Here is a 143,351-nt window from a genome sequence, read left to right as displayed (position 1 = left end):
ACAGGGGGGCTAATAATTCAGGGGGGCTAACTGTACTGTATGCCTACTACATAACCATTATACACTGGGATATAGCCTGGTTCTTTAGTTCGTTTTGCTTTCTCACTACAATCGATCTGCTCCCGAGTCTATTTCATTCAGGCTATCTTGAACCAATTGTTTTGGCGTGGATCATAATGCGATTGCTGGATTCACATATGTCAAATGAACCGTGCTACCTGAAGAAACGCACCAGGTTCCAAAACAAAAGTGTAGGTGTGAAAGCACCCTAAAGTGACAGTCATCAAAAATAGTCACAACTAGGATCCGAGCCTAAAATGGGCAGTTTCAAAGAGTTATAAAACATTATTCGTGGAGTATTTTGAGCTGAAACTTCACACACACACTCTAAGAACATCAGAGACTTATGTTTCATCTTGTAAAAAGGGGCATAATAGGTCCCATTTAAGGCCTCTTCACACCAAGCATGATAACTAAAAAGATAACGATTTAGACAGAGTTCTGTTCATATGTATAGTTTGGTGCTCAACATTAGTGTTCCTGAGGTCTTTGCTCTATACTGACAAATTGAGTTTTGTATGTGTATATAAATCACTGCTCTGGATACTCAAGTCTCTGCTAGAGGTATATTTACAGTTTTGGTAGCACTAGGCACATCACATTACATCCAATACAACCAAATGCAACTGCATAGTTTGCATGTTGGCTAAAGGATAATGGCATTAATATGGCTATCTTTCTTTTTCATGTTAAAAGGAACAAAATATATACTGATCTTTTCCATCTTTCTTTTCATGTTAAAATGAACACAGAACATATACATCAATCTTTTCCATCTTTCTGTGAATGAGAAAAACATTGGATGATCAGTCACAATCTATCAGTATTTGAATAACACACATAATAGCAATGTTATTGTATCATTACTGAGATATGAATCTAATATCTCATCACCAGGTCACTATACTGACTCCCTCCCCGAGCATGATCCTCATCATTTTAGATCTGGAACAGAACATACTGCAAGATCCCAGAGGTATTACACATACCAGTGACACATTCACAGAAATAGACACACACACACACACACACACACACACATACAGAGAGAGAGAGAGATACTCACATGTACAGAGAAAGAGACATATATACATACACAGGCCTGAAGAGGGAGAGATATACACACAAACACATTCACACTAACAGACACACATAGAGATACACTCACACAGAGAGACAGAGAAAGATATGAACACACTCAAAGATAGAGACATACAGACACACATACACTCACACATACACACACACACACACACACACACACACACACACACACACACACACACACACACACACACACACACACACACACAGAACAGAAACAATCTCACACACAGACACACACATACACAGACATAAACAGAAGCACAAACACACACACACACACACACACACACACACAATCAAACATCAGTGTAGTGGTTCAGATTACAGAGAGTTTTACAACAGACTCCCTTCACACAATCTGCCACACCTTTATCCCATTAGCTCTGATCAATAATGCAGCGCTCAAGCGTGTTTATCTCAGATCGTCAGTGAAGCCATGACAACACAACCAGAACTCTGACACCACAGGGCGAGATCAAGTCATCGATTAAAAGAAAACCAGTCATATTCCAATTTGCTATCAACATATAGATGTGAAATACCTCTGTAATGGGGCACAGACTTTTCATTTCAGTCAGCCAGCACCAAAGCTTCTGATGAATAGGTTATATGAGGAGCTAGTGTTTCTTCCCATACTGATAAACTTCTGGTGAACGGTTAATGTGACTTTCTTTCCATTTAAACGGTTCCTTTTACAACAACGATGTTGTAATGTAATTAAAATACAGTCAGTTAAACAGACTTTGGCGTTCATTTAGTTCCTCAAGCGTAAAACGAGATGAAAAGCTGTTACTCGCACGTGCCTGTCAGATTCGGCAGGCTAGCGCAGAAGCTCCATTGAATATACTGGGGTGAAATAAATGTTCTTATTTTAAAGACATGCCGGGGGAAATGTAATTTCATGCAGTGGTCTTGTACAATCTGAGACCCACTTTATACGGATATCACTCAGCCAGTGGAGATCACTGTTTTTTAAAGAAAACAGACCTTAAACGTGCTGATTTTGTAATGGCTTACAGTTCACCTAAATCGCTTAACCCAGGTTGCTGACAAGTTTAAAAGTCCTTTAGCATACTTCCGCACGTACCCTATTGTTATCCCAAACAAAATCAAACACTGCCTGACACAATATAAAGGTGGGTCTCAGACCAAACAAGCCCTGCATTCAATTCTACTTTTCCACCTCATGTCTTTAAAATATGGAAATTAATTAGATTTTCTGAGCTAGCCTGCTGCTAATGACGACACCTGCATTTAAACACGTCTTTCATCTCTTTTTACCCTTTAACAACCAAATGGATGTTTAAGTCTATTTAACTGATTATATTTGAAATACATTTCAACCCAGGCTCTTTCTGATTATGTACCCCTATATACATTTCTGGAGAGTGCCAAATACCTTCCAGGGGCTACATTTCTTTGCAATTTTGTTTTCCCGAATCTACCTGATGCCTTATTTGGACTAGCAGTGACTTTGTAGCTGCCTGTCGCTCTGGGTGGCAACCTGCTGCAAATGCAGGTCTGTGTTGTTATATACAGCATGAATACAACCACAGACATCCCAAGTTTCCCGGAAGTTCCAGGAGTATCCAGCAAATGCATAGAGGCTCCCAGATGCCCGTTAATGAATGATAATCTCCCGGAAATCGTGCGTCTCCTGCCTGGTCCTTAAAAACGATGGACACCCCTCTCCACCGCATCGCTCCCAGCTCTTCAGGTACGTCGCACGCAACTCACCCCCACCTCTCCATTGAAATGAATGGTCGCTTGTTGTTTTGCTGCTGTGAGTTGCTTGTAGTGTGAATGAGGCTTGAGGCCGCTGTGTACACATTTTCAGATCTCAAAATTCTCTCACGTGTGCCATTCACACCTGCTCTTCTCGCGTAAATCCACTAGAGGCTGCTGTTGACTGACTTACTGAATGACTGACTGACCGATCAACTGACCCACCCTCTTCCCTCCCTAAACCCAACCAATAGTATTTTCTACAGCACAGACTGACCCGGTGACCCACTTCTCTAAACCCAAACGACAGTGCTTTAAAAGCAATGCAGAAAAAGAAAAGCCATCGCCTGATTTTTACTACATTTTCAGATTTTATTACATTCTCACCCTGTTATTTACTTGTTTATTTTATTTTTGGATTTTGTTTTTGCCTTACCTGCTTTCTGGAACTGTTCCTCGCCAGACTCCGGAACCCAATTATCATGGTTAACTCCTCTCTGCGTCTCAAGACTGCCGATGTGCTACTGGACAAACTGGTAAAAGTGGGAAAGTCGTTCATATGGAGTTAAGTGGTCAGCTGGTAGCGCAAAAAGGAACGACGTCATACCGCCCCGTAGCATTCGTTTTATAAATAAAATGCAGCCATAGGTAGTTCTGGCTACATAATTTGCAATCTCCAAAAACGTATATAGGGCTACTATTTCACAAGGAGCCTATGTTGATTACATTACAACATCGATGCTGTAAAAGGAAGCGTATGAAATTGAAAATACTCACATAAAGCTTTTACCGGAAATTCATCATTTAAAACACTAGCTGTGCATATAGTCTATTCAGAGCATTTTGTCAGGGCCTCCAAAGCCATTCACAGTTCATTAACCGTGAAATCACCAACCTGGAGAAACCTGAGAAAGCACAACGGTGATCATTAAAGTTCATCTTGTCTAAAATGGATACCATTAGCATCTATGCATTTTTTCCTTCTTGCACTCTTAGTTTAGGATGTGACCTGGCTCCGACTCAGGGTCAGTACCTCATAATCTTTTGTAATATCAAACCACTAAATGTGCCGGATCTTCAAACTGCTGACTATGGAATAAAACAGAGCTTGTCTTTCAGCCCAGTCATTGAATCCATGTGGGCGTTTTCAGTTCTGGCACAGAGGAATGGTTGTCCTCAAGAGGAGCAGTCACCTGAACCAAAAGAATGTCTTCAAAAAAAATCAACCTGAAAACAAAACTTTATCTTAGCATTTATTCCTGGAACTGCATTTTCATATCTTTTTGTATCTATTCCAACAGTCCATTAATTAATGGAACATCAATCATTTTTAGGTCTGGTCTGGATTGTTATTTCCAGTAACATTCAATGACATAAGGGATTTTGTGCTTTCAATCGTTTAGAAATCAAAGATTTAATTATTCATGAAACAAAAGGTCACATATAAGCCCTTTTGTTTGCATCTCGTCTAATTTGATTTCACTCAATAACTCTTCAGTAATGACATTATTACAGAGAAAATGGAGGCATTTATTTTTTGCCTCTCCTGCCTCTCAGATTTCTATGATATATCTGTTTTCTCCAGAAGTAAGCCCAAAGTGCCACATACCTTTCTTTTTTTACACACAGCCTTTCAAAGCATGCCCAACTGATAGCATTTGTATACACATGTGCTAGAAAGAAATATCAGGTCATGGTTTGAACTTTTTTCTACAAATGTCATGAGAAAGGAAGCAAAAACTACTAAACGGAGACATTTTCTGTAGGCATATCAAAGTGCAATAAATTACATATTATAGTATTCTTTGGCCATTACAGTGGACACCAACCTGATTTCAGCAAGTAGGACATGTTCCTGAATTAACGTCTATGTTGACCCTGGAACAACATTCCAATCAGCCAATCAGAATTAAGGGACATGTTTAAGTTTAGGCTTCTACATGATTGTTATCCAACTATTATTCCCTTCTGACTTTGGTAATAATTTAGTTATGGTTGGGTTTAGGGGTAGGAAATAGGTATTGATTACATTTTCCATATATAAGGTAACTTATTATGTTCTTTTATGTTCTAATTATGTTCTAATATGTTCTTTTTGTTGTCTTTAGAGTGATATAACTAAATATAATAATTATCACACAAATCGAAATCAATGTGTGCAAGCGGATGGCCTTGTTTCTACTATGAACGTACACTTTTAACCCTTACTGTAGATTATGCAGTAAATAACTGTAAAATAGCCAGTGTTATGATGTAATAAAAGGAAACAGTATTTTACTGTTAAACGAGCAGCCTTTATATGAAATTGTGTAGTGCAAAGAATAAAGTATAGTAATTTACTTTATTTAGCCATCACAGGTATAGTAACTGTGATAATAAATGGTAAATTACTGTTCAACCATTACTGTCTCATCTACTCTGATGCTTTATGGTGCTATATAGAATATTGCTTTTATCTTAATGCAAAAAAAAAACATTGATTTAGACATTGACAAACAAATACACAGGATGTCTGTCTTATTCTAAACTCAAATTTGTGAAAACAGTTTTCAGAATATGCTGGCCCTTTAAGGGAGCCAGGTGTTTAATTTGTTTACTTCTGAGTGTGCTCCATTCTCTGTTTAGCAGTTCAGAATCAAATGCAGAATCTGGTGTTTTAAGCCTTAAATAAGAATCTACAATGAGTAAGTAAAATGTGTTCAAATGTTTTTGAGAGTTTCTAAAGTAAGTCTGTGCATTAAGTTATATTGTAGTTGTCTTAAACTGTGTACTTGAAGGTTACATTGTTAGCTAGTTAGCCTTTCCTCATATAACTTCTCACATTACTTTAATTTAAGTATATTTATTCATTGGATATTGCCTTTTCCATAATGTACAGTTTTTGGCAAATAAGCTGATTTTATACACATAAAAACTATTAAATTCCAATCTCCTCAGTTAGGTAGATAATGTGCACAGGAGTCACCACAGGTATTCGCAAACCTCAACTGTCAGGTCCCAGGGTGTGAATTTGTTGCTAAGTATTTTTCAGAGCTGTGTTTCCAACTGTGAATTCCTAAGGACGATAAACACGTTTGTTTTCTTGAGCTTTTTAAAGTAAATAATAATAATAATAATAATAATAATAATAGAGCCTTTGGATTCTCTGTGGTGCCAACTTTATTTTATTTTTTTTTTTTTACAATTATTTGAAACTTTTTATATTGTGAATTGATGTGTGTGCCTGTTTTACAATCATGTTTCTATCTAGAGTAAGTTTGTGTGTGTGTTCTTTTGATATGATACTTTTTTTAATTATTTAAAACTTTTAAAAAAACTTAATTGTCTTTTTTCTTTTGCATCTTTTTATGTTTTTAACCTTATATTACTTTAACCTTGTAAATTAGGAGTCAAGTAATGCCACGTTAGAGCTTATTCAAAGGTAAGTATTATACTGTATATGAACAACACATTTAAAGGCGAAATTAAAAAATATCTCTCTTAATTTTTGCAGAGGCTCAATAAAGTTTATTGGAAAACATCAAATGAAGTAGGTAAAAGTGATATTTCTAGAATAAAATGTTTCTTAAATAAATTCATAAATCAGGTTATTTGTTTAGTTTTTTTATTACTATAGGTTTGATACAACATGAGGATCAGTGCTGAACAATTTTTATCATATTTATTTTTTTGCTTTGGATGGAGTTCGTTAATTAATTTATTTATATTGTTTTAATTGGATATATGATTGTAATAAATGTTGGCAGTTGCTTAAATGTTGTCAATGTTGTTCCTGGAGGGCTGCAGCCAGCAGAGTTTAGTTCCCACCCTGCTTCAACATTACCTGTAGATTTCTAATAAGCCTCAATTAGTTTGATCAGGTGCTTAATTAAAGTTAATGCTGAATTGTGGAGACTTGTGGCCCTCTGTTATATGTCAGATCATGATACTTAAATGTTTCACACCTTTGTTATATACGCTGCATGTGTTGTTTATTCATTGAACCTTTTTGTATCATTGTAAATAGAAAATGTATTGATATCTGCTGATTTCTTTAACTTTGTACATTTTCTGTTGTATATTTGTTTGCTGCCAAAACAATAAAATACATTTGTCTGAAGAATTGATATGCTTTCTAATAACACTTAAGAATACTGATTAATTTTAGTAACACTACAATAACTCTAAATGACATACAGTACCATTAATGTGTATGCAGTATAATGCTGTAAGTTGTAACACTACAGTACAGTAAGTAACTGTAAGCAATTTTCAGTTAGTTACAGATACTGCTCTACAACAGTAATTAACTGACAACACTGTTGCCAGCAACTCACTGTAATGATTCAGTAACAGTAATTCACTGGCAACACTGTTGCCAGTATTCTACGGTAAAAAAAAAGCCTGGTAAGGCCTAACAGTGTAACTAAAGGAGTTCCACAGGGTTTTTACTATAAATATATTATACTACATATAATATTGATAAAAATATTTTTAAAAATGCATATTTTCATTATTACCAAGTTATTAACCAATCTGATACTAATTAAATTAGTAAAAAAACTGTCCTTAGCGATGGCCTTCGGTCACAGGATATTTATTTACTGTCTGTTTCTAAAGTGCGGACTGAGATGGGAGAAAATAGTTGTAAATAAGCAGCACCTTTTGCATGGAATAATCTACAAACAAAGTTTCTGTTGAAATAATTGATTTTAAAAAGAGTATAAATAATTTAGAAATTGAAACACAGGCTTGTAGATGTTTTAGAAGAACATTTCAGATGGCATTTAGAGGCTTTTTGTATTTGAAATCTTCAATGGTGTTGTTTCAGCTCATTTTAAATAAGTAGGTTGAACAAACAGCAAAGCTCATTTTTCGAGCGTAGACTTAAGCAATAATGTATTATTTATAGCTATAAAGTCTAGTCTGGCAGAAATTCTACTTGTTACAAACATTCAAAAATCTTCTTGATAAAAAATTGTATCATTTTCAATAAGAATGATTTTTGCATTAGAGCAAGGTTTGCAGTTTTAAAAGAGTCGCTTTTTTAAAAGAGATTTAAACATTGCTACAATATGAGCATTTGATTTGATTTATTTATTTATTTATGTTTTGCCTTTGAAAAATGTGTCAATGAAGCTACTTTAACACTGTTAAAGATTGTCTGCAGTGATATCTCGTGTAGCACTATTGCACTGCAGCCATCTTGAGTTAGACTCTTGGTTTGTTCATACATTAATAATAGACAGTGGCTGTTTCTCAATTCCAAGAACGCAGAGAACGGACTTGTGTTCTTCTGGAGACCGGTCTTGCCAGGTGTCCTCGGAAGAACGAACTCAGGAGACTGCGAGGGCAGAGAACGCGTCCTTTGAGAATTGAGATGCTGCATACTTCCTGATGGTCATGTGACTTTCACGTCTTTTAAATGGTAACTTATTTAAACATTACAGCCTTCATACAACGATTTATTGTTTTTCCCTTTTCAAAATATATACTTTGCATAAAAAACATTATAAATCTATAATGCACAATATGAATAAAACAGATTTTTATACGAATTTCAGCAAACAAACAACCTTAATGTGTTTATTCCTTTATTAAGATGTCCATGGTAATGTTTACTTTCACCGTTTCATTTAGGGAAACTCCTGATGTAAATAAGTGATATCTCTGAACTTTAATAATAAATCTAAATAAAATGCAGCGCTTCCCACCTCCAGTCGCAATGACTTCTGAGACTTCCAGAGCGAGTTCAGTGCTCAAGTCTGCATCGTTGTGTCCTCGATATCAAGATCACATCCGGGAAGTTTTACGCGTCCTCCGTACTTGCGGTCTTGAGTATTGGAACTGAACTTGGGCAGCTGATGATGACGTTACACGAGAACACAAGGATGCAAGACCGCTGAAGAAAGCATCTTGAGAAACAGCCAGAGGCTCTTTTACAAAGCTCAACACCTCTGGCCAAGCTGTAATATAAATAAAACACTATTGCTTTTTTTAAGAGGTGGAGCTGCTCAAAATGTTCAATCCTGGCTTCCTGTTTCAGTGGAAATTACATCAACACACCAATTAACACTAAACAAATGCATGTGAAACAGTTATATAGCTAGCCTCAGCAAGGTATTAATCCATTTCAAATATTTCTTCTGTGTCATACATTCTTCACCAGATGGAAAATGTAAATCATCTAAATTTTTGCAAGCATACTTAATCACACACACACACACACAGCTCAGGTTTTCACCCACATCTGCAATCATGCATAACACAATATGAATGCAAACACTTAATTTCCTCCAGGATGACTATATCTATTATATTATCATAACATTTTATCATATTCTAGGATATATTTAATAATGTCAAAGCTCTGCTCTCCCTTTGTCAACAACTGCCTAATTCATCTAGATTGTAAAGATTTAAGGAGAAACGTCTAAGGCCAGATTAAACAAAACTAAGAACTGCATTAAGCCTCACGAGGTCTGAAATGAGGTCATCAAAGAAGGAGGCTATTGAAATACTTCATTATGAGCAGTATTGGGATCACATGTTTTATGAAGACCAGCAATCTGATGACTGTCCTATAAATAAACAGTATGACCCAAGTCAACACTAAGACATTTCTGGACCATATTCCCTCAAAAAACACAGGGATGGATTTCTGATATGCTGGTGATGTAGGCACTTCTTATTCAACACTTTCTTCAACTTGAAAATGGTTGGTCAAAATGTTGCTCAAAATTGCAACATATTTACTACTTTTTTATGCCTATTTTTAGTTCTGCCCACTTTTAATTGGATGAAAAATCCCTCAAACATTACCCCAACAGGTTGGTTATTGTTTGGGTTTTATCAGTTTTTCCAGTTCCGAATTAATACTTTAAAAATGATCCCAGTGTCTAAACATTGAATAAATATTACATTTTGACAGAATAGGTATTTCACAGAAGTAATTGATAGAAATTTCTTAGTACTTAAATGCACAGCAGCTGATATTCGTTATTCCTTTTGCACATGCACTTCTCAGCTCATATTTATCTGTTTATCCAGATCTGTTGCTGTTTTGAAACAAAAATGGTCCAGTTCAGTGTTGACATCTACAAACAAACCAAGTAGTCCGAAATCGATTCAAAGCACATGTGCGAGCTGCTCATACATCACATGAATAGTTGGAAAAATTAAGTTGCAAAAACAAAGTACACAGTTAATGCCGAGTTCAGACTGCATGATTTATAAAGTAGTTGTGTCACAGTTGTTTTTACATTGCATGACTATCTGGGCTAGCGTTTTGTTCCTGCTTTGTTGACACTGCAAGATGGATCGGCGACAGGGGCTTACACATTGCATGACTTTACAATAGGAAGAATCGTCGACAACTTTGTCCAAACTACGTCTCACAGCCAAAAACACGTAGTATCTCTTTTGTTATTAACTACATAACGAGAAAGAAGCCTTTAATGGGTTTGAAGAGAATTAGCAATTTCTCCTCAATTTCTTTAACTTTCTGTATGACACGTCAAACAGACACAGGTGCTCCTGTCAAACCTCCACTTTTTAAACCTTTATTAAGATTGAAGAGAAGTCTTTTGTGTCTCCAGAATGTGTCTGTGAAGTTTCAGCTCAAAATACCTATCAGATAATTTATTATACTTTTTTAAATCTGGAAAATTTTAACTGTTATAACATTGTAGCTGTTTTTGTTGCTTGTGCATTTAATGCAAATGAGCTGGTTCTCCCTACCCAACATGTCCACGTGTGTGTCAGAAAAATAGCCTACACATAGACAAACAGCACAGTGACAGACAAGAATGAAGCAGTTCTCTCTTACAAAGGTAAGAACTTTCCCAACGATTGTATTTGTTTTGGAGTTAGTTCAAGCCTTTCTGCAATGGTGAGTCACACACAATGTCATTATAAAGATCGCTCGCGTGCATGCACACACTGATTTAATGTCCACAAACTGTGATTAAATCGCCTTCTTTTCATAATTTTACTGACACTATGCAGCTGTGATGATGAATTACATAGCGATTTTACTGTCTTTATTACAAACATGCCATGTTTTAAAAACATTTTAAACTTGTAAAACTCATTTTTGATCACATTTGATGATAAATGATGATCACAAAGAGCTCTAAAGATCTTTTAATTGTTTTAATGCTTTGCAAATGTCCTGTCTTGTGGATATGATTATACGCATTACTATAAAGACATGTTATTATGCCACTGTCAATCAAATCGGTGGGCAAGAAAACGGCAATCCTACGTCACATTGCAGTGGGCCTCAAAATGGAGGGATATAGATCGTATTTTTATGTCAGGAAATTTAAAAAACTTCGACTTGTGATTCTATCAATCCTGTATGACTGTGGACAGACTATACCTTCACACAGTTCTGTCCAAACAGCTTACAAAAGTTGTAAGGTGCCCTTTAATGCAAATTTAAGTAATTTTACTTATGGGTCACTCATTTAAATAGTAGCCTGTTGATCTCTTTAAATACAGAAGCAGGCAGGTGCTCAATAACTCAAAATGAAATCGCAATCACAATTAAGCAAAAGCAGGGATTTTCATGCACATCTTGTCATGGAAGCACAGTTCTGTGATCAGTAGTAAATCTCCATCCGAAGGCCAGTGGGTGCTCTTGCAGAAACACAATACAGTAAAAAAAGCCCATAGAAGCTGCTGAATAAGCTTTTTTTTCCAAATTTACTGTTTTCGTTGATTAAACGCAAGTTTTTAGCATAATTTTCCTTACTATAAAGTGTTTAATAATGCAATGCATTTGACACTGCTGAGAGTAGATTGTTGCATGCCTACATGCTCACATGTAGAGTGAGAAGCCACATCCTCCCACTAGAGGATTTTTTTCGAACACTAGCTAGACTGAAGTCATAAAGTGAGTTTGGTGTAAACAGATGTTAAATGTGGCATTTTCACATGCTTTCAGCTTTAGCAGCATTTCCGACAGCGCAATATCACTGAGAGGCTATGCAAACAGCAGTCATTATCACAGAATGGTATCTTCTTTGATTTCATCATCGTGTGATTAAATCACCTGTGATGATTCAATACTGTGTAATCAGTCAGTGAACTTTTTTCAGTGTTTCCGCAAGATTTTTTTATCTTAAAATGTTGCCAAACTTCGACAAATGCTATCAATGTCTGATGCAGAAAAGCTTATTCATGCTTTCATGACCTCTCGGTTAGATTATTGTAATGTGTTACTAGGTGGTTGCCCTGTTGGCCTGATTAACAAACTTCAGCTAGTTCAAAATGCAGCTGCTAGAGTGCTTTAGAACAAAGAAATATGACCGTATTACTCCAGTTCTTTATTGCATTGGTTCCTTATAAATATTGATAGTTCATACTGTTATATTGTCAATCACGTGTATGAGCACCGATTTGCCCGTGATTTCAGGCATTTGTTGGCGATTTCTCAAAACCTGTCGAGTCAAAATCGGGGCTAAAATCATGCAGTCTGAACTCGGCATAAAGGACACCAATTTTTAAACCTTTATTAAGATTGAAGAGAAGTCTTTTGTGTCTCCAGAATGTGTCTGTGAAGTTTCAGCTCAAAATACCTATCAGATAATTTATTATACTTTTTTAAATCTGGAAAATTTTAACTGTTATAACATTGTAGCTGTTTTTGTTGCTTGTGCATTTAATGCAAATGAGCTGGTTCTCCCTACCCAACATGTCCACGTGTGTGTCAGAAAAATAGCCTACACATAGACAAACAGCACAGTGACAGACAAGAATGAAGCAGTTCTCTCTTACAAAGGTAAGAACTTTCCCAACGATTGTATTTGTTTTGGAGTTAGTTCAAGCCTTTCTGCAATGATGAGTCACACACAATGTCATTATAAAGATCGCTCGCGTGCATGCACACACTGATTTAATGTCCACAAACTGTGATAAAATCGCCTTCTTTTCATAATTTTACTGACACTATGCAGCTGTGATGATGAATTACATAGCGATTTTACTGTCTTTATTACAAACATGCCATGTTTTAAAAACATTTTAAACTTGTAAAACTCATTTTTGATCACATTTGATGATAAATGATGATCACAAAGAGCTCTAAAGATCTTTTAATTGTTTTAATGCTTTGCAAATGTCCTGTCTTGTGGATATGATTATACGCATTTCTATAAAGACATGTTATTATGCCACTGTCAATCAAATCGGTGGGCAAGAAAACGGCAATCCTACGTCACATTGCAGTGGGCCTCAAAATGGAGGGATTTAGGTATTAAATATTGTATACATTTTAAAATTTTATTGACTACCTACAAAGCCCTGAACGGCTTAGCTCTCCAGTATTTGAGGGAGCTCGTGGTGTATTATAGCCCCTCACGTCCTCTCTGCTCAATAAATTCTGGACAATTGATTATTCCCAGAATATCTAAATCAACTGTAGGCATGTCAGGGTTCTGCCAATCTGGTCTTGTAAATTCTTGTTTTGGTGGCAGAGTCTGGACACTAGCTCTAGTTTGTTTCGGTTTCGGTTGGCGCTGGGATGAAACATGCGTGTGTGAGTACACTGTGGGTCATTTCATTCATCGTGCACTCATCTCTCGCGTTCAGTCTTCTGTTGGTGTTGTGTTTAGCACGTGATGCTTGTTTACATGCACCGCGTGCTTGTGTTGTCATATAAACACGCGGTTAATGAGTTCTCTCATTGGCTGCGTGTTCTAGTCTCGTTTTACATGAGCACATAGTTTGTTGTCTTTGTGTCATGTGCTCTCCTGTCTATTGTCTAGTCCCACCCTCCTTGTTAACCCATTATTAGTTTATTAGTTTCACCTGTTTGTGTGTCAATTTATTTCTGCTTAAAATCTTCTCATGTCTGCTGTCCTGTGCTAGTTTTTCGTCATATGTTGCCTTGTCCTGATTGACCTAGACCGCTGTGTTTCAGCCTGATCCTTGCCAGCCTGCCCAGTCTTATTTGTTTATTTATTCCATTAATGTTTTCCCCCTTGGGGTTGTTTGTTTTGCCTTTTATTTTATTTTACTATAAATAAATAACTATTATTTCTGCAATTGAGTCCTCGTTCCTTCTCCCCACCACAAACCGTTACAAGGCAGTAGATCTTTCTCATATCTGACATCTAAACTCTGGAACAGACATCCTAGCACAGTTTGGGAGTCAGACACACTCTGTCAGCAAACTAGATTAAAGACACATCTCTTTACATTAGCATACACATAAAACACAAATGCTTTTGAAATCCAAATCATTTAAAGTCTAGTTGTGCTATATTAATTAGGGCAACCGGAGCCGGGAACACTTCCCAAAAGACATTATAATTTGAACGGCATCTGCACTTATGTTAATCTGTTTCTATTATTCCCGAGGTTTCCATAATCCTGGACCAGGCCGTATTCTGAGCAGCTGCTGTAGTGGTCATGGAGGAGTGGTGGGCATAAAACTGATTCCTGTAAGACCCCAGTGACAGACGAGTCTTTGCAATGATCCTAAAGGACCAGCCTGTACACCAGCCGGTGACCTCCTCACACCTGCAGTTTCTCCACAATGGACGTCCAGCGTTCTCCAGCCTCTGGCACCTAGACTGCAGCTCTGCACAAGAAGTTTGGCCAGAGGATAAATGTTCGTGCCCAACTGAGCCTGGTTTTTCTCTAGGTTTTTTTTTCCTTCACTTTTGTCAATTGGTAAAGTTTTGTTCCTTGCCGAGGTCGCCACTGGTCTGCATTGTTTAGGACTTGTGAAGCTGCACATTGATGGATTTGCTCTTCATTTTTTGGACTTTCAGCAGTGAAATTTAAACCACACTGATCTGAACTAAACTGAACTTCAACTGGACTGACAGTTTCAATTTACTATAATCTTCTATGTTAAGCTGAATTGAATCTACATCATAAAAGCGCTATAGAAATAAAGATGAATTGAATTGAGCTATGACTGAAACCACATGCTGTAGATTTACTACCACTTGCTGGAGATTATAGAACCACTTTTACTGACAAAATGTGAATGAAACATGCCTTTATCAATAGTGCAGCCCTAGAAGCAAGTTAGCAATCTTCTATATCTCGGATTTCAATCGACAGCTGAGACATTTAGAAGCCACCAAAATAAAGTCTTCAAATCTGCATTGTAATTTGAGACCCAACCCTAATCCTAATAACAGGCATAAACAGGGCCATTAAAGATGAATGATTGTGCCTCCCATCTCCTCTCCTACACAATACAAAACCTCTATACTGGAAAAAGAGATTGAACACATAAACAGATGCCCTTTTAACTTCAGGCAGGCATGTAAACAAAGCTCTGGAAAGATTCCTAATGTTCCTTAGACAAAGAGAGAGAGAGAGAGAGAGAGAGAGAGAGAGAGAGAGAGAGGAAGAGGAAAGAGTAGCATACTCACTGTTTACTTTGTCCAGGCTCCTCTCTCCAGCTATAAAAGGCAAAAGTCTTCAGGCCTTGATCTCACTCTCAGCCAGCTGAAAACACTTCACAGGCTCTTGACCAGGCTTGACTTGTGTGTAGATTTGTTCTTGAGTGCTTGCTACACAAGATACCCTGAAAGACAGTGTTGCAGGGCACTATTTATGGAAGCAACAGTGTCTAAACTACACACACCTGAAGGTCAGAGTGCAAACTATCTCCAATGGATGGATTCTGGAGAGAAGTAGACAAGAATTGCACAAAGAGAATACAGGCTTGGCTTGTTTCCGCTTCTGCCAGAACAATCTTTAGAAAATGAAGCAGCATGGAAATTATCAAGGAGAGAAAGAGAGAGGAGAAAAGAGAAGGTCCCGTTGAGATCTAGAGCGCTGATTAAATCTGGAAAATAAAGGAAGCCTGTGTTCTTAGAGAAAACGGACAAAATTACCCAAGAACTCAGTTACACAATTATGTGAAGTCAGTTTCCATAAGCAATAAGTCAAAGCATGAGAAGAGACTTTTTGATGAAAATACAGTATACATGGAATCTTTTCATTCCACAAAAGGGTCTTTATAGTGGGAAAGGTTATTTAAATTCAAAAGAAAATATTTATTTTTCACATCAACACTGCAAAAAAGGATTTTCTTAATATTTTTCCTACATTTTTTTATCTTGTTTCTAGTCTAAATATTTAAAAATTCTTAAATCAAGAAGCATTTTCTAGACAAGCAAAAAATATTGTCTTGTTTTAGAAAACTATAATCCAAAAACAAGTGAATTTTTCCTACAAAAAAACATGTCAAAAGATATTTTGCTTACCCCATTTGCAAATTATTAGGAAAAACTTTAATGTTTAATGTAGTTTTGTTAATAATAACAGTTAATAATAATAGTGATAATAATAATAAAAGTAATAACAATAATGGTTAATAATAATAACAGTAATAACAATAATAATAGTAATAATAATAATAATGATAACAGTTATTAATAATAAGTAATAATAACAATAGTAATAATAACAGTTAACAATAATAGTATTATTAATAGTAATAATAATAATAACAGTTAATAACAATAGTAATAAAATAACAGTTATTATTAATAATAATAACAACAGTTAATAATAATAGTAATAATAATAATAAAAGTAATAACAATAACGGGTAATAATAACAGTAATAATAATAATAATAATAATAACAGTTATTAATAATAAGTAATAATAACAATAGTAATAATAACAGTTAACAATAATAGTATTATTAATAGTAATTGTAATAATAACAGTTAATAACAATAGTAATAATAATAACAGTTATTAATAATAATAATAACAGTTAATAATAATAGTAATAATAATAATAAAAGTAATAATAATAACAACAGTTAATAATAATAATAACAGTAATAAAAATATTATTAATAATAAAAGTATTAATAATAATTAATAATATTAACAGTTCAGAGCATTTTTAACTGCCCACAATATTAATAGTGTGCCAGTTAATTCCCACAATATACTGATAACTGATTTAACATCGGTCTCTGTGTGTGTGTGTGTGTGTGTGTGTGTGTGTGTGTGTGTGTGTTTCAAGATGTACCTGGGCACACGTTCTTTGTCTTTGATCTTGCAGAATAAACTGCTGCTCTTGTTGTGTTTTTTTTGTGGAGTGTACCGGAAACATTATTGTTAAAACTTATGCGTACAAGATGAGCAGTGTGTGTGTGTGTGTGTGAGCGCGCTCTTCTGTGGCTAAAGGGGAAATTACAGTAGCCTCAAAACTCGTTTTCATTTTCATAAGTATCGTTTTCCACAGAAATAATCTAAATGTCGATAAAACGAGGAAATTACAATAGTCATTACAGTCATTTCACAGGCTTTTTAGTCTGCAGTAAAAACATCTGAATACTCTTACAGATATGAAATTATGGTATCTTCATCACAACAGAAAACGCACGTTTAAAGCATCTGTGAGGCTATATAACAGCAACTCTTACTGACAGCCCGTTTACCCCGGCAAATGAGACACTAAAGGTTTTTCTTCATGTGAAGGTATAAATAAATGGAGATATATAGATAGAATAGATAAAAGTATATACATTTGGTGAGTGTTACTGTGATATCTCAAGCTAACACCCTTTTGATTTTGTATATTTAGTTTTTTGAGCATAATTTTAAGTTGTTAGATATTATATAATTTTATATTATATGTTAGATATTGTATAATTTTTAGTTGTTATAGTTTTTTATATAATTTGTTGTATTTTTAGTTTTAGTTGTTTCTTATTAGTCTTAGTTTTAGTTGTATTCTGGATTTAGTTTTTTTGTGCACCTGCATAAATATGAGTAATAGCATGCAAATGCCAATCTTTCTATGAATAAAGTCAAAGTTTTCACTAAAATAGCTAAACCCTTTCTAAGTTTTTTTGTGTAGTCTTGTATTTTACAGTACCTTAGAAATACAAAAAAAAACTGTTGATGTTTTTAAACAATTATATTTGATTTACCAAAGCCACACAAGTGCCAATTTCACATCTGTCACATCCATAACAAAGATGTGATTATTGCTCATAAATGCATAAATGTCAAATAAAATCTATCATGTTTATTCTACAGACAGCCGCTCTGCATTATTGCTTTTGGGTTGTGCAGTTTAATTCACAGAATTTCTTCAAAGTATGTTGTACACTGTGAGCTTCTTTGGTCACATGCATAACGCATGTTTATTTTCCTCATTTAAAATATAGAAAAATGTTTACAGATTGATATTTTTCTGATCCCATAACTCAGTGGTTGGTTGTTTTGGAAAGTGTACATAAAGATATAATGTTAACATAAACTTTCTCTGTAAATTTATGTTAAGTTTTTAATACAAATGTCACACCCATAACGCTGGAAATGCTCATATTCTTCACTGTGGACTGTGTTTTTTATTGGCACAGTAAATCAATTTCACCTTGTACTGAAGTGCTTTTGCGAGATACCAATCTTTTTTTTTTCACTACAATAGGAACCACACAACTTCTCTTATCCGTTTAAAGCAAGCAGTGGTTATAAATATGAGGGCTAATCTTTTGGCTGTGCATTTTTAGTCTAAGCTCACTCTTGCTTTAGAACAGCCACTGATTGGTCTTTACTCTTCGTCAACTATACTTGAGGAACACTTTCTATTGGTTGGACTATTCAAAGCACTTTGCAAAATGGGGATCTCCTCATCCAGTGTGCAGCTGGAGGATGCAGCGGCAGCCATATTGCGCCAGACCACACACCAGCTGATTGGTGGAGAGTAGACAAATTATGATATGAGAATGGTTAGGAGGTCATGATGAACAGAGGCCAGTGGACTAATTTTTCAAAGGACATCCTGGAATTTGTAATGACCACAGAGAGTCTCATCCGAATGACGACGCTCACTGAGGAGTATAATGTCTCATCCTAATGATACTCATGAATATACTGGGGCATTAGGACCCATACAGACACCAGGTTGAGCGCCCCCTGCTGGTCTCACCAACACCACTTCCGGCAGCAACCCAGCTTTCCCATGTGGCCTCCCATCCAGATACTGACCAGGCGCAGCCCTGCTTAGATTGAGTGGGTGACCATGTAAGAGTTGCAGAGAGCTAGCTGCGGTTATCTGCCGGGATATCTATAATGATAAGAGCTATTCAATATGCATAGTAATATACATTTGTCTTATTTGCATCAACACCTGCTAAAAATAAATCTGTGATCTTCTGTGGAAGCGCTTCCAAAAGTTTGGACTACAGTCTGGATCTGCACCCACCTGTAAAGTATTTCAGGTAAAGGTAAATGGTTTTATTAGCTGCATGGTGGCACGGTGGCCCAGTGGTTAGGGTTGTTGCCTCACAGCAAGAAGGTCGCTGGTTCAAGCCTTAGCTGGGTCAGTAGGCATATCTGTGTTGAGTTTGCATGTTCTCCTCGTATTCACATGGGTTTCCTCCGGGTGCTCTAGTTTCCCCTACAAGTTCAAAGACATGCGGTACAGGTGAATTGGGTAAGCTAAATTGTCCAGAGGGTTTGTGTGTATGTCCTGGCCCTCCAAGTTGGGGGTAGAGTGTTGGGCTAACGACCAACCTTGTAAGAATTAGATGTTACGAAACACCAATATGGTGTGGCTAAATATCAACTTCAAAATAAACGGCCCTGGGAGTAAGTATGTATTCCTTATGTACTGTAAATCATAATGGTAAAAATAATGGCATAGCTTGAAAAATTTTATAGAAAATTATTTCATTTATGTAGTAAATGTCAATTGAAATCTTGTGGATATCTTCCTTCAAAAAGGTGCCCTTTTTAAAATAGCCATTTTTTAAATTATCAATATAATGCCATATTTGTCATTTAAAGCATCAATATGATAAACATCGATAACTTGCTATTGCTGTTATTATTATTGCATGTGTGTGTTTGTGTGTGTATCAAACTAAAGTTAACTAAGTGGGGCTTTATTGCACATGTGCAATGGCCCTGTAAAGTCACAGATTTTTTCAGTCAATAATCCAAGTATGCTGTTATGAACAACACTGTAAATGCAGCGTGAATATTTAAAAAATACCCTGAAAGATTAAATAATAAATAATTCTTCACGCATATTGAAGTGTCCACAATATTAATAATGAATATTCATTCATTTCAGAGAGTCATATCAGGAGTCACCACAGCAATTAACCGCCAACTTATCCAGCACATGTTTTACACAGCGGATGCCCTTCTAGCTGCAACCCAACAATGGGGAAACACCCATACACACTCATTCACACACATACACTACGGCCAATTTAGTTTATTAAATTCACCTATTGCTCATGTCTTTGGACTGTGGGGGAAACCGGAGCACCCAGAGGACACCCACGCAAACAAAATGAGAACATGCAGACTGAAATCTCAACTGACGGGACAACCAGCGACATTCTTGCAGTTAGGTAACAGTGCTACCCACCGAACACACTTCATGTCACCCAACTCAATTCATTAAAAAAAGAAAGAAAATGCTCTAAATGGAAAAACGAAGACAGACAGAACACAACAAATATCATTTACCAAACACGCATTTTCCAAATACCCAAAGAAAGTGACCTTTCAGTCATTTCCCACCTCAAATACTCATATCGGAGACGAGATCTTGCCACTCACAAACACACATCCAAGAAAAACCACACACATTCACACGTTTGGCGGGAGCAAGACCTGTTTACACAAACTGTCCCTTTACAGAACACAGAGCCCTTTCATACCCACACCAGAACAAGAAAATCTCAGTCTGGTCCAAGAGCACGCGTGACTTAACGGTGCCTCTCCACCCGGACTGACGTCATCACGGTACCAGACCTGAGCGTTATTTGTGTCTGTACTTTTTCAGTCGCACAAGCCTATCAACAACACATTCCGTAACTTTCCGTTATTCAGCGCTGACCTCGAGAGAAGCCTGCAGCAAATCATTGACTAATGTACTCAGGACTGTCTGACCTCCACTGGAAAGCTTTCTAACACACTCGTATGAGGACACTGGATGCTATGAGGAAACTATCGAGGTCACGCAACTATAATTTGACAAATGTATTTGAGGAAGTGCAGAAAGAGGAACGAAGCTCAAATAAAACAACCGAATTTCAGACTTACTATCACATGGTTTCCTTCATGAGAATTGCACGTGTGTAGCGACGCAATAAATACCCGCAGCGATGACCAAATGAGACTTTAGCGGAAGATTTGATCACTTCCTGAACGTGTAACGTAATAACTGACATGTTGAGCAGTTCAACACATTGAAGTGTTTCACAATGAAGCCTTACAAAACCTAAAATGATGATGTTTTTTCTTCTCTTGCCTAGTTTATCCAACTTCAGCAGTTAAGTCGTGATTTCTGTTTTTATCGCTGTCAGAACAACATTGCCACCATGTGGACAGTATGAAATGCTGACATTCGAGAGCTGCTCAGTCTGACAGTCCAGTTTTATCTTTGATCTCAAGAATAAAAAAACAAGTTGACCTAATATTCTTGATTTTCTTAGCTAAGATCTATTATACATGATAAAACATATAATATAACGTTAAATGAAGAGCAGGGTCCAAATTACAGGGGGGTATGGGGGGGGGGTGTCAGTCTTTTAATACTGATAAATATTTCACTCTGATATGTATTTTAAATAATAATGTTAAGAATTAAAATAATAGATATATAAATATACATATGGCGCCGCAGTAGGGACTGCTGTCGCCTCAGCAACAAGGTCGCTGGTTCGAGCCTCAGCTCAGTTGGCTATGTGTGTGGATGTTCACTCTGCATTCGCGTGGGTTTCCTCTGGGTGGTCCGGTTTCCCCCACAGTCCAAAGACATGGGGTACAGGTGAATTGCGTAGTGTATGAGTGTGTATGTGTGAATGAGAGTGTGTGGATGTTTCCCAGAGATGGGTTGTGGCTGGAAAGGCATCCGCTGCGTAAAAACCTGTTGGGTAAGTTGGTGGTTCATTCCACTGTGGCAGCCTCGGATTATTAAAGGGACTGAGCCAAAAAGAAAATGAATGATGAGTCACTGCAGAGATGTATGGATGTAGTCCTCTGGGAGTCATACACAATATTAATTATTTTTCCACTGCACCATAACATTATATGCTATACTGTACCTTTTTTTGTTAAGTGACAAGACTTTTGTCGAAGCACACTCAGGCCTTACTGTCCTAATTAAATAATTAAAAATAAAGACATGATCATATTCTATTTTAGTAAAATAAGTATAATCTAAAGGCCTTTGTCTTTCATATAAGCCACTTCTGATACCAAATGATCAACTTGAAGACAAGTTATTATTTGTTGTTCCTAAAACTTGGATAGGCAACAAGACTTTTGTCAGGTAGTGTATATAAATAAAACAAACAAAAAAAGAGTAAACAGGTGAAACATTTTTTAAAAAGTTGACTGAGTGTTTACTAAATAATTTGCTTTAACATATTTGAGATATAAAATGTCAAGGTTTCAGAAGTAGGCCGGAATGTAGGTTGACGTGTGCTTGTGTTTGCATCAATTGTGGTGGCAGATGGATTGACAGATTGAGGTGTCAGCCTGTCAGTGTCTTTTAGCTGTAGGAGTGTGAACACTGGTTCCTGCATTAAACTGATTAACCACAGATTTGACCAGCACCAACAAACACATACAAGCGCTATAGGCAGAGTTTCATATGGGCGCCACAGGGTTATACCAGTAACTGAGAGTTTAGAGTTAAGAAAAATCAGGTCATGTTGTAAGATAAAAAGCCACCATTATGATATAGTTGCGAAATTGTGAAACAAAATGAAAGAAAAGCAGATTTAAAGTCAATGTATGCTGCAATTGTGAAACACAAAGAAAGAAGAAGTTGATTTACAAGAAATAATGCAATTTTGGGAAAGTCAATTTGAAAAGGCTCAAGCCAAAATGAGGAGAAGTGAACTTGCAGTCTTACTAAATGTTGCAACTGTGAGAAATAAAGATTCAAGTGAGATTAAATCTTTACCATGAGAATCTCAACCAGAACCCAGTCTTAACAGAGTCACAGTATATATGAGAATAGTTTCGTAATAGTCACCTTTTATAGCCAAGGTGTGAACAGCTTGTGACTAAATTAAAACACTTGACTTCCACCAACTTCTTAGGTTTTAAATGTCAAGAACCTACACTGGAACAAATTATTAGTTGACTTTATTAGAAAATGTGAGTTAACCTGATTAACTAAATGAACTACACTACCCGTCAAAAGTTTGGGGTCATTTATTTATTTATTTATTTTAAGAAAATTGTTCTGTTCATCAAGGCGACATTTATTAAATGTAAAAAAAAAAACTGTTAAATATTTATAAAAATTTTAAATAACTGCTTTCTTATCGTATGTATTTTTAAATTAAATTATTACTCCAGTCATTACTGCTTTTATTACTATTACATTATTAATAAAATTATAATATAATAATAAAAATAATAATAAAAATAATAAGGATAATGTAACTCCAAAGACTAGAGTAATAAAGCTGAAAATTCCTCGTTAAAATCATTGGAATAAATGATTAAAATAAATGATAAACTACTTTTGAACAGTTATCTTATAGTGCAATAACATCTCAATATTTTAATCAATTGAAATAAATGCATCCTTGGTTTGCAGGATAAGCTTATTTTAAAACATTTAAATATCCTACTGACCAAAATATTTGACCGATAGTGCATGTGCATAAAATAAAATTGCCTTTTATTAAGAAGAGTCAACTTGTTGCTTTTTTTAAGGCAAATATTTACTTATTTTTAAAATTAAAGTTACTCGGTTTTTACTAAATTAAAATAATTACAAAATATTATCAACGGATGTTGGTAAATTGCAGAGCTTATGTAAACATGGCTATATGGCTGTGATCAAATGCTTTCTACACTGCTGTTTTCTCACTGCTGTCATTTTGTTGTGTGTTTTACTATTGAGAGAAACTCGAGGGAAATTTTGTCATGGAAAGCTTGCAGCAGAAATGTACTGTACATATTCATCTAAATATTATTTATCAACATAATTTATTTACATCCATTAATTTTTAAAATATCTGTGTAAAAGATATGTTCATTTTCATTTTACTTTTAATTGAACAAAAAAATTGTACTGAGGTGCTGAATCTTGTATAATTTCTTTAATGTTAAAGGTATAGTTCATGGCAAAATATTCTAACTCATGGCAAAATATAAACTCAAGTGGTTCTAAAATTTTGTTCATTTTCTGTCCTCTGTTGAACACAAAAGAAGATATTCTGAAGAATGTTTAAAAAGCAGCCATTGATAGCCACCCATAGTTAGAACAAAAAAATACTATGGAAGTCAATGACTTTTATTTCAATCATTTCTCAGAAAATGCAAAGAAAAACATTACTTTTAATATTTTATCATCTACACCGGAGCGGCACAGTGGGTAGCACAATCGCCTTACAGCAAGAAAGTCCCTGGATTAAGCCCCGGCTGGGTCAGTTGGCATTTGTGTGTGGAGTTTGCATGTTCTCTCCGTTCTTGCGTGGGTTTCTTCTGGGTGCTCAGATTTACCCCACAGTCCAAAGACATGTACTATAGCAGGGGTGGCCAACCCTGTTCCTGGAGAGCCACCTTCCTGCAGATTTCAGTTGCTACCCATATCAAACACACCTGAACCAATTAGTTAGGACCTGAACAACACGTGATAATTACAGGCAGGTGTGTTTGATATGGGCTGCAACTGAAATCTGCAGGAAGGTGGCTCTCCAGGAACAGGGTTGGCCACTCCTTTACTATAGGTAAATTGAATTAACTAAATTGGCCATAGAGTGAATGCAAGAGTGTATGGGTGTTTCCCAGTACTGGGTTGCAGCTGGAAGAGCATCCGCTGCGAAAAACATATGCTGGATAAGTTGGAGGTTCATTTTGCTGTGGTGACTACTGATTAATAAAGGGACTAAGGCGAAAAGAAAACTAATGAATGAATCATCTACACCTGCCTTTAGAAGTCAACAATTTTTTATGACAAGACACTATCAATGTTTTTCATTGCCAGCACACTTCAGCCACCACTAAACCACACACCACCTTTCACCTAACATTTACCTTTAGCACATTAATAACACCGTGTGACTTCCACATGACATCGCAGCTTCACTTTGCAGAAGCACATTCTTTGATAATGGTTTGTGTACAATCTCAATTCAGGGACTGTATTTTGGTATGTTTTAAAGGGATAATTCACCCAAAAATGAGTTTATCATTTATCTCATGTGATTTTAAACCTTTATGAGTTTTTTCTTCTGTTGAACACACAAGAGGATACTCTGAAGAATGCTGGTGCTGCATTGACTTCCATAGGCAAAATATTTACCATGGAAGTCAATTAGTCCGAGCGACAAGCATTCTTCAAAATATCTTCTTTCGTGTTCAACAGAAGAAAGGAACTCAAATAGATTTTGAACAAGTGAAAGGTGAATATATGATAGCAGATGTTTCATTTTTGACACTTTAAATACTGCATGTTTACTGCGAGAGCATCTTCAGCTGAACCCTCTTCACATGCTGGATTCCCTCTGTAATTAAGAGTGCTGTTAATCTCTAAATCTTATTTGGGATGGTTCACTTTGAATCACATCTGAAGGTGTAAATCGGGGTTTAAAGAAGATATAGGACATATGGTCAGCAAGCACCAGGCTCTAAATCGTGACCTTTTAGGGTTTATCCACAGGGATAAACTGAGATTGGCACATCTGGGTGTGAGAAAGCATCCTAACCTAGTGTGGCAGTGCCATACCTGTGAGAGGAGCAAAGCGAGTCGAAAGGAGAAAGGAAGGAGAAAAGCAGTGCTGTACTTCAGATCTGGACAATGAAAGCGATACTGCGTACAGAGAGACTGCAGCCCAGTGAACTTCAGGCTCTGTTCGGAGAAGAGAAGGATTATTCATGCTCCCTGAATGATATTGTTCACCACACAGAGGTATGCATCTTGCATCTTTAGACTTATACAATGTAAAATATGAATGTGAAATTGTACAGTATGAAAACAGTACTTTTAAATGACATAAACTGCAGATGAAGATATTGTAAGATAAGTTCAGAATCGAATATTCTGGACTGTCGTCTATTTGTAAAAGCAAGATGATCCAGAAACAAGGCTAAAGGATGTGTGACTGGTTTAGAAAAGAATGAGGATATGCTACTGTAATTAGAAAACATGAAACTGAGTTTGTCATATTTTAGTCACATGGTGTCAAGGGACAAAATATCACTGAAAATGGACATTGAGAAAGATTGAGGACACAAGGTGTAGAACCACTAGTACTACCACTACTGAAATGGGATACAGTAACATAACAGACACTGGAGGTTCAAAACTAAAAATCTTTTTTAGCTCTTTAGTCTACAAAGTCAGAGATTTACTCAAACCTAAGCTGTTGGAACAAACCAACAATAATGGGTCAACTACTGTACCATTAGTGTAATGTAACATTTCAGCTTTTTTAAAATTCAAATTGGGTGACATGATGACTCAGTGGTTAGCACTGTCGCCTCACAGCAAGAAGGTCACTAGTTTGAGTCCCAGCTGCGTCAGTTGGCATTTCTGTGTGGAGTTTGCATGTTCTCCCTGTGTTCGCTCCAGGTGCTCCGGTTTCCCCTACAGTCCAAAGATATATGGTATAGGTGAATTGAATAAACTAAATGGCTGTAGTGTATGTAAATGTGGGAATGAGTTTGTAGAGGGTACTGGGTGGCTGCTAGAAAGGCATCTGCTATTTGAAACATATGCTGGATAAGGTTGCGGTTCATTCCGCTTTGGCGACTCCTAATGAATAAGGGGACTAAGCTCAAGGAAAATGAATGAATGAATTAAACATTCTAATTTACTATTTAAACTAGAGTCAGGTCTACTGACTTTAAATTAAGATTTATTTAAATTAAGGTCAGATTTGCTAACATTTTTGGCATTAAAATGCTATAATAGTGGGTTCTTACAACTTTATATGGGTCAAATATGGACAAAAACAACCTCGGATGTCAATTTTCTGATTTAATTTGAAATCATTTAAAAATTTTATCCAGATGTTAAGTTTGTAAAAACAACCAATTTATTAGTTTACCAGTGGTGTCCAAACTCAATCCTGGAGGGCCGGTGTCCCGGAGAGTTTAGCTCCAACCCTAATCAAAAACACATGAACCAGTTAATCAAGATTTTACTAGATATAATAGAAACGTCCTGGTAGGTGTTTTGAAGCAAGATGGAGCTAAACTCAGTAGGACAATGGCCCTCCAGGACTGAGTTTTGACATCCCTGGACCCAGTTTTTCAAAAGTAACAAAGGGATTTTGAATTACGATCAGACCATAATCCAATCTTACATTTGATTTGGATCAGACCTGCGCTTTGGGTTATTAAAACTCAGATTGGGAACTATTTGATAAAAAAAAAAAATCCCATCAAAGGGGTGGATTCAGTGTTGATTTTTGAACCAAATTAATAAGATAAAAAAAGTTTCATTTTTAAGTGAATGATCACAAACTTAATGGTTACTGATGATATATAAATTCCTTCATATTTTAATCCTATATGAGGCATGTCACATCTAAGACATAGTAAACAATAATGTAATTATTGTTTAGTAATTCTGAAATTTAGCATTTGGACCACAGTGATTCAACTCAATGTTCCTTTAATATAAGTAAGATATCTCAGTTAATCTTGGATAGCAAAACATGGGACTTATAAATCTGGACCAATCTGATCCAGAAAAAATATTTTGAAAAACTGTATACGAAGACACATTAAAAAGAATTAAAAGATATGGACAAATGTTTGCCAGCTGACCTTATTTCACAAGAATGTGTGGGAGTTTCTCATTCATATGCAAAATTGATGGCAAGTGCTGAAATTACTCATGCCATGTGGTTTACTAGGGTTTGCGGTGGTCGGTTTACTGGTATTTGCATCTTCATTAACCCATTTTGCATTCAACATGCTGTGATAATTGCAAAAAACAGAGACTGATTTTGAAACTGCTGTCATTATTTACAACAAATAACAAATTGAAAAAAAATATTTAAACACATTAGTTTTCATTTTTGCTGCTCTTAGATTTTGGTCATTTTAAAAATATAAGCTTCCTCATTTAGATCCATTAATTTGGTCATTATCATAACTTCCTACTACCATCAGCACTTTTATGGGATTAAATATATTAATCTGGTGTTGTTAATTGTTCATGTTCTGCTCTTTTTGCTCCCTCAGGAGTGTGATCAGCATTACAACAATCAGAATATATCAGCTTTTGACTTTCCTTTTCTCTCTGATGTTGACTATGGCAAGCAGTATGCAGTCCATCATCAGCAGAGACCTGTGTTCTCCAACCAGGATTACTACATCAAACTAGATGAGCTGAAGAAAGAACACCTAAGAAACATGGCGGAGCTGGAGAATCTCTACCTGAGCCAGATCAGACCTGCTCAGAGAGAAAGACCCATCAGTACCAGCTGGAGACACAGTGGAGAAGATACAGAGAGGTCTATGACTAAATAACTCAGTATTGAGATAAGCCAAGCTGAAATTTAAATAGATAATTCACTTCACCCACAACTGAATCATTTACTCACTATTTACTTGTTCCAAACCTATTAGGGTTACTTTGCTCTGTTGAACGCAAGAGAAGATACTTTGAAGAAAGCTGAAAACTTGTATCCATTGACTTCCATTTGTTTTTCTTACTATGGAAGTCAATTTTTACAGATTCTCAACATTATTCAAAATATCTTCTTTTGTGTTCAACAGAAGAAAGAAACTCATAAAGATTTGGAACCACTTGAGAGTGAGTAAATAATGAGTAAATGTTCATTTCTAACTATCCCTTTAAACTAGTCTGTTTTTTATGAGTAGATGTTTGAATTTATCAATTTGTTTTAGATATAGCAATCCCTATAAATAATTGTTTGGGGCTAAAAATAAATCAATGAACCCTTTAGGATTAATCCTAACCTTTGACTTTCTTTTTTTAGTGAGCAGATGGAACTCATCCAGGTTGGCAGAAAGGTGTCAGTGGGCCGTTTGAAGAACGAGGGCCCTCAATCCAACTATAAGGTCAGTGAGATAATCAGCAAGTCTGACATGAAGAACTCACTCAACTATATTATCATCATGTTCAAGAATCCTTAAAGCAATAGTTCACCCAAAAAGGTATTTTCCGTCATCATTTACTCATCCTCAGTTTAATCTAAAACTCTAGCTTCGATCTTCTGTTGAACACAAGTCAAGTAATTTCAATCTATACAAAGATGCACGGAAAAAGATTTATTCATTGGATTTACAAATTTCTTTAAAGTAAGTGCTTGCGAACAATTTACATGGGTTTAATTTAAACAACCAAATTAAGTTTAGTAATGTTCAACTTAATCTGTTTAAAATCAGCCCATATAAATTGTTTGGAACCGCTTACCTTAAAAAAAATGAGTAAATGAATAATCTTTTTTTCAGTGAAGCAGTGACCATCATTTCAACATTCTTCTAAATGTCCTCATTTGTGTGTTTCATATAAAAATGAACAACTTGAGGATGAGAGTGACAGATATTTCAGTTTTGGGTGAATGATCCTCTTTATGCTCATAAAACAATGTTGCAAATGTACTAATGGTTGTTTTGGAGCATAAATAAGATGTAAAACAAAATTAACCTTATTGTTCTCTACCAGTCTAAACTTTTCTGACATTCAGTGGCCTTGTCAAGTAATTTGTACTATTTATAGGAAATACGTCAGTTTCCTTTCCACTAAAAATACCACAGTGAGTCTTTGGGCCCTGCTACTTTCTACTTGCTACTTTCAGCTCAGTGCAAGGGTCATTTTGTGGTGTTGCGCCACACTGTTTAAATACCAAATGCATTTGCGCTCAAATGTGCGCCCATAGGCGTTCTGGTCTAAAAAAGTAGGCGTGTTTTGGCGCGTTGCTATTTTGAGAAACTGTAAATAGTCTGATCTTTAGACCAGAACAAAGTCAGTCTATTGTCTGGCGCAAAGTGCGCCTGGCTTACACACTACACACAAGATGTAGAGCAATACGTAAATATCTTTACATATGAAAAAGATATAATATATTAAGGTTATATATATAATAAGGATATATATAGGATATAAATATAAATGATTAAAATATTACAAAACATAATAATTTCTAGCCTACATGAATTTAAAAACCACTGCCTTACTTTCTTCATCTCGGGAGGCTTTTTCAGTTCATTCAATTTGCTTTTGTATAATGTTATTAATTTTAGCAGTATTATTTATTATATCCATATTTATATTTGTTTTTTATGGTTTTTGACCATATGGGGCATGGCAGGTGTATTTGGAAATAACTCTGTATTTTGACCACACTTTGTTATTATTATTATTCATTTATTCGTTTGCTGGAAATTAGAACTGAATTTAGAAATAGTTTTGAAACAAATCTTTGCGCTTAACAAACAAAATTAATTATTCATAGGCTAATTGATGTCTGTACAGTAAGGTTTCCCTATCCACGAGAGCAAAAGGGAAAGTGAACTTACTTTACGTCAAAATGCACTTATGGCGCGACACAGCTGGCTCTTAAAGGTAATGGGAGATGAGACTCTGATTGGTTTATTCTCAAAACACACCTATAACTCATTAAGAAAATAAACTCAACCCTTTTAGACCATGCGCCACAGCGCAAAGAGGATTTTCCCGTCCTTAAATTAGCAAAAATGCATTCTGACACGCCCAGAAAACAATTGCGCCCTGCGTTTTGCGCTCTGCACATGGACCATCAAAATAAAGCCCATAGTGTGCATTTCTCATTCTTTGTGGTTATGCAGATAAGATTTAGAGACTGCACTATAGTCATGATGATCCAGTCAATCGTCATAATCCTTAAGTCAAAATGCAGTGGTGCGATGGTGTTTATATTTAAACAGTTTTTCACTCTAATTGTTTATAATTATGTATATTTTATAGCATATGTGCATCATATTTTTAATGAGTAAAAACATCTTGCTGACAAGTGGGTAAAACTTATTGAAAGGATGGGGACAAATGTATAAAGTATGAAAAAAGAAGATATTTAGTTTTTTGGGGGCTGCACTGTGATCCTTTTAGTAAGTTAGTTGAAAATTATTTGTGAAAAAAATATGCCTGATGGAATTTTTGAGATATCTGGCAGCTAGCTCTCTGCGGGGCTGCGCCTGGTCAGTACCTGGATGGGAGATCACATGGTAAAGCTAGGTTGCTGCCAAAAGTGGTTTTGATGAGACCAGCAGGGGATGCTCAACCTGTGGTCTGTGTGGGTCCTAACACCGCAGTATATTGATGGGGACTCCATACTGCTCAGTGAGCACTGTCTTTTGGCTGAGACGTTAAACTGAGATCTCAACTCTTTGTAGTTATGAAAAATAATGGCCGAATTTACCCACTGGCTCTCATATGGCCTCCTAACCGTCCCCATATAATAAATGGCTTCATTACTGTCTCCTCTCCACCAATCAGCTCGTATGTGGTCTGGTGCAATATGGCTGCGTTCGCGCCATCCAGGTGGATGCTGCACACTGGTGATGGATGAAAAGATTTCCCTAAAAAATGTGTACAGCACTTTTGAGTGTCCATAAAAAGCTATAAAAATGTTTGGAATTAATAATATTATATATATGTATATATAGTTACAACGACTGAGTGGATTCTGTAAATCATGGTAAAAATACATGGTAGTCATTACTTTTGCTCATGTCATGAATGCTTAAAACTTTTTAGAGTGGTTTGTAGATCCATTGCATGTTGCTAAAAACAATAGGCCTATATCTGCAAAAAGGACTTTTTTATTCTAATATTCTAACTTAAAATCTCAAACTATAGTAGTGTAAAGGCTGAACTACAAGATCAATTCAGAAATCATACTAATAGAAAAACTACAAAAATCAAACATATAATTAGATATTTTTTCCTACTTCAGACTCAACAGATCTCAATGGAGGAGCACAAGATGCTGCACCAATCATCTCACAGCGCAGCCAATCAGCTGCCAGAAAACCAGAGACGGTACTCCAAAATAACCATTCCTAAACCGTTCCGTATGATGCTTCGTGAGGATGATCGGAAGCGGCGCAACGTCAAAACGCGCTCTGAGATAGAGCTAGAAAACGACAGACTAAAGAAAGAGCTGGACGAGCTGAAAGAATGTGGCAAGAAGTTTCGCGCAAAACCAGTTCCTGCCACCACTCACTTACTCCTCTACGAGATCATCAATCAGCGCCCAAATAAACTCCAGCAGCAAAAAAATCCCAGCAGCCAAAAAGATCAAGGCCGCGGCACATCAAACCAAGCTCAGAGGCATTCCGCTCCTCTGCCGTTTAGCTTCATTGAAAGAGAGCGAAAGAAACGCGAGAAAAAGCTAGCAGACGAGCTAAACAGCATGACTCCCAGAGCAAAACAAACGGTGTTTAAAGCCAGACCAGTGCCGAGGTCTTTATACAGGTCCAGCTCCCCAAACTCAGATTTATATGAACCAATTAATCTGAATCACAGATGCACCACACTGCACCCAAGCATCCTGAAGGAGGAAGAGGAGTACCATAGGAAATTTTCAGGGCCAAAGAGCACAGATATATCACGTCGTGGCAGCAATTTTAAGAAGTGGAAAAACAAGGTAGAGGAGGAGATGGAGAGAAAGAGGAACCGAGAGAGAGAGCGAGACTGGTCCTACATTCATCCGCTTCGCAAGACCAGCTTCTGCCAGGAACCACAGAACACCTGCAAAAATGACTACATCAGTGTTTAAATACTGAGACACATGAACTAAACCAGAACCTACAATACAGACAACTTCCCGTCAGTTCTATAATGATAGATCAAGATAGACAATTTGGTTTTCTTTGTGTTACTGTATGATGTAGCGGTTAAACTTATAAATCTGTTGCATAAACACTCATTCAATAGTCTTCATTATTTGTCTCAGCTGATATTAAATGGACTCTAATGAATTAAATTAACTGAGATTACTCAAACAATGGCATTGTTTGTTAGAACTAAATGAACAGCGGGGTTACTTTAGTTACACTAAGTAACATATCAGTTTAAAAGTACTTAAGGGAATAGTACATAAAAAAAAAAATTTCTGTCAAGTTTACTCACTGTCTTGTTTTTCCTCACTGTTGTGACTTTCCTTCTTTGGGTCATTGTGTAGCATGTAATTGCAATAGAGACAAAAGCTTTTAAGATTTAAATAAAAGTATTCTTTATGAATCATGCACTACATTACAAATCTTCTGACTACAGAAGGACATGGCTTTGTGTGCGAAACTGACCAGAAACAGACTAAAAACCAATCATCATATATTGTTAATAATCAGAAACAATTAAATCATAAAATCTGACATTGTTATTACTTTCATAAACACACGATTCTGCATCACATTGCATATTTATATGCACTCATACACAACTTTGGCTGGTTGATCAAACTACTTATTAAAGATGAGCTGAACCAACACAATTCTTCAATTTTTCTTGGGGGACAACTTAATTGTTTGATGTTAGATCCACTTAAATTTCCAAATTTTAAGTTAATGTAATCGATTTGTGTTGGGACAGCATTTTTAAAACGTGTACTTTTCTGGCTTTCACTTAATTCCTTCATGTTGTCCCAACACAAATCGATTAAGTTAACTTCTATTTAGAAATTAAAGTGGATTGAACATAAAACAGGGTGACACGGTGGCTCAGTGGTTAAACTGTCTCCTCACAGCAAGGAGTTCAACAGCTACAAGTTCATTTATTTATTTTGTATAGATACATAGTCAGCTGCATGTTCTCCTCGTGTTCTCGTGGGTTTCCTCTTGGTGCTCTGGTTTCCCCCACAGTCCAAAGACATGCAATACAGGTGAATAAACTAAATTGGTTGATTCAGCTCATTTTAAATAAGTAGTTTGAACAAGCATCTAAAATAATTTAGCTACTCAAATTATTGAAGTATAATATACCTACTTATCTAAAAAAAATGAGCTGAAACAATGCAATTCTTGAGATTTTTTGGTACAGCTTAATTGTTTTATGTTCAATCCATTTAAATGTGTTACATTAAATTAATGGAACATGAATAAATTGAGTGGAAGCCTGCAGTCTCTACATTGTCATTACAATAAAATCTTTACATTAGCACTAAAACCGTCTAAAATATATATTGTTTAAATTAATAAAAAATAAATAAAAAAAAGTTCTAACACACTATTTAGTAGCATTTCAAGAGTTCACCCCTAGCTCATGATGCTGTCCCGGGACAGAGCCCTTTGATCCCCCTCCCGTTTGAAGGGTGAGGGGGCAGTTTTAGCTCGGGTGATTCTTGAGAACTCCCCTGCTATATGTGACAAAGTATGAATTACTTTGGAAATATACTACTGGCTAGAGTTTGTCTATAATGCCAGTTTGGTTTGTTCAATTCGCCTATGTCGCATGTCTTTGGACTGTGGAAAGAAACCGGGGAACCCAGGGGAGACCCACGCAAGCATGGGGAGAACATGTAAACTCCGCACAGAAACATTGGCTGGCCTGATAAGGACTAAACCAGTGACGTTCTTGCTGTGAAGCAACAGTGCTTACCACTGGGCCGTCATGCTGCCCTGTCTAGAAAAAAAGAGGAGTAGAGGTTGAAGAGGGGATTCATCAAAAACGAAGATACTGAGGTAAGAGATTCTGGTTATTTACAGTTAGGAGTTAGGAATTGACTGATTGGTGGATCGTGTATTAGTTAATGCTGGACCAGCTGTGTTCAATCATAAGCACGTGCTCCTCTGGAAATTACTTTATAAATAAAGGACACTTAGTGTAGGGGAAACTGTTCATTTTGGTTATTAGTGGAAATATTATACAACTTATTATAGGTTAACGTTGAACTGTCAGCCACACAAAGCTATTTACTGAATGTATGACATCAGAAGCTATATGCACAACCTTTACGATCATTTTACAGTGTGTTTGTGCTCTTTTGAGCTTGCTTTGTAGACTAATATATACTGTGAATTTAATTTTGGGGACAACTTTCACTTCTTTTATTCACTCACACACAAGTTCACAGTGTTTAGTCTATATCCTCAGGCCTCAGGCCACACTTTCTGAGTGTCCGTCTGACGTACGGTATGGCGTCTTGCAGAAACCACTCTCTCCTGTACAGGACCAGCATCACGTCCAGCAGCAGACTGTGCTCCCTTCGCCTGCAGAGACAAGCACATCCAATATAAGTCGAATGACGGTCAAATATAAACTCCCAAGTCTCATGCACATAAGTCCAGAGGCTCACAGCTGTTTGTAGAGGTTTTGGGGTTTATAAAGATGCTGTTCACAGTTGCTGTCGTTTGTGGTTTGAGATTTCTCAGTAAACCCCTCCTCAGAATGCTGAAACCCTCCATCCTGACTGAAGCAACACTCACTTCCTGTGAAATCACAAAAACAAGCACATCAAATGCGACTGATACAGATGCTAAAGCTGCTTTACTTTTCCTTCATAAGATAATGGAAATATGATTGTGTGTCTCTTGCCTTTTGTGCCAGCTGCTGGACACTGCTGAGACACGTGGTGTGATACAACGATCATCTCTGTGTTGCTTGTGACTGTGTGTGGAGTGTTTGTGTCTGGACTGCTGGAGCCTATAAAGGGCGCTGAGTTGATCTCTCGCAAAAAAGACTTTAGCTTCTGTCTCAAAGCAGCATTTTCCATGCACACCTGTAAAAGCAGTATACATGCTTTAATACTTGTCTTTATTTATTTTCAATGAAAACAAGTATGCTATTTAAATAAATTACAAGTGCACACTACCATTTAAAAGTTTGGGGTCAGTAATATTTTTTCAGTAATACTGGGGTAATATTTTGTTTATGTATAGTTTCCTAGCTAGGATGTAGGGGAACGTGGGGCGCAAAGTAATGCAGGGTAAAATGTAACACAGAGTTTTAAGGTATTTGCTCAGGGTTAACCATGGCATTCGTCAGAGGTTTGTCACCACAGTGTCGGCAGACGTCTTCCTGCTAAGTACTGAAAAAGTTTGAAATTTTGACGAGAAACACAGGAAAAAACATTTTTGCAGCATAAAAGTATTTTTATACAAAAATTTTAATAATTTGTATTTTTATCTGAAAATCTGTGAAAGTATGTGTGTAAAAATCTTATATTGTTATGATTATTGTCGTCTAGGCTAAATTTACTATTTGAAGTAAACTGGATTTAAATTAATTGTGTGAAATCTGCCTTTAAAAGCACGTGTTACAACTAACCCTCTGTCTGTTACAACTTGCTCCGCAGGTGGGGTAAGTACTAACATTTTTACTCCTGGCACTTTTGGCAATACTGTACAGAAGCCTTAGGTCCGGCGATCATACAACCAGTCCTCATTTGTAGGAATCGGTTATGTGTTGTTGGTAAAAACATATGGTTTGTCTAACCCCAATACTTTGTTCATCATTTGGCCAAAACCAAAAATTGTTACTTTGTGCTCTGCTCTCCCCCATAGGGTATATGCACACAGACTTTTAATTTTCAGCCAGGCAGCCCAAGGGCTTCCTGTGAACTGTCTTTCCATTACACAATTGTCATTTTTAAGATCTGATTTCTTTAAAAATCAGTGATCTACACTGGCTGTTAGATATATGATATGAAGTGGGTCTCAGACTGGACAAGAAACACTGCATTAAATCCCATTTCCCCCAACCAGGTCTTTAAAATATGACAGTTTATTTTACCCCAGTATTGTCAATGGAATTTCTGCGCAAGCCTGTTGCTTGTGACGACGCTAGTGGTTACAATGGCGTTTCATCTCATTTTACGCTTGAACAACTAAATAAATGCTGAAATCTATTTAACTGGTTGTGTTGTAATTACATTACAACATCGATGTTGTAAAAACAACCTTGTAAAATTAAAAATAGTCACATTAAGCTTTCAAGTTTATCTTTGGCTTTAAAACTCTAGCTGTGCATAGAGCCCATTACATTGATCCTAAGTGCAAGATGCTGCACTCTGAATACAAATGTTTACAATAAATGCTGTTCATTTGAACTTTTGTGAATAATTGCAGGGTTGGTAAGCATAAGAGACCTATTAAAAAATACTGAGAAAAAAATTTACATTTGCAAAAAAAAAAGGTTTTGTTCAGCAGTGTAGGATACCTTTTCATAGGAACTATTTGCTTCCTCTAATCGTGACATCAGTTCTGTCTGTAAAATGAAAATAATGTGTTATTCGCAAAATCACATGTGTGTGTCACATGTTAAATAAACAAAATACACTTTTATTGTTTTGATGATTGAAAACATCATCTGTAATTTACGTAATCAACCAATAGAGGGCATCACACATCTAATTTCATTATCCAGTGGAGACTAGTGCAGGTGTGCCCAAACTTGGTCTGTGCCCTGCAGATTTTAGCTCCAACTTGCCTCAAGACACCTGCAAGGATGTTTCTAGAAGGCCTTTGGGGTTGAAACTAAACTTTGCAGGACACTGGCCCTCCAGGATCGAGTTTGGGCCCCCCTGCTGTAAAGACTAAATATCAATGTTAAAAATAAATAAATAAATAAATTTGATGAATTTGAATTTTTCATTAAGAATATTTTATCTTGTACTGAAGGAAAAAAACAATTATCTATGAATGAATAATAGAGAATATAGAATGGCAGTTACAAAATCAATCAATTTAGCAAATAAACAATACTTTAAAATAATAATATGAGGACAGACAGATGAAACCTTTTCAGTCGTGAGCTGGCTGAGGGTCAGAGACACACTCTCTCGAAATCTCTCAAGCTCCTCTCTGCTGGTCCTTAGTTCAGCCAACAAGCTCTCCTGCCATACAAACCGCAGAACAATGTCACAATCAATCACAGACAAATAACTGCACTTTTTATTTAACATGCTTAAACTCAGTGTTGGCAGGCTGTGTGTGATATGCACCCGCTGGTTGTTTAGGGTTGACACAATCTGGCTGTTTGTCTCTGTGGTGCAGTTGATCTGTGTGAGCAGGTCCTGGACGTCCCGGCTCAGTCTGTCCCTGTCAGAGTTCAGCACTCTCTCTCTTTCATGACACACGCTCAGCTCTGCTCTCAGACCTGCTGCTTCTGTTTGCAAACACAACTGCGGGACGAACAGAGACATTCCTGTCACACACACACTCTGGATTGCGCAATGCCCTTACACCATCAGTTTCCATTTAAAGATAATGTTTGTAGCTGGAAACAAGACACAAAATTTTTTGTAAAATGAAAAATTTCATCTTAATGAACCAATAACTTTCTGAATCGCAGTGCAGAAGTAAGGTTATATATATTATATTATGTTATATTTTATTATATTATATTATATTATATTATATTATATTATATTATATTATATTTTATTATATTATATTATATTATATTATATTATATTATATTATATTATATTATATTATATTATATTATATTATATTAGATTAGATTAGATTATAATATTCATTGATTAATTTTCTTTTCGTCTTGGTCCCTTTATTAATCTGGGGTCGCCACAGCAGAATGAACCGCCAACTTATCCAGCATATGTTTTGCGCAGCGGATGCCTTTCCAGCTGCAACCAATCACTGGGAAACACCCATACACACTCATTTACACACATACACTATGTACAATTAAGCCTACCCAATTCACCTGTACTGTATGCAGAGGAAACCCACGAGGAGAACATGCAAACTCCAAACAGAAACGCCAACTGACCCAGCCGAGGCTAGAACCAGCGACCCTCTTGCTGTGATTCCATGGTTTGAATGATTTATGCTACACTAAGCTAAAAAAGTGACTAAATGGATTCAAAAATGGTTGAACTCAACTGATCATCTTTGTTTAACTCTAGGTCATGTGTAAAATGAGCCTATTTCCCAAAAAAAGGTACTGTTTCTTTAAACATACAATGGCAAATGTGCCCACCAGTGGACAGTTAAAAGGATAGTTCATCCCAAAATTAAAATTCCCTCACCATTTATTCTGCCTAATGTGGTTTTAAAACCATGTAACAAAAGAGAATAATTTGAAGAATGCTCATTGCGGCCACCCATCGAACTCCATAGTACCAGAAAGTACTAGAAAGTTATAGGGTCACAGCAACCACCATTCTTCAAAATATCTTCTTTTGTAAAAGCAGAAGAAATCAAGAAACTCAAATAGGTTTTTAATCAAGTAAAGGTGAGTCAATTATTTTTATTTACTTTTTATTATTATTATTATTTTCTTAATTTTCATTTTTAGGATAACTATTCCTTTAAAAAATTAACAACTCCTTAAATATTTTTTCTTAATGTAAAAAACCTTTAAATAATTTAAAGAATATTTATAAATTTTCCTTCTGCTTAGTTCCTTTATTAATCAGAGGTCGCCACAGCAGAATGAACCACCAACTTATCCAGCATATGTTTTGCGCAAAAGATTGCAACCAGCTGCAACCCAGCACTGAGAAACACCCATGCACTCTCGCATTCACACATACCCATACTCTACGACCAATTAAGTTTATTCAATTCACCTATAGCGCATGTCTTTGGACAGTGGGCGATACCAGAGCACCCAGATGAAAACAGGGAGAACATGCAAACTCCACACAGGGGGACTCGAACCAGCAACCTTCTTACTGTGAGGCAACATTGCTAACCACTGAGCTCTCCCCAGAGAATATCATTTTCCTATTTTCTAAAAAGTAAACCTACAGTTTAATTTAAAATCGCCGGACTCCTCTAAAGAAACAAAATGACATGGATTAGATGCTCTGATGTGTTTTACCTCAGCAGTCTGAAATATTCCTTGATCCTCAGATGTACTGCTGCTGGATTCTTCCTCCCTTTGTTTCTTCTCCCAGCTCATTGCCTCTTCTCTCTCCTGAGTTTCTCTCTTCCTCAACTCATCCTCCAGTTCTGCTACTTTTTGACTAAGTGAGTCTTTGTCTCTTGTTGCCTGAACAATGATCTTGTCGTATTCCTCTCTGATCTTCCGCTCGCGGGTGCAGTTTGGACACTCCACAGCTGCTGGAGATGACACAGGTTCAAGAGAAGATATGGAGAGACGTTCAACAGACCGCCGCTGTGCAGATGAAAACTCTAGTGTCTTTCCAGTTCTGTCTCTCCCTCCAGTATCATGGAGAACTGCACTAGACAGGCAACGAGACAGTGAGCGGGTCATTCTACCTGTAGAGAGGTTCAGATTTCAAGTTTAGTGATTCCTGATTTAAGTCATTATAAAACCGATAATGCTGCTTTTGCTACCATCAGTTCTGTTAATTTCATCTACAGGTCGAGAGCTGCGTCTGTTATGCCCCGGTGGGTCTGCTTGGCCTGGTTTCTCCAGCTGGGGGAGAAAGGTTTTGAGCTCCGGTCCATCCGCACAGTGACTTAAGCCGAGTTTAGGTTCTGTGGGACTGACTGAACTCAAAAGCACTGGAAGCAAGCATGCCTGTGACTGAAAATAATACAATGAAGCACAAAGCATGAAGATACACAATCATACTGTGTCCAAAAAGATAAAGATAACAAAAATAACAAAAACAAGATCTTTTTAAAATTATAATATTCTTTCAAGTCAACAACCAAATGACATTAAACTAAAATATATCTATAATTAGTGTGGAAGCTTGTAAAATTTTTAAAAGATACAATTTTTGTTTGAATATGTTTGCACTTTACTTATTTGATTCACAAACCACAACTAATTTGTTATACAAAAAAGTTATACAAAAAAAAAATGACAACAAGGACCTTGGCTCGTAAAAATAATTAATATAAATCCTCTGACTTTAATAAAATCATTATTTATTAATACAATCTAGTATGAATCTAGTATAAACCAGCTTTCTACTATAATAGATTCTGATTGCTCAATTATGGCATCAAGCAGTTATTCATTTATGGCAGGGATGTTCAAACTCGGTCCTGGAGGGCTGGTGTCCTGAATAGTTTACTTCAACTTCCTTTAGCACACTGGAAGATTTGAGTATACCTAGAAAGAGCTTGATTAGCTGGTTCGGGTGTGTTAACTGAAGTTGGAACTAAAATATGCAATACACCAGCCCTCTAGGACAGAGTTTGGATACCTCTGCTTTATGGCAATTAGTAAAAACTGATACGGGTTTAGCTGGAGATGGCACGCCATGGAAAACAATGGAAATAGTATATATGGGCATATATAAAAATACAGCTAATATATTTAAACATATTTGTACATATAGTACTTGTAATTCTAGTGTTTTAAATTTTATTTATTTATTTATTTATTTTTGGCCTTTTTTGCAATATTTAGAAATTTATGTTGAATAAATTACATATATTTTATACAATCACCAGCCACTTTAGTAACCTATTCAACTGCTCGTTCACTCAAAGGAAACGCAAAAGAGCATCTCTAAACGCACAACACGTTCAAACACTATTGTCAGCTAAGAACAGGAAACGTAGGCTATAATACACAGAGGCTTATAAAGGTTGGACAATAGAAGATTGTAAAAATGTTGCCTGGTCTGATGAGTCTAGGTTTCTGCTGCCACATTCAGATGGTCAGAATTTGGCATCAACAACATGAAAGCATGAATCAGTCCTGCCTTGTATCAACAATTCAGGCTGGTGGTGATGGTGTAATGGTGTGGGGGATATTTTCTTGGCACACTTTGGGCCCATTAGTACCAATTATGCATTGTGTCAATGCCACAGCCTACCTGAGTATTGTCGCTAACCATGTCCATCCCTTTATGACCACATTGTACCCATCTTCTGATGGCTACTTCTAGCATGATAATGCACCATGTCATAAAACGTGAATCATCTCAGACTGGTCTCTTAAACATAACAATGAGTTCACTCTATTCAAATGGCCTCCACAGTCACCAGCTCTCAATCCGATAGAGTGCCTTTGGAATGTGGTAGAACGACAGATTCACATCATGGATGTGCAGCCGACAAATCTGCAACAACTGTGTGATGCTATCATGTCCAGAATATGGACCAAAATCTCTGAAAAATATTTCCAGTATCTTGTTGTATCTGTGCAACGAAGGATTAAGGCAGTTCTGAACCAAAAGGAGGTCCAACCTGGTGCTAGTAAGGTGTACCTAATAAAGTGACCGGTGAATGTATTTGTGAAATCAAAAAATTGTATATGAAATATGTATTTTGCAAATATTGGCATCGGATCAGATTTCTGTAAGGAATTATTTGATTGCTAAGTACTATGTGTTGTTTGGTACAAATTCTGTTATTGAGCAAAAAAAAAAATTTTTTTTCAAAATATCAAATCAATGTACTGTTTACAGTTTGTCACAGTGTGGAGTCCTATTTTATATCTTTTAAGTATTTTGAAAACTTTTATATGTTGTTTCTAATAGAATTTGACCTGTTTGACCCAGTTTTTGTTCCATGGCACTGTATGTGTATCCCAGTTATAATTTACACTAGGTCTGGATGTGGATATTATAAATTCAGATAAACTGTGTCTTCTTCTGGTCTTCTTCATTCCTGTTACTGTTCTCTCTCACTATACTGTAACTTTAGAAACAGGCCACAAGAGGCAAAACTATTCAAATGAGGAGTGAAACTGACGAGCACATAAAGTTGCCTCTTTCATTTTTACGACTCGCTCAGCTGCAAAAGGGCACTTGACATACGGACACATTCAGGGTTTAAAGTGAACCTATAAATTATGTCTATGGGAGTATGTGCTTTGTGTGTGTGTGTGTGTGTTTAAATCTCACCCTTCTGTCAAATCCAACCGGTGGTAAAATCTGCTGTCTGTTCAGATGATTAATGTCCTTCTTGCCGTTTAGATATGCGCATACCTACAATATGTTTCAGGAGATTACTTGAGTTATAAAATTAGATGATTTTAGAAAACAGTAAATTTGTGTGTGTAAGGTTTTACCGGAATTGTGTGATGTGTAAATGTAAAGTGTTTTACATAATCACTTAATACATAATGCTTATGACCATAGGAAAATGGGATGTTTATTATTGGATAATTGCGTATTGTTATGTTTTTCATGAGATGAATTATAGGTGTCATGATCCTAACCTGACAGTCTAGTCTGTCCTGTCGGTATCTAATGTTTCCCTGTTTGTCCCGTGCTTGTTTACATGTCTTACGTCCTTGTTTTTAGTTACCCTGGCCTCTTATTTAGACCTTGTTCTCCTGATTGTTTTCACCTGTCTCTTGTGTGCTTTGTTCTATATACTGTGCTGTGCATTCTCATTTCTTTGCTGGTTTTCTCCATGTGAACTTGTCTTTGCTTATTTTGTATCCTAGCCTTGTATCCTCACGTAGTGTTTTGTCTTTGCCTGTTTTTCTAGTTTTCTTGTTTATTTATTGTTTGTTTGTAGTTACTACTTTGTTTTGTTTGTTCCTGATGTTTACTTAATTTTGAGTTCTAATTTTTGTCTTGCTTTTATCCTTATAACCATTTTGTTCCATTTTTCTGTCAATCCCAGTCTAGTATTAGTATTGGTTTTATTTCTCTCTTTAAGATTATAGAAGTCTTTTTTTCTGTTTCTGTTTTGCCCAAGTCAACCTAGATTTATTTTTCTACTATGATATATATTTGATTTCCTATTTTCTTTTTTAGATTTAGTTTTATTGTAAAATTATTGCTGCCTGTTTGCTACCCTGTGTCCTAATTTTCCTTAGGGGCCATTTTGGGGCCATTTTGTCCTTACTACTGGCTCCCCTGTGTTGTTGCCCCTTACTGTTTGGACTTTGTCATCCCTTCGTCTGTCTACTTGTGCTTAATTCTGTCAATAAACATCTTTGTTTTGTTTATTGCTACAATTGGGTCTGCTTTCTTGCAACCAACCGTAACAGTAGGAGTATACTGTAGAGATTAACAACCTACTTTAACAAACCAATTTCTTAAATTTCAAGGTTACTTGTTACACTTTTATTTAAACTTACATGAAAATGAGAAAGTTAAAAAAAAACATATTTCATATTTCATATATATTCTAATCTAAATCACAGTGAAAAACTTAAATGAGATATTTGAGTACACCTTCATATTCCTCCCAAGTTATTGATTGTAATATCTAAAATATTTCTAGAATTGCTACTTAACAATGTGACTAACTCGTTCTAGTGCTTCAAAAAGCCTGGTCATTTATGAAAAACATAAACAAAAGTGTCAAGGTTTAGTGTCCATTTCTGCATTATGAGTTTTTGGCTTCTTATAAAGCTTCAAGGCAGTGAGAATGCAAATGTTTTTCAGAAGCTCCTTTAGTAACGTGGTTGCTCCCCTGAGTTCATTTGCCCAATCAGCATACTTTTTATGCAGGACAAGGAGGCATCTTACAGCCAAATTGGTAAAGCAAGTTCTTTAACACTGAAAACTCTAAAATAATGAAATGGCAGCCCAAAGTCCTAAACCTGATTGAAAATGAAGAATCAAGATCACAGGAGAGCAGTGTGAGACTAGTGTGAGTGTGTGAGTGTGATGTGCTGTGAGACACTAGTAATGTTTGTGAAAGACTAGTTAGCAAAAACCAGAACACTACTCATTATCAAGAGCCGTAACGGTCAGAAATGATATTTTTAATCTTTCTTTGTGCAGTAGACATTCTGTTTTCTAATTAAATATGTGCCTTGGTTATTTGTTAAACACTGTTTTACTAAAATTCCTTCATATTTTGAAAGATTGAGATTACACTGGTTCTGAAAACAATCAAGCGCTCATAAATTGTGCTCTAATTTTGATCTCCACTGTACCTCTAAAGATTTGTTCAAGTGTAATGTACTAAATATTCAAAAGTATGTGTAAATGTTTTAGGGAGAGGGTGAATACCTGTTCTGGTGTGTAATGTAACTGAGATAGGAATAAGGGTCGTGAAGGAACAGCCATGGCTCTGGAGGCAAACTGAAGAGAGCTGAGAGTTTCAGATACTGACGATGACTGAGATGACACTGTGACCACTAAACATGTCCGACAGTTCCCTCCTAAACTAAGGCACCGAAATAAAAGTCAAACTCAGAAACAGTTGGAAAATTACATGAATGTTGAAGAAAAGCTACAGTATGTTGATGATACTCACCAGTCCCTAAGTGCTCGGGTCAACTTTGATTCTCTGTATGGGACATGCTGGGATCCTGCAGAACCGAGGGCAAAAATCACCTAAAAACATAATAGGTTTTTCATTTTTTTATTGTAATGCATTTAATTACTGCACATTTTCTACTAGATTAGGTATACCAAAATCATTTTATTGGATTTGTATCTAAAATGACAGAATTTTTTGGCAGTGAGAAATTTCAAAGCAAGGAAGAAGAGGTCTCGGCATTATCTAAATGTAAATAAGCAAACAAAAAGGCCAGTATTCTGCAGAAATAATTTTCTCTGTGTTAGATATGACATGACAAGTCCCCCTTCCCTAAATGGAAAGCTATGTAACCCTACAGATCATTTCCTGGGTCTAATTTCCTGCATATGCAGCCAACACATTGATATGATTAAGATACGGTCCTTACACTGATAAATAATCACTAGAGTACGTCTTGGGATACTCAAAACAATGACTGTTCTTCAAAAATGCCCTCTGTCTGACCGGGACAACATCGATAATAGGATAGTACGTGCTTTTTTGTGAGTGTGTGCTGACATGTTTGAGGTTTTACTAACATTTCCGAATATGGTGAGGGAGCGTTTCAGCATCTTGGTCTCTTGCAGGTTTTCATTTGTGGCATTGAAAGTTCTCTTCATGTCAGAAACCACAGAAGCACGACACTGATGAAGCAGTGGGTGAAAAAGAAAGAAAGTGAACAATAGAACCGAAACTGGTATTTGTCATATAAAACTGATAAATATCTAAGAGTTTCTGATATTTGGTAAAACAGCACAGCTAAGAAAATTGTTTTCCCATTAAGTGTTAATTGAAGTTTTCAGAGCATAAAAAGTAGAACAGCTAATTATGACTTTTTATTTGCTTTATTTTACTTGCAATATCATTTTTTCTTAAAGGTGCTGTATGTAAGTTTTTCACTCTTCTAAAGCACAAAAATACCACAATATGTTTGCAGATATTTAATAAACATGCCAAGTGAACATTCTTGTTTATCTAAAAAGCAATGCAGCAGTCAGATTTTCTGCTTTGAAAAGGTGTTTTCTATGCCAGAACGTCTGTCTTTGTTTTGGTTCTTTTAACTCACCCAATGCCAGTTTAGCCAATTATATTCCAGCGTATTTCATTCATTCATTCAGAAAGGCTCTCAAAGCGTGCGCTCATGACTGAAATGCAACCTCCGGTGGACAGTAGCAGACTCTGAAATGAGATGCAGAGTCAGAGTTCCACATGAGGTTATTAATTAGCAAATAGTGTAAATATTACGGGCGTAAACATTAGGTGAGCAGGTTACATTGTAACCCCGTGTCCTAACAACACGCTGGGTGATGAGGTTTGCAGTGATAAGCAATTTGGCTGTTTGCACCAGACGAAACACGACAGAAATTTAAATACAGCCATTTAGAAGCACAGAACAATGCACTCACTCACGAAATGGTAAGGTTTAGAATATAATTAATACATAATAAACCTCTTTAACATTAATAAATTAACATGCGGAATAAATTTCATGTAAAATGGCATTTAAACTCACATTATTAGCATTTAATACTGAGTAAAGCACATGGGGTGTACCTAAGGTGATCATGTCTGTCTTCTGTTATTCAGTTTAACTGCGAGAAATAGAAGCCGTTTCTGATGTATAAATTGGTGTTGGTTAGAACAAAAACGTAATATACTCCATTTAATATAGAAAATATTCCTTCTATCGTGTGCTGTTGCTTTTATATAGAGCACGGTTTAAATCAGCTTTTAGGTTGAGTTTAGATTCAAGTTAGATTCGCTCCTTTTGGTCCTCAATCTGGCAACCTGAACTTGCATTTATTTTGATCCAGAAATGCAATACCTAGTTCAACCACTGGGTTCAAAACTTACATACTGCACCTTTAATATTCAGAGGAAAAAAATTGTAAGATATAAAACTGTCTGATTTTTGAGTTTTTATCTTGCCATACTAAATGTACAACTTTTTGTTTTGTTTTGTCATTTATTTGAAATTATAAGACATAATGTAGAAATATACAACTAAAAATTTCTTGCAAGTTCGAGAATATTTTCCTTATAATTCACGCACACACGCAAGCACGCACACACACACACACACGGTATTTACTATATTGTAAATACTAATATATCTACAATATAGTAGTAGTTTCTTTGAGTTTATCTGCAAAGTAGTTTTTGAATGATTTCAAGCCATGCTTGTACAGTACATGCAGTTGCTTGGTTTTAAGTTTCTGAATGAATCAATGTTTTGAATCAATTCATTTATAAAGATAGTGACCTGTTGATGTTTTCAATGACATGCTTTTTTATTCCAAAATCACATATCATTCATTAAATTTTCCTCCGGCTTAGTCCCTTTTTTATCAGGGGTCGGAATGAACCGCCAACTATTCTGGCATATGTTTTGGCATATTTAAGCCAATACTGAGAAACACCTAAACACTCTTATATTTACACACTACATGAAGTTTATTTATAAACTAATTTTGAGAGGAGATGCTTATAATTGATCAAGGCTGGTCCCGCATTAGCTATTACATGACTTACCAATTAGATGATTCCTAAACTCACTATAATTAACCAGAGTCACTTCAATTACCTTTACTGTGAAGAATCCCCCCTTCCACTCATACTCCACCTCTTTTTTCTTCAATAGGGCAGAATGGCAAACCAAGTGGCTAGCACTGTTGCCTCACAGCAAAAGCATCACTGGTTCAATTGGCCAGTCGATATTATTGTGTGGAGTTTAGAAGTTCTCCCTGTGCTCGTGTGGGTTTCCCCTGGGTTTTCCGGTTTCCTCCCACAGTCCAAAAAACAAGTGCCATAGGTTAATAGACCAATCCAAATCGACACTATAGTCAAGCTCTTAACCAATAGTTTATCTCTATACAGCAATAAGGGGGAGTTCGAGACCCACCTGAGCTCAAACTCCCCTCTCACCCTGCAAAAGATCACGGATCTTATGAGTTCAGGGCTCTCTCCTGGGACAGCATGCCAAACTCATTTTATAATCAGCCATCAGCTAAGTGTGAACTCTTGAAAGTCAATTTAGTTCATCCAATTCACCTATAGCATATGTCTTTGGACTGTGGGGGAAAACTGAAGCACCTGGAGGAACCCCACGTGAACAAGGGGAGAACATGCAAACTCCACACAGAAATGCCAACTGACTCAGCTGGGACTCTAACCGACGACCTTCTTGCTGGAAGGTGACAGTGCAAACCACTGACCCACCGTGCTGCCCAATCACATAAAATAAAATTATACAATCATTATAAAACAATCAATAGGTCAATGAAATGCTCTCGCTCAATTCAGATTAGCACCTCAACTTACTTTTCCTGAGCTTGCCAGATCCACCTAAAAACAAGAACAACACTCATATAAGTCCCATAAATATTTATTAATTCACAGACAAATATGCTGCTTACCACAAGTATGCTGAGAATGTGTATTTCATGCAGAGAGTACCTAATATTTCAGTAATGGTGAAAGGAGTCTCCGATGCTATCATCTTACCAGAGTGAGCTTGCTGGCTGTCAAAACTCCCTCTGCAACCATTCAACAAAAACACACACAAAGGGAGGTGGTTAATCAGATTTGTATTAATAGAATATAATTACACTTCAACACTGTGGGCTTGCAACACACCGCTGCAGGGGGGCACTGGGAGACCCTGTGGGAGGCTCTGGTATGTTCATATCTCTCTACAATAACAATCAGACCGCAGGCAGAGGTTCCTAGAGCTGAATTATGTGTAGGGGTTTGACTGAGGGGAGTTACTGACCTACAAATGGACTGAATTACTCATTAAAAACAAGTTACAGAACATCATTGTAACTTATAACTTTAACATCTATGTATACAATGAGGAATTTACTTTACAAGTGTAGTATGATGACAATATGGAAGCCTGTTAACGCCACTAAATTAAAAATGTAAACAATGATAATGAATGTGAGCCTTTTGTCACACAATTCCAAATTTTTATATATAACAATTTTGACTTTTTCAAAAGAGAATTGCATGATAAAAACCCACATTCGGCACATTATTTCACTGTCTTTGAGAATGTCCTATGATTGCTAATTTTTGGATTGGTGTTTATGATATATATGATATATAACTTTCCATAATACATAAACAGAAGGTTACAGCCTCCCCATTAATGTGCTTACTAGGAGTTCTGCCCACCACTTATTTAGAACATTCTGATATTGAACTCTTAGTAAGCCGTACATCTCTCTTTAGCCATCAAACCCAAACTCCTCTCTCGGCCTGCTATCTGGAGGGAGCCCAGAGCTCGAGGATCCTATGAGCTTAGGGCTCTCTCCCAGCACAGCATGCCAGACAAGTTTTATTATCAATCTTCAGCTAAGTGTGAACTCTTGAAACATTAAAAAAAAAAGTATGGATACTAGCTGATCCTTACATTTTAAAAACATTTATATTTCCACTATATTTGCAGTGTTTATTGAGCTCATTAACTTATTGTCCAAGGTTTAGGGTATTCTAGGTCATTAAATCCGCCAGAATCTTAAAGGGCCATGAAACCCCCTTGTTTCAGCAGGGTGTTTTCACACCTCTACTTTGGAAAAAGTCAGCAAAGTGGGCATGTCCAGCTCTGCTTAGGGGGGAGTGTTGGAAGAGGAAAAAAAGGCATGGTCCGTTAAAATTTGCATAAAAATGGGAGTGTCAATTCGGATTTGATTTTCACACAGGCAAAACAAGCACAAAGATGCAGAGGAGAAAGACAAGTGACTGTGTTTACATGGACATCAGTAATCGAATTACTTGCCAAATTGTTAAATAGTGGACTTTAACTGCAGTTTTGGCTCTTTCATTCAGCAATTTCTTTCATGCCCCTCATGACATACGAAAGCGAATTTACAGCGGATTTTTCAGTCCATAATATTGTAGTGATGTTAACGTAAGGTAAACTTTATTAACTTAGAAATCATTTGACTAAGGGTGCTTTCACACCTAGACTTGTGTTTCGCAACCTGTTTTGTTTGCCCAGTTAGCGCAGTTCGTTTGGCATATGTGAAACCAACTATCGCGATTGGATCTGCGCCAAAACAATCGCTCCAAGATCGCTTGAATGAGGTGGTCTCGGCTCGATTGAAACGAACTCTGGAGCAGATCGATTGTAGTGAGAAAGCAATACGATCCGAGCCCGGTTATATCAGTGTTTTATGGATATATAATAGGCATACGGCTGTATGAAGAGAGAATTATGAGTAGGGCGGGAGGTTATTCCAGACATCCCAAGTCTCCAGGAAGTTTCGTGAGTCTCCCGCAAATGCACAGAGTCTCCCGGATGCCCGCAAATGAGTGATAATCTCTGAGAAATCACGCGTCTCCCTCTCGGTCCTCAAATATTTCGCACACCCTTTCTTACCCCTCCCCACCGCATCCGTCCTCGCTCTTCAGACACGTCGCACACACCCTGTCAAACACAACACCAAACCACCACCTCTTCTGTCATCTGAGCGGGACTCTGCAGAAAAAACTGTAAAACTGACCAATGTAAGGAGAGTTTACTCACACGTGACTTGTTTTAGCTCTTTTGGTCCGTTTAGAAACTTTGCCGTGTCAAAGCGAACCGCACCAAGCACCCTAAGGTCCGTCTTTAAATGCTGAAAGAGCTCTGCTGACCATACAAACTAACTTTGCCTCTGAATAAACAAACGAAGACCACTAGTCGCTCACTTACCAAATCTGTAGAGACAGGACAATCCACACAAACTGGATTTGTGTCTTTATTAAAAGGAGACGAGCGGCAAATCCAGATTTCACCATTTCCAGATGACAAAAGCTTTCGGGTAAAACAATGTTCCTTAGACACGTATTTTTATGGCACGTTGCATGCACTGTAATCCACACGTGAGTCCAGCTGTGCTCTCAGAGGGAAAATGAAAACAAAACCTTCACTGTAGCAAATTATAAAAGCAACACTGACGACCCGTATCTCCAAACAATTCTAGTTCTCCCGCTTGGCAACACAACGTGGCGTCTCTCTGCCGTCTGAACACTGTAACTATCATGCATATTAATGAAGTTGCACCGCATACACAATAAAGCGCGCTGATTGATTTGAACAAAGTCATACTCATGAATGAATGCAACACACTCAGAGACGTAAAAAGGCACTCCCAGGTACAGACGTCCATTCCACACGCTGGAATATATGCTAAGATCTCATGGCCGTGACGCAGCTTCAAAAATTCATTTCAGACCGGAAGTACGAATTTGCTCAATGCAAAAACAACCAATTTTAACGTTTTAGTGAAATATATGTGTCCTAATAGGGTTTTTAGCAGTGTGGGACATATAAACGACTGTCAACAGCTCAAAAAATGTGTTTTGGTGTTTCGTGACCCTTTAAGCCTTTGCTGATGCTGGGGAGGAAATTAATCAATCCAGGCTCATTCTGAAAACATACCTCTATACAGATTTCTGGAGACCACCAAATACGTCTCAGGAAGTTTTGTTTTCGCTAATCCACCAGAGACCGCTGTGTATGCTTTTTGAGATCTCAAATTCCTCTAGCGAATGCCATTTGTGCTGCTGTCGACTGACTCTTTGACTCTTTTGACTAACTCTTTGACTAACCGATCGACTGACCCACCCACCCCTTTCCATAAACCCAACCAATCGTATTTTAAAAAGCACCGATTGACCCTCCCACCCACTTCTAGAACAGTTCGTTACCTGACTTAAGCCCTGCCGTCATGGTCAACTCTTCTCTGCATCTCAAGTCCACCAACGTACATGGTGAGCTAACTGGAGAAACTGGCCACAGCCAGAAAGCAGTCCATACGGAGGTAAGCACTCAGTTGGTAAGCACGAAAAGGAATGACATCAAACTGCCCCATAGCTTTCATTTAAAAAATGAAATGCAGCCATACGTACTTCTGCTTAAGATTTTCACAATCTCCAGAAATGTATATAGGGCTACGTTTTCAGAATGAGCCGGAGGTAAAATTAATTATTAATAAATTTGGACAGAACCCCCTCATGTCAGACACTGGATAATCCTGATTAGAGAAATCATAATTATGGAAAAGATTGGACATACACTACCAGTCAAAAGAATTATTATTTATATTTTATTATTTATTATGATTTTTTTTCATGCTTTGTTTTTTTTTAAGAAAATTATTCTGTTCATCAAGACAGCATTTATTAAAATGTAAAAATAATAATAAATTGTGAAATACTTATTTATTAAATATTTATTTATAACTTCAAATAAAAATATTACTCCAGTCATTATTGATTTTATTAGTATTAGCATTAATCTAATCTAATCATAATCTAAGTAATTTCAGAAGCTGTAAGAAATTTTTTTGACCTGTCTTGAAATTGATTATAAATCTACTGTTTATCATTAACTGTGCACACTACGGTGTTTCACTATTGTTTTAAATAAGACCACAGTGCTGTTTTTTTCTTTTTTTACTTTTCTTTTTTCCCTTAAATACTGTATACTGTTTATGTTTTACTCAGTCCTGTGTATGCAACTCCTTCTGAATTCTGAAAAACTAAATAAAAAAAACATGACAGAATTGTAGGATATGTGCTCATATTTGCAAAAAAAACAAATTTTTTTTGCAATTGGCGGCAAATTCTACTTTTCTAGTCTTTTCTTTAATTTCAGGTAAAAAAAAATAAAATGCGAGATATAATCTTCAGAATTGCAGGTTCATATCTCACAATTCAGACGGTTTGACATGGATTTGCGGGTTTATATTTAGCATTTTTAGTATTAAACAAATCAAAATTTATTCAAAATTGTAAGAAAAAGATAAAGGTAAAAAGTTGTGGGGTAAAAAGTCGCAATTACCTTTTTAATTCAGAGGGCAAATCAAGCTTTTATTTAAAAAGCATAGCAAACATCACAAAAAATAATTCTGGGAAATTCTACACAGATATTCCTGTTTAGCAATTATGAAAACACCTACCAGGGGCTTGAATCATAGTGTTAATGACCACAATGTTGAATACCATGTGGGTCCTGTTTGGAAAATCTCCCTTTGAGATCCCTGCAGAAAGTTAGAAATGTATGACAAACCGTTTATGAAAGCAGTGTTTCTCAACCACGTTCCTGAAGGACCAATAGCTCTGCACATTTGCCATGTCTCCTTAACCAAAATCACCTGATTCAGATCAGCAGCTCATTACGAGAGACTGAAAGATCTGCAATGGGTGTGGTAGACAAAGAAGACATCCAAAACATGCAGTGTTGGTGGCCCTCTAGGAACATGGTTAAGAACCACTGTGTTAAAGCATGCTTAGATCAGTCTGATTATCAAACTTTACTGAGCAGTCTCTCACCTGTGTGCCTGAGGGCGGAGCCTCTGCGATGCACCTGTAGCAGATTGTGGGCTGAGCTGACATCCACCTCTGTTAATCCATCAAGACGCACAACCTCCTCACAGTCTCGCACCCAGATCACCTCACTGCCCTTTGGATCCTGATGAAAGACAGACAAAATTGCTTCTGAACACTTTCCTTCTGTCACCATTTACTCAACCTTTACTTTTTATGAACTTGTTTGTTTCTTTCTTCTATTGAACACAAAGGAAGATATTTTGGAAACTGGTAACCGCTGACTTCCAGTATTTGTTTTTCCTATTATGAAAATCAATGGTTACAGGTTTCCAACATTCTTCAGTAAATCTTCTTTTGTGTTCAGCAGAAAAAAAAAACTCATAAAAGTTTGAAATCACTTCAGGGAGAGTAAATGGTGAACTCGTTTATTTATAGATAAACTATGCCTTTAAGACATTAACAAGAACTAGATAAATATCTAGAAAAATAAATAGGTAACACTTTTTTACATGGTATAATTATCAAGTTTTACTGATTTTACTCAGTTTCAGCTTGCATTTTGCCCTGGATAAGCTGATTATAAGCACTTCTAAAGCACATTTAAATGCCTTATTCTGCATGACCATAGCGGTGGTTAGCACTGTCGCCTCACAGCAAGAAGGTCGCTGAGTCGAGTCCTAGGCCAAGAGACATTTCGGTGTGGAGTCTGCATGTTCTGCACGTGTTCGCGTGGGTTTTCTCTGGGTTCTCCGGTTGCCCCCACAATCCAAAGACTTGTGGTATAGGTGAATCGGATGAACTAAAAATTGAGTGTAGTTTATGTGTGCTTGTGTAAAACAATTCCGCAGTGGCAACCCCTGATGAATAAGGGGATTAAGCCTAAGTCAAGGAATGAATGTATGACCATATTCTGCATTAATAATTACTACCTCCACATCAACTATCTAATTATTAAGTGGGAAGCTTTATTGAGCAATATACTGTGAATATTGTCATCAAACTAAAGTGTAACCCAATAACTATAGCATCTACCAAAGGGCAATATTGATGTTTTTTTACTTCGACTGTATGATTTCTATTGTAATGGAACATTTGGGTTTCCACCAAAGTAATAACTTACATTTTAAAATATAATAAAAAAAGAGAACAGCTGAGAAAAACAGTGCTTCATAATATTTCTGTTTTAACTGTAAATTTCCAAGAGAAGTAACTAGTAAGACTTTATTTTGATGGTCCCTATTGCACATTATGTTGACTTAAAGTTGTATTGCCATTACATGCCAATTACTTCTCATTTGGGTATTAGTAGACTGTCTGCTTAATATCTGCTGATACTGCTTCTTCAACAGACATTTAACTGACTGTAAGATATAAGAAAGCTCAGATACTTTGATGCTTTCACATATGGACAATACAAACAATGTGTATAAACACAGATACAATTGCCTCTATAAACCCTGTGGAGTTAGAACGAGGGAAACACTCCTTCACCCACACTCCTCTTCACTCAACTCAAAAAACAAAGACAAAGAATGGTCATCTCAAAGTATGAATGCTCTGTATCAATCGAAGGATAAATAAAATAGTGAAACATATACAGTTGAAGTCAGAATTATAAGCCCCTTTTTATTTTTTTTTATTTTTAAATATTTCCCAAATGATGTTTAACAGAGCAAAGACATTTTCACAGTATGTCTGATAATATTTTCCTCTGGAGAAAGTCTTATTTGTTTTTATTTTGACTAGAATAAAAGCAGTTTTTAATTTTTTTAAAATACATTTTAGGGTCAAAATTATTAGCCGCTTTAAGCTATATATTTTTTCAATAGTCTACAGAACAAACCATCATTATACAATAACTTGCCTAATTAACCCAACCTGCCTAGTTAACCTAATTAACCTCGTTAAGCCTTTAAATGTCACTTTAAGCTGTATAGAAAAGTCTTGAAAAATATCAAGTAAAATATCATGCCATCATGGCAAAGATTAAATAAATCAGTTATTAGAAATGAGTTCTTAAAACTTTTATGCTTAGAAATTTCTTGAAAAAAATCTTCCTTCCGTTAAACAGAAATTGGAGAAAAATAATTCTGACTTCAACCATATCTAAATTAATTATTATAGTAAGATTCTCAATGCTTTATGATTAGAGTCAGATAAAACAAGAATAAATATATTGATATTCTAAACAACCTCATACTAAAACTGGAGTCAGATATGAGTTAAACTTCTACATTTAACAATAAAACAACATTGTGCACTGGAAAGACCGAACACACAGTAAACCTTCATCCACTAGTAGACACGATCATTGGACTAACTGACTGGACATTACACTGACTACCAGAAACTTTGCAAGTACATGTCAATTTACACTAACCCTAACCCCAACCTAACAGTCTACTTATAATCTAAGGAGAATCAGTTGTCATGTATATAATGTAACTTAAAATCAACAAAAATGCGTTAAAGGGACCATCAAACCAAAGTGATACCATATTGCTATCTTAGTCTTCATTCAGAAAAATAGAAATTCTTGCTGGCTCCAAACTTTAAATAGTAGTTTGTAGATACAGTTTCACAGTGACAGAAATGTTACTTACCAACAGGTCATAAATCTTCTCATTGAAGATGTGGTAGAATGACACTCTGATTTTGCAGTGAGATGTGTTGGGGGCTGGTTTATTCAAGTTAAGGGCTTTTTAAGAATCAGTTTTGTGTGTTTAGGAGAGCATACAAAACACTAGAGAGTAGAAAAAGGATTGTGATGTGAAAGCGATTTCTTAAGCAGCAACAGTCCGAGAGTTTGATACAGTTGAAGATGTCCTCAGCAGCGCGACTGATGATTCCTCTGTGCTTGGCTGAAACGCTGCATCCCTGCATGGTGTGAGTTTTACCACTGCCCGGAGAGCCAAAGACAATTACACAGCCATTATAACCCTGCATTAGATACTCCACCAGAGACTGGAGCAGAAAGAGAGAGGGAATGAATGTATATCATCTCAATTTACAAACCAAACATTACAGAACTAGGAATATTATATATATAATAAGAAAAACCTTTGTTGTTGACTCGTAAACATCTCTCTGAGACGCCTCCTCATTTAAGACATCATCAAAATCTAAAATGTGACGCTTGTGACTCTGGAAAATGATAACAATGTAGGAAAAAAACAGTATCGTGCAAACACATTCACTTGAGTTTATTACTGAGTATAAGGGGATGAAGAATGTAATTAAATGATATCTTTGATTCTACACTCACCCTTCCAGTGTCAACAACTAATCTGTTGAGATGTGTCACTTTGATGGAGGCTCTGGGTTCATCAGTGCAGACACAATGCTCTGCTCTGTTCACTGAGGAATTGAGAAGTTTGGGTTAAGCTTTGTTATGATTTCATGTATCATAAAATTATGTATATATCTGGATAAGTTTAAGTAAGTATAAAATCCAATCTGCGGTATACATTACATATGCATAGGTGAGTGTGTAAGACCTGTGTGTGAGTGTGTGTTTTCACGGGCACACAGACGGACGACCACTCTGAAACTCTTCTCTGAATTTAGGGTTTTATCTGTTCCAGACATTGTCCAAGTTTGGCCTCTGTCCAGAGGATAAATGTTGTTTACGTAGCAGTCAAATATAAAGATATTAATGCATGACTACAATCATAAGCAATAATCAAAGATTTTTTGGTTGTGAAAAAAAAGAAAGCATGCAAAATCAGTCGAAACGTTTCAGATGAATGATGTCAAAGCCCTATTTGTGAGATAATAATTATAATACACTGTATTTTTAACGATCATCGAAAACTTTCTTAAAATATTACTGTATGAATTGGTGTATAAAAACACACAAATATAAGAAAATGGGTAAAAATATCAAAATACGGATTATCTAAAACAGTGTAAGGTAAAAACCGCACTGTACACTTCAACAGAATTTCAAAGGCTATAGGAAATACCGATCAGGAACGTACACATACTTACTAAAGCTATGTAAATATAGTTTTACTTTTTCTAGAAGGATTCATATGTAAATTAGTTAATGTTATTATGTATCATGTTGATGCGGGTTAACATTCTGAGATGAAAAACTACAGGATAAGAAGATAAAAAGAAAGACTTACTTGAGTTCACCGACTTCATCTGTTTCTTCCTGAAATCAGGCTACAGTTTCTCCAGAGCTTTTTTCCTAGAATAACATCCCTGGAATCCCATTTCAGATAGTCAATCCGTCTCTGCGGAGCTGCAGATGTAACACTCAGAGCGTTGCTGACATGTTTGTTGCTTTAATATTTTGAGGGCTGCTGCTGCTCATCTCTCCTCTTCTCAGGTCGCGCGGGGTCTCGCGCACGGTTAATTGGCGTTCTTGTGATGCACGCGAGCGCGCGCATGGTGAGGTGAACTGTGATTGGGGTAAGAATGTTTGAACCATTGATTCGATACTGTACATGAAGCCTGAAGATTAGCTGCAACTTTTGGGTTCAACATTTTTACTACATTTAATTCGCTTAATCATTATAAATCCTAAAACAACAATATGGTTTTCTGGTTTAAGATGATCTCAAAAAGATTGTACACAATATAAGTACTATAGGGTTTTTAAATAATCCTATGGTAAATCAATTTAACAATTGTTCACGAATGCTACATCATACTGTAGAATTAAATAAGTGATTAACTGTAACAAATAGTGCAACATATCTACCTTATGTTTTACTACAGTAAACTGTGGTGTATTGTCGTGTAATATATATGTTGCTGTAGAAAACTTTAGTGCAGTATAGGGTTGTTTGCACAGCAACTTTAGAATTTCCAATACAGATTAATTGAAGTACTTTAATATTATTCAAAAACACTATACTATGTATATTTACAATATAGTATTTTTTTCATGCGAGTTTTCTGAGTCATATCAGCCTTAAAGCGTCTAAGACACCCTATTAAACCAGCAAACAGAGGCAAATGTTTTTCCCTTTCCCTCAGAGTAATATTATAAATATCCTTAGTACCACAGACCTTTGGGTTATAATTAAGCTTTGCATTTAAATAACCATCATGGTCATAGTTATGCACAAATACAGCCTTGTATTTTTTAACCATGCTATGCTCTTTTACACCCATATAGGTTGCCGGAGCACTGGTCTGGAATGCTTGTGTGTGGCAACTTATGGCTGATCCTTTTGACCCGCTGTACCCTTTCTCCAGAAGCGTCCTTTACTGCTCCTTTACAAGGTGCTTGGAGGAGGAATGTGCATCATAAAATCAGAATGTTTAAGCTGTTTGATGCTAATGCAAAAACACACATAATCAATGCCGAAGACGAATCGGCATAACTATAAAATATAATAAATATTGTCAATGCACTCTTAGAAATATTGCACTTCTGCATACCTGAATGAATGAGAGATGAAGATATACGCACAGAAACAATAAAGAAGCACTTCTCATTGTATAGTCTAGTTTTTTGTACTGTATGGGAACAGTGAGAGAAACAATGAGGGAGAGAGAGGAATCATGGGAATCAGTTTAGTGCTGCCACTGCCAGCTGTCTCCACGTCAAAGGCCACAGGTCCTTCATGCTCTGTATCTGTGTTTTATAGTCCAGTTTTATTGTGTCAATTTATCCGGATGTTTTCCTGGTTCTATAGCTGTTAGAATTGGTAATATTAGGAATTTTCCCATTATTAATATATTAATTGACAGGAATGTATTACTTTTTAAATTACTATTCACATCTGCTTTAGATTTTAAAATACGTTTGTAGTCTTTACACCAGTGGTTCTTACCATGATTTAAAAAGCTTTATAAATAAATTAGACTATACTAGAATGTTTGCATTGATTTATGTTCTAGCTCAGCTCTTGACAAATGTAATTACAGTGTTGTGAATAATGTGAGGCCTTGCATGGAATCAAAAAGGCTGACAAAAACAACAGAGTTAAACCCACCTGTAGATGGCAGTGTAGGCTTTACAATACTGTGAATGAGCAAGAACAGGTATCATTTCTCATGTCGTGACCCATATTTCAGAGCTGAAGCCATTCATCTTCTCTCAAAATTTGTATAATTACATAATACTTATGCTAATTAGATTATGTAATACATCAGCCTCTTTATGGAAGTGACAAAGAAAGTCACATTTAATACAGGCCTAATGCTGGATGCAATAACAAGATGTATTTGATATGTAATGTATTTTATACTGTAAAGAACACTTATTACATGACCTAACTCTTAAACTCACCCTCACAGGAAGCCTGTGGTAAATTTGAATGTCAGAAGACCCCGTTAAGTATGTTTATAAGCGTTTTGAATATTGAGGACACAAAGCTGTCCTTGTAAACCACCTAATGGAGTACAACTACATCATACCATGTCATTATATACATTATACATATTTTTTGTTTTTAAGACCATTCAAATTAGTGCTTGGTATTTGACACTTGTCCACAGCCATATCAGCCCAAGAACGGTTATACTCACTGAAGCTAAGCAGTGCTGAACCTAGTGTGTACCTGGATGGCAGACCACATGGGAAAACCCGGTTGCTGTTGGAAGTGGTGTTAGTAAGGCCAGCAGGGGGCACTCAACCTTTTATCTGTGTCCTAAAGCCCCACTAAAGCGAAGGGGACATTATACTGTCAGTGAACCCCATCTTTCGGATGAGACGTTAAACCAGGGGTCACCAACCTTTTGGAAACTGAGAGCTACTTCTTGGGTATCGTTTAATGTGAAGGGCTACCAGTTTGATAAACACTTCCTAATAAAAATTTGCTAAATTATTATTAATAATAAATGATATTCATCTATGTGAAGACACTAATCATGTTAATGATTTCTCACAATAGATGTCACCATTGATTGGAAACAGATAAATATCAATATTCAACACTTCATTTGTCTGAAATTGTTTTCAATGTTTTTTTTTAAATGTATAACTTAATGTCGTTTTAAATTTTACACCAATGCAAGTGTGATTTAAAAAGAATAGCTACAAAAATATTAGATGCAGCTTACAGGTATGTGGTGCTATGGTAAGCTAATTTTATAACAGGCCCACGGGCAACTCATGTGATCCTCGCGGGCTACCTGGTGCCCGCGGACACCATGTTGGTGACCCCTGCGTTAAACCAAGGTCCTGACTCTTGGTGGTCATTAAAAATCCCATGACACTTTTAGTAAAGAGTACGGGTGTAACCCCACAGTGTCCTGGCCAAATTCCCTCTTTCAGCCCTTAAACTGCTTTTCCACTGGACACAACTGTCAGAATGCACCCCTTGGAGGGAATGTGGAGACAATATTAAAAACCTATTTTTTTATTACTTATGAATAGAAATGTTTTTTAAAATAAACTTTTTTTTCTAATGATAAAAAAAAATGAAGGAAATGTTTTTTTATTTTTCATAACCGCACACATGGATCAGTTTGGGCAACACTGGAATACATCACATCTTGTCGACTGGTCGCATATGATCTAGTAGAGAGGGTGAAATAATTTAAGTGGTCCGCAGCGCAAATCAGATCCAAATTTTTTACATACGGAGATGGTCAGTACTGAATGACTTCTGGTCTGTCGCTTGTCATTTGCAGTGGAAAGGCGACTTTACTCATGGCCTCCCTATCATCTTTATCCACCAAATTTGCTGTATCACTGTCTTTTCACTCCACTTATAGCTGGTTTGTGGTGAGCGCACTGGTGCCTTTGTCATGTGGCTTCCATCGCATCATCCAAGTGGAAGCTGCACACTGGTGGTAGTGTGGAGAGACCCCCCCCACTTTGTGTGTATGGCCATACCTAATCAATGCGCTAAATAGACACTACAAATGTGCTAAATCATATAGAATCACAAGCTTGCAATACAATTTTTCCACTTTTCCATATCATTTATAATAATATAATGTAAGGGTGATGCGGTGGCGCAGTAGCTAGTACTGTCACCTCACAGTAAGAAGGCTGCTGGTTCGAGCCTCAGGTGGGTCAGTGGGCGTTTCTGTGTGGAGTTTGCATGTTTTCCCTGCGTTCGCGTGGGTTTCCTCCAGGTGTTACGGTTTCCCTCACAATCCAAAGACAAGGGGTACAGGTGAATTGGGTAGGCTAAATTGTATGTGGGGTATGAGTGTGAATGAGCGTGTGTGGATGTTTCCCAGAGATGGGTTGCAGCTGGAAGGGCATCCACTGCGTAAAACATATGCTGGATAAATTGGCGGTCCATTCCGCTGTGGCAAACCCAGATTAATAAAGGCACTAAGCCGAAAAGAAAATGAATGAATGAATAATATAATATATAAAAACATATATTTTAAAGGGAACAAAGGCTTTCAACTAATACACAAACAGATTACATATTTCAAAAATAAATAATGGAAAAATTAAACATTCTGTTCATAAATGAGCTGAAAACAGCAAAACATGTCCACCTGGCCTTACATTAAAATATAAACTGTTTACTTCTAGAAATAAAATGCTCAAGTTCTGTTCAGCGCTAATCTGCCTGTTAACATGAGCAGAAGTGAACTTGACTGACCCATGAACAGCATTTCTGGAACCCCTGGACTGGATTCCTGTAGTAAAGTGGGTCAGGGGGAGAGAGAGAGAGAGCTCATCTTTCATTGCACTGGCTAACAGGAAATGGACTACCACTTACAACACAGGGCCAGTTAAGAAAGAAAAATTTCAGTGTTTTCTTAAAGTTCTAGAACTAGGATCTCCAGAAACTGTGCTTAAACTGATCTCTAGAGCCGTTCTCGATGCAGCAGAGGCAAAAACAAACAGCGGTAAGGCATTCCAACCACTGTCGCAGCATGTCAAACGAGACCTGCAGATCACCAAAAAGAAATGCGTTTCTTGGGACATGCACATCAGAGTAGAACCATTCACGGAAACTACACCCGAGAAGTAACTCAACACGGCTCTACTGTGCCAGTCAAATCGTTCTGGAATACTGTTCAAACTGTAAGAAGGTGTTAGAGTTTCAGTGGATCACTCTTTTCAGTTCAACAGTCTTGGATAAGCACTGCTGTGGAAATGGATCTTGATTGCTGTAGTGGACGGATCGGTAACCTGTATATAAAGACTGTGTTCAGTCCAGATCATCTTGAAGGCCATGTGCCTAAATGCTTCAGTCACTACTATGTGAGTGGCTGATTAAGAAAAACAAAGCATTGACTGATAGCATTTACTTTTAGGTTGGATGATGTTAAAAAAATGCGAAGGCAACATCAAAACTAAATATTAAAAAATTCAAGTTTCCTATCTAACAATAAACACTTTAACTACTCTATAAATAAAAAAACAGAGCTACTTTAATACTCTGTAGCTGAATACTGGCAAAACAACACATATTAAGAAAAATTCCAAGGTCCAAATAACCTTGTACCATATTATCATAGGTCTCAAACTTGATCCCTGGAGGGCCGCAGCTCTGCAGTTTTGCTCCAACCCAATTCAAATGAGAGACTAAAGCAGTTGTGAGTTGAAGGTGGTTGGAGCTAAACTATGCAGAGCTGCAGCCCTCCAGGAATTGAGTTTGAGACCATATAGTTATTAAAAAAAATTAAGATTTCCTTTCAGCAAGCTTTTTTTGTGTGTGTTTTTTAAATATCTAGATGTCTAAATATAGACATCCTGGCTAAAACGAGGCTAAATTTGGGCTGTTGATGAAAATCTAATAAATTAGAAAAGTCTTAGAATAGGTTTGTCATCAAACACACATAAAGGACTATGTGTAGTCGGTTTAATCAGTGTATTTGATGACTTGTCTACTTCTGGGTTATTTTTTGACATATATTAGATTTTAGTCACTTGACTGATTTTCAAGGCCCAAATTTAGCCTTGTTTTGACTAATCCATCTATGTTTAAACGTCTATAAAACATGAAACTGCTTGGTTGGATGAATTCTCTAAAGTTCAAACGTTGGTCCTGTTTTCTAAAACATAATAAAAACATGCCTGACAACGTGGCACCTTTTTTTGTTAAAAGCTCTTTCATTCATTCCTTTTCCTTCGGTTTAGTGCCTTTATTCATCAGGGGTCGCAACAGTAGACTGAACCACCAACATGTCCAGCATATGTTTTACACAGCAGATTCCCTTCCAGCTGCAACCCAGTACTGAGAAACATCCATACACACGTACACTATGGCCAATTTAGTTTATTCAATTAACCTATACCGCATATCTTTGGACTTGTGGGGGAAACTGGAGCACCCAGAGGAAACCTACATGAACAGGGGGAGAACATGCAAACTCCACACAGAAACGTCAACTGACCCAGCCAAAGCTTGAACCAGCGACCTTCTGGCTGTGAGGCAACAGCGCTACCCACTGCTCATACATTTTCCTTCGGCTTTGTCCCCGTTTATCAGTTGCCACAGCAGAATGAACTGCCAACTATTCCAGCATATGTTCTATCTCCAAAGCAAATTCCCTTCCAGCTGCAACCCAGTACTGGGAAACACCCACACTTTCTCATTCATACACACACACACACACACACTATGGACTTTTTTTTTGAAGAAACTCACATGAACACCGGTAGAACATGCAAACTACACACAGAAATACCAACTGGGACTCGAACCAGCGACCTTCTTGCTGCGAGGCAACAGTGCTAATCACTGAGCCACCGTGCAGCCCAAAACGCGTAATTATAAATGTTGAATGAGAAAATGATAACCATGTATGTGTATACTGTGTATATAAACCAAGTCAACCCAATAAAAAGAAGAAACCCAAGAGAAATGAGCCAGAATTATAAAATTCCTCCAACTTTAATCAGTTCAAAAAGTTTCACAACAAATGCAACACATAATAATAATAATAAAGGGGAAATTCACCATTGATCATCGATATCTGGATTGGTACATTCTTCTTCCTAATGAGAATGTTGGCATTTATGTCGTTTTCTCAGAATAAAAACTTTTGTGTTTTATCTGGACAGGAAATAAAGATAAAAAGCAAAACAAAATACAAAATTAAATGTAAACTGAGATTTATTTTGCTCTACGTAGTGTCCTGCAGCACTACAGCATGGTAAACAATGTAAATTAGTACAATTCAGGAAAGAAAACAACTCCAAAGCAGTCTCCGAGTGAGAGTTAACATGAGCAGTTATAAAGGTGTAGCCTACAAGAACCCATAAATATTTCAACCACTTGTTTTTTTAAACTTCAATTTAATGAAAGCTCACAAAAGGAGCAACCGTCCTCATTGAGGAAAACAAAAAACCTGATGTCGGCTCAGCGACAACACACACGCACACTCGCACACCCACAACAAAACAGGACGAAACATCTGCGTGTTCCCTTGGTAGTAAAGATGCTGTACAGTGATGCTGATATGAACATGTAGAAGCTGCTGAACACTCCTGTGTAGAAAAAAAACGAAAAGCGCAAATGGAGCGCCGCTTCAAAGCAGCATCGATCAGACTGTTCAACTCAGCTATCCGCTTCACATTCTGCTGAGAGCTACTGTAGTCCCAAACCACACCAAACGCCAGCCAATGAGCACGCAGCACCTGTGCAAACTCACCAATCGCAGACATTCGTTGACATTCTCATTGGCTAAATCACACACACACATAAACTGACACGAGGTACCATCTATACCTGCTGTCAGAACGCACACAGCTCCCTGCAAACAAAACAAACTGCACTCTGGTCTTCATATATATATATAATGTACATGAACAAATACATGACGTGTGGAAGTTGAAACGAAAAACGCAAAAGCACAAGCGAGTTAACTGTACAGATGTGACACTTCATGCACCGTTCAGGTTACAGTGACCAAACGTAAGCTGTTGACAATGGAAAAGTAATACATAAAAGTGTCTGTATGAAACGCGTACTATGCAAATAGGGCCACTGGGTGACAGCATCGTTTACATATTGGCATCGTTTTGGTCAAGAGAGAGCCAAGTGCGGAAATCACCTCCTCGCATGAAGAGCCTAAGTATTTACACACACACACACACACTTAGAGAAAACACACAGAAGAGCAGCCACAACAACACTTTAGTTGTGTGTTGAGCTTGTTTAGGAGTCAGCGCAGTGTGTCTGTGTGTACTGTGTTTGTGTGCAAACTCAGTCACACATCTCTTCTGGTATTTCATGAGGGTTGAGGATGCCAGGCACGGACATCTGCAGCTTGTGTTTCTCCTCCTGGGCCTGACGCAATGATGCCTCCCGCTCCTCCAGGAACAGATCAGATGTGTCCTCACCGGCAAACTCCTGCAGGTACACAGAGAATCCAGTCAGCGGTTTATGGTTGCTACTAGCACAGATTGATCTCTGCTATAATTGTCCTCTCTCTATCTTTCACACACAGATCTGGTCAGGACGTAATAATGTTCAGGGTTCACACTCTAAACCAAATGGCAAATTCCCTGATATTCAGCTCCTAAAAAGCTGAATATCCATGAACTATAATGAACAGTACACGAGCAGCAGTGTTGAGCAGTCTCTCTAGATCTGAATAATTCCGCAGTCGCTAAATTAAACGCAAAATAAAACATATGGTGCAAAACCTGAAAACAATTTTTAAGTGCTGGAGGTTTTTCCTCGAGATTTTGGCTAACCAGGACACTGTTCAAATTTCTACCATGTCATCTGCATTATTTATTATTATTTTTTATTGTATTTTGCCTAATTACCCTAACTTGCCGACTTAACCTGGTTAAGCCTTTACATGTCACCAGAAAAATATCTTTTAGTCAAATATTATTATCATTATGGCAAAAATAAAATATATTAGTTATTAGAAATGAGTAATTAAATCTATAGAAATGTGTTGATAAAATCTTACTGGTAATAATATAATATATAATCTGTATACCATTTTATGTTAAAAATAATGGTTAAATGTTATATTTTTGATGGTTAAATGACTAATGTGCGCTGGGCTAATCAGTTATTCCATTAAACAGCAGTTTCTTTAGTTATTCCATAGTTACCATTAATAAGGTTCAAATTGGGTTAACACTACATGTTTTTTTTTTTTTTTAGGTGGAGCTGTCATTAGTATGTTTAAAAATTAGGTTCTCAATTTAATGCCCCACAATGACAAAAGTACATATGAGACCATGCATTCAGGTTTAAGTGTTCACCTGGACTGATATTGCACAAAAGTAAGAGAAGGAATTAAGCGGGGACTATCCTTGGTGAATTTAGTCTTGACAGGCTAAATTAAGTTATTCTTTGCAGCTAGCCTACACCAGAGCAGGCTAACAACCAGGCTAAGATTAATCCTAGTGATTTATAATGTTAGTTTTAATGTCAATGCTACTAGAAATGAATGCGTTTTACATATCTTTTTTGTATTACTTATTATTATTATTATTATATAGTTTTTTTTTTTGATGAAACCTCAAATAAAAGATTAAATAGTCTCAATTATGAAGAAAAAAAGTATAAATGGAAATGATAGATAAATGATTATACTGATAAAGATTAAATAAACTTAATACAATAAAATAAACAGACAACGGGAGTTTCCAGATTGGTGGACAATAGAGGCATTTTTTAACTCACATCAGGTTTTATCAATATTTGTTACCATTGATTCTGTAATCGATCCTGTAATCTGTTAACATGTGCGTGAATGTCCACACATCCTGGCTATCAACATCAGGTTTGACATAGCGGCTTGTTCTCATCCTGGATAAGCAAATGTGCAATGGACTAAGCCTAGAGGACCTAATTAAACTAGGTCAAGCCATGCTTCTTCTGTTATCCTGGCTTTCTTGATTTCAATTTTCTACAATAACGCTCAGGATATAAAAACATGTACGTATACACACACACACACACTCTGTTCCCATGCACTTCAGCTGACCCATACAGTTTCACCACCCTTCATGGTCTCTTAAAAGGTCAAAGTTACAGCACACTTGCTTCCTCACACCATCTCCATTTCCTCCACTCACACCCTCATCTATCATCTGCTCAAATACGTCATTACTACTGACATTGTATTAAAGGCAACCCAATTTATTTAGAGATTATTAAGGCTCTCAACTGGTTTGCAGCTCACCTTGATCTGTACAAGGAAATCCCTCAAGTGCTCCTTGAATGCTGCGATGTCTTGGTTTAAACTGAACAGGCCAGTCACAAATACTTTTACCTGGGCACTACAAAGAGGAAGAAAACAATCATACAGTCAGATTGGAAATGAAACTAGACATGAACAGTTTGCAGACTGTTGCTGCAGAACTAAAACTGTATTAATTAATCTCACAGCAAGATGTCTACTGAGAACAAACAAGCTTTTACCTGAGAGATGTGTTGCATGACATTCAACCAAATGCAATTATCACCAAAACAACTGCAGTTAGTGGATTTACTGACACTGATTTTATTATTAACCTCCTAATGCTCTGAAAATCTGTATAGTACTTGGGTCCTTCTAAACCCAACGCATTAGTATTCCTTTTTCAAAAGATGCAGGTTTGTGAAGCATCAGCTCAGGTGCATTGTGGGATACTCACTCTTGTAAGTGTGGGAAAGCTGATTTAAGCAAGTTGGCCACATACTCCTGGATGAACACTTGGTTGTTGACTGGGTTTGATGGGTTCAGAGTTGTACTGATTTTTCCTTCCTCGACGAGGTTAAACATGTACGCTAATATTGATGCGTGCATAGTTAAACCTAAAGTTTTAATGCAAAAAAAAAAATGACATATATAAGAACTGAATTATAAAAACTAGAGTCAAGCCTGAAATTATTCATACCCAAGCAAATTCTGACCTAAAGCTTTTGTTCGAATGTGAATAAAAGCTGAGAATTTGATGCCTCTTGTACATAGTCCTATTGTCTTTTAGGAGAAGCCCATGTCGCTTCTGTAAAGTAATTTTAAGTCAAAATTTGCCAGGGGTATAAACTATTTCAGGCTTGCAATGATTTAAAATAATTAATAGAGTGTTTTAAGGAGCAAGTGATAGGAGCTGACCGGCTGTGTGTGACGTGTCCGTGACGACAGAGAAGATGTGTTGAAGGATGTCACAGAAGTATGTCTGATAGAAGCTCTGAGCCGCTGCCTCCTCCTGAGCCACATTCTGCAGCAGAGTGTAGAGGATCTGCAGGCCTGCAGGACATTTCACATTGTATGTTATGCTTAATGATTATGGTTTATCAGTTAGGCATTACGGTACATAAGATATCAGTGTTCTCACCAGTGTCTGCCACATTTCTCATAGTGTGTTTAAAAGCCCATATAATGGAGTCCAGCACAAGCTTAAACTGGGCTGGGGGTATGGCCAAGAATGCAGGGAAACAGTGAGAGTTCACCGCCTGAAGCAGGTAGAAGAAATGCGTCCGGTGCTCTGGGTACTCTTCAAAATCCTAAACAAAAATATAAATGTATACTAGTTATTTAGTTGTTTATTTTTTATATCATGGAAAATAAATGGGGACTATATTATATAATATTTTCCCTTTTTACATCATTTAATAATTTTCTTTTTACGTGATAAACATTTATTAATTTCTGGTAAAATCTTATGCATTTCATTATAAATTAATAAATAAAGTAATAGTACTAGTGTTAAAAGTTTAATAAAATGTGTTTGATGAAAAGCGAATCGTAAAAAAGCGAATAATAAATTAATTTATCCATTCATAAATATTAGTACTAGTATTAAAGGTTTTTTTTATCTTTAAGCAAAATGGTTTTTGCAAAAAAAAAAAAAAACATTTGATCAAATATTGAAAGTCTCTTTATGATTTAGGAATTAATTTAGGTAAGGCTTTATTTTTATGGTCCCTATTGCACATTTTGTTGACAAAGTTGCATTGCAACCACATGACAATCATTTCTTATTTGAGTATTAGTAGACTGTCTGCTTAATATCAGTTGATACTGCTGTTTCAACAGACATTAAACTGACTATAAAAACTTTGCAAGTACATATCAACTTAAACTAACCCTTACCTAACAGTCTACTTATAATCTAATGAGAATTAACTGGCATGTAGATGCAATGTTTGTTCAATTCAACAAAATGCGTTTAAGGGACCATCAAAATAAAGTGATACCGTAATTTATTGTAAGTGAATGTACATAAACCCAGGTAAAAAAGGAATATAATGCAATTCAATGTGGGACACAATCTGCCCCTCGAGGATTTTGCTGGGAAAATTATTTTTATATTTGTGGCGTAAAATGACAGATTTTGTGATGCTTTCTCAAAACGTATGACATTGTGCACTTCAATTCTTGTGTTATGCTTTGAAAATACACAAACATTTTACAATTTGTATATTTTTGATCTCAAGAACCACTAGATTCAAAATTCTGGAGGGACTGAACAACAAACATGAATATAAGAAGTATGATGCAATCTGGCTTTAATAATAAATGACAATGTACTATTAAATATTTATTTCATAATAGTGATGGATAAACAAATGCAGCTTACTTTGTTGATCATGTTTAATGTGCACTCAAACACTGCATCAAATATCTGTGGGATCTCTCCAGTGATGTGTCCACCCAGTTTGTTTACGATTGTTGCCATGGTGCTGAGGACTTCCGGTTCTCTCGCCGCCGGAACATTGCGCTGATAATCAATGAGCACAGCATCCAGCAATGGAGGGACAAAGTTCTCCCCCACCTAGAGCATGAACAAAAAAAAAACACACATGCGCACACAGGCTTAAAGGATGAGCGGATAAGTGTGTGTTGCGTAAGGACATCACTAATCTCAACAGGTTCAGACTGACAGACCTGAAGCAGGTAGAACAGCATGATCTGCATGGAGACAAATACTGAATTTAACAAACGGACAGATATGAGACTTTCGGCTGCTGCAATCATTTCTTGCTTATTCTAAAATAAATTTTGGCCGTTGTGGAGTCTTGTTTTGCTATATTAAAGATAATGATTTTACTTTGATTTAATCACTGAGTGCTATTTGTGAACACAAGAATGGTTTGATTGGTTAATTAAATTTTCATGGAATGCTCAGATAAGAGCACATTTTTTTGTTTGTTGTTGTTATTTTCTAAACCACATTTTTCAGGGTGTGGATGGATAATTTACTGTTAGCTTTTCTCATTGCTTTTAACACTATTTATTTGTTATTATTCACCAATAATGCTATTTGTTTTTATCCATTTCTCCCATAGACAACTGAATCAAATAGCAAAAACGCACTTCTGCATCGCAATATAAGGTCAATAAGCAAAGTGCATTTCTTATGTTCTGTTACATGACATGTTTTTTTTCCAACAATTTTTTATGTTGCCACTGGATAACATTAAATGCATAGTTAAATATGGATTAAACACTTTCTTTGAGCAATTCCCATGTTATGGATGTGACATTACTTGGCACTAAAAACTTAAAACATAAATGCACAGAGAAAGTACTGTATGTTAACTTTATATTGAAACATCTGTTTATATTTTCCAAAACAACTAAACACAGAATAATAAGATGAGAAAAATATCAATCGGTAAACATTTTTTATATTTTAAAAGATAAAAATAAACATGCGTTATGGATGGGACCAAAAAAAAAAGTTTACAGTTTACAAAATACTTTGAAGCAGGGCTGCTCAACCCTGTTCCTGGAGATCTACCTTCCTACAGTGTTCAGCTTTAACCCTGATCAAACACACCTGAACCAATGAATTAGGGCCTGAACAGCACTTAATAATTACAGGCAGGTGTGTTTAATCAGGGTTGCAACTGGAATCTGCAGGAAGGTAAATCTCCAAGAACAGGGTTAAGCTCCACTCCTTTGAAGAACGTCAGTGAATTAGCCAAAAGCACAAGCCAAAAGCAATAATGCCATTCAAAAGGATAAGAGTTGGCTCTCTATAAAACAAAATGATTGCTTATGTATGTATATATGTATGTATATATATATATATATATATATATATATATATATATATATATATATATATATATATATATATATATATATATATATATATATATATATATATATATATAATTTTTTTTTTTATTGATGAGGAATAAGCTTTATTATTAAATGTTTAGATGAAGTGTAATAAGTCATACTGGAAGACAATATATTTACTTAATTATTGTTTTATTAAAATATTAATAAATAAACTACCAAGAACTTACATTGAGATTATAATGCTGCTTAAGACTACAGTAACATTGCAAAACAAGTATACTTCTTATATTATTTACAATAATATGTCATTATTATTTATTTATATTATTTTCTTATATTTTTGTAAGTTTTGACAAGTCACTAGTACTACAATTTATATTTTTCCTTTTTCATTCTGAAAAGTGTTAAATTTTGTGGATTTGCTGTGGAGTGAAGATAACTTAAATGGATGTTTATAATATTTCGAAACATTTGCCTCATTTTTCTGTTTAATGTGAGAGTTGTTTTCCCTCTCAACAATGCAGTTTTAAACCTATGCAACTTACATTCGGTGAGACTTCTTTTCTGGAAAAATATAGAAATATACATTATATATTTAACAACTTGATTTTCTTCTGGACTTCCAGCCTTAATAAAGCTTTGGGTCTCACCATTTGTGGGTCATTAGAGCGGCTGACCCAGCCTGAGATCAGCTTTAGAGTCTCCCTCTTGACTGTGCGCATACTCCTGATGAGTGGCTGCTTGGTTACCATCTCACCTATAAAACAAAACAAAAAGAAACAAAAAAAAAAAACAGATAAGCACATACGTAAACAAATCTCTTGTGGTCCTGACTGTATTAATTGTATGTTTACATAATTCATAAATGGTTCAAATAAGCAGATTAGAATTAATAATAATAAAACTATTAATTCAACATTGCTCGTTTTGTGTGAATCTGCAGTGCTATATATAGCTGCTCAAAATACCCTGTAATGGACTGCTGTTCACATACACACATGGTGCTAAGCTCTGTGGCAGCCTTTTGTCTTCCAGCTGAGTGAGTTTGTGTAATCAGACTGACTTCAGTTGAATGCGGATCACTCTGAGGCCCCGTTTACACTAGTGCGTTTTAGTTTTAAAACGGCATTTTAGAATGAAAACGATCCGCGTCCACACTCGCGTTTTACCCAGCGTTTCTGAACTGCTCTCCGTCCACACCAAAACACTGAAAACGCACATCACGTGACCACACACACACACTTTGGCAAGTGCTGCAGCCCATCTACCCAGATGAGAGCTCTGCTGGTCGGACTTCTCATCAAGCATCTCCCACTGGATCTAATCTCACTATATTTATTAAACGTGATATTTCATTCATCTTGTTGTCTTTATCTAACGACATATTCCCTGACTTTGGTCATTGGAATCTATTACTTGTTCTCAGGTAACGTGTTTCGGCTGAGCGCAAAGATAAGTTTATGATTAATGTAAGCACGTAGCCTATTCTGTATATTGACTGATCGCTTGCCTTTATTTCCTATAATGTATAAACTTATTGTATGTTATACTTTTATAATGGCCGTTATCGATTATTAAAACTGATATTCAGCAAAAGAGAGGGTATGTTTCGTATTTTCACTGAAATTGAAAGGAGGCAGTTATCGGCTCCGTTTTGTTATAAATATCCACACAGTGAAGATGACGCTCAGGCAGCACGACGCCTCAACATTTCTGCTGTCTGTTTAGTTGTTAATATTAAAATAAAAATAGGCAGTTCCTTATCAAGTTTACATTTTATTGTTGAGAAAGTGAAACAACGTAGCCAGGGTGATGTGAATAAAGTTATAAAGTACACTGTTCCCTTTGAAGATTTACCCGTGTCCTCGGTATGTTTTCCATATCAAACTGAGAAGAAGAGATGCAGCCTTGATCAAACTTGCGAAGTCTGAACTTACACTGAGAAGATTCAGGACTGAACTGTGTGTTAGGCTACTTAATATTGAGGAAAAGCCCCAATCAGAGAGGCGAATGTCTGCAGCCCCGCCTCCGTTTTCAGATGTCTCCGTCTTTCCCCATCCACACTGAGACGGAGCAGCAGCGTTTCAGAATGAAAGCGGCCTCTCCACCGTTTTTTGAAACGCTCCGTTTTCGGCGCTCAAAAACTCCGGCGTAGTGTGGACGGATGGCGTAACCGTAGCAAAACTTATGCGTTTTCAAACTAAAACGCATTAGTGTAAACGGGGCCTGAGGCCCCGTTTACACTAGTGCGTTATAGTTTTAAAAACGGCGTTCTAGAATGAAAACGATCCGCGTCCACACTCGCGTTTTACCCAGCGTTTCTGAACTGCTCGCCGTCCACACCAAAACGCTGAAAATGCACATCACGTGACCACAAACACACACACACACTCTCGGGCAAGCGCTGGAGCCCATCTACCCAGATGAGAGCTGTGCTAGTCGGACTTCTCATCAAGCATCTCCCGCTGGATCTAATCTCACTATATTTATTAAACGGGATATTTCATTCATCTTGTTGTCTTTATCTAACGACATATTCCCTGACTTTGGTCATTGGAATCTATTACTTGTTCTCAGGTAACGTGTTTTGGCTGAGCGCAAAGATAAGTTAATGATTAATCCATGTACATTCCTGTATATTGATCGCTTGCCTTTATTTCCTATAATGTATAAACTTATTGTATGTTATACTTTTATAATGGCCATTATCGATTATTAAAACTGATATTCAGCAAAAGAGAGGGTATGTTTCGTATTTTCACTGAAATTGAAAGGAGGCAGGTGTTATAGGCTCCGTTTTGTTATAAATATCCACACAGTGAAGATGACGCTCATATATACAGCACGACGCCTCAACATGTCTGCTGTCTGTTAAGTTGCTAATATTAAAATAAAAATAGGCAGTTCCTTAAATCATGTTAACATTTTATTGTTGAGAAAGTGAAACAACTTAGCCAGGGTGATGTGAATAAAGTTATAAAATACACTGTTCCCTTTGAAGATTTACCCGTGTCCTCGGTATAGTCTGCAGACTGCAGCCTTAATCAAACTTGCGAAGTCTGAACTTACACGGAGAAGATTCAGGACTGAACTGTGTGTTAGGCTACTTAATATTGAGGAAAAGCCCCAATCAGAGAGGCGAATGTCTGCAGCCCCGCCTCCGTTTTCAGATGTCTCCGTTTTCCATCATCCATACTTAGACGGAGCAGCAGCGTTTCAGAATGAAAACGGCCTCTCCAGCGTTTTCGAAATGCTCCGTTTTTAGGCGCTCGACAACTCCAGCATAGTGTGGACGGATGGCGTAACCGTAGCAAAACTTATGAGTTTTTAAACTAAAACGCATTAGTGTAAACGGGGCCTGAGACAACCAACAGAGATGCAAATACACACATAATCTTAAACTCGTGCCTACCTGTAATGATAAAATCTGCAATGTACACAGAGAGGCTTGATTGCTAAATTAAAAAAACATACCATTGGTCTGGATGGCAGCAGAGATGTTTTCACTGAGGCACTTGTATACGTTGAGCATATCCAGGTATATTCGACCAAGTTGAATGACAAAAGGGTGTCCCACTGCTTTACACGCTCTAACATTGGTCTTCAGGATGCTGCCCAACTGCTTCACTGTCTCCGGGTCCTTCAGAATGTCCACGTTCTACAGCAAGACAACACTATTTACTTAAAGTCAGTTTTACAAATGGGTTTCAAATCAGGGAAAACAGCACACAGTTCTGCTTAATACAAAAGCTTTCTGATTGGTTCTCTGTAATAACCTGAAACTAATTATGATAACTGGTGCTGTTATATTAGTTGTAGTGTGGAATATCACATTTTTTATTAATTTTAATTACATGTTTGTTACTATAAGCTTTTATGGTGTAAATGAACAAACCTTGCTTTCTGAAACTATACACACCTTTGTGGCCTGCTGAATAATGCTGTCCCACACCTGGTTAGGCAACAACATGTACTTCTCTATCAGGTGTTCCTGCACAGCCTGGTCGGTCTGCGCTCCAATCATATACCCAACAGCTTCGTAAAACGTGTGCACCTGAAAACAGGAAATGGTGACTCAAGTCCAGCTGCTTTCCAAGAGCATCTCAATAGTAGTATATTTGGTATATGTGGAACAGTCAGAGTCAGAAAAGGCTAAAGGAGACAGATGAGTTTATCTGGTACCTGCTGGGGCTGCAGGTCACAGATGATGGTGTTGATGTTGTTGAGGATCTCATCAATGAAGGGCATCACCTCCCCCACCTGCACCTGCACAAAATGCCTCCTGCACTTCTGAGCGATCTTAATGAACGTGTCACATGCCATATCCTGCACTCCATCATGGGTTTCTGAGAAAAACAAAAAGTGAAACACCACATGACTACATCAGTCCTTTTATAATTAAGTTAAAATTAGAAGGTCAGCTTAATGTATTATAACCAATGCTAAAATAGCTAAAACAATAGCAAAAAATGTTGAACTTGCTGAGTATGTGTACTGAAATGACATCAAACATGCTGCTATTTTAAAATCAAACAAAAAGATATCACAACTGTGTACAGACACGCATATCTGATTCTATTCTAAGACTCAAAGCCTTTGAAACTCACCATGCATGAACTCAAATAATTTGTTGACAACTGTTTTCAGGAATTTCCAGTGCGCACGTAGGAATCGTGGGTACTGGCCCACTATGTACATGATGTTGGAGGCAATGATGGCCTTATTATCCTTGCCTCTCTTCTGCTCACACAGACCTAGTAGGTCCTGTAGATGACATAGGCATGTTATTATGGTTTTAATGTTATGTTACAGAATTTAACAACAGCTATATAACAGACCTTTGATTAAATAAGTCTGCAAGTCATTGACTTAAACTGATGTTGTCTTCAGGCCACTTAAGTTTTAGCTTATACGATGCTAGGCAACATCTTTCTCTCACACAGATTTAGTCACAATGGTTAAAAAGGTGCAAATTCATGGATGACCAACAGGTATTAGGCAGAAATATTAATAATTAATTAATTATTAAATTAACATAAATAATTAATTACTCATAGTGAGCCTGATGGTGGGGAGTCATTAGGTGTGAGTGATGCATCTGGGCTCATTTCAGCATCATAGCTGATGATTAAAAATAATCATAAATATAAATGTCTTCAAACAATAGTCTCTGGACTCAAATGCACAATACAGTGATACAATAAACCTTTTAGCCAAATCAAAACAGTAGTCTTGTTCATGGGTAAAGTGTACCCTCTGGCAGTTTTATGTGTTAAAGAGGTCCACACCTTTATGACTGTGACGAGGAACCGCTTCTCATCTTCCTCATGCATGGCTCCACTAATGGAACCAATGGCCCAGCACAGTGTGTTTAGGTTCTTCCAGGACCACTCAGTACCGTTCACCTGATTATGAAGCTTTTCTGTCATAATACGCTCTGTGTCAGCATAGTCCAGATGGGTAAGGTAGACTACAGAGCAAGAAACATATTCAAAATGTGATGGAAACCAACAATAAAGCATAGTTAATTAGACAAAAAATCTGCATTAAAAGTGAAGAATGACTAAGTTCTCACCAAGTGTCTCCCTCATGTTCTTGTATAGATTAATGGAGTCTGTATCCTTCATGAATTCTCGAACCACCTCTCCCTGATCGTTCTCCACCACCAGCACTTCCTCTGGCTTGGCCATGCGGCTGACCATCAACAAACGCACCTGCAGGACAGCGACACACTCACTTATGGGTGCTGCTATCCAAGGTGAATTATTTCTGAGTGGTGTGTTTGTGAGCTAACCTTAGAAAGCACAGGCAGGTAGAGTTGTCTGCGGGGCGGAACATCAAAGTGCTGGCTCCCTGAGAGAAGGGGAGAGGTGGACGTTGAGAAAGGACTCTCTCTGTAGAGTTCAGCTGCAAGGTGGTTCCAGTACTCCAAACAGATCTTAAAGATCTCAGTCTCCTCCACTTCTGACACTAGCAACATGTAATGTAGAGCCTAAATGCAAAAACAAATAGACCTTTAACATAATGGCACAAAGGCTGATTCTCCATAATCAACAGTTTGTGCAATTACCTCCATAAGAGTCTCTCTGAGGTTTAGTCTCTTTTCTATCAGCTGTCCGTGCTCTTTGAGAAAGGTGCAGAGGAACAAGCTGAGGTTCTGAATGAAGTTTTGCTCGTCATCTTTACCGTTGGCATACGCCAGTCGGATGTTAGTGTTCAGGGGAAGCATCTTCAACAGAAAATAAATAAAGAGAACATCAGAATGGCCCAAGGCTGACTTGTACATGATAATTTTGCAGCGAAGAGGAAGTTACTTGTTTGAGCTGCATCATGGTCAGAGTGAAGAGATTGACAAACTGCTCTTCATACTGGCTGACGCTGACTCCTGCTATCTCAGTCAAGCACTTGAGGGTCACGTTGCGAAACATTGGAACATTTAAAAACTATGGACAAACCCAACAATTAGTACAACAACTACAGGCTTTATAAGTGTGAAATGCTTTAATGCTCAAAGTTTCTGGTAAGAACTGCAGACAGGTTACCTTGTATACAAGAGTACTGATGAGTTTAGTTTCAAAGATATAACCTAATGGAATCCAGTTGAGAAATCTCAGAAGAGTCTCTAAAGTAGCATGTACCAGTGGAGCGTTCTGAGAATTTTCCTGAGAAGCAGGCAGAAGGAAAAAACGGTGTTAAGCCAATAAAAAACTCAACAATTAACAAAGGTTTGAACAAATGGCTGATTTTAAAATTTCCATATGGTTCAACTTCAAAACTTTACTCTTGAGACATTAAAAACCAAAGACTTATAAACTATGTTCATGGATTTGAAGTTACTTATCGCTGCAATACGTATTGACAGAGAGGAGAGGAGAATGTGTGCATGATTAGGGGAAAAAAAGTCTGCATAGACATTTACAAAAGGGTGCATTTGGAATGTGTGCATTTTTGCAGGAGAGAAAGACGAAATGAAAACAATATGTACCATCACAAACTGGCACAACTGGAATATCTGAGAGAACTCGTTGCACATGCTGTGGATAGAAACCAGAAAACACAACAATACTGATTGAAATCTAAATCTGGCCTCATTTAATAATCATCAAGTTTAAATTAAGACCGTTATTTTCTTCCTCTTTTAATTCAGTCTCACCTATCCTTCAGATGTTTGGCTTTCACTTGTGTCATCTGGCCACTGGAGAAGTCAAACACCTCCTCACTGAGGAGCTTCAGAATGATCATGTTGTTCTGGCACAAGCTCTCACTGGTGCGACTTGCACCCACAATATCACTAATAAATGTGGGCCAGTGTTTAGGCCACTCCTGCTTCAGAATCTATACAGATCACACACAGACATTTCCACAGCAGTCATCAAATGTACACACATTTATGTCAAGTGACATTTTTGTAAACCTGTAGCATTGAATATTTAATGCTAAACAAACCTCACCTGTACCAATATCATGTTGAGTTTTCCAATGTAAACCTTTTCTTTCTGAAAAGAGGCAGAGCATTTCATAAGACAAACAGCAACCACAGAAAACCGCTAAACGATACAAGTGGAATTTCACTAACCTCAACATTAGCTGCATCTGATGATGTCTTGATAATGAGACCCACAACATATTTTTTAATGCCTGAAAAAAAAGCAGCACAGTGAAGAAAGTCAATGCTTGCAGTTAAACTCCACAAAGGCCCATGAGCTTTCCAGTCGGATGGAAGCAGCTCATCTCGGAGGACTTGTTTCTGTTTGTACATCAGCATATTAAAGATTTGTAGCATTTCTCACAGATGAACAAACAAACAAAAAAAGGCTAGCTGCAACTGAAATCAAATACTGCTTTATAATTAACATATTTTTATTTATTGAAATCATTCTAAAAATCACTGTTAAATCATAAAATAAGCTTTATTTTTTTAATAAACTAGCCTATGAATAGGTGTTTGTCATTTTTTGTTTCACGCCATGCTTTAAAAAAAGAGACTCTATCCTTTTTGGAAACAGATGAACATTAAGCCGAGCAGACGACCTTCCATGCATTTTTAAAAAGGGAATTCAGCTCAACTTGGCAATCACACACTTGATTCTAATGAATGTCTTGGCCTGCTAGAAACGTCTTGTAAAGTCAAGCCTGTCACAGAGGGAAACGTTGACTTCTACATTTCAATGATCCCTCGCTTGTCCAAATCCAGCCTTTGAGCTGCTTATGACTTAAGAATTGATTTAGACTGGATATTAATTACTTGTTCATGTCAAAGTGGCGAGGGGAATTTTTGTGAGTCACTCTTACCTTCGCACTGGTTTCTGGGCAGAATCTTCCATCTTGTTTTAATAACTGTTTCCAGAATCTGCAGAGCATAGTACTGTAATGCCAAGAGAACAAATCAAGCATTAATGACCCAAGCTTTAACCAGCCGATCTGCCAGAGCTGCACAAGGAAAACAAAAAAAATTGCTCTTAACTTTGACTGCCTAATACATTTCCACATATTCTTTTTGATTTCAGATTGAAAACAAAAAACATCATGCAGATTTGACTTGAGTGATAATTGTTGTAATAAAGAACTCAAAAAGGAGAACAAAAAAATCATTCATAATCCCCCATCAAAATCCTAAACAATGTTTGTATGAGATTCTGCAGAAGTTTTGCTGTTTCTGGCCGTGTCACACCAGAATGTGAAAGACAAGAAAGAAGGCATTAAATGGCAAACAGCTAATGGTTTGCTTCTCTGCCCGGCCGGAACGACGCAACAACTGTGTTCGAAAACAAAAAGAACCGTAGAATTCTTTGAAATGCTTTAAACGTCAGCGATACGTTTTCTCATTGGTCGACTACTGACCACATCCCTTTCTGTCTTAAAGTGACACTACTGTTTCCACCAATAACTGGTGTGGGTCTCAAAAACAGCAAGACGAGCCACAGGTTTGGATCTATAAAACTACCTTAAAATGTTTTACATGCTGCTTTTAAGAAAGTATTCATGGTGCATTAGTGTCCTTGTTATGGTCACTAGTGTTATTAGGATCATCAGCATTTCGACTGTAGGGATTAATAAGAAGAGGCAAAAAACGTGAGACAAAAATGTTAATGTGTTAAAGGAAAACAGAAAATACTGATGACAGAAGGATATTAAAGGTTGAAGGCCTGGAGAAATAGGTTACTTGCATATGCAAAGATTTCAGGGTTTCTGCAGGTTTCACCAAGTTAAATTTAAGACTTACGACATTTTTAAGACCATTATCAATGAAACTCAAAAATGGGCTAAAGACTTAGGCTTTTTTCAAATGGCCCAGATTAAAAATATTTTTATTTGACCTATTAAAAAAAACATATTATAATTTAATACATTTAATAATACAATAATAAATAACATTAATAATAAACAATGAAATAAATTAGATTTTATTTCTTAGCTAAATAATTTAAATATTGTGTAAAAACAAGCAAGCTCTACTTTCCATACACTTTTTTTCCAACATAAACTTTCTTTTAAAAAAAATAAATGAACAAAAGCTTTAAAGTTTTAAAAACAAATTATAAACTTAATCTATGCGCAACATTCCAACAGTCCAGGTCGGTGTCATCAGCAGAAAATACATGAAGAATTTTAAACAAATGTTATTGTAAAAAAAATTATTAAACCATTATGATAAATAGAGTTAAAAATGACCTCTATAAAGAGTTTAAAGTTTTACTGAGATGGATTCTTAGTGATTGTATGGGTTTTGGCTAGATTGGGTAGCAATATATGAACAAAGAAAAATTAAGACCTGTTTAAAAAACATTTAAGACCTACAACATAATATTTCAGTAAATTGAGATGTAAGATTTTAAGACCCCACAGAAACCCAGTATTTCACCCAATGAAAATCACCAGTAGGCGTTCACCTTTAATTGTCCCAAGAATTCAAATAAATATTAACATTGCAACAGCATGCAAAGTATTATATTTTGACTGCTCACATGTGATGTTGCAACATTTCTTGGTGCATGATTGGGAGAAAAATTACAGGGCCAGGATAGAAATGCAGAAATGCTTAGGGAGAAAACGGATTGCACAGCACAGACACTGATAATCCCTACAGTGAAAATAGCTGTAACCACCCATGATTGGGGTAGAAATAAAAATGGGGTAAACTGCCTGCCTATCTCCCTGTCGTCTCTCAGCTCCATATGAGGCATGTGCAGTGTGAATGGAGGCACAGCAGAATTGAGAGTAAGGGAATGAAAAGGTAGACCTTGTGGAGGCCTGCCGCCAAAGCCTAGCTGTGTCAAGGTGCACAGGAAGACACACCCCTTTTCGTCCTATTACAAGCAATCAACATAATGGAACATTGTGATTAATATCAAATATGAACAACTTCAATTAATTGAATTTGTTTGCTTTTTCACCGACTGTAAAATAAATTAAGCAAAAAGCCAAATGTTCAACAGCACTTTAAAGCGCTCGTTCTGTATTTTTCTTGATCAATTTAGACAAATTCAAAGAATTTACCTGCTCTGTATTTTTTCCTGTCTGTTCCTCTAGAGGCCTCACTTTTGGGCCATTATCATTTTGATATTATCGATACTGTTGATAAATCAACTCAAACATTAGTAATGACCAGAGTGTTAAGAGCAATCTTAAAAAGGCAAGCAGACGGCAAACTGGGTCAGCAGTACTTTGAGGAAGTCTATTAACACAGTGAGGAAAACCATTCATCCCAAATACAAAAAAGACTTAAGGTTTTATCAGTGCAGAAATGTTTACTTGTAAAACCAGAAATTGTACATGGATCCTCTGCTTTCCTTTATATAAAAATGATAAAATAAGAATTCATGGATCACTGTTTTAATACATCCTGACCTCAAACAGTCAGTCATCAAAGCACCTCTGGCTGCTGTACAGATGGAGGTACTGAGGCATTTCACCGTCAACAGAGGATCCTCACACATCAACTTTAACTCTGACTTTTCTTGACCAGGAAACGAATGCGAGGAGAGTGAAGGAAAATGTGATCTCACATGTGCACAAAGGAATCTGTTTCTGACTTGATGCTAAGCAACCCCAGTACGCTTAAAAAAGGGTCTTGCTTACATAAGGCAACCTTCCTGGTTCGAAAGAAAGAGCCAAAAACCAAATTGTGATTTTGTATGATGTGTGATAAGAGATCAGATCTTCCTCAAAGTATAGAAACCATGACCCACCAACTGGAGCAAGTTGGGTCTCTGCTTACTTTGGTGTTCATGTTTTGAGAGAACTCTAGAATGGTGTCGACTCGTGTCCACGCATCTGGGTGCTCCTTCAAATGAGTCAGCACCTCCTGGGCCATTCTTTGCTGAAACAAAAAAACATTCATCTTAACTTGTATAACACTATGGTGCAACAATATACTGGCTGAGTGTTAATGATGTCAGTGCATTCACTAATGTATATAGTAAATAAACAAACACTGCCATTTAAAAAGTGACATATATATATTTGTACAATTGTAAAAAGCTGCCAACTTTTTATATTATTTTTGAGTACAATTTATTTCTAAGATGCATTTTGAATTTAAACGAAAGAAGAATATTTTCAGTGGTAACAGAATGTCACAGTAAGGTTCCTCATGTAAAAATACATAATTTCTGCAAACCCTAAGGATTTTAAATAACTAATAAAAATAAATTAATTCAATTTAATCCAATTAAACAAAATTTTTCATTTGTTTGTTGTATTGTTAAGCTACACAAAAGTAAACTCAAATTTAATGTTGTAAATGAATCTGTTATATATATATATATATATATATATATATATATATATATATATATATATATATATATATATATATATATATATATATATATATATAAAACATACTGTCACTCAACAGATAGAGAACAATGCAGAATACATCAGTGAGCAAATCAATGCAAAGGCAGGTGCAGATTTACTACCGTTTTCTGCATGAACTAGGCCTGAACGATTTGTCCTAAAACCTAAATCTCGATTAATTAAACATTTTAACTCGATTACGATTAATGAAAGATTGTTTAATTTATTTGTTTTATGTTTTTGCCCTCATAGTTCACTGACAAGTTTTGTACAGTAAATGTGCTCACATATTACAAGTGAGAGATTTTTGATTGTGCATTACTTGATTAAAATTAAAGGAAACACACACTATCTACTGTCTATGATTATTTATTGAACATCAATATTGAACAACTGAGATAAAGACAAACAGTGCCTAAAACGCGGCTCTCCACGCCGCGCACCCACGTCACCTCTACCAAACTGACCAATCACAAAGCTTGTGCAACGTGTCGTTGTGACGCGCAATTACATTTTTTTGAGAAGTGTGCAGGTATGTGAACGCTTTGCTGGACTGTATGTGCCCTTGGCAGAAGTATAAAATGGAATATAATAGGATAAATTGGCCTTGAACAAGCGGGGTCACGTAACTCAACACATGGTAGGGAAAGTAATTGAAAAAATTTACTTGGAAAAATTTGATCAATTACAGGTTCTAAATGTCGATTTCGATTACTTTTCGATTGAGCTCCTTTGTGTTATAAATGGAATTATGCTTTCATTGTAATTTGTTTATCTTAAAATGTTTTGAAAAATCATGCATAAGTTCATATGATTAAATTCAAGATATATTAATAAATATTTATTTTTTTAAATAAATCAGGAAATTATCCACTGCCATTTTGTAATACATTTTATTAATCTTAGGTCCAAAATCCATAATTAAGTTGGCCCATAGTTATGTTTGGCCCTTCATTAGAAAAGGTTAGGGCGTTCCTGACCTAGATGATCTCACCCAACTACATTGAATAGGTGTCTAGGAATCTATCAATCAATATATCAATCGAAATACATCATTCAACATCAACACAAAATTTAAATGAATTGCTTTATATATTTTTAAATGCATTTGGATCATATAATTGTAGTTATTTTCTTGTTAAACTTATCAAGTACACAGTTTTGTACCTTTGTTTTCATCAAGTTTTCATAATCATCTTCGCTAGTAATATTGTAAATTACCTCAAAGTAGCTTGGTTCCATTAACGAGTTACATGATGTTTTATTTTAAAATACACTGCTGGTAAAGTGCAGACAGGGTTATATTTATCCAGTCTTTTGTCAAATGATCACCAAATTAATGCTTATTTCAGGACTCTTAGAATAATACTTTCCCTTTCAATCCATTTATTGTTATTTGTATTGACTATTTTATTATTTGATGTGCACTGGATAATTATCAGCTAATGTTATGTTATATCTTCAACACATACATCTGGTGCTGTATTTACCAATTTGTAAAATGATCTTACTTACCTGTGGCCCAACTCCATGGTACAGGCAGTTGACCACATTATCCAGCAGGTTGATATCCAATTTCTGGTTAAAGTCCAGCAGCTGTCTGGCTGCGTGGTCGGCTAACATTGTCATAATTGCTGGCATAGAGCTCTGTAGGGGACAGGGAGGAAACATCTAGCAGGGGCAAAGTCATGTCAAATGAACATATGGGTACAAAAATCCAAACAGCTGACCATTACGCCCCTCCCTCAACCAAACTCGGGATCACCCAAAAAGCCTTATATGTTCTAGCCTGTCAACACAGTAGTGCCTAATGGAGGGTTTAATCCTTAATAACAATAGGATAGGTTGGTGGCGTGATAAAGGTAACATGTTTGCAGCTTGGATATCCTGATGTGTGGAGAAACAAGAGACACTCACTGGGCTCATGATCATCACACCAGCCATTATTCTCTGAATGAGACCACGTGCTAGGCAGCCCTTTCGCTGACGACATTGTTTACATATAACAGAGGCGTAGCGTTACCGAGCGCTCTGCGTTAGTACACACTTTCTTTCTACTTTCATAAGACCACAACCACAAGACCTAATGCTGACTCGTAGTAGACTGAAGGACACTTGAATGGCCATTGCTCAAGCTAATTCAATTTGTACCCCGAAGCCAAACTGTTGCGTAACGAGGTAAGCATTACGGCCAAGAACCAAAAGAAGTTTGGCATCGGAGGAAATTTCAAGAATTTATTTAGACACGACAGTCAAGCTTTATGAGACCACGGGTCTCGCAGGCATAAACAAAGTGATGTGGTGTGCCATAACTAATCGTCAGTACTGCGCAACCTGTTGATTTACCCTCCTTTTCCACACATCACCTTATTTCATTCAGTAAGCTGTGACCACAATAGGATCTGTAACCCAACATAGAGCTACTAAGCATGCACACGTTTTCAAAACACAACTGGGTTGGACTAAGATAATGCCGCTTATGATGTTCTAGTTGTGTTGATATAGACTAGAACCCCTAATAATGCGTCGCTGTACATGACAGCAACTGCGTATGCATACAATCGTACAAAAGCGCTTGAATGGACGCTTTAGCGCGCGACTGACGTTAAAACGTCCAAGCAAACACCTCTTCCGTGAGAAAACACTGACGTTTCTGACGGACTACACCCGTTTTTGGATGACTTCTACGGGGGTGACTTTGCAAGGATCTCCCTCGCTGACTCTGGAGCAACCCCTCCCACCAACAGCATGCTCTGCACCCTACACCTGAAAGCTCTGCAGGCTTCACCAGCAGTAAACCAGGTAAGTAACACACTGTGGGTGCGTTATACGCGTTTAAATAACTAATGCTTTGGCTCTGGAACAGTCCGGAATGCGGTTTACAGTTGAATGACGCTCGCTAAACCCAAACAAGCGTGCTGCTGAAGTCTAACGTTAGCTCGTGATCGGAAGCGATGCAGTTGTTATTGTTATGATGTTACGTGAGATTAAAACTATTTTTCAAACGAACAAACCCCAAATATAACGTTACCATTTAGTCCAGCGTGACACCAGGAGCCATCACGCCACACACCCGCAACATCCAACAAACACTCAGCAGCACAACCAGCTCACTTTCTTTCGACTTCAACCTCCATACGTGCAATTTCTATTCATTTCAACACAATCTCACAGCATCATCATTCTCCAAACCAACCCAAGCACTCTAACTAGAAGTTTGCACCCCAAATTTACCTACCTAAAGTCCAAGCCTTTGAGAGAAAGAAGGTGGGCTTGTCTGCCAGAGTTGCTAAAATAATGTTTATTTGATCCAGTATCGCTGGTGCCTGTTTGTACACGCTTTCTGGAAAAAAAGCTTTAGGATGAGCCGTTGGCTGGTCAGCCACACTATTCCTCTGTGAAGACTACACGAGCTAGTAGCTTGATTTAAGGACCACTAGGATGTGAATTCCGCACCATCAATCACGGCGAGTTCAGTATTTTCTTACTCCGGTTCATTTTACGAAACAAAGTTAACCTTATTTCAGAAATGTGCTCTATACTTAAGTATATTTTGCACCAGGGCGGTATTAGAGTCTGAGCCTGTGCGCCTCTTCTTCTCACAAGCAACAAACTCGTAACCGGTTGAAACCGGTTCAGACTGGGAGATTCCATCTCGGTTTAGTTTTCAGCCGATGGCGCCGCGAAAAGTTTGGATTAACGTCACGCCCATGGCGGCCTGCTAATGGCCGTTGCGTTGCTAAGCACGTCCTCGCTCACACACCATTGGACGGCGAGCACGTCAATCAATCTATACTCTTTCTAGCGCCCACGCGACCGCTCCGCCCGTTTGGAGAAAAAGAAGGCAAACTGCGTGCAGAATGGACCTGTAATTCCTGATATTATTGCTCTCGTGTGTTTTGTTACTATTGTAAGGAAAAGCTAGTTTTAGCGTTAATAGTAACGTGTTTTGCACGACTCCGTCGATAAACATTCGCGTTTATATCCGCCGCGAGCTTTAATTTGATATTCCCCAGCAGTGCGCGTCTGATAATTGCATACATGCTCGGGAAAATGAATTTCAGGGTGGACTGAAGGAGATCGAGGGCATCGAGTCCGTGAGGCGGATGTTGGAGCTTGTACTTGTGCTGATTGTAAGCTGGTAATTTTCCACGAGCCACGAAGGGGAGTGGTTGTTCAGAGTCAGGGTATGAGACGCATGGCATGGGTCAGAGCTTGATACAATTGGCTTGTGATGGTCTCCATAAACTTAACTACCGCGAAATTGACTCCGGTATGGTTGTGATGGATGATAAACGCATCGAATCGCTCAAAAACATCATTATAAACAATCGGCGTGCTGTTTCATACAGACGTCAAACGCTCGCATGTTCACCCCCTCTTCGCTAGTCACGTGACGCAACGCCACTTAAACGTCAGTTGATGGAAAAATACTGGATTTTGTGTGCGCAAACTAATGTAGTGCCTGAACTGAACAAAGAATGAGAACAAGAATACATTGTCCTCTAGTCGAGCTGTCATTTAGGCTTAAATAAAACTTCGTTCCACAAGGTCACAGTGTCGAAGTCTTTCCGTTTAGTCCAGCATGTGGTCAGTATTACACACCTTCTGAAATGGCTAACTAAACAAGCAGTGTTACTGCACTTTAGGAATAGTAATTTTGTAAATGATATGCCCAACAACTGATCTCCCTTTTAGTAGAGGCCAGCATTTATTCCAGTGTTAGCTGGTGTTTAATTCAGCATTGCTGTTTTGTGCATTTAAATTGCTCCAGGTGTGATTTGATAATCAGCTGTTGTGTGAATCAGATCTATATTCATTACCTTTTGTTGTGTTTTATTATATGCAGGTCACATGCCGATGTAAACTTTGGAAGAAGAGATCAGTATGATGTGGCTTGAATGAATGTTTGTTTGTGAATCGTGTCTCAGTGTCTAGAAGTTTCTATGATATAGTTACTCATGTTTTCCAGGAATCAGAGTCAACTACTTTGTAACCCCTGTTCCAGTTTCTTTCTTTACAGCAGGTTTCCTGAAGTAATTAATAGATAGAGAATGGGTGTGTTTGGATAACACAGAGTAATATGTTGTGTTCAGTTGTGTGTCTTGTATTTAGTTTGAATTAAAGTGACAGTTCACCTGAAAATTGAAGAAGAAATTCCTCGTTTAAAAAATGTTGGAATACTTTGGTGGTCAACGGCTGCTGGGTTTTCGACATTCTTCAAAATGTCTTCTTTTGTGTTGAGGGTAATTATGAGAGAATTGTTTTTAAATTTTAGGGTGAACTATTTCTTTAAAACTCCAAAATTAAACACTAACTCTTTTAACGTTCACACATGGTGAATGTGCTCTTATTTTAGAAATGATAAGAAATCTCTTGTGTTTCTCAGGCTATGACTTCACTTTGTGTAAAAGAAAACTCACCATGCTTCATTTCTTTGTTGTCTCAGCTGTTTTGAATTATTTTGAGAAATACAATAAAGCATTGAAACTTCTCTGGAAGTCTGGTTTTGTTTATTGTGGGTTCCTGATCATGCATATGTACAAAGCATCAAAAGTATAACTGTGGCTGATGTGAAAACCTTGTATGCTTCCTATATTAAAGTGTGCCATTAATCAGCTCATTACAGAGGGTCTGAAAGTTAACAGGGTCAGGGGGCGAGTGAAAGAGGTCGTCCTGCCGAAGTGAGCTTAGGAGGGCTACACGTGCACTGTGGCACATACATGTGAATGAAATGGGCTGCTCTGTTTGGATTGGGCTGGATTGAGCCCGTTCCCACCGGTCCTACTAGTCCATTTACATGCATTATAATGACATCACCTGCTCCTCCCCTGTTTGACAGTTGTCATACTTGTGGTGTTTATGTACTGTCTAATAAACTGTTAATATTACCTTATTTATTGATTACATTTTTTTTAAATTGTTGTTTAGCAAATTGGTCACTATAGACAAACAATAAAACTAGACTGTAAAAATCCTGGTCGTCTTAAATTTTTAAGCTAAATGAAATTAACCTTATGAGTTCATTAAACTTGTTTTGTTGAACTGACTTAAAACAGCTTGTGCAACTTACACAATTAAGTTGGAACTTGAATAACTTAGTTTAATAAGTTATAATGAACTAAAAAAAAACACTATTATGACAAATTGATCATGTTTATTTTTTACAGTGTAGTTACTTGAAATAAAATAGAAATCATTTACTCACCCTTCCCTTGTTCAAAACCTATTTGATTTTCTTCCTTCTACACCAAAGAAGATATTTTGAAAAATGCTGGTTGCTGGTCCCCATTTACTTTAACAGGAATCTTTTTTCCTATTAAGGAGTTTGATGGGTGCCGGGCAGCAACCAGCATGTTTACAAATATCTTGTTTTCATCAGGAGAAAGAAGCTCATAAATGCTTTTTAAAAATGTGAGGGAGGATAAATGACATAGCAAGTTTTTGTTTTTTGAGTGTACTTCCTCTTAATAAAATATCAAAAACTAAATGTATTATAGGGTGACAGGGTGGCTGAGTGGTTAGCAATGTCGCCTCACAGCAAGAAGGTCACTGGTTCGAGACCAGACTGGGTTAGTTGGCATTTGTGGAGTTTGCATGTTCTTCCCGTGTTCACGTGGGTTTCCTCCGGGTGCTCCGGTTTCCCCCACAGTCCAAAGATATGCGGTATAGCCAGGGGTGGATTTAGTGATTTTAGATGTCCTAAGCAACTCCAGCCATAGGGTCTCAATTCCTGAAATGCCCCTTTCTACTTTTATTAAATTGTAATTAATTCAGCTGTTTTTTATATCACTTAATCTTTTTTCTTCACATTAACTTAACATTTTAAATAATCAGATGTCTCAAAATGAATTTACAACTAAAAATAACACTATATATATATATATATATTTTTTTTAAATTTGACAGTAGGACTGCTTCATGTGGTGGATATTTTTTATTAATATTAAGTAACATTAAGTTTTCATAATATATTTTATTGTATAATAAATAATATTTAATTATGTAAAATGTATTTGTTTGATTCTCATTATACAAAATATGATAGACAATTATGAATATATAGTTATATATAGCTTATAGGTGTAATTTATAGTTCTAGATATTTATTGTGGGCCCCCAGATGTCCTTAGGCCCTAAGCGGCCGCTTACCTTGCCTATTGGTTAAATCAGCCTCTGGTTATAGATGAATATAAATAAGCTAAATTGGTCATACTGTATGTATGTGTTTGTGAATGAGTGTGTATGGGTGTTTGTTTCCTAGTGTTGGGTTGCAGCTGGAAGGGTATTCTCTGTGTAAAACATATGCTGGATAAATTGGTGGTTCATTCCGCTGTGTTGACCCCTGATTAATAAAGGGACTAAACCGAAAAGAAAATTTACTGGATGTAATTTATTTCATTTTCTGGCAAAGGAAATGTTTATGTTTATTTAGTTTAACCCAATGTACTAAAAACTAGATTTTTTAGATGATTTTTTATGTGTGAACTTGAAAGCTGAAATCAATCTACAATTTAAAAAAATATCAACAATACTAAGATAATGCAGGTGGTCAATAAAGGCAAATGTATTGTGAAAAATAAATACAAATAATTTGACAACAAAATCAGAGTCACAAAGCTTTAGATATGTAATTTGAGGCATGTTTTCATAAAGGAATGAAATAATTTACATTATTATTATTTACTATTTAACTTGTGGACTGCATACTAATGCATGATCCGTTATTTGTTCTTGCCTGGTTATTTGAAGCAGTGTATTTCTAATGGCGGTCACTATAAATAGCCCTGTCCTTCTTGAGAGGTGAACTTCATGACAACAACACAGACACAGACAATGAACGAGGCCTTTTGCTGCACTGGAAGTTTGGCTTCGTGAGGAACATGTTCAGGTATAAACAGCTCCGTCTAGTGGCCATAATACAACAAAAACAGAAGCCATGACTTGTTTTCATCAGTGCTTCATTCCGTCGACGGAATGTTTACGATTTCAACAAGTAGTTATTAGTTATGAAACTTAGCTTTAAAGAAACCGAATGTATTTGTTGCGCATATATGTGAACAGGTGGATGTAAATAGTGTCAGAAATAATATACCTTAACCCAAAATGGTTGCAGTAGCCTATACTGGCAGACTTGAAATAACAAACCCGTGCCATTCAAAACAAAAGCACAGCGCTAATGCCAACACAACATTTGCCACAAGTAACAATAGACAAAAGAGCATTGAATGATTAGGATGTGACCTTTGGCCGAGCACTGAGAGACTGTCCACCACCTTTAGCCTGGCTCTGCTCAATCCATGCTCTTTCTGTTTTTTTTTTCCACTGGATTCCTGTCAGATGTAGGTTTTACCACAGACTTTTTCCAATAGAGATAACAGTTCATGAAGAATTTACATGCAACCATAGGAATCTGGTTTCAGAATATCAATAAACTATGCCAATAAGCATTATGATATGATCATACTGTTATATTTTATCTGAGTACAAAAGAAAAATCTATATTTACCGATATTATTAAAGAAAGAAAAGTTTAAGCATGATCCTTCAAACATTCTCAAACAAGGGTTTATTAAAAGTTGCTGACACTATAAAAATATACTTTTTCCTCAAGTTCATTGACTACCAGTTCAAAATAACTGTGAAATAATTAGATAAAATTGGTTGAGCTAGGACATTTTCACAGTATTCTGGAGAAAGTCGTATTTGTTTTATTTATTTTTTTAAAACCATTTTAAGGACAATATTATTAGCCTCTTTAAGATATATTTTTTAGTCTACAGAACAAACCATCATTATACAATATACAACTTGCCTTATTACCCTAACCTGCCTAGTTAACCTAATTAACCTAGTTAAGCCTTTAAATGTCACTTTAAGCTGATAGAAGCGTCTTGAAAAATATCTAGTAAAACATTTTGCACTGTCATCATGGCAAAGATAAAATAACACGAGATGAGTTATTAAAACTATTATGTTTATAAACGTGTTGAAAAATAAACAAGGAAAACTAATAATCCAGGGTGGCTAATAATTCTGACTTCAACTCTATGTTTAACTATACACTCTTATGTACATAAACATATGTTTTGCGACAAAAATCCTTATTTTTTTCGATTTGCATGATTAATAAATAAAAATGAACATTCAAAAATGATATTAATATTAAAAGCATGAAAGAATATCTACTAATATATTTACTGTCATCATGGCAAGTAAAAATAAATCAGTTATTAGAAATGAGTTATTAAAACTATTATGTTTAGAAATGTGTTGGAAAAATCTTCTCTCTGTTAAACAGAAATTGTGGGAAAATCAAACAGACGGGCTAATCATCATGACTTTACAACATAATGACCAAATCATAACATTCATTCATTCATTTTCTTTTTCGGGTTAGTCTTTTTATTAATCTGGGGTCAGCACTGCGGAGTGAACTGCCTACTTATCCAGCATATGTTTTACGCAGCGGATGCCCTTCCAGCTGCAACCCATCTTTGGGAAACATCCACACACACTCATAAAATACCGAAATTTAACTTTGGACTGTGGGGGAAACCGGAGCATCCGAAGGATAAACCCATGCGAACTCAGGGAGAACATGCAAACTCCACACAGAAATGCCAACTGAACCAGCCGAGGCTTGAGCCAGCGACCTTCTTGCTGTGAGGCGACAGCACTACCTACTGCGCCACCACGTCACCTCAAATCTTAATATTAGAATGATATCTAAAGGACTAAGTAAAGTGTTTGGCAAAAATAAAATTCTATTTTAAAATAGTTTATAAGGTGGTGAGTTATATCAAAATTCTAATATTTCACAGTATTTTTAAACAAGTACATGCAGCCTGGGTGAGCAGAGGTCATACAAAAAAAGAAACACTACAACATCTGAATGACTACTGGAAACAAAACAGGAACGTAAAATGAGAAATAAAATGAAAACACTGATGCACCGCCTGTTCTGCTTCCTCAGACCTGTCAACTCTTCAGAGTAAGAGAGATACACAGGGCTCCTGGAAAGAGAGAGATATGTCGCATTGAATACTGGGGGGTTGTGATGGATCTGGTTCCCACCAGCAGAGAGGGAATTAACACATGATCATTTGTGATTCTGGTTGGCAGGAGGCCAAGTACTGTAACCCAACCTGTCTGAGCTCAATCAAACTCCATCAACTGCCACCAAAAACAACTCTTTCACCTTTACACACCCACACACACACGCGCACACACGCGCGCACACACGCGCACACACACTTCTACTTCCCTTTCTGAAGTTATGATGATAACAGTCATGTTGAAAATCTGCTTCAATAATATCATGAGATATACAGTGATCATGAGATAGTTTTGCAAATGAAAAAAAGTATTAAGCAAAAAATGTTTAAAAATGCCTTTATAATGCATTTAAGTGTATTTTTGTTTAAGTATAAGCTTTCTGTTATAATGTCTATGGGTTCATGCCACATTTCATTTGACACATCCCCCCGCCCCTCATCAAATCAGTGTCAGACAGTAAAATGTGCAAGTATGAAATGCAAACAATATCGCAAACTCACAATTGACTGAAAAAATAAAAATAAAAAATAATAATATATATATACACACACACATATACATATGGTCCATCCAGAAAGTATTCATAGCGCTTCACTTTTTCCCACATTTTTATGTTACAGCCTTAAACCAAAATGGATTACAATATTGAATTTATTTCCTCAAAATTCTACACATAATACCCCATAATGACCATGTGAAAAAAAAATTATTTTGAAAAATTATTAAAAATAAAAAAACGGAAAAATCACATGCACATAAGTATTCACAGCCTTTGCTCAATACTTTGTTGATGCAGCTTTGGTAGCAATTACAGCCTCAATTCTTTTTGAAAAGGATGCCACATGCTTGTCACACCTGTCTTTGGGAATTTTTGCCCATTCTTCTCTGCAGAACCTCTCAAGCTCTATCAGGTTGGATGGGAAGTGACAGTGAGTGTACAGCAATTTTCAGATGTTCAATAGGATTTAGGTCTGGGCTCTGGCTGGGCCACACAAGTACATTCAACGAGTTGTTGTGAAGCCACTCCATTGATATTTTGGTGTTGTGCTTTGGGTCATTGAAGATGAATCATCGCCCCAGTCTGAGGTAAAGAGCACTCTGAAGCAGGATTTTATTCAGGATGTCTCTGTACATTGCTGCATTCATCTTTCCCTCTATCCTGACTAGTCTTCCAGTTCCTGCTGCTGGAAAGCATCCCCACAGCATGATGCTGCCAACACCATGTTTCACTGTAGGGATGGTATTAGCCTGGTGATGAGCGGTGCTCATTGGAACTTTCAGAGTAGCAAAAAAAATTTCTGTAACTTTCCCCTGCCTTGTGCCTCGAGACATTCTTGTCTCGGAGGTCTACAGACAATTCCTTTGTCTTCATGCTTGGTTTGTGCTTTGACATGCACTTTCAACCCTGGGACCTTATATAGACAGGTGTATGCCTTTTCAAATTATGTCCAATCAACTGCATTTACCACAGGTGGACTTTAATTAAGCTGCTGAAACGTCTCAAGAATGATCAGTGGAACCAGAATGTACCTGAGCTCAATTTAGAGCTTTACAGCAAAGGCTGTGAATACTTATGTACATGTGATTTTTTAGGTTTTTTATTTTTAATAAATTGGCTTCTTTCACATTGTCATTTTGGTGTATTGTATGTAAAATTTTGAGGAAATAAATAAATTAAATTCATTTTGGAATAAGGCTGTAACATAAAAAAATGCGGAAAAAGTGAAGCACTATGAATACTTTCCAGATGCAATGTCATTCATTCATTCATTCATTCATTCATTCATTTTCTTTTCAGCTTAGCCCCTTTATTAATCAGGGGTCGCCACAGCGGAATGAACCGCCAACTTCTAGCTCATGTTTTACGCAGCGGATGCCCTTCCAGCCGCAACCCAACACTGGGAAGCACCCACACACACACTTATAGGCCATATCAATTCACCTTTACCACATGTATTTAAACTATGGGGGAAACCAGAGCACCCAGAGGAAACCCACGCCATCACGGCTAGAACAAACTCCAAACAGAAATGCCAACTGACCCAACCAAGGCTTGAACCAGCAACCTTCTTGTTGTGAGGCGATAGTGCTACCTACTGCTCCACCATGTTGCCCTTTTTTATATGTTGCAAATATTTTCATTTTTTTGCGCTGCTCATTTTTATTTTCAGTTCTTTAGTTTTGCTTGCAAAATTTCTTTTTATTTCTCATAACTTAACTTTCCCTTTGTGTTTTTTAAGGATTTGCATTTTATTTGCTTAATTTATTTTTCATTTACATTTCATTTATGATTTGTTACATATATGTTATTTTGAATCTCAAAGTGATGGCATGCACTGACCACCATTACATGAATACCAGAGGACGACAGCTTCAGCTAAAATATTCTTCTTTACCGTCATATTAAATAAAACCCTGTACATCTTGAATGGCCTGACGGTGAGTAAATTTACAGAAAATGTAAATTTTTGGACAAACTATCTCTTAAAAATGACAATGCAATAGTCAAACCTAATCTGTTTTAATTTAAAGACTTTTTAACAACATCTTTTTGTGATACCAACCATAATATAACCATGTTATTTGTAATAAACTCTAGTCATCAATATACAAAAAACCAAACTTACCAATAAAACCAAGGTTAATTCATAAAGGACGTATGAACTTATGTTCATAAAGGACGTATGAACACTGAATCAGTGTACAAGTAAAACTTTTATCCTTACTCATTTGATAAGAACATTTACTACAAACAATTCTAAACAAGTAAGAGTCCCACGCAGTTCTTTTTTTAAATGATTTATTCTATTTATTCTGCGTCTACTCCACATCACATCGGTCCAAATGGCACAGTTCTAGTTCCAGTGCAACAAAACGATGGACCACACAGGAATTAGTCGTCAGCGTCACTCGTAACCCAGTAGCTTCTTTGCGTATTATACAGGTTTGAGTCATTGCATTAAGACGGCTTAAAGTGCAGGGTCAGAACCACAGAGATGAGCTTTGTCTGGTCACCTGAGTTGGCTAGAATGAAGCAGGGACACCACAACAACACCACGGCTGGGATGAATCCTGAGCTAGACATGGGATGAGATGAAGCAAACTTTGCTAAATAAAGATTGTTTTCAGTAGATGCATTCAATTCAATAGCAGCCAAAAGCCTTTACTGTTTACAGTGCAACCGAGGGTTTTATTAGGTCCATTGTTTTTGTTCTGCAGCTACAATTATGACATCAGCGACCACACCAGTGAACCATTCTTCTCCAGGGATTGTAATGGAAAAGATTAATGCTCTTTCTGCTGTGTCAGGAGGGAGGTGAGGAGGAGTGGAGAAGAGGATGGCGGAGAGAAAGTGATGCTTTCTTCTGCTTCGTCAAACAGCAGCAAGCTCTTTTACCTCCTCCTTTTCAAAAACTCATCCACTTAGCTCAGTCTTTTGTCTAAGTCGGTCTTGACGGCCCCGAGCGTGTCTTTGCTCTAAAAATAGACCAAAGAGCTAGTTAAAAATGGAACGGAGAGAAAAGGAGCCAGAAAAAAAGTTTTAATTTAAGCCACAAACAGGTGCATTGAATAAAAAGTAAAGCAATAGTATGCCAACAGTGTACTTAGTTACTTAAAATAGTCATTTTAGCAAGTGTATGGTATACTATGAGAAAATGTTAACACATCTGAGTACAAAAAATTATCAAAATATAATAAATTGCCCTAAATTTAATAAATATTTAATTTGTTTTTTTAAATAAACAAAATTCCCAAAATGATTAAACAAAAGCTATTTTTATGTATTATTATGCTAACCGTTTTTTTTAATGAAAAAAAAAACATTATTTGTTAATTTAAACTATAATTAACAAATAATGCACTTCTTGTTATTACATGGGATTAAATAGTGGAATATAAATGAGGATATTTGTTCATTGTTGAACAACAAAGAAAAAGAAAAGTGAACATTTTCAATTTTATTAAAAGCAACCTATTTGACCCCATTTACAATATGTAACACAAGGCTTTGGTGTCTACAGGATGTGTATGTAAAGTTTCAGCTCAAAATACCCATCAGATCAATAATTATAGCCTCCAGAATCTCCCCATTTTGGTGTCTAAATACACTGTAGCTGCTTTAAATGCAAATTAGCTCTTTCTCCCTGCCCACCACTCCCGTGCGTGTCTGCTTCTTATCTTGCGTTAAGTCAGATAAACAGCACAGTGACAGACACAGACTCGGATGAAGCTGAAATACAGCTCATTAGTCAAAAATGGGCGGGGAAAACCACAGTCCTAAATCACATTGCGGGGGCCTCAAAACACCTGGGATTTAGGTCCTATTTTAACGTCAGGAAATTAAAAAAAAAAAGAGACTTGCTGGGTTTATATCACTCTAATATGACAGTGGACACATTATACCTACACACAGTTCTGTCCAAAAGATAATTTTCATCATAGGAGCCCTTTACTGCATTTCTAATGATCCTAAAACATTAACATACACCAAAAATGTCAAGCAAAAATGAAAACAGCATGAGTTTATTATTTATCCTTTTAAGCCTGCATGACGAGATCAGACATCCCAGTTTAGTTAGTGCACAAACACGTTCCTAATCCCTCCAAATCTTATTATTACCATTATGAATCATAATCTGAAATGCTTTTACTTGTTGCTTGTCTGTGCAGTGTCTTTACTTCAGTTGGAGGTGAATGCAGTACCTTAGAGTTTTCTCTGAGCTGCTTTGTCTTGCGCTGGACTGTGAGGAGGCCTTAAACTGGGCCTCAAGTCTTGAGTAGAGGCCTCCTGCAGGCTGAAACCACACAAACACACATGGGTGCAAAATACTAGAGCACAGTGCTGAAATATTGTGGTATAATTGAAATACATACAGAGAGTCTTACAGATGCTTTAGCAAGTTTATCTAAACCCTAAGGTACAGTATATTTCTCTTTTATGTGCAAGTGAGTGTTGGTGTTCACAGTTATCATTCATTCATTCATTCATTTTCATTTCGGCTTAGTCCCTTTATTCATCAGGAGTCCCCACAGCAGAATGAACCGCCAACTGATTTAGCATATGTTTGACACAGCGGACACCCTTCCAGCTGCAACCCAACACTGGGAAACACACATAAACTCTTACATTTACACACATACACTCCGACCAATTTAGTTTACTCAATTCACCTATAGCGCATGTCTTTGGACTGTGGGGGAAACCGGAGCACCTGGAGGAACCCATGTGAACACAGGGAGAACATGCAAACTCCACACAGATCCAGCCGTGACTCGAACCAGCCAGCGACCTTCTTGTTGTCAGGCGATAGTCCTACCCACTGCACTACCATGACGCCCGGTGTACAGTTAGTGGGACACAAATTTGATCATCAGTCTGGCTTCAAAAGCGGAAGCTACAGAAACTGCCATGATCTCAGTTGTTAATCTTGTTGGATTTGTCCACTATATTTGAGTATGTCAATCACCAAATTCTCCTTGACAACAAACTTGACGATGGGCATCACAGGACCTCCAGTGGTTCAGATCTTACTCCTCAGGTAGGTCATTCAGAGTGTAGGGGTGAACTGTCTAAAATATAATATCTAGTTAGCGGGGTGCCTCAGGGCTTGGTTTTTGGACCTCTCATCTTCTCTTTCTACATGGCATCCCTTGGATCTGTCATTCAGGAACATGGCTTTTCCTACCACTGCTATGCTAATGACACAACTCTCACACCTCTCAGTCCAGTTGGATGATCAGACAATAATAAAATGAAACACTGCTCGAATTTCAGCATGTCTGACAGAAATTTCTTGCTGGATGAATGTTTATCACCTCAGTTCAACTATACCTGGCCAAGATTAGGCCTGTCATGATATCTATTTTTGTTGTACGATATATTGCACCCAAATATATTGCGTTAAATGATATTGATTATTGTCACAGGCCTAGTCAAGACTGTGGTATGAATACATGTTTTAAGTATATCTACAACCTATAAATACTGAACTGGGTTGTTGTCCCACCGTCAGAAAAGTGATGGAACAAAAAAACAACAATAAACTACTAATAATGGCACAATAGATGTCCATTTTGATGAGTACATGAGTTAGGGAAATTAAAGATAACTAACTCAACACAACTATTTTCATTGCGCATACATTTGGTAGCGAAAAGTGCAGAAGATCAAAATATTTGGCATTTTGAATAGTTAAATGCAGATGAACTGAAAAGTCAATGTGTTTGCAAAAATGAAGTACACTACCTGACAAAAGTCTTGTCGCCTATCCAAGTTTTAGGAACAAAAAATAATAACTTGACTTCTAGTTAATTATTTAGTATCAGAAATGGCTTAAATGAAAGGCAAAGACCTCTAGATTACGCTTATTTTACTAAAATATAATATGATCATGCCTTGATTTTTAATAATTTAATTAGTACAGTAAGGCCTGACTTTGCTTAGACAAAAGTCTTGTCACTTAAGACAAATAATGTACAGTATACAATATAAAGTCATGCTGCAGTGGAAAAATAATTAATATTGTGTATGACTCCCATGAGCTGCATCTATACATCTCTGCAATGACTCAAATACCTTAATAAGTCATCTTGAATGGCAAAGAAAGCGTTTTTGCAGGACTCCCAGAGTTTATGGTGATTCTTTGGATTCATCTTCAATGCCTTCTTCATCTTACCCCAGACATGCTTAATAATGTTCATATCTGGTGACTAGGCTGGCCAATTCTGGAGCACCTTGACCTTCTTTGCTTTCAGGAGTGTTATGTAATGTAATGGGCAGCACAAACATCCTGATACCTCAGGCTGTTTATGTTGACATCAATTCTGAAGATCTCTCGCATGCCCCCATACTAAATGTAACCCCAAACAATGATTTTTCTTTCACCAAACTTGAATGATTTCTGTGAGAATCTTGAGTCCATAAGCGTCCTAATAGGTCTTCTGCAGTATTTGTGATGCTTGGAAAGCAGTTCAATATGATTCATCGGAAAAGTCCACCCTCTGCCACTTTTCCAAATGATCAAATAGAAGTCAAGTTCTTATTTGTTGCTCTTACAACTGGGATCGACGACAAGACTTTAGTCAGGTAGGTATGCTTTTGCTTAAAAATGAAGATGTTTAGTACCTCTTTTGTGTCTTTAAACTTTGTCTGCTCCTGGTCACCAAAGCGCATTTTAGTGAGATTGGCTATAATCTCCTCCATTCTCCTCTGATCTACAGTGAGTTTGAACAAAAAGACATCCGTCAAGATCATTTCAAATCTACGTGAGCTACACGAAGTCTTTAGTGCCAAAAAATACCTAATACTACTGATTAATTACCATTTTAAATCTCCACAGGCTTAATCCTATTTTGAATACAAAAGTGTTTATAAAACAAAAACATAAGTGACCTATTCTTCTAAAGAGCTGGCAGATGCACTTGCTGATGGATTTTACTTTCTCTGATGAGATTTTCTGGGGTTTAAGTGGTTTTACAAAAAAGGCTTGTTAGTATAAGACTCGCTCTCACACTGTGCAATTGTGAGGATCTTTGTTACAGTCAGAAAATTTGAAAAAGGCTCCTACCCTCCTCCCTCTGTGCATCCTGATTGTACCTCATGGAGCGATTGCTATCCCACTTATTCTTCTGGATGCTGACGCTGAGAGCCAAAGAGAGAAAGAGCCCAATGTAAATCACACATTGTGACTGGCTTGATTTTCTCACAACTGCAAATGTATTTCTGGTCATTTCATTTCTTACACTGTCAACTTGTCATAATGCATCTGCAATTTTATATTGCAATTTTACAGAATGTTATACCCCAAATGATAGTTTGAATATTTTCCTTGTTTGAGGATCAGTTTTTTATTTATTTATGCCCTTATTTAGAAATTCCTTTTTAATCATGTGCTACAACAATGTGCTTTAATGGATAGTTCATGCTAAAATTAAAATTCAACAGAAGACAGAAAGTCAAACAGGTTTGGATCAAAATGATGACAGAATTGTTAGTTTTGGGTGAACTATTCCTTTAAATAGAAAATTAAATAAATAATAAGATCAGTCCTATAGAAATAGAGATGTCCAGATCCGATCACGTGATCGGAAATCGGGCCCAATCAAACAGCGCAAAGCGAGAATATGTCTGTGGTCTCAAGGTATTATAAAGTTGACGACGACAACCTTGCCATAGCAAACTTTGAGATATAAAAACTTGGGATTGCCTGCTGGGTATTTTTAGTTGAGGTGCTATTTGTTTTATTTTAGATTACTGTTACACTGAAGTCCAAACAGGAAGAATTAATGTTATTTATTACTTGATTGTTCAAGCTACCTCACAGAAGTTTTCTGTTAGTTAACAGATTTGTTGAATGGTAAAATAATAAATAAATAAAAAACACAGAACGACCTGGATCCGTTTCTTCGTTCTTCTTTATTTTTTTAAATATATTATAGAAGTATCAGATTGGGTTTCGGTATCGGTAGATACTCAAAATCAAATGACTCTGACTCAGACTCGAGGGCAAAAAAAACCTAATCGGACATCTCTATATAGAAACAGTAGGTTTTTGGAGTTACTCACGTGAATGGGGTTGTATCTCGAGATGGTGCCTTTAAAATTACAGGATATATGAAAAAAAGAGAAAAATTACACATATCTTTTTCATTCTTAAGCAGTTCTTCTTTCAATTCTTATTTTCATGGTTTAAAAAAATCCAGCACTAATAATTTTGAGAAAGTCACTCTCATGGAAAAAATTAACTGCACTCACCTTTTCACCAGATTTCTCCTTGCGGTGAAAATTGGGAGAAGACACTTGTCTTTTCAAAGGTTTGCCAGATTTTCTTGCTTTCTTTGCAGCTATGTACACAAAGTCATATAAAAATCAGCAGTGTCCTTGAAATTGAACATGACTGCCACTCCTTGGCCATAATTAGGTACTGCCTATTAAAGAGCATGTATTGATTTTTTTTAATAATGTAAGATTTTTTAGCTTGCCTTGTTTTTTTGATGTGTCTTCTTCATCCCCAACCTCATCCTCGGTGACCTCTGACCCTGTAGTGTACTCCTCATCTTCAGACAGCAGAGACTGCTGGCGCTGCACAAGAAGAAATATGGGTGAGATGTGTGATTTTATTATAGGTGTGTAGGAAGTTGCATCAACGCTCGGTTCTTACCAGCTGAAGACTCCAATTTTTTAAGAGCGAAAACTGCACCAGAAGGGAAGAAAAGTGCTTTCATTATTCAAAACTGGACAAATACATTTAGATTGAGAATAAGTCAATACACACATGCAAAAAAAGGTAATTATGTCCTTATATTTCACAATAATGACTTTATATCTCAGCATAAAATGTTATATATAATAATGTATAAATGCAAATTTTCTCAGTTATAAATCTATTTAATATAACGGACATTGTACAGCACAATGGTTTATGATCTAATTAATTTTAATGATTAATTCATTAATATTATTAAATGTAGAAGCTGAATCACTGATATGTGTTGGTTTGCATTATTTCACAGTTCTAAAGTTCAATTTCAAATGGTTTATTTTATTTTCAAGATCTAAGGTAAACTATCTGCTGCAGCTTTCAGTATATGGCAATAAATGTCATGTAAAATGGCATTCAAACTCACACTGTTAGTATTTAACATAAATAAAGCACATACGGTGTACCTGAGGTGATCGTAATTAACAGGTACACCTAATAATAACTCCTTTTAAAATGGAAAATATTCCTTCTATCGCGTGCTGTTGCTTTAATTTAGAACACAATTTAAATCAGTTGTTGCGAATGAAAGTGACGAGCGGTGGGTGTTGACGCTGACGAAAGTAAAAAGTGGGAGGGAAGGGTTGCTGACAAAAGTGGAAAGTGGTGGTGGGGTGTCACTGACAAAAGTGGGGGATGGGAGTGGGGGGGTTGTCACGGATGAAATTGAAGAGCGGTGGACGCTGACTGTTGACGAAAGTTGAAGGGAGGAGGCTAGGTTGCTGACAAAAGTAAAAGTGGTGGGGGGTAGGTGTCGTGTGTATTGTGTATTGTATATAGCACATTTATAGTGTATGGCCATACACCCAAAGCTCTTCACAATCATGAGGGAGGTCTCTCCACACCACCACCAGTGTGCAGCATCCACAGGACAGCGGTGCCAGTGCACACATCAGCTAATGGTGGAGTAGAGAGACAATGATAGAGCCAATTCAGTGGATAGGGGATGATTGGGAGGCCATGATCATAAGGGCCGATTGAGGGACTTTAACCAGGACACCAGGTTCACACCCCTTCTCTTTACGAGAAGTGTCATGGGATTTTAATGACCACAGAGACCACAGGACCTCGTTTTAACGTGTCATCCGAAAGACGGCGCCCATTGACAGTGTAGTGTCCCCTTCACTTTTACTAGGGCATTAGGACTCACGCAGACCACAGGATTAGCTCCCCCTACTGGTCTCACTAACACCACTTCCAACAGCAACCTAGTTTTCCCATGTTGTCTCCCATCCAGGTACTGACCAGGCTCAGACCTGCTTAGCTTCAGTGAGTAACCGGTCTTGGGCTGGAGGGTGATATGGCTGTGGAAATTGAAAAGTGGTGGGGGGTGTCACCGCCAAAAGTGACAAATTAGGAGGGGAAGGGGGATTTTGGGTGGGTGTTGACGCTGACAAAAGTGACAAGTTTGAAGGTTGGGGAGGACATTTGGGCTCCTAATAATATCTCTTGGGGCCCCAAAACTGTGTGAGCCTTAGAAATGTCATAACTTTTACCCCCTAGCCGCGCCCCTGACAATAATAATACTGACAATAATTTTGCTAAATGGTTAACATTTTGGAGAGTCTACAAGGTGTATGTACATTTATGACCACAATTATAATCTTCATATTTGTCTTTTGGTTCTTTTAAGTTGTGTTCCAGGTGACCCAATTCCGAGTGTGATTGTGTGTTGTTGACAGTTACAACAAAAAGTTAGACTCACAGCTGTGGTTTCCTTGGGTCTGTGAGCTGTAAGCACCCCTGGCTCAAGCATAACATCACATCCTGGCACATTTTCACTGCCTACAGAAAGATCCTCAGAGCTACAGCAAAACAAAATAGATAATGGCATAAAACCATCAAAAGACTAGACAAATGACCAGACCGTTTAAATAATGCATAAAACAGAAAGCCAATCATTTATACAATTTTTTTTTGCTATAATCTAACCTCTCGGCCACACACACAGCGTCTCTGTGCAGCAGCAGGTCATTGAGTATTCTGGTCTGGGTTGAGTTTACATTGTGATCGCTACAGTCACCACCATCTGCCGCACTCACAATGTGGTCTCTTATTTTACAGCCCTGCGACAAGGAAAACAGACATTCACACATGGTGGGATGGGTTTAAAGGTCAAACGAGTTCACAAAGACAAATTCTAGCAATAACACAAACCTTGGGCATGAAAGAGGGATCAAATCGTAGGACTTTCTGGTTGCAGCAAGGATAAACACCAAGGCCGTGCCATCTATGATCTGCTCCAATGCCAGGATACACAACTGCCTCTGGGTGATACCTACACTGACCCAATTCGGTACACAAGAATGCCTGCCAAAGGCCATAGAACATGCACATATTACATTTTTATGGATATTAACTTTAATGTAATATGTAAGTGTAACTGATTGTAAATGTTAAGTCTGCAAAGTTCCAAAGAGCTTTCCAAAGTACTTCCAAAATAAAGAACTGCATTATACAAGTTACCTTACTTTCTGCACAAATCTATGTAGGTCTGTAACAGATTTTGATATTGTCAGCCAATGATCTTCAATGGCAGCTCATGAATGTGCATTTTGTCTCTCAGACAATGTAGTTGCAACTATGGTCTGGAAGAGTGTGTGCACCAAAACTTCATGTTTAGGAGATATAAAACTAATATAAACATGTAAAGCTTGTAGTAGAAGTCTGCATTATATACTATAAATTTCCGAATAAAGTACGGGAGCAGTCGGTAACTGGTGTATTTTTGGACGGAGACGGGCGGTCTAACAATATCGCTCCCGACTCCTGAGCGAGCGAGCACGCGTATGTATGTGTGTAAATGAGACAGCGTGATGCTGCGTTTAGCATGTTTGTCGCTGTCTGTGTGTGTGTGCGCGATTCGGTTTTGTTCTCCCCCCGCCCATTAGCGGGAACGGGCGCGGCGGGTAGAAAACGGAGCGGGTCGAGCAGTGGGACAATGAATGCAGAACGTAAGCGGGAGCGGTCGGGTTGGGGCTAAAACCTGGCGGATGCGGGCGGGAGCAGGATTCAAAATTTAGTCCCGCGCAGATCTCTAGAATGTAGTTTGAACTTTCTCCTAAATGGATCAACAGTTTTATTCCTCTCACCTCATACTTAAGTTTCTCATGAAATCGTGACCAATCAAATGCAGTGTCTGACATGCCCCCTTTAAGATGCTTCACATTTGATGCGGTTGAGCTCAATCACTCTCACTAGCAGAGCGGTGATAAAACAAAACGCTATTGGCTTAAAAGGGGAGAAGGTTCCACCCTCTCTTTATGGTTTAGTTGAGATTATGTCAAAAATCAAATTAAGATGCACATTTTAAAGCACTTCGTGGGACCTTTAAAAACAAGCTGCAAGTTGTCCAATCACAACACATTGGTTCATCTGGCCAATCTGATCACAGTATGCTTTAAGAAAGGAGGGGTTTAGGGAAACCAGACCCTTGAATGAACCATTTCAGACACTGTGATAAACAGAGGTGATGCTGTAATGTATATCATGAGCTAAATTTAAGCGTTTAAACTTGGATGAATGCAAACCTATTATCAAAAGTAAAATTAGGAAACATTAAAGGATTACTTCACCCACACATGCAAATTCTGTTGTAAATTACTCATCCTCATGTCGTTCCAATCTCCTGCAACATCATACATTATAGGAACACAATTTAAGATATTTTAGATTAAATTTGAGAGCTCTGTTATCCTCCATAGGATAACAATGTCCAAAACATTCCACGTGATATCTGTGGCTGAACTGTAATCATACAAAGCTCCAAGAACACTTTTGTGCACCAAAAAAAGTTAATATAAATTTGTTCTCAAATGTCTTCTCTTTTTCTTTCAGGTCGGATTTCTTTTCATGTCATTGGCATTACAGTCTACAGCATATTGTCGGTAGTAAACAAGCATTTTGATCTGACATGGAAGAAAAAATATTCCTGAACAAAATCATATTTTCCCTTTTTGGTGCACAAAGCTATTCCTGGAGCTTTGTATAATATAAATATTCCTTGCTTTGAACATCTTGGGACATATTTTGTTGTATATGCGGTTAGAGGGGGGGGATTGAGATGACAGTGGCTCTGTGGTTAGCACTGTCGCCTCACAGCAAGAAGGTTGCTAGTTTGAGTCCCGGCTGTGTCAGTTGGCATTTCTGTGTGGAGTTTGCGTGTTCTTCCCATTTTGGCATGAGATTCCTCTGAGTGCTCCAGTTTCCCCCACAGTCCAAAGACATGCGCTATGGGTGAATTGAATAAACTAAATTGGCCATAGTGTATGTGTGTGAAAGTGAGAGTGTATGAAAAATACATGAATGAAAAATAAATGAATGAATGCTGTTAGAGAGCTCTCAGATTGTATCTAAAATATCTTAATTTGTTTTCTAAAGATGAATGAATGTCTGAGGATTAAAATGACATAAGCGTAATCAATAAGAGAATTTAAATTTTTGAGTGAACTAATGAGCTATGCAGTCTTGTATTTTGTTTTTTCTTAATATTAAAAACCTTAATTTCAAAACTGCACAATGTTAATACAGCCTGTGTTACCTTTGACTAATATTTAAACTTGTTTGTTGATCTGAAACATTAAAGTGTGACAAACAGCAAAAAAAAAAAGAACACAAAAAGAAATCAGTAAGGGGTAAATACTTTCTCACACTACAGTTCATATGCATATTGTACTAAAATGACTATCTGTTTACCTGTTTGCAGCGTGAACATGTAAGGAAGTTGATAGTGCCCCAGATCCTCCAGTAGACCTGAACCCATGACTTTAACTCTTCATAAAGACAATTCACATACTCATGAACCTCCCAGGCCTTATGTCTACACAAACAAGCACAATTATTAACATATATCCTCATATGTGTGTGTGTGCCTAACACTTAAATCTAAGACTTTATTATTCGTGTTCGTGTGATTGAAATAGTGTCTTATATAACCTGCTGTGAGTGAATACAATGTTTCCTCTGGCATCTATGTTGATCTTGTTTGGAACACAAGGGATTTTTCTCTCTGTTTCTTTGGTTAGAAGTTTAAGGCAAAGTCCACATCTGCGGAGGAACCACATCAACAACACATTATCACTTTGAGATCCATATTTATGATATTTATTGTGCATGTTTAAACTACAAAAACACATCATATTATTTTCATAATATTAACAGGCTACAATCCAGCATAATGCAAATGTCTCACCTGTACAGAGTAGATGCATTACCAGGGGAATCGTGATTCTGATAACCATGATCAAATATTCTCTCAATCTTCTTTTGAAACAGTTTACTGATGGAAAGTTGAAAAAGGTGAGAGTAAAATATGATTAATAACATCATTAAACATGTTTTGTATAATAAAAATATTGTATTAATTTATTATTATCTTTAAATTACCAAAAGTTTTCTTTCAGTAATATTTTTTTATAAAACAAATGAATACAAAAAAACTAATAAATCAAAAGCGACAATAATGACATTTACAATCTTATAAAAAAACTGTTGCGTGTAAAATGAAAGAATCCTGAAAAATCTAACAAAATACTTAGTACCATAATGGTTTTCATTGTAGATAATAACAATAATTGTGTCTGACACCAGATAATCATATTAGACATTTCTGAAAGATTATGTGACTACAGTAGTCTGGAGTAAAAAAGTAATGAAAAATCAACAGGAAAAACATTTGATTTTGAATATATTACATTGTAAATGTTATTATTATTTTTATTATTATTATTATTATTATTATTATTAAAACAGGCCCTTTTCACACTTCTGGGTTTCTTAGCAGCAGAAGTCTTCATAATAGAGAGCAGTGAATGGGAGAGAACCACAAATCTTTTTGTATTAACATTTGCTCAAATATTAAATAAAACTTTACGAAAGTGTATTCACGACTTTTAAAACAAAAAGAAAAAAATGTGTTAGACTGATTGTGGAAGCCAGAAGAGAAAACATCAAATTTACTCTCCTGCACCTGTCCTGTACTTATACCTATTAGTATTAAATATGATATAATACAAAGTATAGCTTTATGAATGTACATAGAAAAATTAAAAAGATATTAAAGTTATTTTAGCTATATTAGTTAAAATGTATTTTAAATGTAAAAAATGCACATAAGACACATAAGACATTTGGGGCTCTATTTAACTGATCTAGGTGCAAAGTCTAAAGCGCACGGCGCAAAAGTATTAAGGGCATGTCAGAATCCACTTTTGCTATTTTAAGGACAGAAAAACATGATTTGCGCCCCAGCACATGGTCTAACTGTGTTGTGCTTATTCTCTTTATAGAGTTATGGATGTAATTTGAGTATGGATGTATTAAGAGTTTAAAGGAAGTGTGTAAGACTTTGTAAGTAGAAAAACTGAACGCTTCACTAGCAAGAAAACAGTTAAACAGATCATCTGCAGCGAGAGGATAAAGAACGAGACTCGTTCAATCAGCCTCTTTACTTTCTCAATTTATTTTACTGTACGCACTCCACTAAAGTCATCCATTTGCCTATGTATTTAATTTTGTTTAAGCGCAAAGATTTGTTTCAAAACTATTTCTAAAATCAGTTTTAATTTCCAACAAACCAATAAATGAACAATAATAACAAAGTGTGGTCAAAAAACTGAATTACATCCAAACACACGTCCTATTCTTATGCCTCATATGGTGATGTATACATCTCAAAAACCTGATAGGTGAAGAAATCTAAACTTGTTTTTATTAAAAGAAATATATATATATATATATATATATATATATATATATATATATATATATATATATATATATATATATATATATATATTATACTGATATTAATAATAGCAATATAAAAAAAAATCATTATTGTCAATAAGCCTCCTGGACATAAAGAAGGCATGGAGGTAGTGTTTTTCATAACTATGTTGTAAATAATAATTTTTGTAACATTTTTATCTTTTTTCCATATAGTTAATTGTGTATTGCTGTACATCCGGTGTGTATTAAGCGTCTGAACCTGCATAAGTGCATAACAAATGTGCTTTCCACAAGACAAGCTTTTCCTGGCCAATGGCACAGTCTATTTCAGTTACTCAAAATAGCAATGTACCAACAATGTGCCTTGAAGCCCCCTTTATAGAATGGCACACCCATGAGTCCACAAAGTAGCACAAATGAATTTGCTATTTAAACAACGTGGCGCAAAACGTTAAAATTAGGGTTGCGTTGGTCTAAAAATAGCAACAAATCGCACAAAATACATGTACATTTAAAATAACTATCATACTAAAATAATCTATGAAATATTTTTATATTATTATAACGTCCTAATTTTAATATAATTATATTAAAAACTATATAAAACAGATCACATTTAAACTGAACATAGCGTTTACATGTCCAATATTGACATTTTATTACATTCATCCAGCACCTCCGTATGATTCTGTAATGTGCTGTGTGTGTTTGCTCTCATCTACCTTTTGAATTTGTCTTTTTTGTCCTTGAGATCATCTGCCTCATTATGGTTGAAGAGATCAGCAATGCGTCCGGCCAGGTTGTTGTTGATGCAGTTCATATTGCACGGCGTTGCTATGATGGCACTCATATGCTTGTGACAATACTGGATACACTCCTCGACCTTCAAATCCACAAAACACAAGTTGACCATCAACTAAAGGCATGTTAACAAATGAATAAATAACTTCTGATAAAATCAACCAACATGCTCTCAACAAGCACACTGCTCAGACAAGTGTTCATATAATAATGCCCATCTGATTATGAATTGTTTTGCTTCATCAAGATTTGCCATGTCTGATAAATACAGTTCTGTGTCTCATTGGTGTTTGAGCAGTGCACCCATTCGTCCAGAAGCACAACACAAATGATGAAACAGCCATCATGCATCATGCTCTTTTTACTGTCCACTACACCCTAAAGGTCAGTCAGCTCAGAGCACACTTACTACATCACCCAAAACACTGTCACCCCTCACAACACTTACTAAAGTTTCCATCTTCAAGAACTCGGAGGAGATCAGGATTGAGATGACATTGCTGTGCTCTGCAACCAAACACCACATAACATAACCGACAACATCACAAACAGCGAAACGTCCAACTCACAGCCAACGCAAAACTGTTTACAACACCACCCACCATCACTTACAAACACCATTCAGCCAGGTCAGAGTACACACGACAACTCTGATGGTATATTTGGTTAAAGAAGTAAAACACACAATGGTGAACGCAAAAAGACAATTACCCAGTTTCGGTTTCTCTGTATGTTTCCCGTGTGATTGTTCGGTGTTGTGACTCTTGGCGTAGTTCATGAGCCAGTCGAAGATCTGGACGTCACAGTGAACGGAAATGTCCACCTCGTCCCAGCGCTGTGGGTCCACAGATAGATACTCCTCAAAGTAACGCATCTCTTTCACTAGAAGGTTCCTTGGACACACAAAGTCCTGCTTCAGGTTTTTGGCCTCGTCACAAACGTGAATGACCATGTTGGGGCTGTATGACAGGAAATAAATGCATTTAGTGAAGAAATTATTAGTACAGGATGACTAGATTGACGTAAATGTGCCTCACCTTTTATTTTCTTCTGTTTTCTCAATGTTCTTGGCAGGATCTGCAATCTCAGTCTCAATAGAGGCTCCTCGACCAGTAGGGAGAACATTGAGGCCTAAAAATAGATAAAAGCCCCATTTCAGAACATTCTTTTTACCCAAAAATACCAAAAATCACCATATTAACGGATTAGTTCACCCAAAAATCTTACTTTTATGAAATTCCAATCCCCACCTTTGTTCAACACCAAAAAACACAATTTAACCCCAGTGTAATGTTCAAATTTACTATACCCTTTCATTATGTTGGTGGCTGTTTTGCCCCATTGACCTCCTTTATAATGAGATTTTTGACAGCAAAGCCATGACACCATATAACACGGCTATTCAATTAGTTTGTCATGGGGGCCAGTTTATGAAAAGCATCCCAAATGAGGGGCTGGGGAGATATGACTTGCAATATGTGATGACACAACAGCAATATTAGAGCCCATATGTTGTATTTTTGCTCCTTACGACACCCACAATGGCTTTTTCTACATTAAATCAGTAATATGTTGTATTTTGAACCAACATAACATCAGTGCATTGTACAATAGGCTTTTTTAACAAACATATTCAAATGTTGTATTTCGAAGGCAAGCATAACAAAATCTACAGTTATTTAGAAACTTAAAGTAACTGAAACTTAAGTGTACATACTGTAAAAAAAATATACAGACTTAGAACCGACAGATGTAAACAAATACTTCTGTCCATTCGCTGCTGAATTGTTTTCTGCATCAACTTTTCTTTTTTTTAACTTGAAAGAGACATTTTGTCCAACTCAGCTGTTTTTAGACTAAGTTTCCCGATATTTTTGCAGAACAAAGAAAGGAAAAAAGAAACAGAAGAAATGAACAAAAATTAGCATCTATCATCATCCTGTTGCTGTCAGAGAGGCTGTTCATGTTGCGTCACTTGCTTAATATAACATGGTTCTGCGCAGCCTTCAACTACAGCTCATGCTGTATTGAACAGGCGCAAGTCACTTCATAGCTATAATGACCATTTTTTCGACTAAACAAAACTTTTTTTTTGATGCCTTTGTCTCACTCTTTGAAATGCTGGAACAAATTGACTCGGGAACCGTGTTTGGCCTGCGGGTGGCCAATTGAATAGCCCTGCTATATAACCATGCATTTTTGACTGTTAGTGGTTTTCCCAGATAAGAAGAGGTAAAATTTGTAAATTTGTAATCAATAACTTGCCTAATTATCCTAACTTGCGTAGTTTAGATGATGACTTAGTAATTGCAGATGAATATTAGTACCTTGCAAAATAAGCAGTAAAATATTATGTATGCTGTCATCATGCCAAAGACAAAAGCAATCAGTTATTAGAAAATAGTTTTTAAAACTATTATGTTTAAAAATGTGTTCAAAATATCTTCTCTCCATTAAGCAACACTTATAATATATATATATAGTAACAAATTAAATTTTACAGGAGGGCTTATCATTTTGCATTTTGACTTCAAATGTGAAACATTAGCTTTCTGAATGTGTATGTTTGTAACACTTTACATCACAGTGCTGGCATGCATTTGCCAAAAAGTGTACAATTAAGTCCCTGTAGTTCAGTCAATATTGTGTTGGATTAGAAACAGCTCTGAAAAAGGAGCTAATTTAGTTCCTCCAAATGTTTTTTGAAGAACTGAAATTCTTCCCAGATCATAAAGTGTGGACAGGCCAAAAAGCAGGTACTTCCACCAACAGTACTAGGAAATGTGAAAAAGTTCAGTGCAAAACTGAATGGGGACTAAGCATTTTTGGTGAAAACCCACTCATTTACACACCTGACACTGAGAGAGTGGTCTGATTGGACTGTGGTTCCCCTGTATCTCTGGTAATGTCCAGTACATTGGATTTGATATAAGTGGAAAAGGACTCTGACGGAGAGCTCACTGCTCCGGTGAGTGGGTTACACTGCTCATCAACATGAGGGAAACTGCCTGTAGTCTTCAGCTCTTCAAACCTCCGAGCACACTGCAAAGATATAGATGAAGAAGCTAAATGAGTCCAAAAAAATTTTTCCTGATCTTGTGAAAGGAGAACATCTATATAAATTGTGTTTAGGGCTGTTCAAATCAGGAGCAATAAATATAATGGTACCTATATTAGTGTCATCAGCATGGTGATATCAGTCTGTTTATTATTATCAGTCTGCTGCTAAATCCTAAAACCAGGATGGGATTTTGACTGACTGTCATTGTTCTTATCCTGATTCCAACTAGATTGTTTCTTTTTTTTTCTTAAATAAAATGTGAACATGATGTTAAAAACTATATCTTATTGATTATAGCTCCTTGGTGTGAACAGGCTTTTTTACAGTAAATCATATCACAAATTATTATATTGTACAATTTATATTGTTATATTATTACATAATATACTATATTCAAATATTTTATTACATAAATAAGGTAATGTAAGTAGACTTTTCACAAAATGATCCACAAAGGAAAACTGTAATGGAAAAAAATTAAAGAAATTTTTTTTTTCAATAATTTATTTAGAATGGCTTTTCAATACATTTTTCATAAATATGGAATTTGTTTAGGACCTTTTTGATGTCTAATTAATGTAATAATTAACATTAACAGTAAAATGCTTGTTACCATATTGAGACGGATTTGGGGCCTCAAAGTCCTAATATACACACTTTGTATTTATTTATTTATTTATTGTTTATTTATTGTGCTGTCCCTTTCTTGTGACACTCAATCTTCCTTTCAACACTTTTTTTCTTTTTCTTAAAAGAAAAAAGAAAAAAACTAACAATTATAAATAGGTTGTTTTGTTTTTTAAACTAAATCTTGGTCTGATTGGACTGCACCATGATGGGGTGGTGGGACAAGTTTGCATGGATTTAATAATTACGCTATAATTTAATTTGTTAGCTACCCTAACCATACAAAATATGACAAAACACTATGTTATATATAAATTATAGCTATAGTTTAGGGTGACAGTGGCTCAGCCACCTCACAGCAAGAAGGTAGCTGGTTCGAGTCCCGGCTGGGTCAATTGGCATTTCTGTTTGGAGTTTGCATGTTCTCCCCGTGTTGGCGTGGGTTTTCCCCACAGTCTAAAGACATGCGCTATGGGTGAATTGAATAAACTAAAAATTGGCCTTAGTGTGTTTGGGTGAATGAGATGTTTATGGATGTTTCCCAGTGATGGGTTGCAGCTGGAAAAACCTATGCTGGATAAGTTGGCAGTTCATTCTGCTGTGACGACCCCTGAAGAATAAAGGGACTAAACCGAAAAGAAAATGAATGAATAGTTATAGTTTTATAGGTATTTATTGAGGGCTCCTAAGTTTCCTGGGGCCCTAAGCAGCTGCTTACCTCACTGATTGGTTAAATCCGCCCGTCAATGCAATTATTCATTTATATTAATTTATATTAGCTCACATAATAAATAAATGTTTTACTAAATGTTGAAATTAACTAAGATGAATAGATTTTTAACAGTATTTGTGCTTGTTAGTTCATGTTAACAACGAACTTAAAATAAAGCGTGTAATATATGGTAAGTCTGATCTGTCTTACCTCTTTAGGTGTGAACCCCGGCACTAGCTTGGCAACATTCTCCCAGTTGATTGGCTGAGGTGATGCCCACAGCGAGCTCAGCACAATGTCCAGCACCAGGAGGTTGTTGTCATACGGAAAGTTATTATTAACAGAGCAAAGACGATTCATTTCTGTGGAGGAAGAAGAAAACGGTCACCTATTTTTGAATAAAACATTTGTTTATAAAATCAACCTTGACAATCATGCCATCTACTGGCTCTCTTTTGTCCCATTGTATTGAATTTCAGAGAACCAAAGCTCAACTTGACAGGATGACAGCTGTGATTTGACGCATCACAAAGCTCATAATGTCACAAATAACAGCTGACAACGCCAAGAAAACTATTTTTATGATATGACGGGCTAAGCACGTTCAGTGTGTGTGAAGGTAAATGTGCTTAGCCAGCATAATGAATAATATATCGTGGCACTCCTGCGTTTTGTGTCACGTCGCCGTGTGAAATGCTAAGCTAACACCCAACCGCCGGTTTACCCTGTTCCAGATGGATGCGCGGTTTCCTCTGAAAGCAATGCTCTTCTTTCATTCCAGCTGAGCGGGGCTGCAGACACCGGGCTGGATTTGAGCAACATCAACGGAGATGCTGTGTGGCTTACTTTGATTTGATCCGGGTAAACCAGAAAAGTTCGCATCCGCTCAGCGTATGCAAATAACAGTAAAAACTAAGGTTAAAATCAAAGGATCGGGTGGGCATGACTACCCACGTCCGTGTGTCTGCTCGTGTTATAAAATGCCAGAGATGTTGAAGAGAGAGAGCGTGCTGCTGATGATGATGTTGCTGCAGTGTCCCCGATCGAGCCTCCTCCTCCTCCCTCTGCCGCCTGTCTGTAACGTTACGCCTGTCTGCTGCGATTTGTTGTGATGCCAAAGCTCGTTGACCTGAGCCTGATCAAGCGAGCTGGATAAAACGATTGAAAGCCGCCCGTGGAAGAGGATTAGCTCCACATCCTGCGCTCTGCCTCTGTGCTCTCGATTTCCGGTGCCGCAGTGCAGCAGGTGCGCGCCGGCGTCCCCGTTGCTTGGCGACATCCCTAACATTACATGACTAATGGCATTCTTGCTTTTTTAAGGCCAAGACATGCAGGTGAATACTACCGTGATAGATAGTTATTCCCATACTTTTAACTGTTGATTGATAATATTAAAGGAACATTAAGATGAAATGAAAACTTCCCCTCAAGTGGTTCACAATCAGTTTCTTTGTTCTGTTGAACCAAAAGAAAATATTTTGAAGAAACCTGTGACCATCGACTTACATAGTAGGAAAACTCAATACTATGGAAGTCAATGGTTACAGGTTTCCAGATTCAATTTTTTTTCTTGTGTTCAACAGAAGAAACGCAAACAAGTTTGGAACGGATGCAGGAAGAGTAAATGATGACTGACGAGTCATTTTTGAGTGAACTATCCCTTTAATATTACACAGAGTCAAAGGTTTTTCCTGAGTTTTTTTTTTTTTTTTGGATACCACTTTGTATCACTATCTATAATTCAGAACATAGCTGTGAATAGTTAACGTAGAAAAACAAATTCACCTTTTTTTCAGAAAAAAATGTATCCCTACTGAAAAAACAGCAAATGCTGGTAAGGTATGTTTTTATCCTGGTCTTGCTGGTTTCAAAGCTGGTCTTAGTGGTGGTCAAGCTGCTCTCAATGCTGGTCTCAGTGCTGGTCAAGACCAGATCTGAGGCCAACACTAAAACCAGTAAGACCAGTATAACCAAAGTTGAAACCAGCAAAACCAGCATCAAAACATACCTTAACAGCAAACGCTGTTTTTTTCAGCAGTCAAGAAAATGATGTATGAAACTATTCTTTCATAAATTTTTTAAGAATATAAATAAATTGAGCTGAAGTGGAAACTTATGGCTTAACGCTGTAGGGGGAAAAAACGATTTGAAAAATAAGTTTTATAACATGCAGACATACACTACAAGTCCAAATTTTAAGGTCAGTTCTTTTTTCATGTTTTTAAAAAAAAATTTTATTCTGTTCATCAAGGCAGCATTTATTAAATGTAAAGAAATGGTTAAATTGTTAAATATTTATAATTTTACATACCTGCCTTCTTGAAATTATTACTCCAGTCATTATTGGTTTTATTACTATTACCATTAATAACAATAATAATAATAATAATAATAACTTATTTATAATAATAACTACTTTTGAACAGTTATTTTATAGTGCAATAAGATTTCACATTTTTACAATTTGTACTGTATTTTTTATTAAATAAATGCAGCATTGTTGAGCAGGAAAAGCTTATTTTAAAACATTTAAAAATCATATTAACTCCAAACTTTTGACCGGTAGTGTATATATTGTTAAAGTGTGATGAATGTAAAAGTTAAATTCTTTCTTTCCATCAGACGGAAATGTAAAGCTGTAAAAACCCAATCTCAAAACCGACATCTGCCTTAAAAAAAACTATTTTTGCCTGCAGTGTGGAACCACAGAAACATAAATACATTTTCTCGCTATAATCAGGTCACAGAAATTGGTGAAAGATTAACAGATCTGTAAAAATGCTGAGCCACTGAATTATTATTTTTAGAGGGATGGGTTCTAGAGCTATGTGGCATATAGTGATCAAATCTGATGTTTCTTGTAATAACCACAGTGTATGCTAATTTGAACACCGCCTTACAAACGTCCGGTGACAGTTACATAAAAAAAACATAGAAATGAACATTTATATTCAGCAAGGATTTAAGTGATCAAAAGTGTTGATATGATTTAATATATTAAAAGATTCCTAAAAAAGTATAATGGTTAAAAAATGATTATGTTGCACAAAGCATTGTATGATTTCTGTTGGATCCTGTGATGGTGACTACTCAAGTAATGAATGCTAAAGATTCAGCATTACATTGTAATTATGTGAAATAAGAAATCTGTTGCTATGTCAGCAATTAAAAATGACAGGAGGTACTTTTTACTGGCAAAATAATTGCTTGTATTTACATCATTGCACATTGTGTTGTCAGTGCGAGAAAACAAACAAGCCTGAAAACACAGACAAATTCACAAACTAGTCCTTGATACAACACAACTTAAAATGGAAATATTAAATAGTCTTTACACTGCAGAAAGATGAACAGCAATCTAAAACATACATTAGGAGAGGAAGAACATTATCCCATATTGAAATTCTGCATTCTCCTTGGAAAACCTTGTATTAGTTTCAGCCTGCTAAAAGCTCACGATTTAATCAGATGCACTATCATATTCATAACATTATCTGCAACAAAATTTCACAACATATTTGTAACATTTTATGCTTGATACGAGCATATCAAAACTAATTGTGAAAGCAAAAATCCATTTTGCCTAATTACTATTAAAAAAACAATTTATTGAACAAAAAAAAACCTTTAAACAAATATTGGTAATAACTTTGAGCCTAACAGTCTAGTAAAATCTCTGAAATGATGTGCTATAAGCAATTAGAGGGTTAACGAAAAAAAAAGGGTTAGTTCACCCCAAAATTAAATTAGCCAATGACCTCAAGCATCCTAAGTGCACACTGTAAAAAAAAATGCAGGGTTCCACCCAACTCCTTTTTGTTGTCACAACACAAATCAATTAAGTTAGTTTAATTGTTTTTGCCAATTTAAGTGGATCGAACATAAAACAAATAAATTGTCCCTAAAAACTCAATAATTGTGTTGATTTAGCTCATTTTAATTTAGTTTGAACAAGCATTTAAAAAATCTTGTTCAAGCACTACAATGGCAATGGACAGCTTTGTTTTTTTAACAGTTCAAAATAAGTCCAATAATGTGATTCAAATAATCAAATATGCTTCACTTGGCTCTGGGAGGGTGAATAAGTGAATTGATCTATTTTTGTAAGAAAAATATTCATATCTAAAACGGCTTTATGTAACTTCCAGTGAGATATTTTGTCATCATCATTTTAAGAGGTGCATTTATCATTGTCTGCTGGAGAGGACTGTGTATTGTTTATCTTTCTTCTATGTTCGTTTCAACTGCACATGCTCTTCGTACTATTGTCCAGCTGATATTTTTCTTACAAATGTATCAGTTTGCTAAAGAAGACCTTTTTTTTTTTTACCTTCCAGAGTCTAATAGACACTTTTTATGATGAATGGAGGCTTTTTATTTGATTGTTGTGGACTGTTGAAAAAATTGCCATTGTAGTGCTTGTTGTATTTTAACATAACTCTGAATGGATTCAGCAGAAAGTAGAAAGTCATATGTATCTAAGATGCCTTAAAGGTAAGTAAATAAAGCTTTGTGTTCATTTTTGGGTGAACTAACCCTTTAAAGCATTATTCACCTTCTCTTCAACACCCCAGTATTTTCATTAGCTTCTCTTGATTTTTTGTGGTTGAACTGAATTATATCAAGGGTGATACATTCAAAAAACAAAGAAGACATTTTCCCTACAGAAACACCCACCACCTGCACATATCGATTACTCATAAGTCCATCTTTTCTGAATGCATCACTAAAGTATCACGGCTGTTGTGTGTGGATGCTTGCACCTCCAGTCCAAGGCCTTGTGTTTCCCCATAAACGGACTCCAGCAGATCCTCTGAATGTGTTGTCGTTGGGACAGAAGCTGTAATGAGGGCCGTTTGAGGTGCTGGAAGGTTCTGTGCAGGCTCCTGGGCCTGTGCCATCCTCTCTAATTCAGCATGCTTTCTGCCTCTCCTTCGGCCCAACACTTTGACGTAGTTGGCAGGGACGAGGCCGGTAGTTTGCCCATCCACACTGGCTAACAGCCAGCCACGCACCCGTGGCTGTTGTTCTGAAAATGAGAGTGAACAACAGTGAGTACATGGTGTAGGTCAGCGCTTAGGACATAATACTTGACATTAGTGACACAGTGCTATTTTTATTTAGTTGTTTTGTTTTCCATTTCTATTCTTTTATTACCTCACTATTAGTGTTGACAAGGTACCAACATTTTTGTAGTTGGTAAAATACCAGAGTAAAATGTCAGGGTTCTCTTTAACACTGCAAAAACTACTGTATTTATTCTTTCTATTATTTACAAAACACATGACATTAAAGTTATTAATAACTATAAGGAAATAACATATCAAAAACATTTTTAATTATTACAATGTAAAAGAAAGTACTTTGCAGCATTAAAATATATAATTCATTCACTCATTCATTGATAGTCTTATATTTATCAAGGGTGGCCAAAGCGGAATGAACCACCACTATTCAGGAATAGGTTTTACACAGCGAATGCCTATCCAGCAACAACCAAGCACTGGGAAACACACATTCACGCTCTCGCATTCACTCACACATTAACTATGGACAATTACATTCATAAATTTTCCTTCAGCTTAGTCCTTTTATTCATCAGGGGTCGCCACAATGGTATGAACCGCCAAATTGTCCAGCATGTTTTACAGAGCAGATGCCCTTCTAGCTGCAACTCAGTACTGGGAAAAGCCCACACGCTCTCACATGCACACACACTCATACACTACGGACAATTTTGTTTAATCAATTCACCTATACCGCATGTCTTTGGACTGTGGAGGAAACCAAAGCTCCCGCGAAAAACCCACGCGAACATGGGGAGAACATGCAAACTCCTAAAATATATCTACATTTCTAATTATTAATGTGTCGTATACTGAAAGCAAAAGCAGTACAAGCTCACAGACTCAAAACTTTAATTGTAATAGAAAAGAAAATCTGTCTACACTGAAAACAAATCTCTTTATTTTTTATTTTGCTTACAGTTTGTTGGGTCTAATAAAACAATTTGAGATTCTGGCGCATTGAATGCATTTACACTACCTTAAAAGCTTTTGACAGGCCAATAAGTTAATGAGCTCAATAAACACTGCAAATATACTGGAAATATAAATGTTTTTAAAATGTCCAGACACTGAAGTAAGAAACTCTAGTCACTTATAGTGAGTTAAGAATCACATGATTGATGAATCATGTATTAGCTAATGCAACCATTGTATTAGACCAGCTGTGGACAATCATAAGTACATGATTGTCTCGAATTTAGTAATAAACAAACTTCACTTGTTTGCCTTTTTGGTACATTTTAAATAGGAAAATATGTAGACAGGAAGCAAACTTTGAAAAAAAAAAGGAAGAATATGATCGGCAAAAGTCTATGACTCAAAAGTGTGGAAGCCTGAAAAGTAATGTGCTTTTACAAGGATCCACTACTAACAGTACTTTTGAAAACATCAGTCAGTATGTCTGCATATATTTAAATGTTTCTGTATGCAATATGTCCAGAATATGTCCTGTTCTTTTACCTTTAGGGGCCAGATTTAGCATGTCTCCAGCCTGTACAGAGATCTCCTCCTCAGATGCAGCAGTGAAGTCATACTCGACTCGTGCTACTACATGATCATCTTCCCCACTTGCCCAGTTAGTGGCTACAAAACAGAACAGAGAGACATACTTCAGAACTTCCATAAAACACAAACATACAGACACAACTAAGTATAAAACTAAGTCTTCAGACATGAAGACATAAAAATATCATTAGATGTATTCAATAGTGTGCTGATGAAGATGTGTAGGGTTTCTGACTGGCTCATTCATAAAATTGCATTACATTACAGCAGAATGACAGAAAGTGAAGTGAGAGAGAGTGGGGAAAGGATCAGGAAAGGTCCATGAGCCGGCTTTTGTTGGTGCATTAATTACTGGGCTATCACACCAACAAAAAATTACTCTTTACTGTAGTACATTCTTACAAAAGTACTACTTTTTTAGTGTCGTTTCTTTAGTGGTTCAGTATACACAACTGTTAAAGCTTTAAGTAGAGATGTCCAGATCCAATCATGTTATCTAAAATAGGGCACGATCATGTCGATTTAGACTCAATCAGAATCTGACGTTACCTCCCGATCAGGACTAGAATATATATGTATCTATATATTCTCATAATTTTTTTGACACATCTATAGTTATGCGGGGCAGAGAGTTAGACTTCTTTCTTGACTTGACACAGAAACAGCAAGGCATGCGGCATGACATCACTTTTGATGAGACTCTATTGGTTAAATGAAATCAAAGATAAACAAGAAAACAGCTTGATGCAGAAAGCACGAGTATGTCTGCGGTCTGAAGGTATTATAAAGTTGATGACGACAACATTGCCATAGCTTAACTTGGGATTCCCTGCCAGGTATTTTAAGTTGAAGAGCTATTTGTTTATATATTACTTTTTTTTTTGTATTTACTGTTGCACTCCAAAGTGAAGAATTGATGGTATTTATTACTTGATTGTTCAAGCTACCTCACAGAAGTGCTCTGTTTGTTAACAGAGTTGTTGAATGTTAAAATAAGATTAAGTAAAAAACAAGAAACATTCTGGATCTCTTTTTTTGCTATTCTTTATTATTTTTTATGTATTATATAAGTATTGGACCGGGTTTCGGTATCGGTAGATACTCAAAATCAAATGAAAAGCTGATCGGGACATCCCTAGTTTTGAGGTTGGTATGATTTGTAAAAATGTTTTTGATAAGTCTATTTCACTTGTAGTTGCAATTTTATAAATTGAAAATACAATAAAAACAAATACTTGGTAAAATTTAAATTAATTCTACTGACATTTCAAAAGCTGTCATTTCACACGATCCTTCAAAATTCTAATATTATTTGGTGGTCAAGAAACATTTACTATTATTTTCTATCATGAAAATAATTGTGCTTTGATTTATGGGAAACAGAGCTGTTTTTTCTGGATTCTCTGATTAATTGAAAATGGAAAAGCATTGCATTTATTTGAAATAATACATTTTCTGAAACACTATAAATGTTTTCATTGTCAATTCTGATTATTTTAAATGTGTCCTCGGTAAATAAATGTATACTTTTATTTAAAAGAATACCCAACTCTTCTGAATCTGAACGTTAGAGTGAAATCCTTCTCATTAATGGCCCCATGTTAAAACAAAAACAGCAGTTATAAAAATTGTCTGGAAGTTTTGTTATTGAGTCAAAGTTTAAACACATCTTTAGCTCTCATGTCAGACCAGTTTATCACAAGAAGGACAGTCAAGGTGTAAGACTAGAATGAGAACAAACTACAGCAAGTGGATAAAAGTCTCACCATTTTCCTCAGCACCCTCAGCAGAACTTAAAAGCCTCCAGATTAAATACGGCCCTCCGAGAACAACAGCAAAAAACAAGAAAATAGGCCATGATTTGACAGAATTCACTCCGGGTTCTTCAACCCCTGCACCTCTGGCTCCTGAAGCAGACACCACTGAAGAAGAGGCTGCGCTGTCTGCCCACAAATCATCCACCTCTGAACCCTGACGCAATCCCATCAGCCTCTGCAGCCTGCGATACAGATATCGAAGAGTCCTAACCAGGGCAAAAGCTGACAGCACTTTTGTGAAATGTATGCGTAAGCGGGAGAAGTGATTGGCCACATCCAGAACAGCTCGGAAGCTGTTGTAGACGGCAGAGAAAGTAGCATCCATCATCATGCTGACTGATGAAAATGCATGGACGATGCTCTCAATAGACTGAAATGCTCCGCGGCTGCTTTCCTCGGCCTGTTGGACAAAACGACTGGGTGGGATTTCGTCCATTGTGTTGAATCGGTTATATCCCAGGCCGCCTCCGACTCCATAACCACTGTAGCTGTAGGGGCTGTAGCCACCATACATGGAGTTCCCATAAGGGCTGTACGAGGAGGGAAACGAGCTGTATGTTGGGCGGTATGACTGTCGAACAGATCGTGGAGGAATCGGTGGCACCACTCGTGTTAGAACTGGAGGACCAGAACCTGATGGCCCACTTTGGGATACTGATCCAAAGTCCGTAGAGCTTGATAAAAGAAAACAAAAAGTCAGTCAAATGAAATGTGTAAATGGTAAAAAACTAAACAAAAATAAGAAAAAAGTTGACAAATGTTCTTTATTTAGAAGCAATCATGGACGGTGACAATATTTTATTTAAGTTCTCCTCATTTAAGTACATTTTATCATTATCAGAGTATTTGTATTTAGGCAACTTTTACTTTGCTACATTCCAAACCATAGTACTTTTTACTTTTACCATTACATTTCATAAATGTAGTAAAAAGATATTTTGAACTGGAGCCAGTGCCCCCGTGTCAAAAAGCTCGGCTCCCCTCTAGATTTGGACATGTATTTTTGTGTCACAACTACGGAGAAGCGAGATCAGCCATTGGTGGCAGACTGTGGAGATATGACTAAGGCCTCTTTTGCAACTCTCTCTCTTTGCGTCACGCGCACTTGCTGTCTCTGCTTTCCCTCGACTTTTAATATAGGAAGTCCTCAGCTATGTAGAGGCTATTATTAATCAGAAATTGAGTGTACGTAGTTTTACGTTAGGAAATGAAGTCTTGAATTTACAAACAGTCGGCAATTACCAAAGAACAGATGTAACACATTGATCAAATCTAGTTTTTAGTCACGCTCATGTAAAAGTAATATTCAACTCGTTTAGTTTTGCCTTCATTCATTTTTGTTTTCAGTCGTGACATAAAAACCAAGTCTACAAACACATTATTTTTTTACAACACAATTTTAAACATAGAAGTTTAATTAATTTTTAATAACTACTTTTTTTGTCTTTCCCATAGTGACAATTTGTGCATAACATTTTACTAGTTATTTTGCAAGATTTTGTATTCAGATTAAAGTGTAATTTAAAGACAACTAGGTTATGTTAACTAGGAAAGTTAGAATTAGTCAAGATATTGTATAACTGGTTTGTTGTGTAGACAATCCAAAAAATACAGCAAATATTTCTTGAGGAGGCTAATAATACTTACCTTAAAAAAATTTTAATTGATTTTATTCAAGACAAACTATAAGAAATATGACTTATTATGACTCTAGAAGTATTTTTAGGAAATACTGTAGAAATGTCCTTGGTTTGTTAAAGATCACTTGGGAAACATTATTTTAAATTAATGGGAGGGCAAAAAAATGACTTCAACTGTATCTGGTAAAGTTAACAGGTGAAAAAATGTGCCTTGATGTACTTGAATGTTAAAAATATGTTATCCTACTACAAAGTTACTTGTCAAAAAAATTAACAGAAAGATTATTTTGAGTTTAAATTATTTAATTAGCTTTTTTAAGAAGACAGCAGAGTGATGCATGGAAAAAAATGACTTTGAATAATTGTTTAAGTAGTTTGTGATGTATGTTAAAGTGTGCCGCCTAAAAGTATTAAGGGCCCCTTAATATTTTAAGATCTATATCTAATCTAATTGTATATAAATCTAATTATATATATTATATTATTATATATATATAATAATTAATATTTTATATTATACAATTATATATATATATATATATATATATATATATATATAAATATATATATATATATATATATATATATATATATATATATATATATATATATATATATATATATATATATTATATAAATCTACTGTAAAAGGTCAAGCTGTTGAGGCCTACAGTATGAAATGTGTGAATGTGAACTTGTCCATATTTGTGTTATACTGCCAAATAAAAAAGGCTTCAAACCTAAACAATGTTATAAAAACCCTCAAAATACCTCAACCCCCAAGCACAAAACAGAATTAAAACTCATAAGTTTGCATGTTTCCTCTTAACACATTTTGTCATATGAGACATTTATTTTTATATATTGTAAAATGTTTAAATTAGTAAGCCCACATTTAGTTTTATTACTTTTTTATTTACTGAACTCTATGATATATTGTGTTTTCACTTGGTAGAACTATAATTACTTTTCAGAAGTTTTAATGGTAGGTCAAGTTATAATAAGAAAGTGTTTACAGTGTTCAATAATAAGTACTTTTTACTTTTGATACTGTAGAACTGTTGTGCTTTGACTCAAGGAAAACTGAAAAGGGCTACTGCCTTAGGACATCTGTACTTATAAATAACAGTTACTCCCTGACAAATATATTTCGCCCATATGGAGATAAAATTGGTTTTATATTCACAAATTCGTTCATTTTTGAGCAGTGACATGCTCCCTATATAGCGTACCACGCTACTTTGAATATTCGGTCTGCAATTTCATGCAGGTATGACTTTGAAACAACTCAAGCACTATTTATTTGACTGTGAACAATGTTCTTTGATAGTCATTGACTGCTAATATAATCTCACTATTTAGAATTTAAAGGAATGCTTTTCTGAATTTATATTATTGATGAGAAAGTCAACTTTACCCCAATTTCGCCCACCCCTGTTTAAAAGTATATGACAGAACACAGCATGGGTATTCTGGAGTGAACTTTGACACTCACATGCAAACACTGACGTGCTCGTAAACGAGCCAAATATCAAGTTTATGAAACACACTAACGCTCGGGTACAAATGTCATGATAACCTAACGGTATATTTATCAGCACTGTAGTAAAACCAAAGTAAGTAAAACTTACAAAAATATCGTTAGTAAGATTTGTATGTTGTGTGTTAGGTGGCTAAGTGTTTGCTAGCGTTGCTACATTTGTAAATACTGGGCAAAATACAACGAGTTTTTACAAACCGATAGTTTAACGGTGCTGTTATGGTTCCTGGGATTCGCCTTTCCCATGGTTTTGGAGGAGGCTGAGCCATTATTTTTATATTTCAGGCCAAAGTCGAGCTGCACTGAGCAACAACCGTTAACACGTACAGTATCCCATTCGCCAGACTAGAGCAATCGATCATTCACATCGCTCTTACTGGCTGGCTACACGAGACTAAAACAATCAACCACTGAATCGATTGCGAAGTACTTGAAGGCTGGCTTGGCTATATAATCGTAAACTATTTACCAAGCATAGCCTGTGTGATGTGCGGTTATAAATTCAGTACAATGCATGTCGGAAGATATGCCACCAAAATTGGCTAAAACAAAAAATGCTGCTTATTGTTCTCACCAAGTAACTTACGAATGTATGTGCTGTATATTTCACAGTAAATTCGTGACAATGTAACTGCTGTAGATTCAACACTAGTAAGTAGCGATTTCTGTAATTCTTGTCATAGACGTTTAATTTAAAAAGTGACATGTCAAAAGTGGAATACGAAGCCACGCCTCTATTCGGAGTCCACTCGGCCATCCTGACACTACTGTGGAGAAGCAATCATTCTCTCGTAGCGATGCATCAACAATCCAGGGGCCAGGTCCCATGTAGAGGATATTTTCTAAAGAGACTTTCAGAGTAACAGACTTTTTGTGGTAAAGTTAGCAGAATAATTTTTTTCTAATAAAAATCTTATAGAATTATAATTTAATCATCAATCAAAAGGCAAATTGAGTTAACTAAAATAAATAAAAGTATACAAAATGTAAGCAACAGAACCCATCATGCTATTGTAAAGCACTTTGTATTTATTTATTTATTTATTTATTTATTTATTTATTTATTTATTTATTTATTTATTTATTTATTTATTTATTTATTTATTATTTATTTATTTATTTATTTATTCATTTATTTATTTAATTATTTGTTTGTTTGTTTGTTTGTTTATTTATTATTATTAATATTATTATTATTTTGTATGTTTGTGTATCTTTTTGTTTGTTTGTTTTATTAAATTTTATTTTCCACCAAAATACTATAGGACCATACATTTATTTTTGGCTCATTTAAAAAGGGTCAGGGACACCACTTTGAAATTTGTTATTTACAAAAAGGGAAATGGCAATAAATATTTTATACTATTGTCAGTTCATTGGGATTTGTTTTAGATTTATAAACACTGCCTATTTGCTTGAAACATTTACAAGTAGACTTACATATTGCTTTAAAGTCTTTATTTTAGATTTACATAAATTACTTCAGTTGAATCTTGTAAAATGTGCTGTCAGAAGTGGGATTTGAACCCACGCCTCCATTCGGAGACCAGAAGCCTCATCAAGTGAGAAGGTTTAACCTTGAGTCTGGCGCCTTAGACCACTCGGCCATCCTGACACTACTGTGGAGAAGCAATCATTCTCTCGTAGCGATGCATCAACAATCCAGGGGCCAGGTCCCATGTAGAGGATATTTTCTAAAGAGACTTTCAGAGTAACAGACTTTTTGTGGTAAAGTTAGCAGAATATTTTTTTTTTATAAAAATCTTATAGAATTATAATTTAATCATCAATCAAAAGGCAAATTGAGTTAACTAAAATAAATAAAAGTATACAAAATGTAAGCAACAGAACCCATCATACTATTGTAAAGCACTTTGTATTTATTTATTTATTTATTTATTTATTTATTTATTTATTTATTTATTTTTTTTTATACATTTATTTTTATTTGTTTGTTTGTTTGTTTGTTTATTTTTTATACATTTATTTTTATTTGTTTGTTTGTTTGTGTATCTATTTGTTTGTTTGCTTTATTTTATTTTACTTCCCCCCCAAAATACTATGGGACCATACATTTATTTTTGGCTCATTTAAAAAGGGTCAGGGACACCACTTTGAAATTTGTTATTTACAAAAAGGGAAATGGCAATAAATATATTTTATACTATTGTCAGTTCATTGGGATTTGTTTTAGATTTATAAACACTGCCTATTTGCTTGAAACATTTACAAGTAGACTTACATATTGCTTACAAGTCCTTTTTTTTTAAGATTTGCGTGAATTACTTTAGTTGAATCTTGTAAAATGTGCTGTCAGAAGTGGGATTTGAACCCACGCCTCCATTCGGAGACCAGAAGCCTCAACAAGTGAGAAGGTTTAACCTTGAGTCTGGCGCCTTAGACCACTCGGCCATTCTGACAATGGTAAACATCAAGAATCGATCTCTGGTAGCGCTGCATCAATAATCTGGGGGCCAGGGCCCATGGAGAGGATATTTTCTAAAGAAACGTTTAAAGTAAAATAATTTTTGTGGTAAAGTTAGCAGTATAATTTTTGTAATTGAAATCTTATAGAATTATAATTCAATCGTCAATCAAAAGGGAAGTTGAGTTACCTGAAATAATACAAAGTATAGAAAACTACAGCAAGAGACCCACTCGTACTATAGTAAAGGACTTTGGATGTGTAGGCCATACACACTAAATGCGCTAGATAAATGCACACTAAATTATATACAATGGTTAATTGAAAGTTTAAATAATTAGTCTATTTTTAGGGTCATGTTATTTATTTATTTATTTATTTGTTTGTTTGTTTGTTTGTTTGTTTATGTATCTATTTGTTTGTTTGTGTATCTTTTTGTTTGTTTGTTTTATTTTATTTTCCCGCCAAAATACTATGGGACCATACATTTATTTTTGGCTAATTTTTAAAAGAGTCAGGGACACCACTTTGAAATTTGTTATTTACAATGAGGAAAATGGGAATAAATATTTTATAATTTTGTCAGTTCATTGGGTTTTGTTTTAGATATAAAAACTCTCAATTTGCATGCAAGTAGACTTACATATTGCTTAAAAGTCTTTTTTTTTAGATTTACATAAATTACTTTAGTTGAATCTTGTTAAATGTGCTGTCAGAAGTGGGATTTGAACCCACGCCTCCATTCGGAGACCAGAAGCCTCATCAAGTGAGAAGGTTTAACCTTGAGTCTGGCGCCTTAGACCACTCGGCCATCCTGACACTACTGTGGAGAAGCAATCATTCTCTCGTAGCGATGCATCAACAATCCAGGGGCCAGGTCCCATGTAGAGGATATTTTCTAAAGAGACTTTCAGAGTAACAGACTTTTTGTGGTAAAGTTAGCAGAATATTTTTTTTTATAAAAATCTTATAGAATTATAATTTAATCATCAATCAAAAGGCAAATTGAGTTAACTAAAATAAATAAAAGTATACAAAATGTAAGCAACAGAACCCATCATACTATTGTAAAGCACTTTGTATTTATTTATTTATTTATTTATTTATTTATTTATTTATTTATTTATTTATTTATTTATTTATTTATTTATTTATTTATTTATTTATTTATTTGTTTGTTTATTTGTTTATTTGTTTACTTATTTATTTAATTGTTTGTTTGTTTATTTATTTATTATTATCATTATTATTTTTTTGTTTGTTCGTGTATCTTTTTGTTTGTTTGTTTTATTAAATTTTATTTTCCACCAAAATACTATGGGACCATACATTTTTTTTTGGCTCATTTAAAAAGGGTCAGGGACACCACTTTGAAATTTCTTATTTACAAAAAGGGAAATGGCAATAAATATTTTATACTATTGTCAGTTCATTGGGATTTGTTTTAGATTTATAAACACTGCCTATTTGCTTGAAACATTTACAAGTAGACTTACATATTGCTTACAAGTCCTTTTTTTTAAGATTTGCGTGAATTACTTTAGTTGAATCTTGTAAAATGTGCTGTCAGAAGTGGGATTTGAACCCACGCCTCCATTCGGAGACCAGAAACCTCATCAAGTGAGAAGGTTTAACCTTGAGTCTGGCGCCTTAGACCACTCGGCCATTCTGACAATGGTAAACATCAAGAATCGATCTCTGGTAGCGCTGCATCAATAATCTGGGGGCCAGGGCCCATGGAGAGGATATTTTCTAAAGAAACGTTTAAAGTAAAATAATTTTTGTGGTAAAGTTAGCAGTATAATTTTTGTAATTGAAATCTTATAGAATTATAATTCAATCGTCAATCAAAAGGGAAGTTGAGTTAACTGAAATAATACAAAGTATAGAAAACTAAAGCAAGAGACCCACTCGTACTATAGTAAAGGACTTTGGATGTGTAGGCCATACACAATAAATGCGCTAGATAAATGCACAATAAATTATATACAATGGTTAATTGAAAGTTGAAATAATTAGTCTATTTTTAGGGTCATGTTATTTATTTATTTATTTATTTATTTGTTTGTTTGTTTGTTTGTTTATGTATCTATTTGTTTGTTTGTGTATCTTTTTGTTTGTTTGTTTTATTTTATTTTCCCGCCAAAATACTATGGGACCATACATTTATTTTTGGCTAATTTTTAAAAGAGTCAGGGACACCACTTTGAAATTTGTTATTTACAATGAGGAAAATGGGAATAAATATTTTATAATTTTGTCATTTCATTGGGTTTTGTTTTAGATATAAATACTCTCAATTTGCATGCAAGTAGACTTACATATTGCTTAAAAGTCTTTTTTTTTAGATTTACATAACTTACTTCAGTTGAATCTTGTAAAATGTGCTGTCAGAAGTGGGATTTGAACCCACGCCTCCATTCGGAGACCAGAAGCCTCATCAAGTGAGAAGGTTTAACCTTGAGTCTGGCGCCTTAGACCACTCGGCCATCCTGACACTACTATGGAGAAGCAATCATTCTCTCGTAGCGATGCATCAACAATCCAGGGGCCAGGTCCCATGTAGAGGATATTTTCTAAAGAGACTTTCAGAGTAACAGACTTTTTGTGGTAAAGTTAGCAGAATATTTTTTTTTAATAAAAATCTTATAGAATTATAATTTAATCATCAATCAAAAGGCAAATTGAGTTAACTAAAATAAATAAAAGTATACAAAATGTAAGCAACAGAACCCATCATACTATTGTAAAGCACTTTGTATTTATTTATTTATTTATTTATTTATTTATTTATTTATTTGTTTGTTTGTTTGTTTGTTTGTTTGTTTTTTATACATTTATTTTTATTTGTTTGTTTGTTTGTGTATCTATTTGTTTGTTTGCTTTATTTTATTTTACTTCCCCCCCAAAATACTATGGGACCATACATTTATTTTTGGCTCATTTAAAAAGGGTCAGGGACACCACTTTGAAATTTGTTATTTACAAAAAGGGAAATGGCAATAAATATTTTATACTATTGTCAGTTCATTGGGATTTGTTTCATATTTATAAACACTGCCTATTTGCTTGAAACATTTACAAGTAGACTTACATATTGCTTACAAGTCCTTTTTTTTAAGATTTGCGTGAATTACTTTAGTTGAATCTTGTAAAATGTGCTGTCAGAAGTGGGATTTGAACCCACGCCTCCATTCGGAGACCAGAAGCCTCAACAAGTGAGAAGGTTTAACCTTGAGTCTGGCGCCTTAGACCACTCGGCCATTCTGACAATGGTAAACATCAAGAATCGATCTCTGGTAGCGCTGCATCAATAATCTGGGGGCCAGGGCCCATGGAGAGGATATTTTCTAAAGAAACGTTTAAAGTAAAATAATTTTTGTGGTAAAGTTAGCAGTATAATTTTTGTAATTGAAATCTTATAGAATTATAATTCAATTGTCAATCAAAAGGGAAGTTGAGTTAACTGAAATAACACAAAGTATAGAAAACTACAGCAAGAGACCCACTCGTACTATAGTGAAGGACTTTGGATGTGTAGGCCATAAACAATAAATGCGCTAGATAAATGCAAAATAAATTATATACAATGGTTAATTGAAAGTTTAAATAATTAGTCTATTTTTAGGGTCATGTTATTTATTTATTTATTTATTTATTTATTTGTTTGTTTGTTTGTTTATGTATCTATTTGTTTGTTTGTGTATCTTTTTGTTTGTTTGTTTTATTTTATTTTCCCGCCAAAATACTATGGGACCATACATTTATTTTTGGCTAATTTTTAAAAGAGTCAGGGACACCACTTTGAAATTTGTTATTTACAATGAGGAAAATGGGAATAAATATTTTATAATTTTGTCATTTCATTGGGTTTTGTTTTAGATATAAACACTCTCAATTTGCATGCAAGTAGACTTACATATTGCTTACAAGTCCTTTTTTTTAAGATTTGCGTGAATTACTTTAGTTGAATCTTGTAAAATGTGCTGTCAGAAGTGGGATTTGAACCCACGCCTCCATTCGGAGACCAGAAGCCTCAACAAGTGAGAAGGTTTAACCTTGAGTCTGGCGCCTTAGACCACTCGGCCATTCTGACAATGGTAAACATCAAGAATCGATCTCTGGTAGCGCTGCATCAATAATCTGGGGGCCAGGGCCCATGCATGGAGAGGATATTTTCTAAAGAAACGTTTAAAGTAAAATAATTTTTGTGGTAAAGTTAGCAGTATAATTTTTGTAATTGAAATCTTATGGAATTATAATTCAATCGTCAATCAAAAGGGAAGTTGAGTTACCTGAAATAATACAAAGTATAGAAAACTACAGCAAGAGACCCACTCGTACTATAGTAAAGGACTTTGGATGTGTAGGCCATACACAATAAATGCGCTAGATAAATGCACAATAAATTATATACAATGGTTAATTGAAAGTTTAAATAATTAGTCTATTTTTAGGGTCATGTTATTTATTTATTTATTTATTTATTTGTTTGTTTGTTTGTTTGTTTATGTATCTATTTGTTTGTTTGTGTATCTTTTTGTTTGTTTGTTTTATTTTATTTTCCCGCCAAAATACTATGGGACCATACATTTATTTTTGGCTAATTTTTAAAAGAGTCAGGGACACCACTTTGAAATTTGTTATTTACAATGAGGAAAATGGGAATAAATATTTTATAATTTTGTCAGTTCATTGGGTTTTGTTTTAGATATAAAAACTCTCAATTTGCATGCAAGTAGACTTACATATTGCTTAAAAGTCTTTTTTTTTTAGATTTACATAAATTACTTTAGTTGAATCTTGTTAAATGTGCTGTCAGAAGTGGGATTTGAACCCACGCCTCCATTCGGAGACCAGAAGCCTCATCAAGTGAGAAGGTTTAACCTTGAGTCTGGCGCCTTAGACCACTCGGCCATCCTGACACTACTGTGGAGAAGCAATCATTCTCTCGTAGCGATGCATCAACAATCCAGGGGCCAGGTCCCATGTAGAGGATATTTTCTAAAGAGACTTTCAGAGTAACAGACTTTTTGTGGTAAAGTTAGCAGAATATTTTTTTTTATAAAAATCTTATAGAATTATAATTTAATCATCAATCAAAAGGCAAATTGAGTTAACTAAAATAAATAAAAGTATACAAAATGTAAGCAACAGAACCCATCATACTATTGTAAAGCACTTTGTATTTATTTATTTATTTATTTATTTATTTATTTATTTATTTATTTATTTATTTATTTATTTATTTGTTTATTTGTTTATTTGTTTACTTATTTATTTAATTGTTTGTTTGTTTATTTATTTATTTATTATTATCATTATTATTTTTTTGTTTGTTCGTGTATCTTTTTGTTTGTTTGTTTTATTAAATTTTATTTTCCACCAAAATACTATGGGACCATACATTTATTTTTGGCTCATTTAAAAAGGGTCAGGGGCACCACTTTGAAATTTCTTATTTACAAAAAGGGAAATGGCAATAAATATTTTATACTATTGTCAGTTCATTGGGATTTGTTTTAGATTTATAAACACTGCCTATTTGCTTGAAACATTTACAAGTAGACTTACATATTGCTTACAAGTCCTTTTTTTTAAGATTTGCGTGAATTACTTTAGTTGAATCTTGTAAAATGTGCTGTCAGAAGTGGGATTTGAACCCACGCCTCCATTCGGAGACCAGAAACCTCATCAAGTGAGAAGGTTTAACCTTGAGTCTGGCGCCTTAGACCACTCGGCCATTCTGACAATGGTAAACATCAAGAATCGATCTCTGGTAGCGCTGCATCAATAATCTGGGGGCCAGGGCCCATGGAGAGGATATTTTCTAAAGAAACGTTTAAAGTAAAATAATTTTTGTGGTAAAGTTAGCAGTATAATTTTTGTAATTGAAATCTTATAGAATTATAATTCAATCGTCAATCAAAAGGGAAGTTGAGTTAACTGAAATAATACAAAGTATAGAAAACTAAAGCAAGAGACCCACTCGTACTATAGTAAAGGACTTTGGATGTGTAGGCCATACACAATAAATGCGCTAGATAAATGCACAATAAATTATATACAATGGTTAATTGAAAGTTGAAATAATTAGTCTATTTTTAGGGTCATGTTATTTATTTTTTTATTTATTTATTTATTTATTTATTTATTTGTTTGTTTGTTTGTTTATGTATCTATTTGTTTGTTTGTGTATCTTTTTGTTTGTTTGTTTTATTTTATTTTCCCGCCAAAATACTATGGGACCATACATTTATTTTTGGCTAATTTTTAAAAGAGTCAGGGACACCACTTTGAAATTTGTTATTTACAATGAGGAAAATGGGAATAAATATTTTATAATTTTGTCATTTCATTGGGTTTTGTTTTAGATATAAATACTCTCAATTTGCATGCAAGTAGACTTACATATTGCTTACAAGTCTTTTTTTTTAGATTTACATAACTTACTTCAGTTGAATCTTGTAAAATGTGCTGTCAGAAGTGGGATTTGAACCCACGCCTCCATTCGGAGACCAGAAGCCTCATCAAGTGAGAAGGTTTAACCTTGAGTCTGGCGCCTTAGACCACTCGGCCATCCTGACACTACTGTGGAGAAGCAATCATTCTCTCGTAGCGATGCATCAACAATCCAGGGGCCAGGTCCCATGTAGAGGATATTTTCTAAAGAGACTTTCAGAGTAACAGACTTTTTGTGGTAAAGTTAGCAGAATATTTTTTTTTTATAAAAATCTTATAGAATTATAATTTAATCATCAATCAAAAGGCAAATTGAGTTAACTAAAATAAATAAAAGTATACAAAATGTAAGCAACAGAACCCATCATACTATTGTAAAGCACTTTGTATTTATTTATTTATTTATTTATTTATTTATTTATTTATTTATTTATTTATTTATTTATTTATTTATTTATTTATTTATTTATTTATTTGTTTGTTTGTTTGTTTGTTTATTTTTTATACATTTATTATTATTTGTTTGTTTGTTTGTGTATCTATTTGTTTGTTTGCTTTATTTTATTTTACTTCCCCCCCAAAATACTATGGGACCATACATTTATTTTTGGCTCATTTAAAAAGGGTCAGGGACACCACTTTGAAATTTGTTATTTACAAAAAGGGAAATGGCAATAAATATTTTATACTATTGTCAGTTCATTGGGATTTGTTTCATATTTATAAACACTGCCTATTTGCTTGAAACATTTACAAGTAGACTTACATATTGCTTACAAGTCCTTTTTTTTTTAAGATTTGCGTGAATTACTTTAGTTGAATCTTGTAAAATGTGCTGTCAGAAGTGGGATTTGAACCCACGCCTCCATTCGGAGACCAGAAGCCTCAACAAGTGAGAAGGTTTAACCTTGAGTCTGGCGCCTTAGACCACTCGGCCATTCTGACAATGGTAAACATCAAGAATCGATCTCTGGTAGCGCTGCATCAATAATCTGGGGGCCAGGGCCCATGGAGAGGATATTTTCTAAAGAAACGTTTAAAGTAAAATAATTTTTGTGGTAAAGTTAGCAGTATAATTTTTGTAATTGAAATCTTATAGAATTATAATTCAATCGTCAATCAAAAGGGAAGTTGAGTTAACTGAAATAACACAAAGTATAGAAAACTAAAGCAAGAGACCCACTCGTACTATAGTGAAGGACTTTGGATGTGTAGGCCATAAACAATAAATGCGCTAGATAAATGCAAAATAAATTATATACAATGGTTAATTGAAAGTTTAAATAATTAGTCTATTTTTAGGGTCATGTTATTTATTTATTTATTTATTTATTTATTTGTTTGTTTGTTTGTTTATGTATCTATTTGTTTGTTTGTGTATCTTTTTGTTTGTTTGTTTTATTTTATTTTCCCGCCAAAATACTATGGGACCATACATTTATTTTTGGCTAATTTTTAAAAGAGTCAGGGACACCACTTTGAAATTTGTTATTTACAATGAGGAAAATGGGAATAAATATTTTATAATTTTGTCATTTCATTGGGTTTTGTTTTAGATATAAATACTCTCAATTTGCATGCAAGTAGACTTACATATTGCTTAAAAGTCTTTTTTTTTAGATTTACATAACTTACTTCAGTTGAATCTTGTAAAATGTGCTGTCAGAAGTGGGATTTGAACCCACGCCTCCATTCGGAGACCAGAAGCCTCATCAAGTGAGAAGGTTTAACCTTGAGTCTGGCGCCTTAGACCACTCGGCCATCCTGACACTACTGTGGAGAAGCAATCATTCTCTCGTAGCGATGCATCAACAATCCAGGGGCCAGGTCCCATGTAGAGGATATTTTCTAAAGAGACTTTCAGAGTAACAGACTTTTTGTGGTAAAGTTAGCAGAATATTTTTTTTTAATAAAAATCTTATAGAATTTTAATTTAATCATCAATCAAAAGGCAAATTGAGTTAACTAAAATAAATAAAAGTATACAAAATGTAAGCAACAGAACCCATCATACTATTGTAAAGCACTTTGTATTTATTTATTTATTTATTTATTTATTTATTTATTTATTTATTTATTTATTTATTTATTTATTTGTTTGTTTGTTTGTTTGTTTATTTTTTATACATTTATTTTTATTTGTTTGTTTGTTTGTGTATCTATTTGTTTGTTTGCTTTATTTTATTTTACTTCCCCCCCAAAATACTATGGGACCATACATTTATTTTTGGCTCATTTAAAAAGGGTCAGGGACACCACTTTGAAATTTGTTATTTACAAAAAGGGAAATGGCAATAAATATTTTATACTATTGTCAGTTCATTGGGATTTGTTTCATATTTATAAACACTGCCTATTTGCTTGAAACATTTACAAGTAGACTTACATATTGCTTACAAGTCCTTTTTTTTAAGATTTGCGTGAATTACTTTATTTGAATCTTGTAAAATGTGCTGTCAGAAGTGGGATTTGAACCCACGCCTCCATTCGGAGACCAGAAGCCTCAACAAGTGAGAAGGTTTAACCTTGAGTCTGGCGCCTTAGACCACTCGGCCATTCTGACAATGGTAAACATCAAGAATCGATCTCTGGTAGCGCTGCATCAATAATCTGGGGGCCAGGGCCCATGGAGAGGATATTTTCTAAAGAAACGTTTAAAGTAAAATAATTTTTGTGGTAAAGTTAGCAGTATAATTTTTGTAATTGAAATCTTATAGAATTATAATTCAATCGTCAATCAAAAGGGAAGTTGAGTTACCTGAAATAATACAAAGTATAGAAAACTACAGCAAGAGACCCACTCGTACTATAGTAAAGGACTTTGGATGTGTAGGCCATACACAATAAATGCGCTAGATAAATGCACAATAAATTATATACAATGGTTAATTGAAAGTTGAAATAATTAGTCTATTTTTAGGGTCATGTTATTTATTTATTTATTTATTTATTTATTTGTTTGTTTGTTTGTTTGTTTATGTATCTATTTGTTTGTTTGTGTATCTTTTTGTTTGTTTGTTTTATTTTATTTTCCCGCCAAAATACTATGGGACCATACATTTATTTTTGGCTAATTTTTAAAAGAGTCAGGGACACCACTTTGAAATTTGTTATTTACAATGAGGAAAATGGGAATAAATATTTTATAATTTTGTCATTTCATTGGGTTTTGTTTTAGATATAAATACTCTCAATTTGCATGCAAGTAGACTTACATATTGCTTACAAGTCCTTTTTTTTAAGATTTGCGTGAATTACTTTAGTTGAATCTTGTAAAATGTGCTGTCAGAAGTGGGATTTGAACCCACGCCTCCATTCGGAGACCAGAAGCCTCAACAAGTGAGAAGGTTTAACCTTGAGTCTGGCGCCTTAGACCACTCGGCCATTCTGACAATGGTAAACATCAAGAATCGATCTCTGGTAGCGCTGCATCAATAATCTGGGGGCCAGGGCCCATGGAGGATATTTTCTAAAGAAACGTTTAAAGTAAAATAATTTTTGTGGTAAAGTTAGCAGTATAATTTTTGTAATTGAAATCTTATAGAATTATAATTCAATCGTCAATCAAAAGGGAAGTTGAGTTAACTGAAATAACACAAAGTATAGAAAACTAAAGCAAGAGACCCACTCGTACTATAGTGAAGGACTTTGGATGTGTAGGCCATAAACAATAAATGCGCTAGATAAATGCAAAATAAATTATATACAATGGTTAATTGAAAGTTTAAATAATTAGTCTATTTTTAGGGTCATGTTATTTATTTATTTATTTATTTATTTATTTATTTGTTTGTTTGTTTGTTTATGTATCTATTTGTTTGTTTGTGTATCTTTTTGTTTGTTTGTTTTATTTTATTTTCCCGCCAAAATACTATGGGACCATACATTTATTTTTGGCTAATTTTTAAAAGAGTCAGGGACACCACTTTGAAATTTGTTATTTACAATGAGGAAAATGGGAATAAATATTTTATAATTTTGTCATTTCATTGGGTTTTGTTTTAGATATAAATACTCTCAATTTGCATGCAAGTAGACTTACATATTGCTTAAAAGTCTTTTTTTTTAGATTTACATAACTTACTTCAGTTGAATCTTGTAAAATGTGCTGTCAGAAGTGGGATTTGAACCCACGCCTCCATTCGGAGACCAGAAGCCTCATCAAGTGAGAAGGTTTAACCTTGAGTCTGGCGCCTTAGACCACTCGGCCATTCTGACACTACTGTGGAGAAGCAATCATTCTCTCGTAGCGATGCATCAACAATCCAGGGGCCAGGTCCCATGTAGAGGATATTTTCTAAAGAGACTTTCAGAGTAACAGACTTTTTGTGGTAAAGTTAGCAGAATATTTTTTTTTTATAAAAATCTTATAGAATTATAATTTAATCATCAATCAAAAGGCAAATTGAGTTAACTAAAATAAATAAAAGTATACAAAATGTAAGCAACAGAACCCATCATACTATTGTAAAGCACTTTGTATTTATTTATTTATTTATTTATTTATTTATTTATTTATTTATTTATTTATTTATTTATTTATTTGTTTGTTTGTTTGTTTGTTTATTTTTTTATACATTTATTTTTATTTGTTTGTTTGTTTGTGTATCTATTTGTTTGTTTGCTTTATTTTATTTTACTTCCCCCCCAAAATACTATGGGACCATACATTTATTTTTGGCTCATTTAAAAAGGGTCAGGGACACCACTTTGAAATTTGTTATTTACAAAAAGGGAAATGGCAATAAATATTTTATACTATTGTCAGTTCATTGGGATTTGTTTCATATTTATAAACACTGCCTATTTGCTTGAAACATTTACAAGTAGACTTACATATTGCTTACAAGTCCTTTTTTTTAAGATTTGCGTGAATTACTTTAGTTGAATCTTGTAAAATGTGCTGTCAGAAGTGGGATTTGAACCCACACCTCCATTCGGAGACCAGAAGCCTCAACAAGTGAGAAGGTTTAACCTTGAGTCTGGCGCCTTAGACCACTCGGCCATTCTGACAATGGTAAACATCAAGAATCGATCTCTGGTAGCGCTGCATCAATAATCTGGGGGCCAGGGCCCATGGAGAGGATATTTTCTAAAGAAACGTTTAAAGTAAAATAATTTTTGTGGTAAAGTTAGCAGTATAATTTTTGTAATTGAAATCTTATAGAATTATAATTCAATCGTCAATCAAAAGGGAAGTTGAGTTAACTGAAATAACACAAAGTATAGAAAACTAAAGCAAGAGACCCACTCGTACTATAGTGAAGGACTTTGGATGTGTAGGCTATACACAATAAATGCGCTAGATAAATGCACAATAAATTATATACAATGGTTAATTGAAAGTTTAAATAATTAGTCTATTTTTAGGGTCATGTTATTTATTTATTTATTTATTTATTTGTTTGTTTGTTTGTTTATGTATCTATTTGTTTGTTTGTGTATCTTTTTGTTTGTTTGTTTTATTTTATTTTCCCGCCAAAATACTATGGGACCATACATTTATTTTTGGCTAATTTTTAAAAGAGTCAGGGACACCACTTTGAAATTTGTTATTTACAATGAGGAAAATGGGAATAAATATTTTATAATTTTGTCATTTCATTGGGTTTTGTTTTAGATATAAATACTCTCAATTTGCATGCAAGTAGACTTACATATTGCTTACAAGTCCTTTTTTTTAAGATTTGCGTGAATTACTTTAGTTGAATCTTGTAAAATGTGCTGTCAGAAGTGGGATTTGAACCCACGCCTCCATTCAGAGACCAGAAGCCTCAACAAGTGAGAAGGTTTAACCTTGAGTCTGGCGCCTTAGACCACTCGGCCATTCTGACAATGGTAAACATCAAGAATCGATCTCTGGTAGCGCTGCATCAATAATCTGGGGGCCAGGGCCCATGGAGAGGATATTTTCTAAAGAAACGTTTAAAGTAAAATAATTTTTGAGGTAAAGTTAGCAGTATAATTTTTGTAATTGAAATCTTATAGAATTATAATTCAATCGTCAATCAAAAGGGAAGTTGAGTTAACTGAAATAACACAAAGTATAGAAAACTAAAGCAAGAGACCCACTCGTACTATAGTGAAGGACTTTGGATGTGTAGGCCATAAACAATAAATGCGCTAGATAAATGCAAAATAAATTATATACAATGGTTAATTGAAAGTTTAAATAATTAGTCTATTTTTAGGGTCATGTTATTTATTTATTTATTTATTTATTTATTTGTTTGTTTGTTTGTTTATGTATCTATTTGTTTGTTTGTGTATCTTTTTGTTTGTTTGTTTTATTTTATTTTCCCGCCAAAATACTATGGGACCATACATTTATTTTTGGCTAATTTTTAAAAGAGTCAGGGACACCACTTTGAAATTTGTTATTTACAATGAGGAAAATGGGAATAAATATTTTATAATTTTGTCATTTCATTGGGTTTTGTTTTAGATATAAATACTCTCAATTTGCATGCAAGTAGACTTACATATTGCTTAAAAGTCTTTTTTTTTAGATTTACATAACTTACTTCAGTTGAATCTTGTAAAATGTGCTGTCAGAAGTGGGATTTGAACCCACGCCTCCATTCGGAGACCAGAAGCCTCATCAAGTGAGAATGTTTAACCTTGAGTCTGGCGCCTTAGACCACTCGGCCATCCTGACACTACTGTGGAGAAGCAATCATTCTCTCGTAGCGATGCATCAACAATCCAGGGGCCAGGTCCCATGTAGAGGATATTTTCTAAAGAGACTTTCAGAGTAACAGACTTTTTGTGGTAAAGTTAGCAGAATATTTTTTTTTTATAAAAATCTTATAGAATTATAATTTAATCATCAATCAAAAGGCAAATTGAGTTAACTAAAATAAATAAAAGTATACAAAATGTAAGCAACAGAACCCATCATACTATTGTAAAGCACTTTGTATTTATTTATTTATTTATTTATTTATTTATTTATTTATTTATTTGTTTGTTTGTTTGTTTGTTTATTTTTATACATTTATTTTTATTTGTTTGTTTGTTTGTGTATCTATTTGTTTGTTTGCTTTATTTTATTTTACTTCCCCCCCAAAATACTATGGGACCATACATTTATTTTTGGCTCATTTAAAAAGGGTCAGGGACACCACTTTGAAATTTGTTATTTACAAAAAGGGAAATGGCAATAAATATTTTATACTATTGTCAGTTCATTGGGATTTGTTTCATATTTATAAACACTGCCTATTTGCTTGAAACATTTACAAGTAGACTTACATATTGCTTACAAGTCCTTTTTTTTAAGATTTGCGTGAATTACTTTAGTTGAATCTTGTAAAATGTGCTGTCAGAAGTGGGATTTGAACCCACGCCTCCATTCGGAGACCAGAAGCCTCAACAAGTGAGAAGGTTTAACCTTGAGTCTGGCGCCTTAGACCACTCGGCCATTCTGACAATGGTAAACATCAAGAATCGATCTCTGGTAGCGCTGCATCAATAATCTGGGGGCCAGGGCCCATGGAGAGGATATTTTCTAAAGAAACGTTTAAAGTAAAATAATTTTTGTGGTAAAGTTAGCAGTATAATTTTTGTAATTGAAATCTTATAGAATTATAATTCAATCGTCAATCAAAAGGGAAGTTGAGTTACCTGAAATAATACAAAGTATAGAAAACTACAGCAAGAGACCCACTCGTACTATAGTAAAGGACTTTGGATGTGTAGGCCATACACAATAAATGCGCTAGATAAATGCACAATAAATTATATACAATGGTTAATTGAAAGTTGAAATAATTAGTCTATTTTTAGGGTCATGTTATTTATTTATTTATTTATTTATTTATTTGTTTGTTTGTTTGTTTGTTTATGTATCTATTTGTTTGTTTGTGTATCTTTTTGTTTGTTTGTTTTATTTTATTTTCCCGCCAAAATACTATGGGACCATACATTTATTTTTGGCTAATTTTTAAAAGAGTCAGGGACACCACTTTGAAATTTGTTATTTACAATGAGGAAAATGGGAATAAATATTTTATAATTTTGTCATTTCATTGGGTTTTGTTTTAGATATAAATACTCTCAATTTGCATGCAAGTAGACTTACATATTGCTTACAAGTCCTTTTTTTTAAGATTTGCGTGAATTACTTTAGTTGAATCTTGTAAAATGTGCTGTCAGAAGTGGGATTTGAACCCACGCCTCCATTCGGAGACCAGAAGCCTCAACAAGTGAGAAGGTTTAACCTTGAGTCTGGCGCCTTAGACCACTCGGCCATTCTGACAATGGTAAACATCAAGAATCGATCTCTGGTAGCGCTGCATCAATAATCTGGGGGCCAGGGCCCATGGAGGATATTTTCTAAAGAAACGTTTAAAGTAAAATAATTTTTGTGGTAAAGTTAGCAGTATAATTTTTGTAATTGAAATCTTATAGAATTATAATTCAATCGTCAATCAAAAGGGAAGTTGAGTTAACTGAAATAACACAAAGTATAGAAAACTAAAGCAAGAGACCCACTCGTACTATAGTGAAGGACTTTGGATGTGTAGGCCATAAACAATAAATGCGCTAGATAAATGCAAAATAAATTATATACAATGGTTAATTGAAAGTTTAAATAATTAGTCTATTTTTAGGGTCATGTTATTTATTTATTTATTTATTTATTTATTTATTTGTTTGTTTGTTTGTTTATGTATCTATTTGTTTGTTTGTGTATCTTTTTGTTTGTTTGTTTTATT

General features: G+C 35.8%; 5 protein-coding genes, 2 long non-coding RNA genes and 20 other non-coding genes across 42 annotated transcripts in view; 2 read left to right on the top strand and 25 right to left on the bottom strand.

The window, feature by feature from the left end:
* Window positions 1–12,185: 12,185 nt before the first annotated feature.
* On the bottom strand, window positions 12,186–21,156 carry LOC141378568 (uncharacterized). The gene is made up of 3 exons (XR_012393391.1): window positions 20,938–21,156; window positions 15,270–15,424; window positions 12,186–14,461 (listed from the first exon to the last, which is right to left on the bottom strand). It is a non-coding gene; the product is annotated as an uncharacterized lncRNA (long non-coding RNA).
* Window positions 21,157–25,437: 4,281 nt separating this feature from the next.
* On the top strand, window positions 25,438–32,948 carry LOC141378567 (protein FAM161A-like). Of its 2 annotated transcripts, none has more exons than XM_073928525.1 (4): window positions 25,438–25,771; window positions 28,057–28,328; window positions 28,818–28,899; window positions 31,776–32,948. In XM_073928525.1, the coding sequence occupies exons 1-4, from the start codon at window positions 25,661–25,663 to the stop codon at window positions 32,598–32,600; spliced, it is 1,290 nt and encodes a 429-aa protein (XP_073784626.1). In that variant the 5' UTR covers window positions 25,438–25,660; the 3' UTR covers window positions 32,601–32,948. The 2 variants fall into 2 exon arrangements, with proteins under 2 accessions (XP_073784626.1, XP_073784627.1); XM_073928526.1 differs by having other exon boundaries at window positions 25,445–25,771; window positions 28,138–28,328.
* Window positions 32,949–33,137: 189 nt separating this feature from the next.
* si:ch211-63b16.4 lies at window positions 33,138–57,603 on the bottom strand. Of its 3 annotated transcripts, XM_009293055.5 has the most exons (22): window positions 57,381–57,603; window positions 56,748–56,854; window positions 56,516–56,607; window positions 56,311–56,394; window positions 56,064–56,214; window positions 55,854–55,927; window positions 53,254–53,392; window positions 52,881–52,961; window positions 48,433–48,464; window positions 48,250–48,273; window positions 45,468–45,572; window positions 44,884–44,963; window positions 44,637–44,793; window positions 42,564–42,647; window positions 40,090–40,282; window positions 39,611–40,011; window positions 37,761–37,940; window positions 37,557–37,652; window positions 36,977–37,024; window positions 35,354–35,537; window positions 35,115–35,247; window positions 33,138–35,028 (listed from the first exon to the last, which is right to left on the bottom strand). In XM_009293055.5, exons 2-22 carry the CDS (start codon window positions 56,836–56,838, stop codon window positions 34,896–34,898), a joined length of 2,562 nt encoding a protein of 853 aa, XP_009291330.2. In that variant the 5' UTR covers window positions 56,839–56,854; window positions 57,381–57,603; the 3' UTR covers window positions 33,138–34,895. The 3 variants fall into 3 exon arrangements, with proteins under 3 accessions (XP_009291330.2, XP_073784624.1, XP_073784625.1); XM_073928523.1 differs by lacking the exons at window positions 56,748–56,854; window positions 57,381–57,603 and having other exon boundaries at window positions 48,385–48,464; XM_073928524.1 differs by lacking the exons at window positions 48,250–48,273; window positions 48,433–48,464; window positions 52,881–52,961; ... (5 more) ...; window positions 56,748–56,854; window positions 57,381–57,603 and adding an exon at window positions 45,995–46,947.
* Window positions 57,604–64,006: 6,403 nt separating this feature from the next.
* xpo1b (exportin 1 (CRM1 homolog, yeast) b) lies at window positions 64,007–86,548 on the bottom strand. Of its 4 annotated transcripts, none has more exons than XM_073928519.1 (25): window positions 84,844–86,548; window positions 84,442–84,573; window positions 82,343–82,444; window positions 79,417–79,489; window positions 78,701–78,762; window positions 78,576–78,620; window positions 78,278–78,459; window positions 78,110–78,158; window positions 77,667–77,786; window positions 77,439–77,567; window positions 77,195–77,353; window positions 76,919–77,116; window positions 76,700–76,838; window positions 76,413–76,594; window positions 75,732–75,888; window positions 75,307–75,470; window positions 75,044–75,178; window positions 74,599–74,782; window positions 71,775–71,881; window positions 69,671–69,865; window positions 68,426–68,594; window positions 68,203–68,337; window positions 67,742–67,901; window positions 67,288–67,384; window positions 64,007–65,486 (listed from the first exon to the last, which is right to left on the bottom strand). In XM_073928519.1, the coding sequence occupies exons 1-25, from the start codon at window positions 84,868–84,870 to the stop codon at window positions 65,340–65,342; spliced, it is 3,249 nt and encodes a 1,082-aa protein (XP_073784620.1). In that variant the 5' UTR covers window positions 84,871–86,548; the 3' UTR covers window positions 64,007–65,339. The 4 variants fall into 4 exon arrangements, with proteins under 4 accessions (XP_073784620.1, XP_009291328.1, XP_073784621.1 ...); XM_009293053.5 differs by having other exon boundaries at window positions 86,165–86,548; XM_073928520.1 differs by having other exon boundaries at window positions 85,958–86,013.
* LOC141378566 (uncharacterized) lies at window positions 85,645–88,420 on the top strand. Its single transcript, XR_012393388.1, has 2 exons — window positions 85,645–85,728; window positions 87,776–88,420. It is a non-coding gene; the product is annotated as an uncharacterized lncRNA (long non-coding RNA).
* Window positions 88,421–95,771: 7,351 nt separating this feature from the next.
* sanbr (SANT and BTB domain regulator of CSR) lies at window positions 95,772–126,091 on the bottom strand. Of its 9 annotated transcripts, XM_073928516.1 has the most exons (24): window positions 125,943–126,091; window positions 122,514–123,238; window positions 120,703–120,825; window positions 118,939–119,204; window positions 114,386–114,537; window positions 112,628–112,817; window positions 110,813–110,906; window positions 110,487–110,734; window positions 110,224–110,282; window positions 109,697–109,857; window positions 107,437–107,523; window positions 107,181–107,291; window positions 106,941–107,064; window positions 104,403–104,555; window positions 104,178–104,311; window positions 103,951–104,050; window positions 102,147–102,179; window positions 101,968–102,067; window positions 101,741–101,829; window positions 101,552–101,580; window positions 100,554–100,627; window positions 100,112–100,200; window positions 97,690–97,781; window positions 95,772–96,462 (listed from the first exon to the last, which is right to left on the bottom strand). In XM_073928516.1, the coding sequence occupies exons 5-24, from the start codon at window positions 114,533–114,535 to the stop codon at window positions 96,426–96,428; spliced, it is 2,154 nt and encodes a 717-aa protein (XP_073784617.1). In that variant the 5' UTR covers window positions 114,536–114,537; window positions 118,939–119,204; window positions 120,703–120,825; window positions 122,514–123,238; window positions 125,943–126,091; the 3' UTR covers window positions 95,772–96,425. The 9 variants fall into 9 exon arrangements, 3 of the variants coding, with proteins under 3 accessions (XP_073784617.1, XP_001333668.2, XP_073784618.1); XR_012393382.1 differs by lacking the exons at window positions 118,939–119,204; window positions 120,703–120,825; window positions 122,514–123,238; window positions 125,943–126,091 and adding an exon at window positions 114,900–115,419 and having other exon boundaries at window positions 104,403–106,816; XM_001333632.9 differs by lacking the exons at window positions 118,939–119,204; window positions 120,703–120,825; window positions 122,514–123,238; window positions 125,943–126,091 and adding an exon at window positions 114,900–115,419.
* The window catches only part of pex13 (peroxisomal biogenesis factor 13), a 42,868-nt gene continuing 16,877 nt past the window's right edge, over window positions 117,361–143,351 (bottom strand). Inside the window, 4 exon segments of one of the 2 annotated variants that reach the window (NM_200645.1) lie at window positions 117,361–119,204; window positions 120,703–120,825; window positions 122,514–123,238; window positions 125,943–126,149. In NM_200645.1, the coding sequence (NP_956939.1) occupies window positions 118,873–119,204; window positions 120,703–120,825; window positions 122,514–123,238; window positions 125,943–126,013 (1,251 nt within the window). In that variant the 5' untranslated portion in view covers window positions 126,014–126,149 and the 3' untranslated portion in view covers window positions 117,361–118,872. 2 annotated transcript variants of the gene reach the window in all.
* trnal-caa (transfer RNA leucine (anticodon CAA)) lies at window positions 127,251–127,359 on the bottom strand. Its single transcript has 2 exons — window positions 127,322–127,359; window positions 127,251–127,296 (listed from the first exon to the last, which is right to left on the bottom strand). It is a non-coding gene; the product is annotated as a tRNA-Leu (tRNA).
* On the bottom strand, window positions 128,056–128,164 carry trnal-caa (transfer RNA leucine (anticodon CAA)). Its single transcript has 2 exons — window positions 128,127–128,164; window positions 128,056–128,101 (listed from the first exon to the last, which is right to left on the bottom strand). It is a non-coding gene; the product is annotated as a tRNA-Leu (tRNA).
* On the bottom strand, window positions 128,880–128,988 carry trnal-caa (transfer RNA leucine (anticodon CAA)). The gene is made up of 2 exons: window positions 128,951–128,988; window positions 128,880–128,925 (listed from the first exon to the last, which is right to left on the bottom strand). It is a non-coding gene; the product is annotated as a tRNA-Leu (tRNA).
* trnal-caa (transfer RNA leucine (anticodon CAA)) lies at window positions 129,734–129,842 on the bottom strand. Its single transcript has 2 exons — window positions 129,805–129,842; window positions 129,734–129,779 (listed from the first exon to the last, which is right to left on the bottom strand). It is a non-coding gene; the product is annotated as a tRNA-Leu (tRNA).
* trnal-caa (transfer RNA leucine (anticodon CAA)) lies at window positions 130,558–130,666 on the bottom strand. The gene is made up of 2 exons: window positions 130,629–130,666; window positions 130,558–130,603 (listed from the first exon to the last, which is right to left on the bottom strand). It is a non-coding gene; the product is annotated as a tRNA-Leu (tRNA).
* trnal-caa (transfer RNA leucine (anticodon CAA)) lies at window positions 131,332–131,440 on the bottom strand. The gene is made up of 2 exons: window positions 131,403–131,440; window positions 131,332–131,377 (listed from the first exon to the last, which is right to left on the bottom strand). It is a non-coding gene; the product is annotated as a tRNA-Leu (tRNA).
* Window positions 132,157–132,265, bottom strand: trnal-caa (transfer RNA leucine (anticodon CAA)). The gene is made up of 2 exons: window positions 132,228–132,265; window positions 132,157–132,202 (listed from the first exon to the last, which is right to left on the bottom strand). It is a non-coding gene; the product is annotated as a tRNA-Leu (tRNA).
* Window positions 132,986–133,094, bottom strand: trnal-caa (transfer RNA leucine (anticodon CAA)). The gene is made up of 2 exons: window positions 133,057–133,094; window positions 132,986–133,031 (listed from the first exon to the last, which is right to left on the bottom strand). It is a non-coding gene; the product is annotated as a tRNA-Leu (tRNA).
* trnal-caa (transfer RNA leucine (anticodon CAA)) lies at window positions 133,812–133,920 on the bottom strand. Its single transcript has 2 exons — window positions 133,883–133,920; window positions 133,812–133,857 (listed from the first exon to the last, which is right to left on the bottom strand). It is a non-coding gene; the product is annotated as a tRNA-Leu (tRNA).
* On the bottom strand, window positions 134,648–134,756 carry trnal-caa (transfer RNA leucine (anticodon CAA)). Its single transcript has 2 exons — window positions 134,719–134,756; window positions 134,648–134,693 (listed from the first exon to the last, which is right to left on the bottom strand). It is a non-coding gene; the product is annotated as a tRNA-Leu (tRNA).
* Window positions 135,468–135,576, bottom strand: trnal-caa (transfer RNA leucine (anticodon CAA)). Its single transcript has 2 exons — window positions 135,539–135,576; window positions 135,468–135,513 (listed from the first exon to the last, which is right to left on the bottom strand). It is a non-coding gene; the product is annotated as a tRNA-Leu (tRNA).
* trnal-caa (transfer RNA leucine (anticodon CAA)) lies at window positions 136,292–136,400 on the bottom strand. Its single transcript has 2 exons — window positions 136,363–136,400; window positions 136,292–136,337 (listed from the first exon to the last, which is right to left on the bottom strand). It is a non-coding gene; the product is annotated as a tRNA-Leu (tRNA).
* On the bottom strand, window positions 137,086–137,194 carry trnal-caa (transfer RNA leucine (anticodon CAA)). The gene is made up of 2 exons: window positions 137,157–137,194; window positions 137,086–137,131 (listed from the first exon to the last, which is right to left on the bottom strand). It is a non-coding gene; the product is annotated as a tRNA-Leu (tRNA).
* On the bottom strand, window positions 137,915–138,023 carry trnal-caa (transfer RNA leucine (anticodon CAA)). The gene is made up of 2 exons: window positions 137,986–138,023; window positions 137,915–137,960 (listed from the first exon to the last, which is right to left on the bottom strand). It is a non-coding gene; the product is annotated as a tRNA-Leu (tRNA).
* On the bottom strand, window positions 138,741–138,849 carry trnal-caa (transfer RNA leucine (anticodon CAA)). The gene is made up of 2 exons: window positions 138,812–138,849; window positions 138,741–138,786 (listed from the first exon to the last, which is right to left on the bottom strand). It is a non-coding gene; the product is annotated as a tRNA-Leu (tRNA).
* trnal-caa (transfer RNA leucine (anticodon CAA)) lies at window positions 139,536–139,644 on the bottom strand. Its single transcript has 2 exons — window positions 139,607–139,644; window positions 139,536–139,581 (listed from the first exon to the last, which is right to left on the bottom strand). It is a non-coding gene; the product is annotated as a tRNA-Leu (tRNA).
* trnal-caa (transfer RNA leucine (anticodon CAA)) lies at window positions 140,357–140,465 on the bottom strand. Its single transcript has 2 exons — window positions 140,428–140,465; window positions 140,357–140,402 (listed from the first exon to the last, which is right to left on the bottom strand). It is a non-coding gene; the product is annotated as a tRNA-Leu (tRNA).
* On the bottom strand, window positions 141,181–141,289 carry trnal-caa (transfer RNA leucine (anticodon CAA)). The gene is made up of 2 exons: window positions 141,252–141,289; window positions 141,181–141,226 (listed from the first exon to the last, which is right to left on the bottom strand). It is a non-coding gene; the product is annotated as a tRNA-Leu (tRNA).
* trnal-caa (transfer RNA leucine (anticodon CAA)) lies at window positions 141,954–142,062 on the bottom strand. The gene is made up of 2 exons: window positions 142,025–142,062; window positions 141,954–141,999 (listed from the first exon to the last, which is right to left on the bottom strand). It is a non-coding gene; the product is annotated as a tRNA-Leu (tRNA).
* On the bottom strand, window positions 142,783–142,891 carry trnal-caa (transfer RNA leucine (anticodon CAA)). Its single transcript has 2 exons — window positions 142,854–142,891; window positions 142,783–142,828 (listed from the first exon to the last, which is right to left on the bottom strand). It is a non-coding gene; the product is annotated as a tRNA-Leu (tRNA).

Source organism: Danio rerio, chromosome 17 (assembly GCF_049306965.1).
Source record: "Danio rerio strain Tuebingen ecotype United States chromosome 17, GRCz12tu, whole genome shotgun sequence".
Classification (NCBI taxonomy): domain Eukaryota; kingdom Metazoa; phylum Chordata; class Actinopteri; order Cypriniformes; family Danionidae; genus Danio; species Danio rerio.
This window is presented reverse-complemented; position numbering and strand designations above follow the sequence as displayed.

Coding starts and splice junctions, on each gene's coding strand:
- LOC141378567 (XM_073928525.1), top strand. CDS start 25,661: ATGAAAGCGATACTGCGTACAGAGAGACTGCAGCCCAGTGAACTTCAG. Junction 28,329..28,817: donor AGTGGAGAAGATACAGAGAG/GTCTATGACTAA, acceptor TTCTTTTTTTAG/TGAGCAGATGGAACTCATCC. Junction 28,900..31,775: donor GCCCTCAATCCAACTATAAG/GTCAGTGAGATA, acceptor TTCCTACTTCAG/ACTCAACAGATCTCAATGGA.
- si:ch211-63b16.4 (XM_009293055.5), bottom strand. CDS start 56,838: ATGTCTGGAACAGATAAAACCCTAAATTCAGAGAAGAGTTTCAGAGTG. Junction 37,025..37,556: donor GCCAGCTCACGACTGAAAAG/GTTTCATCTGTC, acceptor TTCATTTTACAG/ACAGAACTGATGTCACGATT. Junction 35,538..36,976: donor CAAATAGTTCCTATGAAAAG/GTATCCTACACT, acceptor CTGCTTTTACAG/GTGTGCATGGAAAATGCTGC.
- xpo1b (XM_073928519.1), bottom strand. CDS start 84,870: ATGGCTGGTGTGATGATCATGAGCCCA. Junction 79,490..82,342: donor CTCAAAACATGAACACCAAA/GTAAGCAGAGAC, acceptor TTGGCATTACAG/TACTATGCTCTGCAGATTCT. Junction 67,385..67,741: donor GCTTTCCCACACTTACAAGA/GTGAGTATCCCA, acceptor TCCTCTTTGTAG/TGCCCAGGTAAAAGTATTTG.
- sanbr (XM_001333632.9), bottom strand. CDS start 114,951: ATGAAAGAAGAGCATTGCTTTCAGAGGAAACCGCGCATCCATCTGGAA. Junction 104,556..106,940: donor CATGTTCACGCTGCAAACAG/GTAAACAGATAG, acceptor GGCCTTTGGCAG/GCATTCTTGTGTACCGAATT. Junction 104,312..104,402: donor ATCCCTCTTTCATGCCCAAG/GTTTGTGTTATT, acceptor TCCTTGTCGCAG/GGCTGTAAAATAAGAGACCA.